The sequence below is a fragment of the Thunnus thynnus genome, chromosome 17, assembly GCF_963924715.1.
Source record: "Thunnus thynnus chromosome 17, fThuThy2.1, whole genome shotgun sequence".
NCBI lineage: Eukaryota > Metazoa > Chordata > Actinopteri > Scombriformes > Scombridae > Thunnus > Thunnus thynnus.
Genome location: NC_089533.1, coordinates 28080641 through 28184006, shown reverse-complemented (window position 1 = coordinate 28184006; position 103366 = coordinate 28080641). Strand labels below are relative to the sequence as shown.

Here is a 103366-nt window from a genome sequence, read left to right as displayed (position 1 = left end):
TCCTGCTGCCAAAGAATGATGGGATGGATGCCTGGGTTTCGGCTCCGAGCATTTTGCTCCACCTGGGCATCACTAGGGTGCAAAAAGAAATATTGATTGATAAAAGCCTCTTTCCCCAGCGACAGACGGTATACAGTACACATTTCAGTTGGTTTTATGACACAAAGCATGGAGTATCTGTACAAGTATCCAACTGTGACGCAGAAATGTCATGATGATGGGGAGAAACATCAAGCACATACATATTATGCATGCATATACATAGAGATAGACACCATCAAGATAGACACCAGCCTGTTGGTGCAGGATCAGATCACAAACCTGAAGTTATGAGCCGCGGGGTTCAGTGCTTTCTTCTGGATGTCCTTGTACACTGGAGACTTGAGGTAACGGAAGAAAGTGTCCTGCACAAATGAGAGCACACAAGACTGCTGGTGACCTCAGCTTCACTAAGCGCCTTTAAGAATTAGTCTCATGCCCCCCTCAGACACTTTTAAGATTGTGTTTTGTGCCTGTGTCAGTTATTGTATATCTTACAGATGAGCCACACCTCTACAGTGCTGCTGTTGGTTGAAAACTACAGTATTTTGTTGGTGCAGAGGTTTACATGTCTGTCTAAACCCTTCCCAGACCTTCCTGCAACAGATATATGCAGTAACTTCAATGGATACTATAGGAAATACTACATTTAAACTACAAGATATTTTAGAAAACGGTCATATTATAGTATATATATTCAGACGGTGACAAATTAAAGGAGAAACTGGTACAGGCCTGAATGCTTGACCCCTACAGTGAGGGGATCTGGTGGCTCTGTTTTGCTGTGGGGAGCATTTTGCTGGCAGTAAACAAGCTAATGAGAGCAGAGAACCCACAGAAACACAGCATGAAAAGGTGCTGTGATTAATCATCATAATAAATACTGGAATAATAACACTGCTTTGCTTGGGATTGACGTTATCATACAAGGATTTGAGCAAGAGGTTTCAGCAGATCCTAATTCATTACTGACATATTGATGCTGATCACCAACCCTAACAGATGAATTGTAGTCTTTGTATATTTGCATTGCTGAGTGTCTACCAACATTCAAGTGATGTAAATTTCATCATCTACTCATGTGCTTACCCCTCTGTATGTAACTACAAGTATATAAGCACTGTATATCAGGGACTATACAACACACAGACACACCTTTTTCATCAGCAAGAAGACGTGTGTCTGTGCAGCTTCCAGCACGTAGCGGTGAGGATGCTCCAGGCCTTTCACTGTCAGACCCATCGTCCTGCCATCAATGTTGATCCAGCGTGGCGCGCCAGGAGCCAGGAAGGTCCTGAACACAAAGAGCATGCCAAAGTCAAAGTCAAAGGACAGTTGAGATGTACTCTGCTTTGAAATATAACTATCTTGAAACAACATAGATCCTGTCTTCAGACTTTTTTTCTTTGTTTGATTTTTTTTTGTGGGAATCAGACAAACACATGACATTTGCTTTCATAGAAAGGTTAAATTTCCCATGAAAACAGGTTGATCACCAGTGTTCCTTAAAGGATAGTTTAATAGTTTTTCAAGTCAGGTGTCCATATGAACAGTGAAAGAGGTTTTCCTCGCTGTAATCATTCCTCCTGTTCATACTGGCTATTAAAAGATCCCCTTCAAATGTGCTTCAATGTAAGTGATGGAGGCCAAAATCCACAGTGTGTCCACACAGTCATTTAGTGCAAAATGAAGCTTCATATTAGGTTCAGAAAAACTTTTAAATACATTTTTGCACAGAAAGAGGACTGTGGATTTTGTCCCCCATCACTTCCATTGTAAGTGCATTATGAAGGGATCTTCTAATGGTCAGTATGAACAGGAGGAATGATTACAGCAAGAAAAACATGTTTCAATGTTCATTTGGGCTCCTGACTGTTGTTTTAGACTGAATGAGCACAATCAACAAAGTGTATGTAGATTATTTAGACAGATATACAGTATATTACTGTATGCATATAGTTCAATTGGAGGTCTATTATACACACACAGAGTCCAACAGTCCAATTTGTCTTACTTGAAGATGGTCTCAGCTTTTGTTGACATGGAAGATGCAGAGCCCAACTTGAGTTCCTCAGCTGCTTCCCAAAAAGCCAAGTTTTCCCCTGGAATACACACACACACACACACACACACACACACACACACACACACACACACACAGGAGAGATAGCGAGACATACACACATATACACACATACATTAATTGTAGTCTTTTCATACCCTGGCTGTGTCCCCAGAATTAGTTGTTATATCAGTTTGCAGAACAATGTGTCCTGCCAATGTTGTTGTAGTGAGAGCATGAAACCATCTCATCCATCCAAGGAAGCATTTAGAACACCCCAGCTACTACCTTGGACCCCCTGAAGAGCTGCTCATATCTAATTGGCAGAAGGCATGTCCAACACATTGCCCCAAGTAATGCTAAAAGGTAAACCACAAGGATGAGTGGAAATAGACTGTAAAATATATGATCAAAGATCTTTTATTACTGCCAGGAGCAACACGTTCTGCTTCAGTGACTCATGAGGCTCATGCAAAGATTCAAACAGGTAAAGAGCTTAAATATGTAAGTGCAACAGTTCATGTACTGATTAATGCCTCAGTACAAACATCAGAAACATTCAACAAAATATCCTGCAGCAACGCACAAAAGAAATAAATAAATGAGAAGAGGAAAAAACATAGAAAATAACTAAAATTTTAAAAATCTATCCAAAACAAGAGGTGAGGGTCCCAGAGAAAGATGCTTGTGCTGACACACACCACCCTTCAGCCACATCAGGAATGCTCAGTCAGGTTCAAAACAAGAGATACATGATCCAAACTAAAACTACGTTTAAGGAAATCTGGCAACGTACCGCTGAACTCCTTCTTGAGGAAAATCTTGAAGTCGTCCCGGCCTCGCAGGTCGCTCAGCAGCTCGAACAGGCTGAAGGACCAGCGCTCCACTCGCATTTTAGTAGGGACGTCAACTCTGACACAAGCACAGACTGTGTCACTCACTGCTGATACATGACTGTGGCTTTTAAATAGTATTTACACTGACCTTATACAGACAGCTTGGAATACAGCTATATGAAACATTTACTATACAGACCCATCTGTATGGAGTTATGTTTGTGTCATTTGTGTCTCAAATTAAGACTACAATTCCCATAAACCCCCTCCATCCTCTTTCCCTTTCCCTGCAGGGGATAAACTTGTTGGAATGAATTTTCCCATCTCTCCACCTGAGGCTTGACAGTTTCTCAGTGCTGGTTTTGTTTGATTACAGTAATGACACCAATATCTCAGTGTTGATTTGAGGTTGATACCTTTAAGTGCCTTTATGATGAAGATGCTTATGACACACAGTGGTAATTTGCCAGCCCTCACCTTCTCATATTGAGATTCCAGTATTCGTCATTGTCTGTTTGCCAGGGGTTGCTGGGTAGACAGGGAGCCAGGAATGGGTCGTGGTTTTTGTAGGTTGTGGTATACTTGACCAGTCTGCAGAGATAGAACTATCATGAGCCCAAGAACTATTTGGACCACATGTTTCCACAGAAGAGTCTATGTCAGTGATCCAAACTGGTCCAGACAGTATTTTGTTTGACACTAATCAAACAATCCTGTTAATGAGATGATTTTCTTACAGTTAGGATATACAGTACATATAACATCTCATTGTTGTGAGGTAGTTTGCATGTAATCACAAGACGGTAAGAAAGGTAAGAAAAACTTCAAAATGAATTTTAAGCTCTGGTAAGATTCTCATATAGATAAGATACCAGAAGAACTTACGCTCCAAGGGACACACTAGACTTGACCTTTGACCTCATGATGGCTTGTTGATAGAAAATGTTCTAGAATAAAAGAGGGACACAATTACAAAAGTTTCAGAAATTGTAGAATATTAAACTGACCGCATGAGAAAAAGTCCTTCAAACTATTTTGAAAGAAGACAGTTTACAGCTTTAGAACATCAGCAGTGAGCTGGGAGGACATTTAGGGATTCAGTGGATGCTTTATTAAAATCAGATAGACCAGCATGTGTGTTATTCAAACGTCACAACTATGACTTACCATGCGTCTGTACTGGTCGAAGGAGATTTTCTAAAAGGCAAGAAGAAAAATGTCTGTTTTCATGGGAACAATGTTAGGTGCACTCACTGTAAGCACATCTAGAACTACAAGAGAAACTACACTACACATCTAAAGAAAGCAACTACTGTTGAAAGACAAACAGAAGGTGGACAATAACAAACAACCAGTGGTGGAAAGTAACCAAGTACATTTACTCAAGTACTGTACTTAAGTACAACTCTGAGGTACTTGTACTTTATTTGAGTGAGGGAAATATTGTACTTTCTACTCCACTACATTTATTTGACAGCTTTAGTTACTTTTCAGATGAAGATCTGACTCAATGGATAATATAACAAGCTTTTAAAATACAACACATTGTTAAAGATGAAACCGGTTGTTAACAACTTTTTTGGCTTTTGACAACATAGTGCTTTTTCCCTCTAAACTTCTTACATGTTGTCATTTCAATAAATGATCAAATGATCCAATATTTCACCAGAAATCAAAGATTAGAAGAAAAGTCCAAAACTGAAAACAGATTTGTGTATCAGAACTTTGTTTTTTCTTCTTTCCTCTCCCATTAATCATCTCACCACCCCTCAGATTTATCTGCTGACCCTTTGGAGGGGCCCGACCCCTAGGTTGGGAACCACTGGACTAAACTAGCTAACTGTATATAAAGTAGTTGAAAGTAGCTCCACCTCCAGCTGCTACAACAGTAACATGCTGCTCTAACACTGATGCTTCACTATTAATAATCTAATGATGTCATATATGATAATATATCAGTCAGAGGGACCAAACCACTACTTTTACTGCAATACTTTAACTACATCAAGCTCATAATACTTATGTACTTTTACTTAAAGGTACACTATGCAGGGTTTGACAGTTGGTGTTTGTAAACATGCAGCATTCAAAGTTGGCCTCTCCTCCCTGACTCAATGAGCAAGCGAGAGAGAGAGAGAGAGCAGCAGCGAACTAGACCTGTGTGCTGTTTGCTGAAGAGAGTGTACAAACACGCTAATATAATGATCATGAGCACAGCCGTCGTTTCTTGCAGCAACATTGAAATGAAACATTGAAATGCTGTCGAAAATTCTTGACTACCTTCTGCAGAATCAAGTAAGGCAGTAAAGCTTCTTGATAACAGCTGTGTTGGAGCAGGAAAAGATCTAAACCGCTCTTTTGTTTATACATGTATTATTTGTTTTTTTCATATTCAATTGGTAATCAAAAATGAAAAACAATTAGTTATTTCATCATTCATTAGTAACAGCAGAAGCATCAGTAACTCGGTCTCTTACACACTGAACGCCAATTAAACCTCTCACACACTAATTTACTCTTTCTCGCTCTTGTATCACCGTTTCCTCTCGCAATTTCATTCGTATTTTGTCTGGTTTGGCACCTCACAATCCATGACACAGAGACAGAGAGCAGAGCGGAGCAGAGGAGAGAGACGGAGACAATGATGTAACCTAGTCGCTGACCTCACACCCTGCATGCTGTTATTCGCTACACGTTATTCGCTATGAGTTGTTTTTTTAGGAAAATCCTGCATAGTATACCTTTACCTTCCACCACTGCAAACAACATAGAACTCACTAAACAGTCCCTCCAGGCTAGAGGATACTTGTTCTAACTGCTTGAAAATAATGCAGCTGATTTTAGGACTTTCTGGAGGGACTGAACACAATTTCAGAGGAGTGTAGTTTACACACAGAAGTGTAACAACACTACAGAATACTATATATTATCCCTTTACACTCCCATCTTCATCAGAGCAAGAAGATCTGTTTGAAAAGAAAAGAAATAGACAAGACAAAAATACAATTAATTAAATACGCCCTCCTTAGATGGTGTTCTAATGTTTGTAGTGTCTGATTATCTTCATCCTGTACATTGTAAAGAAAAACCAAAACATTTGTCTTTCAATATCGCCGCAAAATGATGCAAGAGTAGCAGAGCAGCAGTGGAGCACTTAGCTCATACAATTCAAGACACCGTGACTGTGTTAGAGCCCCACTAATACTCCCAAATTACAGTTTTGAAACTCAACATAATTCTCTGCATCTTTTTATGTTAAAAACAATATAATTGACTCATAAATATATCTTTGCATCCTGGATATTTCTCACAGAAATATAATCTGAATCTTTTGCTTCCATGATCTGTTCTTTTACACACTCACATACAAATGTCTCCAAAGCAAAAAGGAAAAGATGTTGTCAAGAGTCTGCAAAGCTGCCATCAAAGCAAAAGGTGGCTACTTTGAGGAATCTCAAATATGAAACGCATCACTTTTTTGTTTACTACATTATTCAATATGTGTTATTTTATAGTTTTGATGTCTTCCATATTGTTCTACAATGTAGAAAATGGTAAAAATAAAGAAAAACCCTTGAATCTATATTGCTTAAGAAGGTTTTTTTTGACTGAACTTGCTCTACATGTGAACTAACACACAATGGAAAAAACATAAAAGAATAATTGAAATATGAAATTTAGGAGGTAAGATGTAGGACAGAAGGAATTGATGTTTGAGGTCACATGGTAAAGCCTTTTATAATAACAAAACTAAATAATACCCAGGACAGAGAACAGATAAAATGAGGATGCATTAAATAATGGTGGCCTCATGGGAATCCCCACCATTCACTGGGAGAATAATATGTGTCATGTAGACATCCAGACAACACGAGAATGTGCTCCGGCATATACTGTATCAATTAAAAGTAACTAGATTTGTAAAATTGTTCTCTTCAAGTTCATACGCAAGTAACACAAGATTCAACTTAAGCTTTCCTGGATATGATAAGTACCTTAAATCTTAATTACTGCTCCTGAGAAAGAGCAAGCAGCACGTTTACCAAACCTCTTCCAACAACAAGCTCCACTGTTTCACATTTAACTAGAGCTGCAATGTTTAGTAGATTAATTGATTAGTTGCTAACTATTACCTAAATGAATAACCAACTATTTTGATAATCAGTTAATAACTTTGAGTCTTTACTCTGATTCCAGCTTCTCAAATGTGAATATTTTTCTAGTTTCTGTGGGGAGGGGAGGGAGGGCAGGGAAGGCGAGGAGAGGAGAGAGGCAGAGGTGTTAGCCTCTAAGTGGATATGTTTATAGAGATCAGCCCTGCAGAACTACTCTCCCTGTTAAGCTCCTGTAAGTTTCTTAAAAGACCAGCTGACCTCAATCTCTCTGCCACGTGTGTGTGTGTGTGTGTGTGTGTGTGTGTGTGTGTGTGTGTGTGTGTGTACAGACCTGTTACCTCATCTGTGTTGGGATCAATAAGACGCTCTGGACCGCAGTCCATAGCGCTGTGAGTACGACGCTGGACACACAGGAGAGGTTTATGATGAATATATAGTAAGTATAATATAATATAAGTATAAGTATAATCATGACACACAGAGTCACACACATACTGACCGGTGGCCTGTTCACTATCCAGTAAGCCCTCTCCTGGCAGTCAAACACCACACGATCTGGCTTCTTCCTCTCCTTACCAGCCCTGACACACACAAAGAAAACACACACACAAAAATAATAGGGAAGCCGGGTGTTATAGTGGAACTCATTTTACAAAACCTAACCTTTCAAAATGCCTATATAAATTATTTAATGATTTAAATATTAATGTTGCCAGTTTTAGACCTTATTTTGCCAAAGCTCTGTACAGTACTTGTGCTTTTGTTAAATGAAAGTATTGTTTTGGTATTGGTACCAATTGTACAATCACTAGGATGGAAAATTTGAAAGAAAACACAGTCCTGCTCAGGTTTGATTTGGTCTGGGGTTTGGGTATAGTGGTCTAAAGCTGGAGGAATAGTTGTTTGTTAAGGGTTTTACCGAGTAGATACAAAGAAGAGACCGCAAAAACTGTTGGTCTGCTCTGCCTGCTTGTGTTTCAGATGTCGGGATTGATTGTTGATAGTGAAGACAACATGAAGGACAGGTTCAGTTTTCTTCTGTTCAGTAACACACATCCAGTAAAAGCATCATCGAGGCAAACATAGTAGTATTTGCACTCTAGTTTAGAACAAGTCTTTAACACAGAATCTTCAAACTGAACAAAACACTATAATCAATAACCATTATCAATAACTGAATCAGTAACATTTTTAGCAGTAGCATTAATATAATAACTCTGTTGCAAATACTGTAGCTATTAATCATACAAATGGTGCTTGTACACATCTAGATGTGAACATACTACTGGTGAACTGGAGACAGTCAGAATCAGCATCAAACATTGAAGCGGTATGAAAGGTGACATGTTCACTTAGCTTAATAAGAAGAGAACCTAAACTGAACAAATCAATTGGAATCAGTGTTTTGTAATTTCCACCTCTAGTCTCCTATTCAGCAATGAGACAAAGCAAAATAAACGTTTCCTGGATGTAACTCCACTTTTGTGTGTAGCTTTCTGTCACTCTATACCAGAAAGTGAATGAAGTCATCTGTCTAGTGTTGTTATGGTGAAGTCTAACACTGAACTGTAAATCAAAACCTAAACCTTCCCAGGTATCCATGGTGAGCCTGCTGTTAAACCCTCTGGCTCAAGTAAAAAATCCAGTTTAAGATGCATATCATGTCATTGCAACATCCCCTGCTCTATTCCAGTTTGTTGAATGTCACCCCTCCTCTCTCTTTTCCTATATCAGCTGTCTATCTTCACTGACTAGAAAAAGGTCAAGTTCAACACCACGCTGGAAGGGTTTCACCTACTTGTACTGCTCGGTGGCCTGCATCACGATAAAGTCCCACTTGTGGTTCAGCCATTCATGGAGGTGGTTGTAATGTGCCTGTTTAAAAGACAAATACAGTGACATCATGGAGCACTCCTCATCTATTCATGGAGCACACAACAGACATTAAGAGGGAAATGGGATAGGAACAACTGGATTCCAAAGGAAACACAGAACCTTTAAGTTTCATGTTCAGTCATCATGACATGTAGTGGTAAAGGCCATTGTATGAAATATTTGTAGCTAAAGTGGCTCCACTTATTGCAACACACATTAAAGGGGCACTCCACCACTTTTACACATCGAGATTTCTGCAGAAGCTTTTGTCCAGTGTGAAAAAATGACTGTAATGATGTCATTGTGATGTAATCGTGGTTATCTCAGCTTGGAGATTACACATTTTACAGAAAGTCCGGGTTACAAACTGGAGATGTGAAGTTTGAATGACACAGGGTTTTAGCAGGCAGGCTCATCAGAGACTCTATTGAGTTGCATTATGGGAAGTGTAGGAGCAGTGTTTTTGGTGCTTGTACAAAATTTAAATAAATAAATAAAAATAAAAATGTGTGCAGTTCCACATTTTATGAAACTTTAACAAAAATAAATTAATGAATTATAATCATAACAATTATTAAAGTCATATATTTTGATAAGTAAGGAAACTTAAAATATAAATATTTTCATGTACATTATTGATTGTCAATTTGTACTGATTTCATAGAGCTCAAAAAAGTTACTGTGTTCCAAGTAGGTTTTAAGTTTCAGTGGTTTTCTTACTGTGCTAAATTACCTCCACATATCCATATCTCCACTTTTTATTCTCTTTATATAAATCTGCCTCCATATTATTCCACTATCTATATAAATTTGACATTTATTGCCACTCTTTCCATCAGACTTGGGATAAAACATAAATAACAAACTGCTCTGCACCAGTATAAAAGCTTCTTTCCATGGTTTTATTATAGCAGCCAGTAATGTTCCCCACATTTCTTCCAACTTCACTACTGATGTTTTGGAACAATTAAAAGGTAAACAGCAGGCAGAATATTGGGGATATAGGGAGCATTATTGGCTGCTATAACAAATTCAATTAGTTAATTTTTTCAGATGATTGTTCTTGGGGATCCTGCTGTCTTCTTTGATCCCACAAGCATATTTAGAACCTGTTTTTGGCCAAATGCTCGCTGCTACATTGTGTATAATGTGTCTGCATCCACACTCAACATGTTTCAGCAAAAACAAAACTTTTTTTCTATACTTCTATATGTACCTGTTCATAGGGTTCCAGCATGCCTTTCTTGCGGATGTTCCTCTTTGCCAGATAAATGGCTACAACCAGAGAAAAACAAAATCATTAGTAATCACATAATCACACAATCATTTTTTTCACACACACTACAAAAATATTTGAAAGCCTTGATGTGGAAACTACTAGCTTAGCTCTGTCAAAATCAAAAAATACACCTTCCTTCAAGTCAAACTCAAACTGTCTGATTTACATGTTTTATCTTGTTATCTAAAAGGCTAATCACAAGTTCATCCAAGAATCAGGAATTATTTGTTTAAAGTTATGATCAAGTGAAAACCTACATGACTTTTGAGATGCTGCATGCAATCACTGAAATAGTTCTACATTATGTATTTGCATGTAACAGCATGTAAATGAGTTTTAAATGATTTTTAAAACATTTGATGGCACTTGGCTGCTTCCAGCCATTGTGCTATGCTAGGCTGAACACATCCTGGATGTGTGTATTTCTGTACTGGATGCAAATATGATAGCAACATTCTGCTTTTGCTCAGTGACAGTTGAGCAGTAGCTGCTGATACTTCCTGTCCAGATTAATCAAGATGGCAACAATGGCAGTTGGGGGGGTCAGTGACTGAAGCCCAGCCATCCCATTGATCACCACACACAACAATTCCTGCATGTTTGATTAGTTTATGGTGAGACAGAAGGTTTTTGCATGTCTGTGCATGTCAACATAGAGTATTTTTGTTGAACTACTTTCTTTGAAAAATTTGTCACTATTACTATATATTCTTCTCACAAAACTATATGATATATGACATACAGTACTGTACCCACCATAGTCAGCGTCCTCTGCAAACCATTTCTGTGTAGGCCAGAAGTATGGGGTCTAAAGAGGTTGAGATTGGGGAGACAGTATTAGTGATGTTCTTTCAATGTCTACACATGAACAACAGTGGCAGTAACACAGTCAAGAGGTATTGTTTTGATGAGTCTACAACAAGGATTTGTCCACTTTGCTCACACTCAATGAAAACAGATGAACACTTGATTGAATGTGCCATACACAACAATTAGCTCAGTGGAGCTAATTGTTGAGATTAGTTTAATTTGTTGTGCAGGATCTTCTTATGGATCAGATATGATGCATATCAGATCAAACCTTTCCACTAGCAAATGTTTGTTTTCACACCTTTTCATACATCTGTATGAGGTTCAATAAATCACATATAAACATCAGTTGAGTTTTGCATGACAGGGGCTTATTATTATTTTGTCATAAGCTGATTATTCAGAATTATATTATTTATATATAATACAATGAATTACATAATTTGATGAAAAGTTGTATTTTGATGTTTTATAAATGAGCTTCTAGACCAATGAGGCAAAATTCAAGCAAAATTTCCTGCAATCAGGGCGCTTTAACACAATCTGTCTATCTCTGTAGAGGGGGAATCCTCTCTAAATTCTGTTTCCCTGTGATGTTAAAGTGTGACATTGATTCCACCAAGGCGGCAAAGAAGAAATGAGGATTTTGTTTTACCTGGAAGCGATAGAGGCTGGCGTCATTGCACATGACCAGCTTCTTGTGGTTCTGCAGGGGGTAGATGTAGCCATAGGCCACTAACATGGTGCCAAAGGCCTGACCCTCTGTAACACAGAAGCAGAGCAGGAGGAAATGAATGGATGAGGCCGTAAAGAACATATGGATATGTCTTTTTTTCTTCAATAACTGACATGTATGGAATTGTCAGCAGTCTTTAGATTTTTATAGTTCACTACCTTCTGCAGTGATATTCATCTTGTTGACAATCCATGCGATGATGTCCTTACCTGTGTGGAAACACAAGTTAATGAAATAGATACTAGGCTTAAAAAAAATTATGATGATGATTTTTTACTGATATGAGTTTTAATGAATCCACTGAAACAAAAATGGTTCCCAATCTAGTTCCTTATTCAACCCCCCCAGACTTAAAGGATAGGTACACAGGGTCCATATGAACAGTGAAAGTGGTTTTCCTAAGCTCCTGCACATACTGGCTATTAAAATATCCCCTTTAAATGTGCTTTCACTGTAAGTGATGGAGGCCAAAATCCACAGGGTGTCCACACAGTTATTTTGTGCAAAAATGCATTTAAAAGTTGACCTGAGTGTTGTTTCTGAGTGTGTTTCCCTGTTGAGCTGTGGTGGAAGTATAGTAACAAAAAGAGAGACTTTGGCACTAAAAAGACTGTAATGTTGAAAGATATCTACTTGATTTGACTCATTTGGACGCTGAAGCTTCATATTAGCTTTGGATGAACTTTTAAATACATTTTTGCACAGAAGGAGGACTGTGGATTTTGTGCACTTACAATGTAAGTGCATTATGAAGGGATCTTCTAATGGTCAGTATGAACAGGAGGAATGATTACAGCAAGACAAACATGTTTCATTATTCATTTGGGCTCCTGACTGTTGTTTTTAAGACTTCAAAAATTGTGAACCTGTCCTTTAAAGGTGTATTCTTTTGATTTAGTATTGCACTACTGCTGCATAAAGTTAGAAGACTTACAAGAGACAGATTAAATAAGGATGATCAAAATCGATGCAGCGAGGCCCAGATATCCTGACTTTTAGTGATTTCTATGGGTCAAGCTCCAAAAATGTTGACTCCTACACTTTCTATAATGCAGCTCTGTAGCATCATCCACTGGATCCTCCCTGCCTGGTAAATGTCCTTTAACACCCACAGTAACACAGACTGGCGGTTATAAACTGGTAGTCTCCAAGCTGAGATAACCAAATGACATCATCAGAGTTATTTTCTCAGATCTGAAACACCTCCTCCAGAGCCACAGAAGATATTATGTAAGTGTTTTCAGACTTCATGTGTAAAATCGGTTTGAGTGTCCCTTTGGAGTTCCAGAATCCAGTATAAAGTGTGCTGCACCTGAATAAATCTCTCTCTCTTGTTTTAAATGATATTATGTTCTGATATTCTTAATCGGTGTTCTATTGTTGTTTCTTATCCTTTTCCACATGGAAATGTTAAAAAAATAAATCATGTCTTTGTGTTAAATGAACTCACCTCACTTCAATTTTTGTCACTTTTATTTAGTTTGTTTGGTTGTATTATTACATTGGACACAAGCTTTGCATTTACTGTATAATTTTCAATTTGTCCCTTACATTATTTCCTGTTGAATATTATTATTTGTTTTATCTCATACTGTTTTTTTTTCATCTTTTAGTAAAACTTGCCAGTGTCAAAAACTTTTGTGTATTTTGTTATTAACAAAATTGCTTTAGCCCAGCCATGGATTACCTCTGACATAGGTCCTCACTTGTTCTATCTCAGCTTTCATTTAAAAGTGAACTCTGTAACATCAAATCCCCAGGGATTATAGAGGGATCAATAACAGCAAAGCAGCAGCCAGCAGACGTGACAATATAAATGAATAACTAAAGGTAACAGTCATACTCTGTAATTCAGACAGCTTGACTTCTGTTGTACCTTATCATTTTGTAAATGGTTACTCACAGCAGCAGGTGCTTATAATCAGGCCACCTTAGTTGACATGGTGGGTTGGGCTCATGTGGCCATGCTGACCTTTCCCTCACTGGTCTTAGACCGGATTAAAAAGCCACTTTGGCTCCTAAAGCACCGGCCAGATCTCATCCAATTGGGGGCTGCCTTATTTAGCTGTGTTAGCAGCTTAGACAGCCAAGACAGCCTGTCACTGTCTACACTCTGTGCTTTTAATAATGCAATGACAAAATGTGGCACTGCTCGAGTGAATTTATTCCTGAGTTTTTGTGCTTGAACAGTAAATGCACCTTTGGTGCATTGGTCTAGGAACTGACAGTAACATTTAACCAGACCTAATATTAAGCATCAGTAAACAGGGCCATAAAAAGGGATATTTATTCTCCTTGTTCTATTTAAAAGTACTGCAGTGAGGTAGCATTTTGAATCAGCCTGGGCATGAAAACAAATAAGTGCCATAATCAATATATGTGGAAATAAAAGTATAGGTAAAATACTTATCAAAATCTGAAATATAAGAAGAGAGAACATTATCTTAGATGTAAAGTTGATAAAAACACGATTGATGTATCCTTTGTTTGCAACTTTCCAAACTGAAAGCAGCATACATTTCAGGGGCAAGCTGAAAACATGACACATATTATCACCTTATAAAGTTGCATTTGGAGTTGTGTCTGTTTCCTCCTGGTAAATGTAATTCCAATATTCACTTTCCTTTTAGCTCTGGTTTGGTCTCAACCAACCAACCCCTGAGAAAAATATTCTTTTTGGCTGCTAAATGCTCTACTATGTTTACCAGCTAGCCGCTAACTGTGTCTTTCTGCTGTTTATTGTTGAGAAGATAGTGTACAGTGGGTTTATTAGAGTTTTTCTCTGAAAATAGCTGCTTGCTACTGCAGGAAACAATGCTGGTAAGAGTGGAGTTTCTGGGCCAGAAAACCAAAGCAATGAGCGAAAAAAGGCAAAACAAGGTTCTGTAGAGCTGAGGAGAACTGCATAGTTGATGATCATTCTCAAACATCACCTTTCACATTACACATAGCCTTTGTTAACATAGAAGTGTTGATCAGTGCAGCTTTACAGATTTTGCTAAAACACCCAATGCTCAAAATATTCTCTCCTTCTCAGTATTTTAGAATTATACACAGTTGGGCTTGGTGGAAATTTGGGGATTTGGAGCTTACCTTTTAAATTAGGAACAAATTAATAGACTTCAAAGAACCAGTGCATAGGATTTAGTGGCATCTAGCCGTGAGGTTGCAGATTGCAACCAAGTGAATACTCTTCCTCAAACCCTTCCCTTTCAAGCATGTAGGAGAACCCATGGTGAAGCTCGCAAAAAAGGAAAAAGCCTACTTTAGAGCCACTGTTTTGTTTGTCCATTCTGGGCTACTGTAGAAACATGGCAGTACAAAATGGCGGCCTTCATGGGGGAGGACCCGCTCCCTATGTAGATATAAAAGGCTCATTCTAAGGTCATGAAAACACAACAATTTTTATTTTCAGGTGATTACACCCTAATTAAAATATACTTATGAATATTATATTCCATTTCTGCCAAGTCTGTTCTGCTTGATGCCACTAAATTCTACACACTGCACCTTTAAGACCAGTTTAAAAACTAAAATCATAAATAAAGTTAGCAAAATGTGTTACTAGAGCTGATAGCATGCAGATTGCATCACCCTTTTCTGGATTCTTCTGAGAAACCTGTAATTACCTGGGACAAATATGTTATACATGTACTTTAAACAATTAATTAATTTTAGGCCTTGAAGGCATAGTTCTGAGAAATGTGCTTATTTGCTTTCTTGCCAAGAGTTAGATGAGAAGATTGGTGCACTCTTATGTTTGATATGAACTGAACTTTAGACATACTGGTAGGTGGATTTTGTTACCATTAGACAGAGCCAGGTTAGCTGTTTCCCCCTGTTTCCAGTCTTCATGCTAAGCTAAGCTAACTGGCTGCTAGCTGTAGCTTTATATCTAAAAAACAGATATGAGAGTCAATCTTCTTATCTAACTCTCCACCAGAAGGTGAATAAATGTATTTTCCAATACGTCAAACTTGCTTTTAGAACTTTCCCAGGCTTTGTGAGTGTGTGTGTGTGTGTGTGTGTGTGTGTGTGTGTGTGTGTGTGTGTGTGTGTGTGTCTCACCAGCGATGACATGTGGGATAGTAGTGACATTGAGTTTCTGCTCTGAGCCTTTAATCCCACTTTTTGGGTCTTGCATCTCCACTACAATGGCCTCCAGCTGGAATAAAGGGAGCAATCAAGATTCACATGAACAAAAGAATACTGAGGATATTCAGACACACTGTAATAACCACTTCAGGTATACATATTCTATTCAGGAGAAGAGAGGCACCAGCCACAGAATATACACTGATGATCAGCAATAAACAGGGAGGTTTTGGGGAATTCAATCAGAGAGTGTATGTTTCAAAATATATTTTTAGACATTTTGAAGATTTTTATACTGAGGTAATATGTTATACCAAGGGAATATGTGCAGGTAGGATGAGCTAGTGGAGTCTCAGTTAATCTTGTTGCATCTATGAGAAAGATTGTAAAATATTTCAGTATGTAGCCTATGTTTAATGTGTGATTAAAATGTCATGATGTCCATTGAAAATCCAAAGTCTTATCCTTTTGGCATGTCTAAGTAATTATCAAATTATGAATCTATTGGGAGCATCAAGCCCTGGCAACAATTAGCTATTAGCCTCGATTTTTCTTCAACATACTGTATCAATTAGGCAAAAATGGTTAAATGGAAAACAAAACTTCAACAGAGACTGCTGGTCTGAGACAGGAAGTGAACCCCGGTGTTGAAAGCAAATATTTACCATCTACCATCCACCACCTCCACACCTTGACTTTATACTGTAGTAACACCATGCTGCTTCCTGTATTGGCCCTAAACATTGCCAGTCAATATAAATTGCTAATGCAGAATAGTTTCATATGAATGAAGTGGTTACACCCATCAGGAGAGTGTTTTCTCTGAAACTAGATGGGGTGAAGACAGCTTTCATATAGTAATTCACACTGTAAAACATGATTTGTCTGTCTGTTAGAGTAAATGTAGTTCTAGCATCTGATTAGGGTTATATGTACTCAAAGGTACTGGAATATTTCCATTTTATGCTACTTTATACATCTACTCTCCTACATTTCAAAAAGAAATATTGCACTTTTTACTCCTCTACATTTATCTGCCAGCTGTAGTTACTTTGCAGATTAAAATTTTACACACAAAACTTCAAAATCATCAGTTTCATTGGTTTACAGCAATGCAGGGGTAACAATTGTATAAAAAGTGTATTTACTTTTGATAATGAAATATATTTAGCAAGACAGTGAACCTCAAGTTGGTCCCAACGCTCCAAAGCTTAGTGAGCACAGCTAGGCATGACAGGCCTGTCAAGCTTTGGATTTCTCCACATGTTGAAACAGTGTGTATGGGGTTCTATTAATAGGATGTTATATCATTTTCATCACCTTTCCATCAGAAAGAGAAATGCAAAAGTGGAAGGAATGGATTAAACAGTGTGTTTAACTGATCGAACGTAAGCTGCAAATGTTAGCATGACTGGCTAACTATCTAGAATAACCTAGCCTTACTTCCACAGTAAAGGGGCTTGGCTAAATATATTATTATGTGGGGTTACAAGTTACATTAGGAAAATAACTGTTCAGGACTGGAGTATCCACTGTGTGGGAGTTTGTGTCACTGTGTGAGAGTTTAGAGTTACGTTAGCCACTTTGTTCTGCTATTTATTTGGTTTGTAGAGGTTTACATTCCACCAGCCAAACTTGTGTTGGACAGAGATATGTTTGCCAGTTATTCCTCATCCTCAAATTCTTTGCTCTTTCTCTTGTATTTAAATACTAACACTGACACATAAATCTAACTACTGTTGTGTAACTGTATTTTTCTGTAGTACGCTTTCAAACCATCTAAGGGTTATGTTAGAATGAATAACAATTTAACATTATTATAATTATTATTTTATAATACTGTTGACTTTTGGTGTGGGACATGAAACTTTAGTCTCAGTCTTTGTTTCAGAACAAATTAGCTGTAATTGTTATTGATTCTGTCCTGTCCTTTTCCTCAAAGTGTCAGTAGGTTTAAAGTTAACATCTTCATCTGAGAAAGATACCAGGTTAGGTCACGTTATGCTGCTAAACTGTACAGTAAATTAAGACTGCAATGACACCTGACAGCAGAGCAGCAAAGCTAATTGGCTTTAAGGTGGAATTAGAGATGATCTTTAACAAGCCTTTGCTTTTCTGCTGCTAAACAAATACACATGTACTTTATGAGATCTTTCATATAACTGGAAAAATTATTTAAAAAAAAATAGATTTCTAGTAATACTCAGTAGGGGAAACTTGAAATGGAAATCTTTATTTATTTATTTATTTTATTGCTCCCATGCTCCATACTTTTGAATGCAGAAAAAAAACAAAAGCCAGTCTAACGCAGAAATGATAAGTCACTTGAGAAATTAACATATATGTAATGTTTGAAATGTGTCCACATTTCTGATTGAATTCAGAATTGTTGCAAATAGTACATTACAAATAATTCCTGCAGTTTATAGGTTGTGATTAGGGTACAGAGTTAAAGCACTAAATAATGGCTATTCCTGGCAAATAATAATAATGATGATGATCACTCACCTTTTTCACGCAATGTATACGGGGCCGGAAGTGCTGTCCCCGGTTTGGACGAGCTGTTCTAATTGTCATATTTGCAGACAAATAAAAAGCAAATCAGATGTAAAAAATAAAAATAAAAATAAAAAATAGAAATCCTGGTGTGAAATATTTCAATAATAATTTGTACAGTTGCTGACAGAGGAGTGTATGCAAGCAGTAGATGTGAACACACTCCGCCTGTGAGGGGACTGTAAGACAGGATGGGAAGGATGGATTTATCCACCAATCTGCTGTGAGAAGCCTCTCCTCTCATCCCCCAGCAATTACAGGGAGAAGCCTGTCTGGGCGGTTTCAAAATCAACTTCTGTGAAGAGAGAGTCATGATCAACCCAGTGTCAGACCTGGACTGTTTGGTAGCTGTGTATGGAGGCTTAAGTGTGCCACAATCACTGAAGATGTAACAATAATAATAATCATTATAATAATTATAATAATAACTTTATTTCTTGTGGTGATGAAAAAACAACAACAATAACAATAATAATAACTTTATTTGTATAGCACCTTTCATACAAGAAATGCAGCTCAAAGTGCTTTACAATAAAAGAAATAACGTGCATCAAGTGCTTCACATGAAAAGACATAAAAAGAACATAAATGCATGTAAAAATGATGTAACATAAGATGGAAAATAAAACCCACTTGATAAATAATAACTAATAAATATAAGATAATAAAGTGAAAATACAATACATAGAATGCGTACTTCAGTGTTGGTAATTGGAGACTTACTAAGCTAAAACTCAGAGAGTATTTCACCATGTGTACACAATCTTTAACAATCTGTTACTATGTATAAATATATTATTTTTTTCATTTAAATGGTACAATGTACAAAGATGGTTAGGTTAGAGATGTTGATTTACCATTAATTGTGCCATTTAAAGGAATAGTTTAACATTTTAGTAAAAAGCGTTTACTGGCTTTCTTGCTAAGAGTTAGGTGAGAATATCACCATGTATATTAAGCTATACAGCCAGTACCTTAGTTAGCTTAGTTTAGCATAAAGACTCCACTTGTCCTTCTCCTGCTGTTGCTGCTGTTTGTTGTTGCTAGTCATGTATCTATTGCTATTGTTGTTGTTGTTGTTGTTGTTCTGCTTCTCTGTGTGCGCCCCCCCCCCCCCTTTTCTTTCTCAACCCAACCGGTCAAAGCAGTTGGGCGCCCACCTAGAGCCGGGTTCTGCTTGAGGTTGACTTTTTCCTTACTGCTGTTGCCAAGTGCTTGCTCATGGGGGAATTGTTGGGTCTCTGTAAATTATCATCATTCAAGAGTATGGTCTAGATCTTCTCTATGTGAAAAGTGCCCTGAGATGACTTTTGTTGTGATTTGGCGCTATATAAATAAAAATTGAATTGAATTGAATTGAATTACCAGAACCTCTTAAGCTCGCTAACTAACATGTTTAATGTACAAAAAGTGTCACTCAGTATAACAAAAGGTTTTTTGGACTTCCTGTAATCTACAAGGAGTCTACAAGGCCATAAAACCACAACCTGTCATTTTTACCCTTCAGCTTATTTTTTGGCAGATTAAATAAACAAAATATAACATGTATAACTCCCAAACCCACAAATTAAAGCAAACATTGCAAAACCTTGAAAGGATATGACGTTCCACCAAACTGGAAGAATCTCGCTTAGCCTGGCAAGATAGTCTTAAAACATATAGGAAGGCCCTCTGTAATGCCAGAGCTGCCTATTAGTCATCATTAATAGAGGAGAATAATAACAGCCCTAGGTTCCTTTTCAGCACTTTGGGCAGGCTGACAAAGAGTTGTAGCTCTATTGAGCCATGTATTACTACAGCTCTAAGTAGTAATGACTTCACTTCTTTAATGAAACAATTCTAACTATTAGAGACAAAATTCATCACCTCCTGCACTTAATAGGCACTGATTTATTCCCAAACACAGGAACCTTAGAAACAGCTGTAAAAACCTGATATATATTTAGATTGTTTTTCTCCAATTGACCTTCCTGAACTAACTTCAATGATTTCTTCATCTAAACCATCAACCTGTCTCTTAGATCCCATCCCAACTAGGCTGCTTAAGGAAGTATTACCCTTAGTTAGCACTTCTTTATTAGATATGATCAATCTGTCTTTAGTAACAGGCTATGTACCACAGTCCTCTAAAGTAGCTGTAATTAAACCTCTTCTTAAAAAGCCTACTCTTGATTCAGGCATTTTAGCCAACTATAGACCTATATCTAACCTTCCCTTTCTCTCTAAGATTCTTGAGAAAGCAGTTGCCAGTCAGTTATGTGACTTTCTACATAAAAATAGTTTATTTAAGGATCCTCAGTCAGGATTTAGAGTGCATCATAGCACAGAGACAGCACTGGTGAAAGTTACAAATGACCTCCTGATTGCATCAGACAAAGGACTTCTCTCTGTACTTGTCTTGTTAGATCTTAGTGAAGCATTTGACACCATTGACCATCACATCCTATTACAGACACTGGAACATTTAATTGGCATTAAAGGAACTGCATTAAGCTGGTTTAAATCCTATTTATCAGATCGATTTCAGTTTGTACACGTTAACGATGAATCCTCCATGCACACAGAAGTTAGACATGGAATTCCACAAGGTTCTGTGCTCGGACCAATACTATTCACCTTATATATGCTTCCTTTGGGTAGTATTATTCGAGAACACTTCATAAATTTTCATTGTTATGCAGATGATACTCAATTATATTTATCAATGAAGCCAGATGAAATCAATCAGTCGACTAAACTCCAAGCATGCCTTATGGACATAAAGAACTGGATGACCTGCAACTTTCTGCTACTAAACTCAGACAAAACTGAAGTTATTGTGCTTGGCCCTAAACACCTTAGAAACACATTATCTAATGATATAGCTACTCTGGATGGCATTACCCTGGCCTCGAGCTCCACCATAAGGAATCTGGGAGTTATCTTTGATCAGGACATGTCCTTTAACTCCCACATAAAACAAATTTCAAGGACTGCCTTTTTTTCACTTACATAATATCGCAAAAATCAGGCACATCCTGTCCCAAAAAAAAAGCAGAAAAACTAGTCCACGCATTTGTTACTTCTATGCTGGATTACTGCAATTCCTTATTATCAGGTTGCCCTAACAAGTCTCTAAAGACTCTCCAGCTGGTCCAGAATGCTGCTGCACACATACTGACAAAAACTAGAAAAAGAGATAACATTTCTCCCATTTTAACTTCACTGCATTGGCTTCCTGTAAAATCCAGAATAGAATTTAAAATCCAGCTCACCTACAAAGCCATTAATGGTCAGGCTACATCATATCTTAAAGAGCCCATAATACTGTAATACCCCACCAGAACACTACACTCCCAGAATGCAGGCTTACTTGTGGTTCCTAGAGTCTCCAAAAGTAGAATGGGAGGCAGAGCCTTCAGCTATTAGGCTCCTCTCCTGTGGAACCATCCTCCAGATTCGATCTGGGGGGTTCCAGATTCGGTCTGGGGGGCAGACATCCTCTCTATGTTTAAGAGTAGGTTTAAAACTTTCCTTTTTGATAAAGCTTATAGTTAGGGCTGGCCAGGCTTGCCTTGGACCAGCCCTTAGTTATGCTGCTATAGGCCTAGACTGCTGGGGGACTTCCCATGATGCACTGAGCTCCTCTCTTCTTCTCCTCCTCTCCATCTGTAGGCATTCATGTACCATTAATGTTACTAACTTGGCCTCTTCCCTGGAGTTTTTGTGCTTTCTCATCTCACAGGAAAATCTGGAGTCTGGATTGTGGATGTCGAGGGACATGGCTGTGGGGATGGGGAAGGGATGGTGGCGTGGTCCTGTGGGTGTCCTGCCTTGACACCTCCTCCTGCTATTATTGCTATTATTATTACTACTTATATCTCTATTATTATTATCATTGTTATTGTTATTATCATTATTATGCTTCTCTGTGTCTCTCCCTCCCCTCTCCCCCTCCCTACTTCTTTCTGTCTCAACCCAACTGGTCAAGGCAGATGGCCGCCCACCTAGAGCTCTTTTCTGCTTCAGGTTTCTTCTCGTTAAAGGGGAGTTTTTCATTGCCGCTGTTGCCAAGTGCTGCTCATGGGCGAATTGTTGGGTCTCTGTAAATTAAGAGTACGGTCTTGACCTGCTCTATGTAATAAGTACCCTGAGATAACTTTTGTTATGATTTGGTGCTATATAAATAAAATCGAATTGAATTGAACATTTTGATTGGTGAGATTCAGAGTTTCTAGTTTCCAGTATTCTATGCTGTAAGTAAACCTATCCAGCTGTTGGCTGGCTCCCAGCTACCATACTGAAAGTGGAATTAATCTTCTCATCTAACTGTCAGCAAGAAAGCAAATAAGCGTATTTACCAAAATGTTTAACTTTTCCTTAAATTTTGAAATATTTGAGGCAAAAATGTTATAAAAAATATGATTATAAGATAGGCTATAGTGGTAAAATCCGGTTTACTAAATAATAATTACGATCAAAAACTTCTGCCTTTCTAACTCATAATTAATTAGGCTACATAGTAATTCATAACAGTTTAATTATGGTTTATGGCATGATTTTGAGATACCTATTTATAATTCTAATTTGCTTGGTTAATCTGGCCATTAAGACACGATGAGATACAAAATAAAAAGTTATTTTTACCACTAGTACCTTCACATCACTTCACACAGTAGATTGTAGTCCAGACTGCATGTTTAAAATCTGTCAGACAAACTCATACAGTAAGTAGTGAGACAGATGATGCTACTGGAATCTGTGCGACCCGCCCAAACATTGAAGCACGGGCGCGCTCACATTATTTATCGTGAACGTGCCTCGCCCGCCACTGTACCTCACGCTTGCGCTGCGTTCAGGTACAGTACAAACTGTCATCTAATTTTGGAGTTCATAAGCAAGGCCTTGTAATAATACATGTGACAATCAGAAAGAGGCTCTGCTTGTTAAATTGATACACTTTACTATTATCTGCGTTTTTAGTAGAAGTCAAGTGGAATCCTGAGATAAAAAGTATTTCTCTAGATTCTGAAAGCCAATCAGAAGAGAGGGGTATTGAGTAGAGTACACAGTCTGTTCTTGGTTGAGCTCTAGTCATTCCTTGCGTTTATTTCTGAAGACTGTTGTTTTGTTATTCTGTGTAAGCATAAGAACATCACCCAACTTTGAGAGAACTTGTCTTCCCGCAAGCCAATGACTCAGTCCAGTTTGGAGATGTGCATCCACCTGTACCTGCAAAGACACTCAATTCTTGAGTGATTGGGCTTCTGGATATCACTTTGTACACGAAATAAGAACATGAAAATATTAGAATGATTAAACCAATAAAAAATATATATTGTTAGGTGAGTGAAGCCTACTACAGTTTTTCTAAGTTACTTAGATGAAGCTGTCTAAAATATGTCTGAAATAGAACTTCAACTTTACAACCACGATTCAACGAATGTTGACTTCGTGTAAGTAAGCACATTGAGAGCCACTAAACCGGAGTCAAATTCCTTGTATGCGTAAACATACTCGGCCAATAAAGCTTATTCTGATTTTGATTGTGAAAGTGTCATTGGGGGATTCCTACGACACGTGAATGCGGCTCGGTAGCAGGCTGAGCACAGCCCTTCTCACTGTCTGTATCGATGAAGTTGTTTCAAAGATGGCGGATTTCCTGCCGTCCCGCTCCGTTTTATCTGTATGTTTCCCTAACTGTCTCCTCACTAGCGGCGAGGCAGAACAGATGCGGAAATCTAAAGAGATAGATAAGTGTATTAATCGGGATAAGACGTATGTAAAAAGGCTAGTAAAGATCCTGTTGCTTGGAGCAGGCGAGAGCGGCAAGTCCACTTTCCTCAAGCAGATGCGCATTATCCATGGGCAGGACTTCGATCAGAAGGCCAAAGAAGAATTCAGAGCTACGATTTATAGTAATGTTATAAAAGGTGAGGCTACACTCAGTACACTGTGTCTTTCACATGTTGACGCTTGCCTGTTTGAAACCTTTTTGCTGGTCTCTTTCTGTCTGGTGCTAAAAGTATGGAGAGGGAAGTTGGTAGCCATGCTAGCTGCAGCTGAACCGACTGGAGGCACTTTCTGTGTTCAACAAAGCTGGTCTGCTTAGCTGGTGAGGCGACCAAGAAACGCCCATGTTGTTTGTGTTTGTCTTCACGGTGGGACTGAAGGGAACGGACGAGCGGTGTGCTCATTGTCTGTGTTTATTCAGAGCTTGGCAGATATTATTCATGTTATCCTTTCTTTATGTGAACGTACACAGCGGTTTGACATTGTCCCAGTGTTTCCTTATGGCCGCTGTTAGCACCGAAACCTGCTGCTCTGTTATGTATGGAGACAACGGGACACCAAAATCCTTTGAAAAATGTGGCTGTTTACTGTAAACTTGTCTCTCATCAAATGAGAACACGGGCAAGTCCTCTCCTACTGAACCACAGCATGACTGAACACTGCGGAGCTTTTCTGAAAGATGACACATCGATACATGAAATAGCACGCTGGTTTATCCATCTGGTACGAACATTACGAGCCGTGTACAATCTCACAACTCATCTTTTTTATATAAAATATGTAACTGTGTTTGGAGGTTGCTAGCTATAATGGTACTACATTTTGAATTCAGTTTGGTTTCTCCAAACAGTAAAAGTCTACATATCCGGGCAGTGTGTCTGAAAAGTGTGACATTGTGTGACTACAGGTGGACAGGTTTTCAGCTGTCAGACTTAAAACGACAGAATCACTTCACTCACAACTTCCCAGTCTACCTCCACATTTAGAGGGTCTGCTGTGTCATTTGCTGATGGACTTCATTAATCAGCCAGTTAAGTTGCTCACATGTGGCATTATGGGATAGTTGACTTTTAGTATTAAAGGTTGTGGAAACCACAAACACTTGAGCTGTTTCCTCAAAGTGAGTCAGAGTAACCAAAGAATATCCAAGTAAACTCACTTAGTGAATCAGATCGTTATAAGCAGGGTGTCTCGGATCAGTTTGTTCTGCCTGGAAAACTTGCTGATTTTGTATTTGATTCTGCAGCCTGTTAAACACTGTTTTTGCTCAGTTTTTTTTCCAGATATTGAGCTGTATCACAGAAACAGCCGTTCACTAAATCCATGTTGTGTGTTTTATTTTTCTTTTAGAAGTTGACTTATGAGCATACGAGTGAATGTCCATCACTGTCTCCCACTGCCTGTATGACAGGGCTGAGCCACTCTTGGCATTGTTTATCTTTTTTCTGTGTTCAGGAAGTGTTCACCTACCCTCACCCTCTTAGTGCAGTAACTGATAAACATGTTTAAAATGTCTATAATGTAGACTGTTAGCGCACCTTCCTGTGGCTATCTGACACAGTTCTCTTCACTGGAATGGTTTCACTGTGAAAATCAATTACAGGAAATATTGAGTTTGCAATAACAACATGCTAACATTGCTCCTGTGCTCTTGTTTGTGTTTTAACTCAGTTAAAAAGAAGCACTCAGATGACCTTAGATTCAAAATAGTCTATTGCACATTATTTTTCACCATTAGTTTTCAACTTAATGTTAAATCCACGTTAATAAGGATTCATATAAAAATAGATGTCAGTTGACATGACATTTATGTCTCTTCATCATGTTTACTTTTGAACTTCCAGCAGGTTAAAACTGTTTTGTCTCCTCCTGACCATCTCTGTGATGTATGTCAATACACCCTAACCCTTCCATCAGCATGATTATAGAATACGGTATTTATGTAGCCTGATTTATTTCTAGATATGCACTTTGAGTCAGCTGGAAGTTTTGATGGAGGAACTTATTGAATCATCACAAAGTGTCTGTTGCTCATGTGGAAACAGCATCATCAATCATATGAATATCTCCCGTCACTGTGCATTGACTACATACTGAGCCACCACAACAAAAGGGGACATAAACACTAAAATAGTAGTCATTGATTACACAGGATGAGCGCACAGCTGTCGTAGTATTTGCTCCTTTCGGTTGTGATCACCAGGGCTTGCTGAAAACTTTGATGATTTGAATATCGGAAGAGAAGCCCCAGAATTGAGCCTCTTTTTGTCAGTCGCTGCTTTTATAAAAATGGGAGGGAAAAAAGAAAGATAAAATAGGAACCACAAGCACATAAATGGAGTGAACAAAATAAAATACAAAGGTCGGGATACTTCGGCTTTGGATGGATGTTAATTTTATACCTGATCTTCCGAGATTTAGCAATAGAGCACACTGCTGGAACTTTTGGTATTGACTCACTGCACAATTGAGCGTGTCTTTCTCAGCCTTCCCATCTAAGTCTTTGCGCAGATTGACATCAGCTCTGTGTGAAAAAACTCAGACCCCTCACTCATTTCAGTAGGTGAGTTCAGCAGTAGTTTGATTTCTTAAACATCATGTACACGGCAGATTTCTGTATTCGGGGTTGAGGATTATAGAAATCTGATATCCCCCAGCTAGACTTCTTCTGAAGAAAGCCAGTTTCTCTGCCACATGTAACCAGGCTTCTGTTTGTCTTTCTACCAGTGCATAATATATTAATACATTACATTCCCCCAAAAGAGTCAGATAAAGTCCTACCACAGTTAAGATAAGTCAATCTTGGTTCTAACATAATATTAGGGGTACAGGGTGAAATCTGCTTACTGACCTGCTGACTGTGCATGTGGATTTACAGTAACCAGGTAACTAAGGTGCTTTCCTGACTTCCTGCATAACTTAATTTCTGAGTAACCTGGTGTCTTGTGTGCATGTAAACTTACTGAATGAGGGCAACGTTTCGGTTCAGTGAAGGTGCCAACGCGGAGGCTTTTGCAGAAAAGATGAACCTGGTTTCAACTTCTGCCACAACAAGATGTCATCCAGCAACACGCTGCGTCATGCAATTAAACACATGCAGGTAAACATTCCCGGTAGATGAGTCAAAGTGAACAACTTCTTTTTCTGTCAAGCTTGTGATCATGAAGTTGGAGGATAAAACAGTTGCTGCAGAGTTATAAAATCCTTCACAGTGTTTTGGTGTCTTCAAACTCAGGCACATATTACTTAAACTTGCCTCTCTGCATCATAGTTCACCCAGACCCCTTCTAGTGTTTTAATACAGGCTGCTTTCAGTCTAAATGGCCAGTAACTGTTTGATGGCAGCTCTGTTATTTAAATGATCTCTATGGATCTCCCTTCTGCAATCAGCAGGAATGGCCTGTTTCTCAGGCTACGCTCTAATCTTCCTGATTTATAGTGTCGATACCTTTGTGACAGCATCGTAAGTGCTTCCTAAAAAGTAGTTATTGACTCTTAATTGGGTTAGATTTATCCAGGCTTGCAGTCAGAGCCAGTTTTTGAAAACGCTGATGGAAACACCAGCGCAGTGTTAGCGTGAGCTCAGAGGTGATTGGCTCTGAATGTTCCAGGTCTTTGTGCGGTGTGAAGCCACTAACAACGAACCAATGTCTTACCACAGACAGGAGCCTCTATTTGCACTTCCATGATGTCACTGTGATTGTGGGGGTGGGGGGAGAGAGGTCGGTGGGGTGGGGGGGGTTACATGTAAACTCCCCTTTGAATTGGTGCAAACAGGGAAGTGTGAACTATGAGGCTGGAAAGGCTTGCTCAGTTTCAGTCAGGGGGAAATGACTGATGACTGATGCTTGATGTGGATACAGCGAACAGGAAACTGTTAGTGTCATTAAAGGATAGAAGTTGGGGTCGGGGGAGTTTCGTTAACATGCAAGGGTAGTGTGTAGGAGGTTAGTGTGTATTTTGTGTCTCATTCGCAGAGTTAAAAAGGGACATGCTGTCATAAGATGAAACATTGATTTGTTATGCTGTGGTGAGACCATCCAGTGTGATAAGAGCTTTAGAGAAACTTGTCACTGAGTAGGAAACGGGGTCAAATGAGATGAAATCCTGGCTATGACTGAAGCTTTGAAAGAGAACAAAGTGTCTGACTTAAGTTATCAATTAATCAATTAGTTTATTTTATTTGTCCCCATTGGTTGTGCACCAGTGTAGCACAAGATACAGAGGAAGAGACGTGAGACATCATTTGTGTTAAAACTCGCACTCCTTTCAGTCATAACTCTGAACATATCTGAACATAGACATGATACACATATTTTTGTATTCAATGTGATTTACACTTTCCAAGGGCATCTATCATCATCTCTGATACATTCATCATTCATTCATCTGCATACATTCATAAATCTGCTGAAATTGAAGTGATTTTAAAAAAAACCAAAATGCTGTGATGATAGGACAATCCAAAAATATAGTCGGTTGCCTAATATATCATGTTTTACATTCAAATACTAAAAGCTACTTAGCTATGTTAAAATACAAAATATATAATCACAGAGAGAGTTGAGCAGTTGGACAAATGGCTTCTTATCTGCCAAGACACAAGGGAGCTGGACCCTTTCCCAGCATGCACTGGGTTAGAAGTCACCAGAGTTTCCATTTCACCTGACGTGCATCTGTTCTTTGCAGTTGATGTGTGTGTGTGTGTGTGTGTGTGTGTGTGTGTGTGTGTGTGTGAAATCAGTGTTTCAGGTCTTTAATGAGGCAGAAGTTTGTCAGAGAAGGAGACAAAACTTGATGTATTGACATTTAAACACTGCAGTAGTAACTGTTTGAAGAGGATGTGAACAGAGCTGCATACATGATCAGACTTCCTATTGTGCCTGACTATTGGAACCCAACACTTGTTTTAAGTGGTTGTTAGTGTGCAGTCAGGGAAAATGTCATGACTGACCAGCTGCATTGGTATTATTTACACAATTGAGGAAGTTAGACGCCTTTGGCATTGTTAAAAGGACATGCAGATTTTAGTATGGTGGGTGCTCCTCAGAGACCCTGGGGACTCACTGAGTGTTAGTATAACACTGTGTTATGTTATGCTGCAGTGCAGTGTGCTACCAGCCTGATCCTGCAATATTGCCTGTACATACATACATTTACTGTTTAAGATAGCTAGGACCTGCTCTTCAATAACTTGACATTTTAACAGTCCTGCACACCCACACCGGCTTGCTACTTAGACCTCTCATCAGGTTGAAGTTGGGTAAAGCTGTGCTGGAAATGATTTGAAGCCACCAAACATGTACTGCACCAATAAGAATGATAAGTAGTTCCACCCAAACAAATGCAACCAAACTAACAACAGTGTGAGAAATGTCAGTCTACCACAGTCAGACATAATAAATGAAAACAGACTGTGGTTGGTGAACCATGACTGTGTAAACTATAACTGAACTATAAAACTATCCAGATAAAGTCATAGTGTGTTAGTCTGCACTTATGATTATCAGCTTATCTGTAAAGAAAAAAATAGTAGAATAAGTAGAATAAAAAAAAATAGTAGAATAAGTAGAATAAAAAATAGGAGAATAAAAAATATAGTTGAATAAGTAGAATAAAAAATAGGAGAATAAAAAATATAGTTGAATAAGTAGACTAAAAAATAGAACAAGTAGAATAAAAATAGAATAAGTAGAAAAAAATAGAAGAATAAGTAGAATTAAAAATAGTAGAATAAAAGATATAGTAGAATAAGTAGAATAAAAAAATAGAATAAGTAGAATAAAAAAATAGTAAAATAAGTAGACTAAAAAAATAGTAGAATAATTAGAATAAAAAATAAAAGAATAAGTAGAATAAAAAAAATAGTTGAATAAGTAGAATAAAAAATATAGAATAAGTAGAATAAAAAAAATAGTAGAATGGGGGGAAAAACCCTCCAGTGTAAGTTCACAGAACACAAAAGGTGATGTCTTTAAATGACTTGTTTAGTCCGACCAACAATCCAAAATCCAAAGGTATTTAATGAATAAAAACATGAAAGAGAAGAGCTGTAAATACTGCCAGTGTTTGTCCTTTCTGCCTGATAGATGACTTAAATGACTTTCAGCACCACTCTTCTTCAGGTTAGATGAAACAGGATCATTGCAGGCAGACTTGGACCTGATATGTTGATATTCATATTTGTCCCATATATCAGCACAGCTGCACTGTGTTGTGCTGTGAATCTGTCTCTGTATTTGTTTTCTGTTCTGCACGCATGCTGATGCACGCAGACATGTATGCCAAACACATCATTTTGTGGTTCCAGAAGTACGACTTCAATGTAACGTGACTGATATTATTAGTTGAAGTCTAGTTGAAGTTAACTGAAATGAAAAGGCGAGTGTCAGAGCCATGCTAAAGCCTGTTTAGTTTTTTTCCACAGATGTCTTGTGGACTGTGTGTTTGTGTGTAGGTAGGTGCAAGCTGCCTTCCTCTTTGTGTGGCTTCAGATGATTGCAAGTCCAGACCTATTGCTTTGTGTGGAGCTGACAGAAATGTGTATCGCTGAGTGCGGTTTGAGATTTCTTCTTTGGACAGAATCCTCACTGAGTAGATTCATACTTGTGTTTGTCTCATCCAGAGAAAAAAAAAAAACACAAAGAAATGAACACTATGTTAGAGAAAGTGCAGATGCCACTACTAGTACACTTGTAGGTTCCATTTCTGTCACATGTTGCAGACGGTGGTGGGCTACGGAAACACCCTGGAAAAGAGTGAATCGGTCTCTCAGGTCCATTCTCTGTAGTGTTGCTGTGAGGAGCTGTAGGGATCAGAGGGGAGTCACATGCAACAAGCGTCCCCAGCCGGACTCATATGAAAACCGAGCAACTACTACCATGACTTAAGGCTGAAGCCAGTGCACAAGTACCTTAAAGTACCACAAACGGCTGCTAGATGCTCCAACTGACTCCCATTCAAAAAAGCTTCTCTCTAGAAATACTCCTGTTTTTTCAACGAGTCGTTATGGCCCTCTAATAAATGTGCTGGTGGTCATATAGTAGCTTTGATGTCTGGCTATGTGGGCATTGACAGCTGCTGTACAACTGATGGACATGCAGGTCAAAATATGTCACAAAAGAGAAAGTGTACTTAGATCAGACATCATAATATATGGAACACCTCAGTGTTAAATAAAGACAATGTGATTCAGTCTTACATCTACATCCATAGTTCAGTTACCAGTTTCATGTTGTAATTAGTCTGCTTTTGGGAAACCTTGTTATCTAACTTAAACTAGAGTAAAGCTGAAATTATAGTTGCTGAGTCCGTGAGGGTCCACGTGACGTAAATTTGTTCATCTGAGGGTGTGCATGTAGGCTCTGTGCGGACATCTGCGTACCTGTAGACAGAGATCTACTGCACATGTGTGGAAGGCATCCTCTAGGTGGACACCAGAAGGGTCTTATAAAGAGAACAACTACCCATCCGTGGTGTCCACAGCCGTCCACTCGGGAGTATAAATGAAGCTTAAGAAGTAAGTGGAGTAGCTTGGTCACATGCACCTTGACTTGCACGTAGCAGTGGTCCCTCGAATGTCTCCAGAGGCCATGCTGCTGACGGGATATACTCATTTTCCTTTTTCAGAGGAAGTTTCTTGTTTCTTAAGAATGTCTGTGTGATTTAATTGCAACACATTCTTCATGTATTTCCACCTGCATTAACCTGCCTTTTCCTGATCCAGATAAGATCACCAGATACAGATCACATGTACATTTGAATCATCAAGTGCTGGTCTTTTTTTTTTCAACAGTGGCATTCCCTTCTTTCTTTCAGTTTAGACTTGAAGCTGATACTCTTGTGAGTGTATACAGTTCAACTTCTTGCATGTCAGTAGTAAAGTATTAGTTTGGTCTGCTGTCCTGTTATCTGTCCCCAGCTGACAGACTAAAAAGTTTGACCGTGTTGTTTCCAGTGCGGAGCAGAGATGAGAAAGTGCATGAAAGCTGCATCTCTTAGCACAGGAACTGAGGACATGTGCAAAGACACAACGCATTCATCCTTGAGCTATGAGCTCATACACACACACACACACACACACACACCGACACACCGACACACGCCCTGCAGACAGCTGGATTAACCTGAGTGTTGGGGACAGCCAAGGAACATAGCACATTGTCAGAGCAGGCTTGTTTGAAGGGGGTGAAGCAGAGTTCACAGAGCAGTAATGTAAACTCAGCGCCTCAGCTGGCTGCTCATCTCTGCTCACTGGACCGCCACAAGCTTGTGCTCAACCAAAATCCTGAAATTTGCACAGCTTTCTCCAAGGATTATACTTTTAGAAATCACTGATGATAATATACAGGTGTTTTATCCTATAATATCATATTCACCCCAGGAAATAAGCTAGGTGGTAAGCACTTCCAACTTCTCTTTTTCTCAGCACATCATCAGCACTTGATTGTGACTTTTAGGCTGTTTATCACTGAGGATTTACTTTTCTGCTGCTCTGATTAATGACTGTGAAGCCGTTGTACCATGTGATCAGTCAACCACATGCTGAGCTGAACCACACAGATCAGGACGACGCATCTGAAATAATAACCTTACTGACGTCATCTTGACTTGATCTCGGAAACTTTTATCATAGTAAAAGCCCGGGGGTGTGATGTTTTAAAGATATGGATGATTATTAGACAGGAAGGGTCTAATGAAAAACACTAATCAAGGTGCATTGTGGTGGGGGACAAAATCCACAGTCCTCCTGTGCAAAAATGTATTTAAATGTTCATCTATGAAGCTCATATCCACTTGATATGACTAACTCAGACTGCTGAAGCCTCATATAAGCTTCACATCAACTTTTAAATGCATTTGTGAACTAAACGACTGTGTGAACACACTGTGGATTTTGGTCTCCATCACTTACACTGAAGCACATTTGAAGGATCTTTTAATATCCAGTATGAACAGGAGGAATGATGACAGCGAGGAAAACCTCTTTCACTGTTCATATGGACACCTGACTGATGTTTTAAGACAGACTTTGTGAACTTTTGTGAACCTATCGTTTAACAATAATGATGTGAAAACACTGGTGTGGATGCCGTCTAACGCATGCAGTCTAATTGCTGTGTTTATGAGAAATACAGAGGTCATGGGCCAGGAAGGATTGAGAAAGCCTGCAGTAATCCTTTAATAAGCTGCTAACCTTTGGTTGTGTTGGAAGCAGGTATAGTGTTTGGCCTCTGTGCATGGTTCAACATCCCTGGGGTTCAAACTGATCTCTGTTTGCATGTCCAGTGATTTTTCTCTCATGTAAATCCACCAAGAAAAATCTTGTGATAGGAAATGTAGTCTGTAATGGAATCTGTGAGGAAATGGATCATCTTGACAAGAATAAACCTCTGACGTGTCTGTTTTTTCCTGCTCCAGGTATTCGAGTGTTGGTGGATGCTCGAGAAAAACTACACATCCCATGGGGCAACCCGTCCAACCAGATGCACGGAGACACCATGATGGCGTTTGACACCCGAGCTATGATGGCCCACGGTCACGGCATGGTGGAGGCCAAGGTTTTTCAGCACTACCTGCCTTCCATCCGAGCCCTGTGGGCCGACCAGGGCCTCCAGAACGCCTACGACCGCCGCAGAGAGTTCCAGCTGGTGAGTGTGTCATGTGAGAGCGATATCCAGTGTCCACACTCCCACTCTGTAGATCTACAGCCCTACAACAAATGTCCTCGTTGTATTTCTGGTGACCTCTGAGGCAAGTTCTACTGCTTGAGGGCAGAGAAGGGTCCGTAGCACTGTGCAGAGCATCAGTGATGTCTAGTGAAGAGGATGAATTTCACATAGAATAGCTCTTGTGTATGGATTTAGCCAGAATGACTCATGTATGAAGTTACCCATCAACCCTTGCTTCAGTTTTTGCCCTCTGTTGCACAGTTTGATATCCCTCATATCAACTTTTACCTCTATTTGCATGGGACACATCAGCAAACTGGTGAGTAGGTAGAGGAGTCTCTGAGTGTACAGGTAAGCATTGACAGTAACAGATAAAGACTCTTCCTCACAGTTGATGGAGCAGAGCTGCAGCTGCTGAGCGAACACAGACGGACACAGACGAGCTAATGAAGGGCTGCTTCTCTCTCTCTCTCTCTCTCTCTCTCTGTCTCTCTGCTCTCTGTCTCTCTGCCTTCCAACGCCCTTCCTTCCTCCATCCCTCCCTCACTGCTCTCTACCACTTTAGATTAGGAGGCAGGACAGAACGTCTTAACCAGAGCTTCTTCCCCGAAGCTGTACAGTTGATAAATACACAAAAGTTGGTCTAATTGTATTGTACGGTATGTGGAGCTGTGTACTGTATTTTGCACCTATGTCCTTTGTTTGTATGCGGTGTATAGTTACAACCATTCCATCTGTACTGAGATTCATCCCACCAGCCTAGCAATGTGGTAATAAAAGGAACTTGAAACTTGAAAATGTGGTCTAACAGCGTCTTGCTCACAGGAAAATGAACTGGAACCGTCCTGCAGGGAGATCGCTCTGCCAAAAGTCTGTTCAGAGCAGCTGAAATCCAGAGAGCAGTTAGCTCACTGTGCATTAGTCTGTTTAATGTTAGTGCAAACAACTTCCTCAACAGATGAATCCTTGGTTATTTTAGGGATGATCATTCAGTGATACTGTTTATTAATTTTCTCAAGCTGCCACATCTATACAGAGACATTTGATGTCACCGAAGTCGCACATCATTTAGCATCTGCTATAGTGTGCTCACATTCAGGTTGTGCTCTATCATACGGTTCAGGACACATATTGAATGTGATAAAAATGTGTCGTATCGTGATATGAATGATATCCTGATGTAAAATCCCAACAGCTGTGCTGTGATTTTGGGGTCTGATAAGCCTTCAAACTCCTGGATGTGTCTCTCAATCTGGACTAGCTTGATCATACATCATGTCTCATCAGTAGCTGAAACAACGTGCCCCCTCCAGCACAGCCCCCCTGCCTTGTTTTAACACAAGTCTGATTTCAGTCTGAAGGTATGGACAAGTATGGAATTTGATTTTAGTCATTTCCAGGTCTGGATAAGTATGGAAAAAAGAAAAGAGTATGGAAAAGCATTTGTGTTTCCAGACTTTCCAGAAGTTGAAGTTTGATATTTATCAGCTGGATGTTTATATTCATGTCAGCAGGTCTGCAGTCAGAGTGATAACCATTAGTTGATTAATCAACTGGTCAATCCACAGAAAATTAATCAGCAACTATTGTGATGATGAATGAATTTATATCAGGTTTTCTTTAAAAGAACACATATAAAAACAAAAGCACTACATATGTGCCAACCAGACACAAAACACAAATAAAGTAAACAACAACAAGGGGAGGATCCATCTCTTAACTAAACAACTATATGTATGTGTGTGTATATGTTTCTTTAAAATATGTGTTTTATACACACACACACACACACACACACACACACGTGCATATCCATATACGTACACATTCAAGCCATAATAATTGTGCAGTGTTATAGTTGACACATGGGTAAGCTGTTTTAAACACATGTCATCAAAGACATCAATTTGACTTCATGTTGAAATGTAATTCTCTCTGTTGTGTATATATTAGACTAAACTAGGTTGATCTCCTCGTCTTTCTTAAGCCAATTTCTGCTCAAAGCCTGTCTGCACACCACTAACAAGCTATTCTACATCACCAACGTACCTTAATTAAACATTTTAATCGATTTTCATCTTTAAAAACCACCTCCAGAACAACCTGGATGCTTCTCCAAAATGGAGCCACAAAGGAACAATTCCAGAGAATGTGGAAGTGATTTGCCACAGCAGATTAATCCTTTTGTTTCATTTCTGAAGAAAAAAGGTCCACATTCTCTAATATGAATATTTTCTGCTTTATTCAGTCTTCTGTGATAGTGAAGTAAACACTTGAGGACTTTATCTTGGGCTTTGGGAAGCAATGATGAAGATTTTTCACCATTTTCTGACATTTTATAGACCAAACGACTAATCAGTGATGAAAATAATGGTTAGGTAGATCCTTCTATACAATAATACCTGATCAGAGAATGATGTCATAGATGAGCCACCAGGTAGAATACAGCTGTGCAATCCACTGCACAAACACAGAAGGAGACGCTATCAAATGACTAACCAAACTAATGAAACAATAAAAAATCAAAACCACCACAGAAACATTTAAATGTCAGTTTCATTAGTTGATAACTAATAAATCAATGACAGAAGTTGTGTGGTTTCAGTCTCTCAGTGTGGATGTTTTCTGGTTTTTCCTCTATGAGCCTACTGTAGACTGAAGGATAAAGTGATCAATCCAGAAAACATTGAGTAAATGAATCTATAGTGAAAAGAATGGTTCCAGGTCTTCAGCCTGTGTTGAGTGGAACATAACAACATGTATCCGTTGTGAGTCTGTTTTGCTCTTCAGTGGTGGATCACATGTTGATGTAACCCACTTCCATATTGATTCGAGCATGTGAAACATGACAATAATGTTCAACTCAAAATGTTCTCTCTCTCTTTCTCTCTCTCAGGGGGAGTCAGTCAAGTATTTCCTGGATAATTTGGAAAAGCTCGGACTGTCGGTAAGTCCCGCCCACACCGCCGATGCTCCACCAATCACAGACCCCGGCAGGCAGGATGGCTGATTGAAGCAGATGGGTGTGATAGCACACAGTTTATCGAAAAGAGAAGTGAAACTGTAGTCTTCCTGTCCTCAGCCCTGTCTCCACACTGCTTTGTTGTTCCAGCGTACACTCACTATTCCTCTCATGTAGCAGGCTGCCAGCACCGCCCTGACACCACTGACACGCACGCTCAGACAAATACATAAGTAGTGCACAAGATACTGACAGCTACGTTTTGGAAAAACAACATGTCTTAAAGTCAGAGCCTAAAGTCCTGGATGTATAAAGCCTGCTGAAATCATCCAACAGAAGAAGAGAATGTGACAAACTGCTAAAAGTTTCACTGAGCCGTTCAGAAACACATGAGGTTGCGGTCATGTGACAAATGACTGAAAGTCAACGACAATTTATGACATTAAGCAACAGTTTCCTTGTTAACTGTGTATCATCCCAACACTTGGGTCGTTATTGACCAGTCAGTGCCTCTTTGAAGTCCTACTGAGTCACATTTAGTCATCCCTTTTTACTTTCAAGAATAATGTCATGTTAATGTCAAGTAAAACGGGTGTGAAAGCTCTCACTCAAAGTCTGTTTGGCAGTCTTCTTCCTGCTTTCCAGACTCATGCGGTTCCCTCTATGGTATGAAAGCAAAGCAGAGCAACCACAGGATTTTGTCATAGTAGATGTGTGATTAAAGCATGACCTCAGAAGCGTAACTACTGTTAGGTACATCTGCTGATGGTGAACCGACACGGAAGTGAATTTCATAAGCCATCTGTATATATTAATGCAAGACCATTTGTATCTGCATCAGCATGTGGGTGTGGGGGTTTTCACTGATACACCAGAAAGAGTAAATGAGTGTTTTGGCATTTAAGTGAGAGAAACGTAAGAGCCTCACAGTAACACTGTCCTGATTCTACCTGTTGATGACATCATGAGTCAGTCACAGGGAGGATGACAGGGTTAGCTGTCAGTCCATGTGATGGGTCTTTTCTAATAAGTCAGTTTCACAATATCAGAACAGAAGTAAAAGGCAACAGTGTCTCATTTCTTTCCTCAGCCCGGATAAATGAAAGGAACCAAACCCCAGGTGTGAAGTGAGCTCACATATACACTCTTATAAATATTATGTACTGCACTCAGTTGTAGTTGTACGGCTGGAGGTTTCTAGAGTAAACACACAAGCAGCTGAACTTCTCCTGGTGTTTTAGCCAGACTTTCAAACCACGAACAGATTCAGTCTTAAACTTCCTTCCTCAATTGAAGTGAGCTTTTCCAACCTCTCACACCCAGAGAACACCGCTCATCACTGTGATATTCTGCACTGTCTCTGTGTGGATTTCCTCCTTGTCATGTTACTGTAGCTGCTGCTCTTTTCCTGCTCAGTGCAAGCACACACACACACACACACACACACAGAAACGGGTGCACTGGGAGCACTGGGGGAGTGCGTTTGAAAAGAAAGGATCTTTGGGAAAATATCCGTTATTTGGGAGTGTGTTTGTGTGTGGGCACTCACACGCCAGCATGCTCTTTGTCAGCAATGAGTCATCACCTATGGAATGTCATGAATTCCTGTCTTGTGTAGCCAGAGGGCACACACACACACACACGCACACGCAAACACACACACATGCTTGTCAGTCAAAAGTCAATGTGGAATAACGTTACATCGTTTTTGGTCACCAAATATGTATATGTATGTATAATATATATCATATGTTTCACTTGACTTGACCAAGCCCTGTCAACACTAAGGATAACTACCCAGCCGCGTGCGCGCACACACACACACACACACACACACACACACACACACACACACACACACACACACACACACACACACACACACACACACACACACTCCCCTGAAGCCCCACATTTGTTTATGCACTCTGGTATTTCAGGAATGTAGTGTGTTAAACAGGGATGTCCCCAAAGCAGCAGCATGAGATGTGTGATTTTATCTGGAAAAAAGCAGCTCTGCATTTCTTTCTCTTATTTTTACAACTCGTCAGCATTTCAGGCTTCAAAAATGTATCAAAATGTATCAACAGGACTTAAACAGTGTCTCATTGATTCTGCACATTTTGCCAGAGATCTTAGATTACTATAAAAAGCGCACCAATCTGTAGAAAGCTGTATCTATGAATGTGATTATCTGCTTCCAGGACTACCTCCCCAGCCAACAGGACATCCTCCTGGCCAGAAAGCCTACTAAGGGCATCCACGAGTACGACTTTGAGATCAAGAACGTGCCCTTCAAGATGGTGGACGTGGGCGGTCAGCGCTCCGAGAGGCGGCGCTGGTTCGAATGCTTCGACTCAGTCACTTCCATCCTCTTCCTCGTCTCCTCCTCTGAATACGACCAGGTGAGTCAGGTCTAATGATAACCTCACTGTCCCTCAACAAACCAGCATGACTGTCTCCCAGCTAATTTAACAATATCATGTTATTGCCACTGCTTATAAATATTTCACATTTGTTCAAATAATCCCAGAAACTAAGGAACAAAGGAGCCATTTTCCAGTGCAGGAACTTAACAAGTCATATGGGGTTTCCATTAGCTCAAATGTATGTCATCAAAGGCTACAGTGAGATGTGATTTCTATGTGCTGTTTGTTTGTAGGCCAGTGAAGGAAATGGTTTTGAGACAGTCAACAATAGAAGAAGTGGTGCTTATCAGGGTTTTCCCTGGATTTTTTTTTGAGACAAAGGTGGCAAAGTTTGGAGAACGTGAGTGGTGCGGTGTACACTGTTAGTGAGTTTAGAGTGTTGTGTGATCAAGTGAAAAAAATCATGATTTGACAGTCTAAAGTGTCCATAGAGATTTAGATTTTATCCCAAGATGGAACAAAAAGATGAAAAATAAAGGTTGTGATAAATGCCAGTGTTTATTTTGTAGGTGTGGGACTTTCTGCTTCTCTCTTGATTCAATACTTGGATGCTGATTCCATTCAGAATAGATTCTTGATTCAAAACTGATTCTTGACTGAATGAATAGAAAAGGGGAACTATTTTCAGTCTCTTGCTCCAGTATACTGTGGGCCAAACCATTCACTGCTGTCCTTATTCCACTGAAATACAACATGAAACAGAACTGTCTGATAGGATAACTGGTCCGCAGCCGCTTTATTTTACAAAGTTAACTGCATTTATGAATGATTGAATTCATTTGAAAGCATTGTGCAGTCTTCTGCCTGTATGACAATAACAGACTGAGGGGGAGGCAGTCTGCTCCACTGTGTTATTACCGTCATGTATCCAGCAGTAGAGAGCAGCCTCTCTGCTGCAAGACATCACTATCAAAGACACTGAGTGGGTGCAGGGGTTTTGAGGTGAAACAGACTGAGCACCGACTTCTATTCTTCACCTCAGAGTTGGTTGAAGTTAATTAATGCTGCCGGTCCGGTTTGTTACTGCTCCACTCTGCTGGCATTAGTCTCTGAGTGACGGCATAGAAAATTCACAATATACTCCTCCTCTCTACACAGAAACTCATCTGCTTGAGCAGCCTCTCACAGTACCTGGAACTTATATTTAATGTCTTCTGAGTAATTCCCAGGAACCCAAAGCAGGTGGAGAACAGTGGAAAGAAAAGCAGAACCCATAACATTAACTACAAGTTACACTATGTTACAGCCCTTTGATACTGTTGGAACTGAGAGGATATCTGAAAGTCTCTTTTTGCACATTCTCAACCTCTCAACAGTTTTGTGTGAGACACACACTACGGCCCAGGTTCTAAATTTAGACTCTTTCCTCTGGTTGAAATTCAGGTGAAGTTCCTGTTCTTCAGCTTCATTTATACTTCTGCATTACGGGGTTACACCGTTCCCATGGCAGCTACGGCTGTAGGGACTACAGAGGCCGCAGAGATCACATGCAGACCGCCAGAACTGATTGGCTGCTTGTGTTTTCTGATGCTGGTGGAGACATTTGATAGTGAAGTGAAACAGTTCCTGTGGGGAATATAATCCATCAATCAGTTTTTATTTGTATAGCGCCAAATCACAACAACAGTCGTCCCAGGGCAATTTTCACATAGAGCAGGTCTAGACAGTACTCTTTAATTTACAGAGAGCCAACAATTCCCCCATGAGCAGCACTTGGCGACAGCAGTCAGGAAAAACTCCCTTTTAACGGGAAGAAACCTCAAGCAGAACCCGGCTCTTGGTGGGCGGCCATCTGCCTTGACCGGTTGGGTTAGGAGAGAGAAAGAAAGAGGGGGGAGGGAGGGGCAGAATAATAACAATCATAACAATAACAATAACAGCAGCAACAGCCGGGGAAGGACACCAACAGGACTGTGAAGGACCGCGTCCTATCTTTAATTAAAGTAAAGATAGAACCTGATCAATACATCAGTCTAGTATTGTGGTGCTATAAACGGGTGAAGAACAAACATAAACCTGCATCATAAAGGTTCTGGAAACATTTGTGTTTTAAAAGGGCTACGAGACAGTTTTGACACAGCTACATGCTAAGCTAGGTGAAACAATCCTACGCTGTCACAGTCACCTTTGACCCCTGCAAACACATGTATGCATTCTGACATCTCCAGGTGCTGATGGAGGACCGGCAGACCAACCGGCTGAGCGAGTCACTCAACATCTTCGAGACCATTGTCAACAACCGGGTGTTCAGCAACGTCTCCATCATCCTGTTCCTGAACAAGACGGACCTGCTAGAGGAGAAGGTGAAGCAAGTATCCATCAAAGACTACTTCCCCGAGTTCTCGGGCGACCCCATGAGCCTGGCGGACGTCCAGCGCTTCCTGGTGGAATGCTTTCGCAAGAAGCGCCGCGAGCAGCAGCAGAAGCCGCTGTACCACCACTTCACCACGGCCATCAACACCGAGAACATCCGGCTGGTGTTCCGTGACGTCAAGGACACCATCCTGCATGACAACCTCAAGCAGCTTATGCTGCAGTGAGTGGACAGACCAGGAGGAGGAGGAGGAGGAGGAGGAGGAGGAGGAGGAGGAGGATGAGGAGGAGCAGGAGGATGGGTGGGTGGAGGCAGACAGAAACTGGGTGTCAAGGTGCCTTTTTCCTTACCCCACCCACCAGCCTGTAAGGGGAGCAGGTGATGTCCCTCCACCCATCCACCCTCCCTCCCTGACTTTGACCCACTCCTCACTTTTGAAATTTGACTTTGTATTAAAGCCACCACTACTACCGCCATTCCCCCCCCTCCCCCCCCCACGCTTGCTCTCTGCCTTATCGAGCTTGTTCACTGTGACTTACAACAGCCACCTTCGGCTCAGAGCTCCAACCTCCCTGTGACCCTTCAAACCACTGTAAATGACCTCTAACCCCCCCACCCCACCCTGTCTACACTCTCCAGTGGACCTCCCTGAGATCTTATATGGTATTTCCTCCCTATGTGTCGCTCTAATTCACACACTGTCCTTCTTTTCTATGCTGCTCTGACCACTGTTGCTAGGGAGGGAGAGGGGGAGGGGCTTGTTTTTAGTTTGGTGTTACTGAGTTACAATTCCCTGACTGTTGCCAGGTTTTGCCTTCCTCTTCAGAGCTGCTTTTGTTTTCGTCTTTGGTTTTTACATCTGCTCTCCACCGGCGCTCGGTGATGACATCGCTGGGGTGGGGATTTCCTCTGAGAGAAGTTGAACAGGAAAAGAACAGGGCTAACACACACACACACGCACACGCTCTCTCTCTCTCTCTCTCTCTCTCTCTCTCTCTCTCTCTCTCACACACACACACACACACACACACACACGCTCTCTCTCTCTCACACACACACACACACACATACACACACACACAGATAGGAATTCCTGTTCTGAAGTCCACTCAATTCTAATTTTCTAATCATTTTGTTTCTTTTTCTAATATATGAATTTATGTACTATGCATTTTTCTTTAACTTATATTTTATAGGGGTTTACACTTTGTGAATTTGTGACTGCTGATGGACTCTGTTACAGTTAATTAAAGGGTAGGGGGGGGTGGGATGGGGCTGGTGAGAGCACAGACACAAACACATAGACCACTTGTAAAAGTAAAACAGCATGCTGCAAGGGCTGAGAGTGACACGTCGTATTTAGCTGTTTCTCAGGGCACATTGTGAACCACTTCAGTTCTATGTGATTGGAAGACAAGCGGAACTCTCATTTCTCTGCCCTCCTTCCACGAATCACATGACAGATTTCACGGTGTCTTTTTCTCTGTATGTGTCAGCAGAGACGTTGCTGCTTCTGAAGCAGACCTCCAGTTATCTTCAACCAGTAGACTGTGTTTGTACTGAACAAAATGAGCTCATGACACAATTTCCAGCTGTTAGAAACATGTGATATGTATCTGGATATGTCATTTGGATTCTTTTACTCCTGGTATTAATAAGCATCGTCATTATATGGATTCTGAATCTCAATATGTAAAGCAGATTTATAAGCAGGTATATCATGACAGTTAAAAGCTACTTTGTGTCTTTTTTTTTGTTTTGTTTTGGGGTTTTTTTTTTGGTCAGAGGGGGAAGCTACATTTATATAGACTTGCTAACTGTGCTAAACAGTATAAACAGAGCCAGGAGAGAAACCAGTGCTAGCTCAGTAATGTGACGCTGTGCTTGCACCCTCACAATGCTGCTGTATGGGCTCTACTTATTTTCCTTCTGCAGAAGAAGAGCTCACCTGTAGCTTTTTTTTTTTGACAGGAAGCTTGAGATCGCAGGAAAAGGTGGAGTCAGGTGACTTTTCAACTTGATCTATGACCAAAATGTAGAGATGTCATGTCCAGCTGGCTGAGAGTGAGAGCCAGATGTGGTAGGGTATATACAACGCATCATCATCATTATCATGTGTTTGTCCTGATCCAGATACAAATCACATGTTAATCCCAGGTGGAAGTGGGGTCTATAATTTGATTCAAATTGAACATATTTTTTATCTTGCTTACAGTCTGTTGGGCTCGTAAACAAATCATTTAAGTCCAGAATCGCCTAACGTTCTCTCTCTCCAATGGGAAAGTATTAAGAAAGTGATGAAGAGTAGCCACTAACACGTGTACTTTGGTGGCTAACCACAGCGTACTGAGAGTAAACTGATAATGTATATATGTACAGTGTTCACATGGATCACAGCTGTATTGCAGAGCTGCACAATGAGGTTAACAAGACATTAACCTCTTCAACTCAACCCTTCATAGATGCAATTATTTAAAGTAAGCGGAGATGCAGAAGTTTTCAAAGATACCAGACGTGTCAGAAACAAGGTGCAGCCTGAAAAACATCCGTGTCCTCTAATGTAAGCATCATGTACTCGCTTGCAACTGCAAATCAAGTCCATACAAGTCAAATAGCCTTCGTAAAAATATTTGACAATGACGACAGAAGACGTGGTCCAGGTTGAAAATTGCCAAATTTCTACTCCCACACACACACACACACACACAAGCCCGTAGCTTTCATCTCTCCACCAGAGAACAAGGAGGCAGGAAACGCTTTTTTTTTTTTTTTTTTCTCCTTCCTGTCATTGAGCGTCGGGTCTACTCTTTCTTTACTTTCATCATTTTGAATTTTCTGAAAGGTACCTGTTAAAGCTGTCTGTCTCTCCCTTCCATGCATCCTAAGTTAAAAAGAAAAGGGATAAAGCCAGCCTGTATGTTACTAATGAAGCGGCTGCTCTCACTGTGTACAGCTTCTGTACAGTTCACATCGTCCTCGTAACTCCTCTTCTCTAAAGTCTAATGTATCATTACGTATCTCTCACACCCACTTCACTCTACTTCCTAACAGCCGATGTATCTCTCCACACACATTTTGTATGTATGACCGTGAGTGTTATTTCTATTTCATTTCAATATTATTTGGATGGTATTAAATTCAAACTAAAGCAGGCGTCTGATGGCCTGTTTTTAAGGTGTTTTTAGGAGACGGTCCCGTTACTCAGCTTCCTCCAGATGTGTTGAACATGTGTCTGGTTCATGCTAACACTTTAGGATAATTATCAGGATGATAGAAATGTATAACACACGTTTGAAAAGTCATGATTTTATTGAGCTTACATCTCAACTTTAAACCTGATTCCAGAAAAGCTTCTATTGTTGTTCAAATCTCAACAGAAAGCTTTTAGGATTGTTAGTGTGAGTCTCCATAGATGTCTTCTGTTCTATTTGTTGCTCTTGATATTGTAGTTGTTGTAAATGTTAATGGCAGCTAATCACTGAAAAGACTGAATTACACCCCGTTAGAGATTGAACACGCCCCAGTTACTCTGCAACCAGTGACACTCCCACTCCCAGGTCAACAACATCCCTCGTCTACACCCACTGTATTTCAACCATGTTTCTCAGTCGTCTGTATCAGCTGTCTACAGCACACACTAGAAACGATCCAACGAGCCATACACATGTAACCATGGTGCTATGAATTATGGATGGCTGTCATATACAATATCTGACAACCACAATAAGTAACTGTACATTTACTGACTCTAGTGTTATGTTACTCTTCAAGTGTTTGACAGGCTGAACCAGACTGGTTGATGTATACTTTTCATGCAAGCTCCATGTTTTTAGATTTGTTAGTCAAGTCATTTTTTTTATTTTTATTTGTAAAGGTCAATATCACAAATGTACCTCAGGGGGATTATGATCTGTACAGCAATACAACATCCTCTGTCCTCAGACTTGCAATTTAAATAAGGAAAAACTCCCTAAAAAAACCCTCAACAGGGAAAAATGGCAGAGCAGCAGAGGAGGGAGCCCTCTCCCAGGACCGACAGACAGGAAATACTGTAGATGTGTGTACAGAACAGACCTAGAAAGCCAGATTAGAAAAACAGGATGGCAAAATTATAGATAAACTGGCAGATTGTGAAGAATTTGATCATGTGAGTGTGTTTTTCCGGAAATGAAAATCATCGATCAGACTGTTAAAGCTATAGTTGTCATTATCACACTGACATTGTGTTGTAATGCAGCTACACATTAATTTGAAAAGTCTGCAGTTACCTCACTTAAAGAAAAGTAACATTATTGTAAAGTAATCTGTCTCACTATGATGGATTATGAACTCAGGCAAGAGTCTGCCAATAGATTTGAATAATGAGTGGAAGCCAAAAGCAGGCAGCAGTTATACAGGATCTGTAGTATATGGGTTAAAACAGTTTAACTACAGCTAATCATGTGAAATATATCAAGTATTGAACAGTTAGTGAAGGCTGACAGGCTGGCATATATCTGTGACCTTCAGCTCAACACGTGTCACATGATTAATGGGCTCTTCTTTAGCTCATGTTTTTCTGGTTTATTTGTGTTTAAATCACATTCCACACACAGTTTGTTCCTCTTTTCTCTTCACATTTGAAGGATGAATCTCTCTGAGACTAGACGTACTGCAGTGGTGAGAGGACAGAGAGGAGAAATATACACAGTGATGCAGATTCTCATCAGCAGTTTAGATTTGAGTTAATGATGAGACAAATCAGATCTGCTGCGTTCCTAACAGCTGTAGCATTGTCGTACTTTACTTCCTGTCTCTGGACTCAGCGTGTGTGCGTGTTAGCATGGAGCAGAGCGCGTGTGTTTGTTCATTCATTCGTTCGTTCCCATCTCGAAAAGAGGAAGCTGACCAACGGCACCGTCTACCAGAAAGCTTGGTGAATTCCTCAAACTGCAGCGGCAGAGCCGTCAGCATGATTCTGCCTCCGTCAGTCTGTCTACATCTGGATGAAGCAGCCTCTGTGTGTGTGTGTGTGTGTGTGTGTGTGTGTGTGTGTGTGTGTGTGTGTGTGTGTGTGTGTGTGTGTCAGTCACACAAACCCACTGTGTCCTGTCTGCTGCTGCTGCTTGAACAGCCTAAAGCCCAGCAGAGGCCTCTTTGTCACGATTCAGACCGTTGTGTCATGTAATCACTTCAGGCCCCAGAAGAAAGCCTGTTGTTGCACGCCCGCACGCACGCACACACACACACACACACACACACACACACACACACACACACACACACACACACACACACACACACACAATCATGAAGTCATACAGAACAGGCCTGTACTCTGAGACAGCCTTTTGTCAATGCTGAACAAACTTGTTTTTGAGAATTTTAGCACAGACGGTATATTGTCAGACAGGAGCATGAGCAGATGGGTGAGTGATGATGTCCCACACGCTGTCACACTGTCACAGCTCTTTGACTATGTGGAGACTATGTGATGTCAGATTTCTAAGCCCCACAGACTTTCAGAGTTGTAGTCTGCAGCAAAAAAAGAAACCACATCCTTCCAAATGTGCTGTCTCAACTGTCTTCTTATGTGCGGTGAGGGAAAAAAAAAAAGTCTGAATTGCGAGATCAAAAAGATCCAAATCTTAAGATTTTGGTCAATACTTGAAAATAAAAAGAAAAGTGAGCTTAGAGCATTGAAGTTGATTGGTTATCTTCTTGAACAGTTATGTGTAACAACAATCTCATAAATAGGTTTACTTCAACCACATCTTCACTGTCTTCTTCAGTGAATGGAGCTGGATCAGGATGCCATCTGTGACCAAAGCTCCACACTGATGAAGAACGTCGGAATCCCACAAAAGCTTAAGTGTTCATTTGAGTGTAGATTTTTTTTGTTTTTTGTTACATTTTTTGAGATTAAATTCAGATCTCTAAGGAAAAGGTCAGAACTCTCAGCTCTCTCAACGCTCTTGCAAAGACGGAGCAGTTGTTGCTTTACTGTAAATGACGCTGATCTCTGTAGTCTCCACACCTCGCCTTCTACAAACGGTTGGACGTATTTATAGTGTTGCACCTGCTCGTTGACATGTAAAGAACGTGGAAAGAAAGCATGAGAGAGAAGCCAGAATGTCTGTCAGCTGCAGCCCAGAAAGCGGGTTATCAGACGCTGTTAGACGATCTGGTAAGAACTTTGAAGCATACTGAGGCCTTAAGTCTTCAGCTGACCCCAAAAACCAGTTTTTCAGTCTTAATCTGACAGCAGAGGCCCACAAGACAGAGGTGACAGAAAGAGTTAAGTGTTTCTCGGTTGTTTGTCGGACTGTGACGAGGCTCCGAGCAGACAGCAGTGGCGCTTGCTGCTTTTGTATCCGTGTCACTGCAGTCACACGTTCACCACCTGCCTTCCAGCACTCACCATAGATTCGTCACCAGATCCGAGAGGAGAAGGGTGTTGCCGTCTCACTCTGGGATGTGGTGGTGATGAGGATTTCTGGTGTTAAGCCAAGAGGCCTTGTTTGATTTCTGCTACCAAAGCTCCTCAGAGAGCTGTGTTTTAACCTGAGATGAACCACATTCTCACTTTTGCCTTCTTAACATCTCTGTGATACTGTTTTTGTACTCTGCATTGGTGCAGACCCGTGTGTTCTGTGAATATGATATCAATGTCACAACAGTATGAATTCAACATTTAGATTCTGTTTGTCTGCTTGAAAACTTGAGAGGAAAGCAGTTTTTTGTTTTTGTATTTCTTTGGTTTAAAAGAATTGTGAGAGAAAACCAGTGTCACCTTACATAGTCCAAGCTATGCAACAACACTGCTCCACAGCCATGACTTAGTATTATGTCATGTTAAAAAATAATGATGATCTGACTGACTGATGATTCTCTTAATGCCAGTGTCTTATAGAAATTTGTCTGTAATCATGTCAGGAAAAACAAATCAGCAAATGATCTGCCAAATATACTGATGTTTTAGTGCCTCCTTTTCCAAGTTCTGCCTCTACTGTCCAATCATGTTATCTAAGGTTTTATAATGTTTTGAAAATGTTGACACAAAAGCAGTTTGATGTCCACATATCCAGTAATTCAGATCCATTTTTCTGCCCAGTTTTGGTATTTTTCACATAGACAAGCTTTCAGTGTACAGTCTAACTTATGCTGTCTTACCCTTCTACTCTCCTAAATAAAGCCAACTGTTTTCTAAAAAGCCACGTGTGTCAGTGTCTTTATTGTTCTCGCTCACTGCTGCAAGTATTGTATGTGTATGAAAACTTGATATATCTTATTCCTCTGTGCCATAGAGCTCCATTGTTGTCCAAAAACTAATAAAAACACATTATTGAGCCACACTGTTGCACTGGTTGATATCCTCCTTCATCACACACACACACTGTACACACCGTCCTGCTGCCACAAATACTCATTTGAGCACCAAAACTGTTTTAATCCACTGCTGAAAATAGATCGAGTAACGTTAGCTAAAAACAGCAGTTTTACCCCAAAGTCCATTTAGGAGCTGCTCTGGAGCATTTCCATTTTTGTCTGAGCACTTTAAGGACTTCTTGTCCTTACTGAACTTTCAATTTCAGCTTTTCAGCCAAAACTGAAGGGAAGTCATTAAAGTGCTCTGAAAAAAAATGGAGAATGCTTTGGACAGGAACATAATAACGTTAGGCAGCAGCCCCAGAATAATGTTACTCCTGCAGCAGGAATAGTGAACATTTTACATGATGCAACTGTCCTATCTGCTCGCTGTTTATGTCATAATGCTGTTTTTGGCATCCAAACACTATTAGTCTACCATTGAAAGCTGTAATCATTCCTCCTGTTCATACTGGCTATTAAAAGATCTCCTTCAAATGTGCTTTCAGTGTAAGTGATGGAGGCCAAAATCCACTCAGTCATTTAGTGCAAAAATGTATTTAAAAGTAGATGTGAAGCTTATATGAGGCTTCAGCGGTCTGAGTTTGTCATATCATTATGTTTTGAGAGTATGACCCATCACTTTGTATCACATTGTAAGTGCATCATGAAGGGATCTTCTAATGATTAATATGAACAGGAGGAATGATTACAGCAAGATGATTTGGCCTCCTGACTGTTGTTTTAAGACAGACTTGAACAAACGTGAGCCCGTCCTTTAACATGCTCTGTGCAGAAACTGTTCACTCTGGAGTGTGCTGTATTGCTCTCGATGATAGGATGGTGTACTGATCCATATAATACACAGCTGTCTGTATATGAGCACCAGTAATACTTCTCCTTAGACATCTTTACTGCAGACATGCAGTGATCTAGTGCTTCTCTTTGGGCAGCAGCATGTACAGCAACATGTAATTTCTGCCTTTCTTTCTTTGCAAAACTTCTCGAGCTCTGTTATTCCATCCTCACAAGTCATCCAGGGTCAGCTGCAGAGAGGCATCCTCACAGCATGATGCTGCCTCCACCATGCAACATGCTGGGTATGGTGTGTTTATGATGACAGTGTAACCTGGTGTTGAGCCCGATGGCCAAAAAGGTCTGTTTTGGTCTCATCAGACCACTGGAACTTCTTCCAGCTGACTTCAGAGTCTCACACGTGCCTTCTGGCGACTGTAGCTGAAATGTTGTGAGTTTTTTAAAGAGAGGTTTTCTCCTTTCCACTCTCACATAGCGTTCCAGCTGGTGAAGCACCAGGGCAGCTGTTGTTGTCCCCACAGTCTCACCCATCTGAGGCTCTAAAGCTTGCTAGTGCTCTTGGTATCCTCCCTCTCCAGTCTCCTTCTTGCACACTTGCTCAGTTGTTAAGGACATCCTGCTTGAGGTAGATCTACAGCTGTGCCACTCTTTCCATTTCTTAATGCTCGATTTAACTGGACTTCAAGTGATGTTCAGTGACTTGAAAATGTTCTTGTATCTGTCCTCTGACTTGTGCTTTTCAATCAGCTTGTGGTGGAGTTGTTTGGAGTGTTGCTTTGTCTTCATGCTCCAAGACCGGACCTTTCAGATACAGTATTTATCTATACTACAGCTGTATTTATACGACAATTAACAGAACTGACAGGAATTTAAATAATTATGTGACTAGGAGTGTGCAGAGATCCCAGTATTTGTATTTGTATCTGAATTTGTTGAGGCAGCAAAATTATTTGTATCTGTATTTGTATTTGAATAAAAGCGGAAAGAGTTTTAAAAATCCTGTTTTTGTTTTTATTACACTTTTAATTTTAGAAAATCATTATGATTACTGAGATAAAACTTTACTCATCGCCTCATTGCAGCCAGACCTATCTATTTGTACACCCATAACACAGAGACAGCACACCGTGTAACGTGTAGGGAGGAACTTCAAAGGCAATTATTGCTTTGCACTTTTCATTTATTGCCTATTTTTTACAACCTAACTTTGTGGAAAGGAGAAGGGGATCAACAGTTTATGGAGAGTCTTTAAGAGCACTTTGCTTGTGTCAGTAGCTCAGCTTTATCTCTGGGGAACACCCCCAACAAACAATTTTTAAAATATTTGTATGAAACAAAATCAAATGTGATTGGCTTCCATTGTATTGAGACTGCAGAAAATATTTCAGCAGCAGAAATGCAGCAAAGATCTCAATACAGCTGAGTAACAGTGTGGACTATTCCAATCATGTGTACTAATATTCAGTACACATGCTACTTGTGGCTCATAGGGAAAAAGGTTGTCTGATGTACAGCTGCTGTTCACTCAGTAGAGGGCGCTGTTAAACTACTGTAAATAACTGGATTGGATGGCCTTTTTTAAAAATATAAAACACACACACAGTCTAGACTACACTCGTTGCACTGTGTTCATCCTCTCTCTGTCTCTTTATGGCTTTATTGGAAAAAGAAATGACACCAGTCCCAAAAACCAATCTGAATTTGAAGGAAATTTTATTTAAAAAATACATAATGAAAGCAGTACGGCACTTGACAGGCAGGGACCTGCCTGGCACTCAATTAAATAAAAAAATGAAAAAGGTACATTAAAAAAAATGGTCATTATAAACAGTTTAAATAGAGGTGATTCAGTGATTAAGGAAAGGTTTGTGAGCTAAACTTCAAGTCACGTGTGGAGGGTGTGAAGATGATCTGAGGCTGCAGGAGGAGGGACTTCATGTGGAGTTTTTCTCCTGTCACATCTTTCCTTCACACCTTTGCATATATATTTATATATATATATATATATATATACTGTATATATGACCACCTCTAGTTCTACACAACATGTGCGCCATTGTATTTAGTTTTCCATAGCATTGTAAACCTTTACGTTGATCCATTGTATCGTCATTGCTTTTCAGGTTGTACGTGGTTACTTGTAACAAGGTCATTCTACAGTACATCAACAAGATCATAACATGATAATAGATACACAGTGAAGGCTTCTACCCAAAGCTGGACCAGATGAAGAATCATGGAATACAAGTTCAGAGAGAGCTAGAGCTCCTTAATGCATGTAAAGGATCTGTGAACACTGCTGCAATATTGCTATAATTATCATAGTGGTAGAAATTAATTACATGAATGTGCGTAAGACCAACAGACAGATAGACTGTATGTACAGATTGCATGACTAGATTTTAGTAGTATCATTCTCCATGCATCAAATGCAATTGTCTACGGGTCATAATGCAAGGGGAATAGGTTTTAAAGCCATTAGGTGTTTGGCTCTGCAGACTCGCTGCTGGATGTCCAGTCTGCAGATGTGTGGGTGTGGATTGGATCAGGATGTACGCATTGACATGAGCAGGAATCCTGCAACAAGCACTACACAGTCATGATATGACAGACACATCTGATAGATATCATGACTGCTGTGTGCCCGTGACGCTTCAGTCTCCATGACAACAGCGCTTCTTTCCTGAGATAGTGGTACTGCCATTCTAACTGACCACACATAGTAATACACAGAGGGTTGTGAAAGCTCTTGATAAGCGAGGTTGTGGTGAAAAATGTGTCGTAAGTGTGACACTGTGTGCTCAGCATGGATGTGTCTTTGGTCTCAGAGGAGAGACTGCTTCCATCCTGGAAGGAGTGAGCTTCAAGCTTGTCAGAAAGTGAGGGAGTGACACCTGAGATTGGACCCAGCAGCAGCTGTGGATTAGTGTTGGTAAAACAGCCTCTTGCAGTGCATCTGGACTTGTGTTTGCTTTGTTGATGTTCTTGGTTTTAGTTCTGAGGTGATGTCCAGCTGTGGTCGGGTTCATATTACAGAGGCATTGTCCCGATCCACAGCCTGTCTGACCGGACTGTCCTCTGGAGCCAAGTCCACCTCCAAGAAGTCCGGCTGCTCACCGTCCTGAGATATTTTCTGCTCCTCTGCGCTCTCGCCTTTCTCTTTCTCTCTGCTCTGTCTTTGGCACATGCCAGACTTGGCCGGGCCAACCAGAGCCAGGCAGATGGCGCTGAGCCCCATGCCCACTGCACAGGAGTAGAAGGCAGCACCATAGTTACCTGTGACATCCACCAACACACCTAGAAGGAAAGATGAGACAGCTTTTAGGATCTGCCAACAAGCTAGAGAGGTCGAGTGAAATGACAGAGAGAAGTAGTGATACAGTAAAAAAATAGGTCTAGTACCTCCGAGTGGTGGTCCAGCCAGACCAGCGAAGCTCTGGATGAAGACATACACTCCCACAGATGATGCCATCTTCTGGATGCCCACCACGTCCTCCTCAGCCAGCATGGGGATGTGTGTAGAGCCCACTGTGCCCATGAAGTAGCCGTAGAGGGCGCAGCAGACCACCAGGCCCCAGAACTCCCATACGATAGTGAAGGCCACCAGCACCAGGCACAGGAGAACCACACACCAAAGCAGCACCAGGGTCTTCCTGCAGCGGACTCTGTTCAACACCACCCCAATGGATAGGCGGCCGAAGATCTCGGCCACTGCCATCACAGAGAGCATGTAGGAGGCCATGCTGGACTCCACACCCCGGCTCTTGCTCAGCTCAATGATGTAAAGCTGCGGGGCAAAGAAGCCCAGCGTGGCAAACAGGCCGAAGAGGGAGTACCAGATGAAGACACTGTCTTTCAACACAGAGAAGTCCAAGAGTTTGGGGCTAGAGGGTTGGAGAGGACCCGCCTCTGCCTCTACCTCTGCCTCTACCTCTACCTCTGCCTCTGCCTCTGCCTCTTTCATGCTCCCCTCATCCTTCTCCTTGGGTGAGCAGGGAGGTGTGGACAGTGACAGCTCCTGGCCCTCTTTGTCCTGCACCTCCCACTCCACCGGAGCCTTGGTTTCAGCTCCTGCAGTCCTCAGGTCTACGTTTGAGGCGGAGAGGGAGGTGACCCCTGAGTCCTCTGAGCCCCCGGAGACTCCTGAACTGATGGAGGTTCTGGTTTGTTCGTTCTCCAGCTCGTAAACAGCCTGCAGAGAAAGAGGCTCTTTGTCCACTTCATCTTCCTCCTTCACAGGCACCGGCTTGATGATGATTGGACGAAGGAAAAGGCCACAGCCAATGACAGAAGCCTGAAAGATGCCGAGGACAACTAGACAGTAGCGCCAGCCTATGTGTCCCTTCAGTGTAGTCAAGGCTTTGGAGAGATGAGAGGACAGTGTAGATTATTATTAATATAATTATGATTAGCTTTTTCAAGAGTTTACTCAGTTGTCATGGAGATGCAGCTGTCACACTTAACTGTAAGTCCAGCCTATTTAGCATTTATAAGCCGCATATAAACAGTTAATAGATGGGTTATAACACACTATAATATTTTTGACAAATGCATTGATAAACATGCTTATAACTACATTACTACTGTTAATAAATGCTAAATAGGTACATATATACTATATATGCATATAGATACAGTATATATCTCCATCCACTGAGGAAGATGTGGTTGAAAGCCACAGAAAAAGCTGGTAAGAGGACATTGAGGTAAGATTTTTCTTTAATCAAACTACCTTTTCCAAGGTCTAGAAGAACTTTCACACTCATCATTATTAATATTTTCAAAAATAATCCCATCATAATAGGTAATGATGAAGGTGCCTCTGTGATTGAACACTCACCAGGAGCAAAGGCGAATATGGCGAAGGATTCTCCAGAGGAGGCGACAGAGGTGACGAGGGCCCGTCGCCTGGAGAAGTACTGGGCGAGGATGGTGACGGTGGGGAGGAAGGTGAGGCAGTAACCCAGGCCTGTAAACAAGAGGAGAAAAGAGAAAGGGGACGTGACAGCCAGTGGCCCGCATGGTAGGAACATGCTGCATGTCTAGGGGGTTGGGTCAAAGATCAAGGTGTCAGGTCACTCCTTACTCAGAGGCGGCAGGTTACTTGAGAGGATTCAGCTGTGCTACAGCAGCTGCTAGAAGACAAAAGGCATGTAAAGACACAAAGAAAGAGACGGGGAGAGAAGAAAAGGGTGGTCGTGTTAGCATTGTTTCAGAAGCAGACCTGGCAGTCAGGGTGGGAGAGCTAGCAGTGCTTTCTGTCCAAGAAAAAAACAACTTAATGTGCTCTGATACAAAACTCATTTCCCCCAATTTGTTCATCACCTGGAATGTAATTTTGAATTTATTACTTTCCTCAGCCACTTCCTGTTCCTTCAATCCGGATCTGAAAGGGAATTTAGTGTTTTTTGGGGGGGGGGGATATTTTGCTGCTCCAGTTTTTTCCTGCTCTGTCCTTCCTAGAGAGTTAAAATAGTGGAGCAGACCTCATTGCATGGTGTTTACAGGCTGTTCATTGGACAGTGCTGGAAGAAACACACAGATGTAGATTTCGTTGTTGACACTGCTAGAAGTCCCTTCAGCTCATACAACACAATACAGGCTGTGAAACAGATGCTAGATGAGATAGACAGATGGACAGATGGACGGACGGACAGACAGACGGACGGACAGTCGGATGGATAGACAGATGGATGGACAGACAGACAGACAGATAAAAAGACAGCCAGACAGATAAAGAGATAGACAGATAGATAGGCAGACAGATAAATAGATAGATAGATAGATAGATAGATAGATAGACAGATAAAGAGATAGACAGATAGATAGGCAGACAGATAAATAGATAGATAGATAGATAGATAGATAGATAGATAGATAGATAGATAAATAGATAGATAGATAGATAGATAGATAGATAGATAGATAGATAGATAGATAGATAGATAGATAGATAGATGTGTGTTTCATATGAAGTACCTGAGATAATGCCCATGGTGATGTACATCTCGTTGATGGAGTTGGTGAAGGCAGAGGTGATGGTTCCCAGGCTGATGAGGAAGCCCCCCACCATCACCACAGGACGATAGCCAAAGCTGTTGCTCAGCAAGGTGGACAGGGGAGCTGTGGGGTGAAAGACAACACGGTGATAATACTGATGAGGTGAGTTGTTACTGTGCAGACTGACTGCAGACCTTAATATCTGCCTGTAGTGATGACTGCACATGTGTACTCAAGCTACACAGTTTGTTCATCTGTTTACTCGTCTCTAGGAGTCTATCTTAAAACAGTCAGGTGCCTAAATGAACACTGAAACATGTTTTTCTTGCTGTAATCATTCCACCTGTTCATGCTGACCATTAGAAGATCCCTTCATAATGACCTTACAATGTGATACAAAGTGATGGGTCATACTCCCTAAACATAATGTGGCATAAATGTGTCAGATATCCACTTGATATGACTAACTCAGACTGCTGAAGCCTCATATAAGCTTCACATCAACTTTTAAATGCATTTTTGCACAAAATGACACACAAGATATTCCGGTTTCTGCCCTTATTCCGAAAAAGACAATATTCCTACGAAGCTGTTTACATGGCTGATAAAAATGAATATTCCACTAATATTCCTGTTTACATGCAGCCATGCATACTCTGTTTATCACGTAGCAGAGGAACGGCTTGAGCCACTTGTGTTTCTTTGTGTCAAAATAAGATTTCTTCAAAGTTTTCCACTGGTGGCGGATGTTTGACCATGTGAACACAGTCTCCCTCTTTCATTCGTTCAACCACCTTCTTGAAAAGGTCGGCATTGCAATATTTGCACATATCCAAAGACGTGATAATATCTAAGTCTTTAAAGCAGGTGTGTTTCTCCTTCTAACCAGAAATGTGGGCTTTTCTTTTGGACATGCATCTCTACTCCAGCCTTGCAAACTGTTGGCTACTGTAGCTGGTTTGTTTACAACACACAGAGCTGATCGTAACCAGGCAAGATGCCATGTGTCACAAACTGCAGTAAAAACCCCAATGGAAACATATATTCTGAATGCATTGTATACATGTCCAAAGAATGCTCCTAAAAAATAATATCGGCATATTCCACGTCTTAATCAGAAAATGCTACATTTGAAGTAAAGGCCTAATTTGGAATATCCAAATTATATATTCCAATTTGAATCATTTTTTAAGGAAAATATCAAAACAAGACATTTGAGGACGTCACCTTGGACTCACCCAGCAGATGAATCCATAATGAAAATAATCATTAGTTGCATCCCTAAATTAGACTTCAAGTTCTTACATACATTGGTATCATTTATCATTAGAGTTGCATTTACACTGTAAGTAGTCTGTGTCTGCTGGTATTAAATGTCCTACACAGACTTGTTCTTGGATACGAACAGGTAGATGTTCAAAGAGTAAAAGAAAGGAAAAGCACATCAGTAAAGCCTAAATGACTGACCAGTGAAGGTGAAGATGAAGACGCAGATGGAGATGACCCATGACACTCGGCTGTTGCTCTCCCCAAACTCTTCCATCAAATCCTGGAGAAACACACCCAGACTCTTGAGAGTCCCATAGGTGCAGATCTCCACCACGAAGAAGGCCACGGCCACAGCCCAGCCCCAGCCACCCTCAGGCACCTCTGGGTAGACATTTGGACCCAAGCAACCTGAGAATTCGGTCACCCTCATGGCTAGAGCAGGCCACCTGGAGGGGGGAACAACATGTCAACATGGGAGTGATGGTGGAGCATTTTGACGTCATATTTAAAGCTGCAGTTCTTGAACTTTTTTGCGGACTTACACAAACTGAACCAAACACTAGAACCAAAACAAAGGCTTAAAAGACCTGATAGCTGAGTTGGTGGTAATTCTCTTTGACTTTTTGTCACATTGGGCTCTTTGTAAAAAAAAAAAGATATTGGGTTAATGGAGCTTTGGAGGAGTTTTTGTCTTCTATTGTTCTATTTTTATAAAATGTAGACTTCTTCAAAGAGAGACATATTGGATATATATACCCTGAACACCACATCTGCTAAAAGAGTTTGACATTTACCCTTTTTGTAATGTCCCAAGTCCTCTTTGTTTCCCACTTTTTCTATTTCATCGATGACTGATTATCACTTTTTTATTAGATTTATTAGATTTGTTTACATTGTTGAATAATAATGGAGTCCTTTGTTTGTTAAAGCCTTTTCATCATTGTACCATGTGTCCAAATCTGATGAATGTATTGATGTATCTCATCTACCCATTGATGATGATGATTGATGGTACACACACCTGTGTTGAACCAGTTGGACTTTGGACTTTCATGGTCACATTCTAGGTATATCTCATGAAGACATGATGACGAGATGTTATAGCTGTACATGTTTCTGGGAGCATTAATTCAGTGCGTAGGAGTCTTTTTTCTTCATGGAACTTGGACATGGAATTGTGATCAAGATGTTGAAACTTGGCCCTGAAATTTTGCCAAACTTGTTCCACAAATGTCTCATACTACCATGGAAACAACAGAGAGATTTACTTATTTATTGGAGCAGCAAGAAGAGCGTTCATCAGGAATGGCTGAACACACTGGTTCATGGTGCTGCTGCAATAAATCAAATGAGTGCCTTAAATGTTAATGCTTTTGTTCTCTGTCAAATTCCACTTCATTTTGGTTTTGACCACAACATTATTTCCTCCTCATATAATAATGTGCTCTTGACTATGACATACAGTATGGCTGACTGAGCAGTGAAAACAGGAAACATGTCTTATTTTATGACTCTGTGTTCATGTAAATGAAGGTGTGCTGACTGTGGTGTCAGCACACAGAAGTTAGAACTGTTGCAGTGGATTGTTCTCCATAATTTGAATGATTGCTGTTCCAACTGTCACCAGCCTACCAAAACCTTCCTGATTTTTACTAGTTTATATCAGGTTATGACAATAATATCATGATTTCTCCAGATCTTCTGAAAGCCATGACTCATCCTGGTATTCCACTCAGATGTAATGATTATATGAGGCTGTGAGGTGGTAAATCAACAAAGGTCGTAGTAGTAGTACTAAGGTAACACCGCAGAATGTTAGGCAGGGCTAATATTTCATCACTGAGATGACCAGACATTTACTGTATCTCTTAGAAATGTGTTTTTTTTTTTTCATTTTTTGCAGGAATTAAACATCATTTAAGACCATTAAGTGACATTAAAAGTCTAGTGAAACTCAGGATGATAGTATCAAAACCATCAAAATGTCACATTAGACTAGATGAACAGTTTAACGGACAACCAGCTCAGCATTTATCAATTCTAGACAGCCTTTCCTTCAAAACAAGATAAGCTTCAGCTCAACGTCTGATCATTGAGGAAACTAGACTCAAAGTCACTAGACTATCCTTCCATACACACACACACACACACACACACACACACACACACACACACACACACACACACACACACACACACACACACAGATCTGTGTGTATTCAAACACATCGCCTCAAATTCTTCTCTAATTTAGGGTAACACTTCTTCACCCAAGGCTATCTGAAGCTCCTCTGTTATTTGGTATTTATGTCATGTCACACAAACAACAGGTAAACACCTCCTGCTACAAAATACAGTTCAATTCAGATTTCAGAAGATTCATATAACTACTAGACAGATAGATCTCTGTTCACGTCATGCTGTGTTAGGAGGAAGCAAAAAATGGGTTAACACGTCCCACACAAACATTCTGAATCATTTTCATTTAAGCCATGATGCTCAGCAGGCTGCAGGAGATGTTAGAGCAGAGGCAAATCATGCAAAATGTCTCAGAATGCAGCACTGCTAGTGGATACTAGACACTGGCTCACAAATCTCTGATGCCTTTAAAAACACTGACAATTTCTGTCTAGAAATTACATTCAAGCTTATTATTTTTCAGGACACATTACACAGCTAATTTAAAGGAAATGTTAGTTTTTTTCAACCTATTTTCCCATCATTTTCTATCTGAGTAACTAATGGGGACAACCATGTTTGAAATTGGTCCGGTATTGAGCGAGAGCGCTGCAGCTGCGAAACGAGCTGCAGTATAATCCGACAGGGCAACAGTGCCCCGTCAAATACCAAAGCTTCTCATTCTAATTCTCTATCTCTTTCTAATGTGGTGATTTTAAAAATAATGTCTCAGTAAAGAGAAATTAAAGATTCATTTAATTTATCTTGTAAAATGGACAAATCCCCTTTCAAAAATCCCCAAATTTGGGTAATTAACGCAGTAGTTTTTACTATCAAAATCATAGAGTGTCACTATTTTTAAAGATGCACTCCACTGATTTTAATTCACACAAATATCAATTTACTCAACATGAAGGTCACTACTTATCCTGTGAGAATATATACAGTATGTACAGGATGTATGTCCTCTATGGCTCTGGAGGAAAAATAACACTATAACATAATATTAACACAATTAATAAGTTGAATTATGTTGTGCAAATGTTTTTGGAGTTTGACCCTTATTACGGCCTAAAAGTCAGTATACCTCGTCCTCCGCTGCTTTAATTCAAACGATTTCTTGTGCCCCTATTTTATGAAAGTCCACTACTAAATCTCTGGAGTATCTCTTAATGAGGCACAAATGGCCACTCTGGACTTCTCTATTAGAGCTGAAACCATTAGTCGATTGATTGATCGTCATAAAATTAACCGGAAACTATTTTCATAATTGTTCCGTTGTTTTGGTGACTTTTCGAGCAAAAATGCTTTTTACAAGAGTAATTTCATTTCCTCATCCCTCCTCAGCTCCACCCACACTAACAAGCTATTTGTTCCAATAACATCCCAGACTATGACATTCTTCTGCAGCCAATGGCTCAGAGTTGGTTGTATGAATATAAATATAACTGACTGAGCAGCCAACACCTATACAGAAAACTATGAAGATATTGTGTTTATTCCTACAAGATATGCAGGCAACAATCACCCTGCCCTCCATCTCACAGGTGTTGTTTTGCCAGAAGAGACTGATGATGCAACACCTGCACACCAGAGCCATAGTTTGAGTGCAATCATGGAGGTGAATAATTCATGTTTACTGACAGGTTGAGTTAAGCAGTGAAAGAAAGTTTACACAGGAGAGGCAAAAAGTCCACTTCTGTTTACACACGCACTGCACTGTGCAAGGAAAGAAACAGCTGCACCGCTGGAACAATTCCACTAATACCATCCTATACTACAAAACAGCTCTTAGAATAGACCAAGATGTACATATTTATATATTTAAATAGAATATGTAGATTTGACATGCTAATTAAAATGCCTTTATCATTTTTACCTACAACAGTCTTTATTTAATGAAGTCATTTGAGCTTTTATTTCTTGATCTTTTAACAGTTCAGCGACTTTTTGGCATTAGCTAACTGATACAGCTGAGATTTACAAACCAAATAATTCACACCGTTACCTGCCAGAATAAATACAAGGATTTTCCAAACCTGAATAAACGCGCAGAAGCACTTCTATCTTTACGTGTGCTTGCCATATCTGTGACTAACAGTGAACACTGGTTTTTAATAGCATTTATACGCTACTCTTGTTGTTTAAATGCACTTTTTGAGTATAATGTTTGCTTTTGCTTGCTGTGGTCTTTCATGTGTGTCATGTGTTGAGTTATCCGCAGTGCAGAGGAGGGTGATGTCAATGTGCCGCATCCCATACAGGACGGAAAGCATAACTCAACAGTTAGCGGTTATTTTACTGAGAAATAAACAGTAAAATTACAGCTTTAGTTTTTTAGACGATGTCTCTGCCTGTACTGCCTGACATAGCAACTCGTGCATAACTGTGTCTAAAACATCACATCAACATAAATGTAGTTCTCGCTCCCTATTGTCAGAGAACAGAAAACCACAGACCGCCTTCCTGTATCACAGAGCTGAAGCTAACAGCATCTCCGGCTGCTGTGGCCAAGTTGACTTCTTACTTACCAGCAGCGAGTTGACTGGAGGGGCAGGAAAGAGCAGCCTTCTGGTTTAACACAGCCGGCTTTTACCTCCGCGTCATTTCGTTGTGTTAAGCAGCTTTAACGTAAGCAGTAATTACACCTATTTACCAAGCACGAGAGCAAAAATTTGCTTGGAATAGCCTGCCTTTTTTAAATAATAATTCTAATATCTATCCAAGTCACTTGCTGCTCCAGCTAATTAATACATATATGCTAATAATAAAGCTGATATAGCTTTGGTCTTTTTTCGTTCTATAACAGTCGGTCGCATCTTTTGTCAGTTATTTCCTGTCTGTTTTGGCAGCTCTTTACCGGCTCGAGCCGGTATTCAAACGCGGGCGCGCAAGCTTCATGAACGCGCAGGACAGAACTGTCCTCGTGAGAGACGAGCCTCGTGCCACAGCTACCTCTGTGCTATTGCGTGCGGCGTTTCTATACCGATGGAGAAAGCAGAAACACCAGGATTATAGCGATTTTAACTGCATTTTGGTGAACAGGCTGTAGACTGCGGTTGTACCTTATAAGCTAAGTATTTAAAAAACACATTGCCGTGTATATGTGGCCCATTTTGGTTTATATTTTCCAAAAAAAAAAAAAAAAATGTCAACCATAAATAAAATTGAGTAATCGTGACGTAAGGTGTAATAGCATAGCCTACATGTGGTCACAAGTGTGTGTGTGTGTCTGTGTGTGACTTTGAGAACACAAAGTAACCATGACGTTTAAATGTGTTAGGACTGAAAAGAGTCAAAAGGGCTTAAAAACAAACAAACACAAAAAACTTAAAGACACCTGTGATGAAAGAAGTTCCTTCTTTTCCTTGAGGTAATTTTTACCCTGATTCTCACTCTAATTCTGGGTCAGGTTGAGTCAAACTGGTTGGGTTAACTTTTGTCAAACTGAACCAGATGTTTTGGACTCAGTGGCTTCCCAGTCATCAACTGTTCCACCATTAATTAAAAGGAAACTTAGACACAATATAAACCAACTGCACACCATCACAGACACAATAAAGCAGAGATTGCCTTCCCCCCTAACAGCTGCTGAGTGCAGCGCGACTAACTGTTACAACTTTTTGAGAAGGGTTTCATGCTCTTTATATTTTCCACTGATGAAAACCATCGTAAATCATATTTTATTTTCATCAGGGGTGATCATTCCCATCAACACAAAAGAGAGCATTGAAGTTGACATGTCTCCACTTAAATCAGATGTTATCAACTCATGACTCCCATCTGCCTGTTTGACAAGTTTTTGGAGAACAATGAAGTAAATTAAGTTATTTCTAAGTTATATAAAATGTTGCATAAGATGTTGCAACTGCTCAGCCACACTACAGTACTGTACTAACACTGTCAGAACAGTGTAATAAAGGAAAATATCATGAGAGGATTTATATGACTCTCAATTTGAACTTTTTCTGTTCTTACATAAATGAAATTTGTCCCAAAAGATACTTCACCAGTGCAAGAACTGCCTGAGCATGAGACAATATTTATGTCTATATATAATTTCATTTAAATATTATTTTAACTGCATTCACTTTCTTGAGGTGTTGACAGATGCTGTCATTAATTCTACCAGTACTTAGTTGAGTATAATTGATAAATGACTCACCTGTATCTCAGCTGGAACTGATCCTTTGACTTGTGTTGTAGTGCCCAGAAGTGCTCTGACCTGGAATAGTTTTCAGGGAGATGCAGGGGTGTGTCTAATGGGTGGTCAGGCAAAGTCAAGTCCTGAAATCTGATTGGACACCCCATATGCCACTACAAAATCAAGCATTATAATTGGCTAATGACCACGTTAGAGTTGGGGGATGTAGGGAGGTGGCTGACCTGCACCTCCATCAGTCAAGGTGACATGGATTCTAGAAAAATACTTGAAATTCCAAATGTGTATAAACTGTATTCAGTGATAAATCTGAGCATCTTGTTATCTAAAATTAACATATAATAATTTATCACAATTTCAGTTAAATTAATATATTGATAAAAAAGTGTCATTTGTCATGATGAGGTGTTAAAGACAGGGCTGATGGGACATGAGACAGGACTTAAGCTTGCATATTACTAACTCGGTGGCTGTTTTATGTGTGGTGGTCATTATAGAAACATATTAAGACTTTCTTTTGTCATATGCAGTCTTGATAAGAGCAGAATGTCAATATACATCGGTTGTTACTTCACAGGTTTTTTTTCCAAGTGAGCTTGAAGCTGAACTATGAAGAAAGTACTTTTTTTTTTTTTAAAAAAAAAAAGACAAAACATGCTCCTTTTCCTTAACTGAAGGCAAAACCATTGATCCCTTGATGAGACTGAATCATAAAGTTTGTACAAGTCTGTTCCTTATTGTATTCAGGCTCATTGGGAGGCTCAGTATCAGCCTGACTGCCACATCTTTGCCACTCTGATCAAGATGGTATGGACACATCACTGGCTGATAATATAATGATGCAACACAAGTCCAAAGTCCAACATGACCAGGGTGTGTAATGAATGCAATTCCAGTGGAAATCAGTCAATGTGTCAGTGAGTACTGACTGACTGCCACAGGACAGGAACATTCAAGAGATGATTCCATCTCTGTCCAGTCAGTGTCTCCTGGACATAACTTTATTACTTACTAAGCTTAGATCCTCATGACTCATCCTGGGAAGATATTAAATTTGTGTGGGATTTGTTTCCTCCCACATAGTATCTTTTTTGTCAGCTTTGTTTTTAAGATTTCAGTAAAATCCCAAAATAAACTGACTCTATAACCAAATTCATAGTGAGTTCTGTGAGTGACGAGCAAAAAAAAAAAAAAGAAAATTCTTGTGCACAATAGAAACTATCTGGTTTCTTACACTCACCCATCGCACCGGAGACCTGCGTTCCATTCTTCTATCCTTTACGTTTAACTGTCAGAGATTTTCTATTGTTCGTCTTCTGCTTGTTCTCTTTCCCCTGAGATCTTTTGCCTTTGTCTTCCTTCAGCAGTAAGTATGAGGTTACAGCTGGTTACAAAGCCATTTCTAACTCCTAAGTTGTGTAATATTAAGCAACAAGGCCATAAAGGAAAAGCATACTGAGAAGACTTGCTACAGAACAATAACCTGTAGTTGTAATATTTGCTGCACACTGTGGTCTTTTCAGGGTTAATTATGCTAGTGGACATCAGGATGTTTGATTATGTAACAGTTCACACGAGAAAGCAAAAAGCAGAAATGAGAACATGTAAATCATAAAAGTGCAGGTGGACTTTAGAGTGCTTGACGTATGAAAGGATAAGAGGCCTGACTCTTACAGCTATATACTGCAGATAAGTCAGCCCTTAAAGTAGGTCTACAATGGCACCTCATATGAGTATGTCCGCATTTGCAAAGTGATATGTGTTTTGTTTTTTTAAGATTATTGCTAGGCAACCTTATGGTGCCTACCAATAATCATGTGTCCATATGAACAGTGAAAGAGGTTTTCCTCGCTGTCATCATTCCTCCTGTTCATACTGGCTATTAAAAGATCCCCTTCAAATGTGCTTCAATGTAAGTGATGGAGGCCAAAATCCACAGTGTGTCCACACAGTCATTTAGTGCACAAATACATTTAAAAGTTCATGTGAAGCTTATATGAGGCTTCAGCAGTCTGAGTTAGTCATATCAAGTGGATATCTGACACATTTACATCTTTTTAGCATCAAATTCCCTCTTTGTGTTTCCCTGTTGAGCTGCGGTGGAAGTATAGTAACAAAAAGAGGGACTTTGGCACTAAAAAGACTGTAATGTTGAAAGATATCTACTTGAAGCTTCATATTAGCTTCAGATAAACTTTTAAATACATTTTTGCACAGAAGGAGGTCTGTGGATTTTGTCCTCCATCACTTACACTGTGAGTGCATTATGAAGGGATCTTCTAATGATCAGTATGAACAGGAGGAATGATTACAGCAAGAAACACATGTTTCAATGTTTCATTTGGGCTCCTGACTGTTGTTTTAAGACAGACTTGAAATATTGTGAACCCGCCCTTTAATGAGAGCCTCATACCAATTCGTAGAAGCTTATGAAGCTCCAGAACCTGCAGGAGGAACCAAAAACAACATGTTTTTATTGTCTTTGTTAAGTCTATACTTTTATCATGAGCAATGTTCTTCGCTAGGTGTCATTTGATGTAAAATCAGTGATTTTATTTATGTATATTGTTTGCCACATGCTTACAACAGCAGGTCTAATACAGAAATGATGACAGAATGACGTCCACAATAGATGATGTGCATATTCATGAAACTGAAATTTGAGGTTTAACATGAGGTTCAGAGTAACGTCTGCCTCAAAGCAGCAGCTAAATCTATCAAAGTTCACTTTGTTAAACTGCTGTCCACCCAGGAACATGGATAATAAAGACAAGACTGTTAACGGCACAAGAGTGCTTTCTGTCCCACTAAGAGTAGACCTTCAAAAGTGACACATCTGTATTTTACCTTCTGTCAGTCATGTAAGTCATGTAACTTTTACCTGAGTAGAATGCACAGACAGGTAGGCCCATTCTTGGAACAAAAGTAATAAAAGCAAAAAATAAAAGCTCAGTGTTCTGTGCTGTTGTAATTAACCACAGCCATGAATGGCCAGAACTGACTAGATCACTGCGTGCTGACAGCTAAACACACTTATGCAACATTTTTAACACCTATGATCAACTCTGAGTAGCTGTACATGTTGTTACAGTTTTGACCTGTGTTTGACTTGATTGATCTTGCTTGTATAACCATAAATACCCAGAGGTATGCACGTTATCAATATCTTATCTATAAGCCCCTGTATCACATGCAAAATGAAATACATCAAATCAAATGAAACAATACAAAAGATTCTTTGCTTTGCATAGGCTCATTCTTACTCCACTCTACTTATTTATTTCTTTGTTTCTTTCAGTTGTTTGGTCTTGTGCAATTAGCAAAATACTTTGCTCTTTTACAAACGATGATAGGCACAAACATACAGTACATACACACCTCCTGAACTCTATCCAGAAGGCATAAACATTTAATACATGTCAATGCAGTAAAATACAATGCAGAATAAAATTGAAAACAATTATATTCTTTATCATGGACGTAACTAAGATATTATTAATAAGAAAAATAAAAATGTTGCTACAATAATGCAACTTAATAAAATATTTGTCAAGTAATAGAGCTATGAAAATTGTGGTTATATTTCTGCTCCAGCATGCACCTCATATATTCATAACACACTCCTTAAAGATAAACCCTCTGATTTTTTTGAAGTAGCCAACAGCAACAAAAATTTTCAAAATATCTTCCCAGTTATTGTTTTGAAACTCAATCATAAGCTGGGAGGAGGTTTGGGACTACTGTTGGTGCTCTGACAAAATCAGAAGTGTACCTTTAAAACAACCATTGTGTAACATGAGGACCAGACTGTGGTTCACTCTGAAACTACTACATGAAATCTACTTCTTGATCAGTGTCTTGTTTCCCATGTCAACGTTAATGTCAATCAATGTTATTTTCTCTCTAAATGAAAAAATAACTTGGCACCCTGAAAGACTTGTTCTTTTTTTTTTTTTTTTTTTTTTTGCTGCTCATCTCTCTCGCTGGTGCCTGTCTGTCTGTTTGTCCTTCTACCCACTCACGAGCGCCTCCCCTGGCCATCTCCAGTCCCGTCGCGGCACCAGTTAATCTACCAAAACACATGAACACACCCGTTAGTTTTTTCTACAGAGCACGTCCCAGTTTCTGGTGCATAGTTAAAGGCGAATTCCGGTACAACCCCTACAATGCATCAAAACCTTACAAGACATTTTTGTAAGGATTTTTGCATTTTTGTACATTTACTTCATGCTATATATGAGTTATGCTATTATAGGAAATAATGAGTATTTATGTTTTGTTATTACTGCTGCTGTTGCTCTGGAAGTAGATCCCTATGCTGTTAGTTATGTATAATAGGTCAGTAGGACCCAGAGTATAGGCGGTTAAAGGATTTACGTAAAATTTAAAGATCCCCTCCAGAAGGTTTTGAACACATTAAAATATTCTGCTTTGAGTGATAATTTGACTGGTTTTCCTCTGCAAAAATTCAATACATTAGTTAATGTCCCCCTTCACTCAAGAATGTGTTTTTCTTCTTGTTCCTTCATTTGGATGTTGGAGCTGTGCAGAATGATGTATGTGCAGAGTTTGACACCAGAAAGCTGTTTCACTTTCAGCTGCTGAAGTGTCTCTGTGCTCATTGAAAATTAGATTTTTATGGGTGGGCCTATGAGCATGATTTGTGACATCATATTTAGTTTGGAAGCCAATCCTGGTCCAATATTCAATCAATCAATCAATTTTTATTTATATAGCCCCAAATCACAACAAAAATCATCTCAGAGCACTTTTCACATAGAGCAGGTCTAGACCATACTCTTTAATTTACAGAGACCCAACATTCTTAAAATGAAATCTACTTCTCCCTCACTGAAAAATCCAGAATATATGCAATTATTATTCATTTCAAAAGTTAAACTACTGGACAGAAGATGTCTCCTACTTCACTGAAAAGTCAATTTTCAGTGTATGTGGACTGGTTTACTCATTCCTTCTGATGTGGACAGGTTTCAAGTTGCACGATTGGCTAGACCAAACTAGTTGTGATGTCACAAATCATGATTGTAGGTGCACGTGTTAAACGTGTGAGCACAGAGAAACTTCCCCCCTTCAGCAGATGAATGTGACAACAAACCCTGCACAGACATCATTATACACAGTGAAGCTCAAACACCACAGTGACGTAACACGACACAAACACATTTTTGAGTGGAGGGGGACTTTAAGTACATTTGGAGCTTTATGAGGCATACACTACTTTCCCCAGTACACTTTTTTTTTTTTGCCTGATTCTGCATCTAATGAAACTCTTCAATGGAGGTGTAAAGTTAGCAGCACAGCCACAATAGGAAAATACCGGAATTTTCCTTTAATGAAAGGCACATAATCTGGCATAGTCCACAGTACTCACTCTGTTCATGTAGTAACGTAGTTACACAGTGTGGAACCATAGAACCTGAGTGGGGTGTTTATGTCTACTGAAGAGGAAATCTACTACAACAAAAGGTCCTGCAGAGGGCATGGAAGTGTTATATCTCTGTAATTTCTACCTCTTCCTATTAGTGAAAGTTCACTTACATGAAGAAACAGACAATGCTGTAAAATGGAGTTGGATACAAGAGAAGAATTTTCCAATTACTACTGTCCTGTTGCTAGGGTTAGGGTTAGGGATTGCTAACATTTTTTGGGATAGAATATTTTGGCCACCATACAGTATTTATATCAATGACAGCAGCCTAAATATTCAAACCACTCCTCAGTGTAACCCAATACAATTCAGCTGCACCACAAACTACAACCTAAAATGATCATAAAGTTGAATCAACACCTCTAAAGCAGTTTCAACAAATACTGATCATTCTAACCTTCATGAAGGGAGGATTTATTGCAGAGCTGGTCAGGGGCGCTGGCTGGGCTGTTAATCATCAGGGGTTGAGCCCAGATTCTTCTCCATCAAAAAACTTTTTCAAACATACTTCTAGATAGACCGTTTCCATGCATTTTTTTTCTTTCATGTAAGGGCTTCACATTGCTTAAAAATGTGAAAATTGGAGAAGGAAAGAAGGGTTTGCTTTTGATTTTCCATATAATCTGTTCTTCAACATTTCAGCCACTCAAATGTATCAAAACAAAATGAGCACCATATCAGATACCTACTGCCATTATTACTAGGCCTACATGTTGGAAAACCCTCAAAACCCATAATACAATGGCAATTTCACGTATGACAATTGAAAACGGCTAATTACTCAAAGTGACTAAACTTTCATAATTTGGTTGCAAAGTCGTTTCTGATGGACCTACTTGATATGAACCGCAATATATGATTACACAATATACTGTATATTACACCTGACAATGTCCTTCAGTGATGTGTGAGTGACACTAAATTATTTAGATTAAATGTTTATTTCCTAGTTTAATCTGACATCTCTCGTGAGTGAGACAACTTTTTAAACTGACGAACATTATCAGCTCAGCTAGTAGCCTAAAGTTTTGTTTTATGGAAGCTGTGGTAACTTAGCTGTCAATGTATGGCACGATCAGAAAAAAGATTGCATTTATAAAACTTGTGACTGTTTGTAGGACTACCAGACCGATAAAATATAAAACTTTTTGGCTATCTAACACAAGACTATGCTAGTTTGGTGTCGCTAGCCAATGGGGGCACAACTAAGCTATCATTGCTAATGGTTTAGCTGGCTATAGTGCAATAGTGCAAAAGTACATAACTTATACTCTGCTCATATCATGTTCACATAACTTGGACTGATACAGACATTAACACATCTTGTTTTCCTGGCTCAGCATGAGAGAATGTTTGTGCCACTGCTTCCACTTCAACTCCTTTAGCAGTAAAAAAAATCTTTGTATATCCATTTTTTCCTCACACTGACTGACTGCGTGAGCTAGTGTTTGGCATAATAGCCCCATCAGCTGAAGAGCTGGCCTGTCAGCCAGTAAATCCTATATGATTGTACTTGCCTCCATTCACTGAAGATACAAAATTATAACTGCTGTATTCTTTAGTGACAAACCTCTCAAAATGGAGAATTATTTAGGGCTAAACAAAAAAGTCTTTGGGGCTATAGTCCCGAATGCCCAGGCCAGGAGAGGCCCCTGGAGCTGGTGTTATAATGCATTAGTTTTAGCTGAGGGGACCTACTGAGTCAACAATTCATTGCTAAAGTGAATTATATAAAGACAACTTTGTCCTTTGTCCTGAACTGCTCTTATTTGTAGAGCGTCTTGCTGGTATTTGACAGCCAAACCCAAAAAATGTTGACACTGGGAGAGGTGTGGGGCCATCTTTTCTGAGCCGTGCCAGTTAGCTTGCAATCTTAGTCTTAGTCATGCACTGTCACAATTTACGCCTACTAGGAGAACTAGCTATAGGTGACAGTTAGCACTTCTGGATGCTCACAGGAGGAAACTCGTTCTCATCGTCCAGACAAACAGGTCCAGCAGCAAATTCGTGTTCTGGGATGACTTCGCCTTTCACTGCCCCGCCATCTTCAGAGTAGCCTGGTTAGAAATAGGGAAAGGAAACAGAGAAATCATTAGATCATCGTAACTTTACTTTACACAAGCATTTGAAGAAGCAACATGACAAGCCTGGAGGTGAATGTATAACTGTATGTTAAAAGGTTACAAAGTAGCCGCGATAGCTACAACACAGGCTACAATGTTACTAACATGCACCTCTTTAAAAATGTAACACATCTGGGCCACAGCGGTCACAGCAATACCATGTGGAGACCACAAGAAAGGTAAAAAAATTGGTAATTTCTCCTACTCCTATGCTGGTGGAGATTTTTGATTGTGAAGCCATTAAACAAGTTACAATTGTTTGGTTTTAGTTTATTAACTTACAGTACCAGTCAAAAGTTTGGACACACCTACTCATTCATGGGTTTTTCTTCAATTTTACTATTTTCTACATTATAGAACAATAATGAAGACATCAAAACTATGAACTAACACACATGGAATCATGTAGTAAACAAAAAAGTGTTAAACAAATATGTTTCATATTTATATTCCTCAAAGTAGCCACTGTTTGCCTTGATGATAGCTTTGCACACTTGTAGGTAATATCTTAACCAGCTTTATGAGGTCGTCACCTGGAATGGTTCATATGTAAATATGGTGTTCTCAGTTAACATTGCAGTCGCCCTCAGATCAAGCTAAATTGCAGTCATAAAAAGGTGGACATAAGAGCCGATACTAACTGGCCCATGGCTCTTTAACACCTCTGATCAGATAGGGAAACTATTTCAACAGTGCAGTTGCAAGGAAACCCACATCCTGAATAAGCTGGCCTGAAAGTGATGTCAAACCCTTCCTGTCACACATAAACTCATAGATGGAGAAATGTGTGTGGCTACAAACCAGTAAGCGTTGCAGTGACAGGACCAGTGGCTGGTAAGGCAGCGGTTGCAGCATAGGATGGATATGCCTGTGCTGGCCCTGTGACCTCTGACCCTTCTGACTCTGTACCTTCATCCTGGTCATCATCAACACCAAAGAGCCTAAGACAGGAGGAAGAGAACAAAGGAAGCAAGAACATGTGTCATTCAAAGATTGGTGAAACGCTGTAAACATTTGTAATGAAGCAAAGTCTCACAACATTCCTTAATCCTCTAACATATCACAGTTTGATGGAGAGACAGTGGCTACAGCTTTTGGATTTAGAATTCGAAACAGCAAATAATGTCTACCAGGTATTAACATGCAATCTGTATCTGGACCAGTTATCTAGATAATGACCAGGTTTTAATAAACGTTTGCTCATTTCTGCCCGTATTGTGGCAGATTTGTCATTAAACATGGCACATACCAGACTGCTGTATGACCTCTGCTTATTTTTATTTTGAAGAATTGCAATGCATTCTGCATACATTAACACGTTTCCCAGTGAAATGTGACAAAGTACATTTACTCAGGTACTGTAGTTTTGAGATACTTGTACTTTACTTGAGTATTTCCATTTTATGCCTCTTTATACTTCTACTACACTACAATTCAGAAGCAAATAATACAAAATTCAGCTGCTTGTGTGTTGACCAGGACCAGAAGGAGAGCACACATTACACAAATGTGATGAAATAAAGCACAAACAATGGCTGTATGGCTCCTCTCAGCCTGAATGTATAAATTGATATCAAACCTTCTCTATGAGTTTTTGACTAATTAATAGTTAAATCCATATCCTTATATTCACACTGTATTTACTTAAAGGACATTACAAACGAGTACTCGGCTTTTAAATATTATTCCTTTTTTTTTCCAATTCAATTTTATTTATACAGCGCCAAATCACAAATGAAGTTATCTCAAGGCACTTTTCACATAGAGCAGGTCTAGAGCATACTCTTTAATTTACAGAGACCAAACAATTCGCCCATGATCAGCACTTGGTGACAGCGACAATGAAAAACTCCCCTTTAACAGGAAGAAAAGGGCTCTAGGTGGGCGGCCATCTGCCTTGACTGGTTGGGTTGAGAGAGAAAGAAGGAGGGAGGGGGAGAGAGAGATACAGAGAAGCATTATAACAATAATAATAACAATAATAATAATAGATATGACTAGTAATAATAATAAGAATAGTAGCCCGAGAAGGTGTCAAGGCAGGACACCCACAGGACCACACCACCATCCCTGCACCATCCCCGTGGCCATGGCCCACAATTGGGATTCTGGATTTTCCTGCGATTATATTAATTATTCTTTTGCAGGTGTGTAATTTACTTAAAATTTCCTTGAAGGAGTTTTGTAATTTTGTGGTGATTATAGAAAAAATGCACTGAATAGAAAACTCTCAAAATCATTCAGCAAATGATTGGAATCAGATTAATTAATCAGATGTATATTAATGGAACACTATCTCTATTTTCCAATTAGTACCACATTGCATAGTTCTTTCCAGGAAATGAGGTTTATGGTTTATGTATGCAGTCTGATTGTGATGCATTAGTGTATTATCTTGAAAACTATCCAGATGTTTTTCTACCATGTCAATTTTTACTCTTAGATTCTCTATTTTGTATTTGCCGTTTCCTATGTAGACATACGGATGTCACAGCCTAATGCCTAACATCCATCCAACCCTTGTGAAATCAGCTGCAGCCTCACCTGTGTTTGTGCGCCAACATGCATTCGCCTCCGTCCTGTGGATCCACATTGTAGATGAACAGCTGGCCATCATCCGTGGCCACCAGCAGCCGCGGAAGCTTCTGGATCCTGAAACATCCAATTGAGTTTCCATTTCAGTTGTTTTGGAACAATCATAGCCATTCACTTTAGTCCCGTCCAACAGTGAGAAACAAGGAAGTGAATTATTTTTATTCCTAAAAATAGTTTGAAATCAAATCCCTTCCTGTGCCAGTCATCATTGGATTCCATAAACAAAGCCTCAGGGTGGTGAGATTAAAAACTCAAATTTTTCTCCCAAAGGTGGCGCTAAAAGCAATGGTGTCATTAAACTCAAAAGGGCTCATCCCCTGGGTAGCATAAATTTGGTCAGTAAATGTCCTTTGCCCTCTGCCCTTTGGATTATGAGATATCACGCCTTATCACGCCTTAAACTTGTAGTGTGGAACTTTTACATATGAATGAACATTACATTCAAGCCCTTGCAAAATGAGTTCACACAATGCTGATTAAGCCCATCACTAACAGAAATCTTTCTGTATTTCACAGTGTACAGAGTTTTTAATCTGGTGTCAGGTTTGATATTCCTGTGCTGGCCGGATGAATGCATGAATGCAGACTTCTGCCAGCTGGGGTGGCTAACTTCCAGTTAGCCTTCTGCTAACTTGAATGGGGATAAAATAATTTAATGGTGCGACTCTTCTAGACTTTCCAAATGTTATCGGACTGAATGGATCAAATTGTGACAGTGAAACTAGTCATTTCGTGGGGGTTGTGTGACACTCAAAACAATTTATCCACCGTTTTACAGCTGCAACAGTAACGATGGAGTACATTACGACAGAGCCTATGATGTAAACACTTGTTGACAGTATTTTTGTAATTACTCTCACTGAAAAGGGGAGACAAAAGTCCTGCACTCCAGCTTTAATCCTCAAATAGTCATGTGAGGAGGTCAGGGCTGGCCAAAATCTCTCTCTCAAGGTCTAAAAACACAACATGTTCTGACAAGAATACATTTAAAAGTACACACAAAAAAAACAACAGCATGCAAATGTGCAGGCCCTGATTCCACAGAGAGGCTCACATAGCTAGGGTGCAGACGTTCCTCTGGCCAGATGTGAGGAGGTGAACGGTGGCGAAGGCCCGGTCCTGGCTCATCATTCCGGATACCTGAGCAGGGAGGTAGCTGCTGGCTGCTGAGAACATCTTCCCCACGTAGGCTGACCAGGTGGCAGCCTCGTCTTCTCCACTGCATACAGAGTACAAAGCCTTTGTTAGAAAAGCTTCCACTGTGTGTTAGGACAAATGGACAAATGAACTAATGACTGTTTTAATGTAAAGTCTTCTGCATCTGTAGAATCACACACTAGTTCCTGATCAGTAAAACTGTCTCCTCCAGCAGCCAATAATATCTCTTCTTCAGAGGTTGGTTTAGCTGTTTGACCTGCTGCTCTACAGTTAGTAAGAAGCATCTTGCATCCAGTAACGTTCTGTCTCTGTCAGTAATGCTATCTGATTTTAGTGCTTCTTGGAAGAAACAGATTTTAAGACCAAATTCCACAGGTTCATTTTGGACAACTGGAAATGCATTGGGAACCCCCAGAGACAGCTGGAGGAGGTAACTAGGGAGGAGAGTGTGTGTGTGTGTGTGTGTGTGTGTGTGTGTGTGTGTGTGTGTGTGTGTGTGTGTGCATGAGTGTATGTGTGTGTATGGCCCAGGCATTCCTCACATTGTGGGGACGTAAATCTGTTTACATAGTCATGTTGTGGCTCCCCCAACGTAAATCATTAATTTTAGGGTGAAGACTTGGTTTAAAGTTAAGGTTAGTTTAGGGTTATCTTAAAGTTAGGGTAAGGGTTAGGGTTAGGCATGTGGTGGTTATGGTAAAGGTTAGGAGAAGTCTCCAGGAAATGAATGTAAGTCAGTGTAATGTCCTCTGAAGCGATGGAAATACATCTGTGTGTGTGTGTGTGTGTGTGTGTGTGTGTGTGTGTGTGTGTGTGTGTGTGTGTGTGTGTGTGTGTGTGTGGTGTACCTTGGTCCCAGTTGCTCCAGTTTAAAGATATGCACCGTCTCTGTGTTGCTGGAAGCACAGAGGAACTGGCCATCAGGACTGAAGGACAAAGAGCTTATATTGACGTACCTGCAGACAGAACAACAGATGTAAACATACACACATACACATAAACACTTGAGGAATGATGAATAATTCAAAGTGGATAATTAACTTTCAGCATCAGCTGCAGGCTATTAGCTGAAAGCTCATCAGTCTACTCAGCTATTTGAGTATAATAGCCAGTACAGATCACGTCACTTTTAATACTTATAGATCAGTCATCATCATGTAATGAAGCCTCGGGGTGTAAGTGCATGCATGCCAATGTGCCTGCAAGATATTTATGCTCCATGTTAAATCATGATTTAGGTGATTTGGTCTGGTTCATGTCTTTAGCTGTGTACACACATTGACTTTGCTGTTTTTATGAGTGCAGATCTTATATGATGTGTGTGAACTCTGACCTCTTCATTCCCCGGCGGAACTCAAACAGACGCAGGCCCTCAGGAATGGAAAACACTCGGATGACGGTGCCCTGTGAGACAGACAGACAGTGAGGTGCTTTCTTTACTTTGCTGTAAACAAGAGCTACACATTCTCCAGCAGATGCTCTCTGTAAGGCCGTATTCAGACCAAATCAGGCGGTGAGGCGAAACCACCAGTCCTCCCATTTATTTGAATGGGAGTAGTGTGTTTCTTCCCTAGCAACCACCAAATGATTCAATTTAAAAGAGGAACTACAATCTTCACTGCCCCTTCATTTATAATCTACAGCGGTAATGCTGCCACCATGACAAATGCCTGGTGAGTTTCTTGTTATAATGCAAAATAAATTCTGGGTATAACAAGATCCATTTAATATAAGAAACTGTATTTTCCTTATTTTACATCATTATTGACATATATTTTTGTCAATATCACAAGAAACACTCTACAGTAAAGCTTACTAACATGTGGTTTGTTTAATCTGCACAAAAACTGCAGAGTTTTGTGTCGGACTAATCGTTGGGTGGGAGCAGGAACATCCTGGAGTCTCCACTAATTGCCTGACAACTGCTTAGAGCCAAGAAATAGTCAAAGCTTGTTGTCTTTTTCTTGCACACATTCCAGACCCTAACCCTAACCCCTTACCCACTCAGGGACTCATTCTTACCCGCTCGGAGGCGCTGGCAAGTTTGGTGGCCGAGGCGTTGAATGTGAGAGCTGCCAGAGGACTGTCATGAGCCGGGATCATTGTCACTGTGCTCTGAAATGACAAAAGACAAAAATAGCAAAATTAAAAAGTTTAGTCCTTTGGATGTTTTAGGAAATTACTGAACCTTTTTGAAAATGAACCTATGTCTTCAGTAGGAACCAATGAGCTTAGGGCACATTCGCATGTATGTGTTCTTATCATAGCAGTGGCATAGCACAATATCAAAAACTGAGTCATGACAAAGTGAAGAAAAAGATGTTTTCATCCTGCACTTTCTGTGCTGCATGAAGCAACACAGAGCAGAGGGAGGTGTTCTTTGTCTGGCTGAGTTCACATGAACAGCCAGCGTGTGGGTGAGATCAACTGACATGTTTCCAGGTAAGAAGAAACCTGAGGTGATCTGAGCATGAGAAAAGTTAAAAACATTACGTGGTTTCACCTAGCAATGCAGGAACAATGAGAGCAACACACACTGGAACAAACTGAGAAACTTTAAACATGTGTTTACAAGGAGATAAGAACAACTGAAACAAAGTGCTCTCACTCCTGAGTGAGGCAGACTTTCCCAGCACTGCATTGTTATGAAAGATGGTTTCCTGGTATCACACAGTGGTGGAAAAAGTACTAAGATCATTTACTTAAGTAAAAGTACCAATACAGCACTGTAAAAATACTCCATTACAAGTAAAGTCTTACATGAAAAATCCTACTACAGTAAAAGTACATAAGTATTATGAGCTTGATGTAGTTAAAGTATTGCAGTAAACGTACATAAGTATTATGAGCTTGATGTAGTTAAAGTATTGCAGTAAAAGTACATAAGTATTATGAGCTTGATGTAGTTAAAGTATTGCAGTAAAAGTAGTGGTTTTTCCCCTCTGACTGATATATTATTATATATGACATCATTAAATTATTAATAGTGAAGCATCAGTGTTAGAGCAGCATGTTACTGTTGTAGCTGCTGGAGGTGGAGCTACTTTCAACTACTTTATATACAGTTAGCTAGTTTAGTCCAGTGGTTCCCAACCTAGGGGTCGGGCCCCTCCAAAGGGCCAGCAGATAAATCTGAGGGGTCGTGAGATGATTAATGGGAGAGGAAAGAAGAAAAAACAAAGTTCTGATACACAAATCTGTTTTCAGTTTTGGACTTTTCTTCTAATCTTTGATTTCTGGTGAAATATTGGATCATTTGAACATTTATTGAAATGAAAGCATGTGAGAAGTTTAGAGGGAAAAATCACTATTTGGTGGAGCTGTTAACAACTCATAGACATGTGAAATGTGACCCCGACTACACACTGCTTTTTATAAGATGTCAAAAGCCAAAAAGGTTGGAAACCACTGGTTTCATCTTTAACAATGTGTTGTATTTTAAAAGCTTGTTATATTATCCATTGTGTCAAATCTTCATCTGAAAAGTAACTAAAGCTGTCAAATAAATGTAGTGGAGTAGAAAGTACAATATTTCCCTCTGAAATGTAGTGGAGTGGAAGCATAAAGGAGCATCACATGGAAATACTCAAGTAAAGTACAAGTACCTCAAAATTGTACTTAAGTACAGTACTTGAGTAAATGTACTTAGTTACTTTACACCAGTGGTATCATGTGTCCTAGCCGACGGTATCACAACAATTCACAGTCCATTTTCTATCAGACTGAGTATAGTATATGGATCCAAAGAAGTCCCATCTTAGCCAAGTCACATCATAAACTCAGAGATGCCCTCCCTGATGTGTGGTCAACAGTGTCCTGAAATCCCAGGCGTTCCTCCCAGCTCACTGTTACATGTGTGGTATATTTAGCATATCCTGAGACGTCAGCATCAGTTCTTGGACATCATACAAAATGGCACCATTCCCAAGATCACAGGAAAAATATCTTGAAGTCTAAGGTGTCGTACAAACAGACACCAGAGAAGGCGCCATCAGAGTGAACAGACTCAGACAAACAAGTATCAGAACACACTGTCAGAGAAGATGACCTGTGATAACAGTGTTTCAAAGAAAGCAGTCCCCCGAGACAACTCATGTTCTGTCAATAAGATCAGTTGCGGGTGTGTGATGTCTAATTTGCAGTGTTGAAAATGTTAACCCATTGTGCTTAGTATTTAAAGGATGAGTCTAGTTTATTACAACTTGGATCTTATTTTTATGTTATGTGTTTTTGTCCACATATTAAATAACGAGATCTCAATAACAGCTAAATTTTTGTTTTAATAAAGTAAGGTGGTTACTGATTATCATACATATATTTTTGTCCAAATTAAAAACTATATGTAACTACATCGATGGCCGAAGAGCAAAACCTCCTATCTGAAAAATACACTTTTTTGAGAAAACTAAAAAAAACTTGTTTTCTTGCAATAACGCTATTTGTTATGGATACCCAATACATAATACACTGTTTTGGACTATATTACTACATTATGTGTTAACAATACCGTAATAACCATACAAAAATACTGTAAACAATACCACATAATACAGTAATATAGTCCAAAAACAGTGTATTATGTATTGGGTATCCTCAACAAATAGCATTCTGCAAGAAAACAACAAGTCTTTTTTAAACAAGTTTTTTCAAAAAGGTGCATTTTTCAGATAGGAGGTTGTGCTCTTCAGCCATTGATATGTAAAACTACATGTAAACTTAACTACATGGAACTATATCTAAAGTTTAACTATATATGGCAACTAGTGGTGGAATGCAATTAAGTACATTTACTTAAGTACTGTACTTAAGTACAGTTTTGAGGTACCTGTACTTTACTTGAGTATTTCCATTTTGTGCTACTTTGTACTTCCATTCCACTACATTTCAGAGGGAAATATTGTATTTTTTACTCCACTACATTTATTTCATAGCTATACTGTTCACGGTTACTAGTAACATTTCAGATCAAGATTTATATCCGTACAATATGTTATCAGTTTATTATATATGCATTGATTGATTGATTGCATAGATTAGACTATTCAACAGTATCAGGTGATTTGCTCTACCTTGGCAATGTTAAAATGCTGCTTACAAGAACACATCAATTAATCAGTTTTAATATTAAAATAATATATACACATGTATGATAAATATAACACTCTCACTTGGGCTATTTTGCATAATGAGTACTTTTAGTTTTAATACTTTACATAAATTCTGCGGACAATACTTATGTACTTTTATTTAAGTAAGATTTTGAATGCATTGTGGTATTGCTAGTTTTACTTAGGTAAAGATCTGAGTATTTCTTCCATCTGTGATGGCAGTTATATGTAAAACTATATGTAACTATATGTTAAACTAAAATATGTGTTAAATTACATTTTATAAAAAGTATATGTAAAATGAAACTAAATGTTAAATTACAGTATACGTAAAACTAAAATATATGGAATTATATGTAAAACTATGTGTAAATTATATGTATAGTACCAGTCAAAAGTTTAGACACACTTTCTCATTCACGTGAATAGGAAGGTGTGTCCGATCGTTTGACTGGTACTATAAAATCAAATTATATGTAAACTAAATTTAAACCTGCATGTAAAACCAACTAAACTAAAAGTGTGAAATGGAACAACTTAAGGCTTCCAGTGTCCCTATTTTCAGAGTATATTTCATGCTCATGTTCATATTTTTACACAACATTCAAATTATGACCTTAATATATCTCATCCCCAGCCAGGCTGTTGTTGAGGGCTTACCATGTTTCAATCCTAAGGGAGTGCATGTTTTTAATCAGTGCATACATACAGGGGAATCAACCAAATAGTGACACTGCTGCTCACAGTTCATAAAAGCTTTTTAACATAATAATCCAGAACTGAATTAAGCTGCATATTCATGTCTGATGAGATTTTGACCTTTATTCATTATCTACCTCTTCTACTCACCACTTCAGTTTCACATTGTTCTGTCTGTCTGCTCTGCTGCAATACGTTAGACTAAAAAGACTGTTATAACCCAGCCTACAGACACTGAATGAAATACAATGAAAAGAATGTAACTGCAATAAAATTAGATGACTCCATTTAAAATCATGAATAATAACAGAAAATAGCATTATATTTGACATATTCTGTGATGACATGTTGCTCACCAAATTGTTGGCATCATACACTATGATCTCCCCGATGGTGGCACTGCCAGGGTATGCCAGGTAGGAGTTGGAATGATTGATAGAAAGAGCACAGAGACCTGCAAGAGAAGAGGTGGTTAAAGGACAAATTACAGTTGCAAATTAAAGCTGCAACAGCAGACAGTTGCCTATATTCACATCCAGCAGACAGAACAACATTAGCATTTATTTGTTTACCCAAATGAAGTTCAATAGTTACTCTCCTTTTAGCTCCTGTTTGGTCTCCACCAATTCCTGAGAAAAATATCTGGCTCTTTAACTGCTAAATGCTTCACTATGTTCACCAGCTAGTTACTAACTCTGAAGTTGCCTTGGATTGCTAATGTTAGCCAATGGTAAGGCTACATTCAGGAATCAGCTGGTTTAGTTCAGAGTTGGAGGCTGTGGGAACAATGCAGTCAGACACAAAACTGCAGTTTTTGTGCAGATTAAACAAACAAAATATGACATGTTAATTACTGAGCTTTACAGGTGCTGGTAGGTGGTATTCTTTTCCTTTGGACAGAGCCAGTCTAACTGTTTCCCCTGTCTCCAGTCTTTATGCTAAGCTACGCTAACCAGCTGCTGGCTGCAGCCTTATACTGGACTGACATGAGAGTAGTATCAGTCTTCTAACTCTACCTCTGCCTAATTCTCAGTAAGAAAGTGAATAAGCACATTCCCCAACGTGATAGTGACTTGTTTTAAAGGACAGATTCACAGTTTGAACTGTCAAGTTTCCAAATGAACATTGAAACATGTTTTTCTTGCTGTAATAGTTCCTCCTGTTCATTTTGACCATTAGAATATCCCTTCATAATGCACTAACAGTGTAAGTGATGGGGTCCAAAATCCACAGCCCTTCTGTGCAAAAATGTATTTAAAAGTTTATCTGGAGCTTCAACGTCCAAATGAGTCAAATCAAGTAGATATCTTTCAACGTTACAGTCTTTTTAGTGCCAAAGTTCCTCTTTTTGTTACTATACTTCCACCACAGCTCAACAGGGAAACACTGTCTGAGGAAACACAAAGAGGGAATTTGATGCTAAAAAGACTGTAAATGTGTCAGATATCCACTTGATATGACTAACTCAGACTGCTGAAGCCTCATATAAGCTTCACATCAACTTTTAAATGCAATTTGCACTAAATGACTGTGTGGACACACTGTGGATTTTGGCCTCCATCACTTACATTGAAGCACATTTGAAGAGGATATTTTAATAGCCAGTATGAACAGGAGGAATGATTACAGAGACGAAAACCTCTTTCATTGTTCATATGGACACCTGACTGTTGTTTTAAGACACTCTTAAATGTTGTGAACCTATCTTTTAAGCTACCTGTGGAAGTTCAGTAAATACCATGCTTGTTAAACCAGAACATTTCATTTTGTTTTAAGATGTTGTGTCTAATGTAATTACTTTTTAAATGAGTAATACGTAATATGTAAGTGATTATATTTTTCTGGTTATTTGCCCAACACTGGGCATCACTACAACGAAGTCTTGACGGGTAAAGAAACATGAGCATTCAGTTCATCCAGATTATCTAAACCACTTTATTTGGAGGTCAAACTGAATGAGGGCACACCAGAAATGTTGCTGATAATCCTTCACGGTGCAGGTAAAATATGTGTGCAGGAAGTGGGTCTGTAAAATGTGACAGATGTTTAGAGGAAACAGTTTGGGTAATAATGTTGCTGTTCATGTGCATCTCCCTTCCAAATAAATTTGACTTTGGTTTGTTTACAACCTGTCTGATCATGTTTGTTGCCCCGTCAGACTACAACAATAAGACTAAAGTTGTAGTAAACTGTAATCGTCCTTTAAAAAGTTTCACTTGACAAACCCTGCTGTCAGTGTGTGTTTGTGTGTGTGAGGCACATACTTGCAGCAGTTCCTGTGTCTTGGTACTACATCTTACCTGAGGGGTTGGACGGAGTGTTGAGCAGAGTCTTGAGTAGCTTCATGTCTTTGATGTTGTGGATATAAATGGACTCTTCAAGGCACACCACAAGCCTCTGCAAGACACAGCAGCCTTCAGGTCATTTCACTCCAATGTAACACAGTAAATGCAGACTCTATAGGCCCACATCAGTGAAACCCCACTCACTGGGTCACAACAAATGTTTTACAGTCAATCCCACAAAGGAGCTGCAGTTTCTCTCTTTAAAAGTGACAAACAACACATACAGTGAAATGAAACACTATTGTTCACTTCAGAACATTCAGAGATCATATTTCTGTCAACAATCTAGCTGTTGTGTCATGACAGTGAGTTTGGAGATCTTCTGTTGTAACAAAGCACATGAACTCCTCACCTTGACCATCTAGTAACAATACTGAGAAAGCAGGGTGTCTTATAACCTAAAAAATCTGGATTTTCTCACCAAAATGATTAAATACTTCTATTACTAGGTAGTTACTGACATTCAAAATACACTGATTTTGCTATAGTACTCAATAGTTAGGTTTTGTGCACTTACTGCTACCAATAAAACAAAAAAATCTACAGCATTTAAAGCTATTAAATATTGTCACAAATTTGCATAAGAATAACAAAGAATAAAGAATAACACGATCAGACTTAGGGGCTGGAACGGGTTTGTCCAAGCTGCAACGTAAATAAATGTGATGAACGTTCTTGTAGCTCTTTCTTTAATACTTACATTACCAGTTAAAACTTTCTCATTGATGTGTTCAAACTTTTGACTGATACTGTATATGGATTTGGGTGTTTCATCAATGTGTTTATTTCTTTTCCATTCTGAAACTCACCTCCTGAAAGGAAGTTAGATCAACCAATCAGCTTGTTTGAAACACAGGACCGCACAACACCTGGTTGAGATTTAGGAGGTGTGGTCACCAGAGCGGCAATGATTAGTCGATTAATCGATTAGTCGCCAAGTATTAAATCAATCGCCAAATAATTTTATAATTGATCAATCATTTTGAGTCATTTTTTAAGAAAAAAAGTCAGAGACGCTTCTTAAATGTGAATATTTTCTGGTTTCTTTAGTACTCTATGACAGTAAACTGAATGTGGCTGTGGCTCAGGATGTAGAGTGGGTCGTCCACTAATTGGAAGATCAGCAGTTTGATTCCCAGCTCTTCCAGTCTGCATGTCAAAGTGTCCTTGGGAAAGTTACTGAACCCTAAATTGCTCCGGATGGCTGTGCCATCTGTGTGTGAATGATTATATCCTACTGATGTGCGGGTCTGCATCTTGCATGGCAGCACCTGCCATCTGCGTATGAATGTGTGTGTGAATGGGTGAATGTGATTTGTAGTCTAAAAGCGCTTTGAGTGGTCGGAAGACTAGAAAGGTGCTACATAAGTGCAGTCTATTTACCATATCTTTGGGTTGGGGACTGTTGGTTGGGACAAAACAAGGCATCTGAAGACTTCATCTTGGGCTTTGGGAAACAGTGATTTACTTTTTTCACCATTTTCTGATCAAACAACTAATCGATTAATTGAGAAAATAATTGGCAGATTAATCGATGAAAATAATGTTCAGTTGCAGCTCCAGGGGTTACCCATCACACCCTTGGTCAAATGGCAGATCAGTGCTACATCACTATAACTCCTGATGCTTGCTTAAATGAAGAAATATATGTTAACATGTCAGCATGGCAACACACTCACAATGACAGTGTTAATATTTAGCAGGTAATGTTTACCATGTTCATAATCTTAGCTTAGCGTGTAAGCATTTGTTAATTAGCATCAACCACAAAGTACAGTTGAGGTTGATGGGTATGTCATTAGTTTAGCATAAATCAAAGATGGCTCTAGAGGACAAGTTAGAGATTATCAAAGTCATTAGGATTCATCATTAGAATGAATGTCAACTCCAAATTTATGGTAATCAATCTATATTTACTGAGATATTTCAGTCTGGACCAATGTGATGGACCAACTGCTTAACATTACCATCTCTAGAGCCATGTCCCTATCATGTCTAAAAAGCCTGACAGTGGATGAATGTGATCTTTGGTTCAGTGCAGTGTTTCCAATAATTAAGGTTCAATTCAAAAAAATCAACCCCACAAAATGAAGTTGATCGAGATCATGGCTGAGATGCAGGTTGAATTCCTCTTAGACTGGTGCAGTATTGAATTGCAGCACATGAAGCTTATGAATATGCCAGGCTGAAACAGCAAGGCACAGTCAGGAGAGGTTGCATACTGTTTATAGTCCTGGGAAGCTTTTGTTTGGTGACTGAGTAAAGCAATGTGTGTTGAATACTGGAACAATATTTGGAACATGGTGTCCTTTGTTGTGCTGAACCCTGAATGGAAACATCTGCTTGTGATGTCATTGGGCACACTTATTTAAAATGTTCCCAGTCGGGTGGTGATGTATCAAAATGAATCACGCAAAACATTTCCTTAGTTGGAAATGGCGGGATGAGGCTATGTAGTGGTTTGCATGCAAGCTTACTCAATTCTGTAAGTAAGAAGAGACAGCATGTCATTTATCTCAGCATGTCTCTAAAAGGTCAAGACATACAGACTGATGGACATCAGCTGTCCAAGAGACAAGGAATGCAACATATACAGATGATGCTCTGAAATATCTTTGTCAAATACCCCTAATAAACCACAAGGTATCTTGGCTTGAGTTTGGAGACCACTATTTTTTAAAGGTTAACAAGCTGATTGGTTGATTCAATTTCTTGTCGGGAGGCAGATTTTGAAAAAAACCATGCATTCACTTTTACACAAATATAAAATAAACAGCTCAGACTCAGACTCATTCTACAAGAAGGGTTATTTACAGTATTGGACAAGGCTTATCTATGAATGGGGAAACCCAAAGAGGTTTAATTCCACACTGAAAAAAAATTCAAAGATATAATAAAAACTAAATAAAAAAATAGCTCTTAGCTACCTACATAAGTGTTAGAAATAGAATTTACTATTTAAATCACTTATTAAGAAATAATGAAATGTGGGCAGTGATTCAAAGGTCTGGAACCAGGCTAACTTATCATGTTTTAACAAGAAAAAATATCGATTTAACAAGTTCAATAAATAGTTTGACATTGTGGGAAATTAAGCTTATTTGCTTCCTGGTGGAGAGACTGATGAGAAGACGTCTGTATGGTAAATATGAAGCTGCTACGAACAGCTGGTTAGCTTAGCTTAGCATAAAGACTGACAGCAACATGGGCTGTTTATAAGTATGTGTCTATGTGATGAACTTGTATGGCTACACCGTAATGTTCCAGGGTCCAGGAACACTCACCTGTCTGTTGAGCTTGACAGACAGGATGTTGCTGGGGTAGCTGTAGTTGCAGATCTCGGTCCCCTTCTTAAAGTGGTAGATGTTCATGCGCTGCGGCATGGCAGTGCTCACCACGACGACCAGACTGCTGGAGAACAGACGCTCCACAATGTAGACATCTGGAGTCTCTGCTGTGGGAGAACAGACAGACAGGCAGCGATGAGGACAGAGATTAAACTACCACAAACCTTCCCTCAAGAGAAATAAAACAGTTTAACCTTTTGACCATGACTTTCTCCATCATTTCAGGTCAGAAACCACTAGAAACATAGGTTTCTAAATATGAAAATGCCTGCAGAGATTTGCTAAGTCAAGGGTTGAGTATACTTCAAACCAAGTTCATACAGGATGTCTCTGAACACTTCTAACAGCAAAAGTATAAAGCATACTGTATATATATTTCCAATCCCAATCAATCTGTCCCAATCAAGTAAAACCAAATGGAATCACTGTCACTATTGTTTAGGCCATTATCTACGTGCTGTATGATCCTGTTTATAATTTTGGATTCAGGCCACCAATACTTCATTATAGTTTTAACTGAATCACGAAAAACTGTTTCTCCTGGAATTATATTCTTAGAAAGGTAGAGATGCTTCTGAAATAGCCTTTAGATGTTCTCAAGCAGTTCATGTTTCCCCTGACTTACCTGTCAGTTAGGTATATAACTGCTGTTCACTATTAAAACACTTAGAATAGAAAAGAATTCCTTTATTGTCAGTACAACAAAATTGAGTAATACGTGTGTGTGTAAATATATACACTATATAAATGGGTACAATGGGTACACTTGGTTGCTTATGTATCTACCTCTTACTGGATGATTTTGTGTTCCTAATTTTAAAAAAAGCAGTTCAGGTTACATATTTTATATGGCCATAAACTGATCAACCTGGTTCTGCAGACTACAAACCTAACACACCCGTTCTGAGGAAAGTCTCTTGTTCTTTGCCATGGAAGACTGCTGCCAGAAGCACTGTGTAATTACAGCAAGCTTGGCCTTGTCTGAACATCCAGCCACTAAAACCCCAAAATACCCAGGGAGTGCTGTGATGTGGAGAGGCTGAATTCTTAGTGGTCCCCTTGCTGAAATGTAATCACTGCTTATATTTACTTGCACAGAGAATTCCCTTCCTCACCCAGTAATTCATGTAGTCTGGTTGTGGGTCAGCACACATACAGCATAATTATGCTGGAGCTCATATTCTGATGAGGTCATACTCTGGTTCAGATGTCTGGTTTCCTCCCACATTAAACTGGTGACTGAAGCTGTGTGTTGCAAATGTCAAGCAGATTTGAAAAGGCTGGCAAAAAAGTGCAGCTGACAATATGTGTAGACAGTGTAACAAAATGATAAGATTATTAAAAGACCTCGAGAATCTTACATCTACATATCCCGTCTGGTATTTTTGTCTGTCACCCTTTTTATTTTTTATTTTCTTGGTCTTTTTAAATTCTAAATGTGTGTAAAAATAGATGGATGGATGTTCCTGCAAAAAAGAGGCTTCCTCTCAGTGAAATTTCACAGAATAAATAAAGGTAAAAAATATGCCAGTTTCATTTCTGGTTTACACAGATGCAAGGTTTCCACATTTACATTCAAGCTTACATAGAATATATAAAAAGGTCTAAATATAATTATGATGATGCTGTCCTTATTCTTGTTTTATTTCCAACAGTGTAGATATGGATATTATAGAATTATCCTATTTCTCCACTCCTTCCTCTTCTCTGCCAGAAAGCAAAGAATAAAAAAAACACCAAGTGGAATTTATTACAATAATAATAATAATAATTATAATTATTTGGGAAGCAGCAACAAAATTCAATAAATACCATAATGTGCCAAGACATACAAAAGAGTTTGTTTTGTAGTTTTGATAAAGTCATTTTCACAGCTGAAGTTCAGTTTATTTGGTCTGGATCAAAGAAAAACAGAAATCTATTGTTGCCTTTCCATTCTGGTCTATTTCATGTGTTCATGACACCATGAGGTGTGACATGAAGCCATACGGACTGCCAGAGAATATTCATTGGACAGTTTTGGTGATGTCATCCTACATCATCAGCGCTGCAGGACGAAAAAGAGGCTTGACATTATGGTGAGTAGTTACTGTTTGGCTGTTTCATTTCAATCACTGTTTAATGAGGAGCAAACACCCCTCCATCTAAACTCCTTTACACATGCTGACACAAATACATGTTATCTTGGTTACCAAATGATAATGCATAATTCTATGGCTTGCTCATATATAGGATGAGAGTATTATTTAGTATTATTATGGAGATAATTTAGTTAATTTGTATTACAAGTTAGCTACTGTTACACAGTAACAACGCAGTTAACAGTTTAAAGATTAATTTACAGCAAGAGAAAGACTTAAGACAAAAATAACTTTCATGATAACAGATTAACCTTAATAAGAGCTCAACCAGAGTTTGAACAATAGACAGATTATGAGTAAATGTAACCAGTGTTTTGTGGTCTGTCGCAAAACTCTGTGTTCCTTTCTAGGGAAACGTGAGGAGACATGACATGGTCTGACATGTGAGGTCATCCTCAACAGACGGGTCAATCTGGGACAGATGAGCTAATACAACAGATCAGTTTGCACGAATGCTGAAGGTTTCCTTCCTGTTTGTCATGTAAACCATAACGAATGAATGAAAGTCAATTATCCACCAGAGACACATGATGATTCTGGCCTTCATGCTGTTGTCATTTAACGGCTGAGCTGACAAATGGGACCGATTTCAAGAAAACCTTGGTGAATTCTCAGTGGAAGAGTGCCAGCTCTGAATGGACTGTGTTATATGATTAGCCAGTTTGCCAGAGAAATCAAACTGGAATTTAACTCTAAACTAATTGTGGATGGATGTTTAGCCCAGTTCAGAGTTCAAGTTCCATACTGACCACTCTCATGGATGCAGTCCAGTTTTTCCACCATGGTCAGAGAAAACAGCTTGTAGCCGGTCTTTGTTCCCAAAGCCAGTGACCTGCAACACATACACACACATCAGTACAACTAGATCTTCACATTAGCTCACTAGCTCACTGTCTTGCCTTGTCCTTCTTTCAGGGAGCCCCCTGGTGGTAAAAGGTGCTTATGGAATAGTTATGACTCACTACAAGCACAAGTAACACTGCTGGCTTAAATGTTTATGATAAAATGGATTTTTAATTAGTGTTTGATATGAAGTGAAATTAAATCATTATACAATCTTGCTTCTAGTCACTCCCTCAACATCTGTGTCGCCAGTTTCCCCTGTCTGCAAAACGTCTGTACGCATGGGTTAGAGTTTCCGTACAGGTGCATACATTCTCCCATCAAGTTAGTTTTTATAAATCCCAACTTTTTCATGGGAAGTGATCTATGTATCTGTCCAGCGCTGTTGAGTGTACACAACGCTTATAAATGAGACCCCTGGTCTGTAATCAAACAGCCTTCATGACAAGAAAAATGGTGGTTTGACAAAAAATCTCAACTCAACTTACTAGGTTTTTCTTGAGCTTTTAATTCCATCTAAGCGGATGCAGTTGTTCAGTTGTCATGGAGATACAGTGGCTCAGTTGTTATCCCCTGACGCACTGTAAGTATGGAATTTCAGTAATAACAGGTGACTGAAGCTACGGATACGGTTGGTGAGTGGACCTTGAGTTAATTTTTTTGAAAACATAGACCCCTGAATAAGTGGACGCAAGTGTTTTAACAGGACTGAGAGTGGAAAGTCAGCACTGTTAGTAAAACAACAGAAAAGAACTTAAATCCAGAAAAGGATCTCAAATTGGAATTGTCAAGATGAGACGTGTTAATATCCAGCTATCACCTCGCAAGATGTTCCTCTGATGTCTTGTCAAACAAGCGGTATCCGCCAACTCAGCTAACACTGCAGTCAAAACAGACTGTCAAACCTGTTCAAGACATCCGTTCATTTTTACACCAGCCGTTTTCTTAATGGCCACCTGTACCTTCATTCCCCACCATGACATCTGTACATTCCTGTCCTGTCTCATCCTGTTAGTTCTGCAGGTTTCTTCCTGCAGAACTAACAGGGAAAATACAGCATATTTTCACTGACCCTGCAGAACAAATGGATTGTGTGGCAAGTCGTGTAGCTTTTTCTATGATCTCCTATTTATTATATAAATTAAAGAGTTAATTGAAATTTTAAACCTTTTTTTCAGAAGGAGAGAGTAATTATATGCTGGAGCCAAAGCGTAGAAGTCATGAGTCTGCATTCTCCTGCTGTCTGAGAACTGTTACTATTTTACTGCCACATGTGCGGGTGGAGCTGCTGATGAATATGTTAGGTGTGGGCAAGTTAGCACATACAAACGGAAAGGCTTAATTTGCATCCACACAGCCGTTTCTTTCACAATGTCCCTTTCTTATCTATAGATTTCTCAGCACTTTAACAAAATGAGCAACGTGTCAGCACACAGGCAGGCCTGTGTGTGTGAAATCCTGTTTGATATGCAATGAGTGGAGCTGACTTAAACGACAGGTTCACAATTTTTCAAGTGTGTCTTAAAACAACAGTCAGGTGTCCATATGAACAGTGAAAGAGGTTTTCCTCACTGTAATCATTCCTCCTGTTCATACTGGCTGTTAAAAGATCCCCTTCAAATGAGCTTCAATGTAAGTGATGGAGGCCAAAATCCACAGTGTGTCCACACAGTCATTTAGTGCAAAAGTGCATTTAAAAGTTGATGTAGTTAGTCATATCAAGTGGATATCTGCCACATTTAGTCTTTTTAGCAGCAAATTCTCTTTGTGTTTCCTCAGACAGTGTTTCCTGTGGTGGAAGTATAGTAACAAAAAGACGTAACGTTGAAAGATATCTACTTGAAGCTTCATATTAGCTTCAGATAAACTTTTAAATACATTTTTGCACAGAAGGAGGACTGTGGATTTTGTCCCCATTCACTTCCATTGTAAGTGCATTATGAAGGGATCTTCTAATGGTCAGTATGAACAGGAGGAATGATTACAGCAAGAAAAACATGTTTGAATGTTCATTTGGGCTCCTGACTGTTGTTTTAACAGAATTTGTCTGATGATTTACTTTGGCTTAGTTGAAAGTAAAAAGAAACTGCAGTGGAGTTGCTATTACAGACATCAACAGAGGACACTGTGGTTACACTGTTAAAGGGCTAATCCAGTAATTTAGTATTGTATTTCTATAAAGTTGGGACACTTGTGTGAGACAGATTCTGTCCAGCAGAGGCCTGAATATCCTGACGTTGAGACTCCAGTATGGGTCAAGCTCTAGAAACATTGAGACTCAATAGCATCTCTTTGTTAGACCCTTTCTACCTGCTAAGTACTCACATATTTCAAGTTACAAGGCTTTTGCAATGCAGGTATTCAATTAAAAGTATGTAGTCTCGATGCCCAAACCAAGATATACTGATGACATCACTATGACATCATCAGAGTTTTTTTCTCAGACTTGACAGCTCCTCCAGAGCCACAGAAGACATTATAGGGCATTGTGCTTTTTTTTTTTTTAAGTGTTTACAACTGTTTTCACAGGCTTGGTGATAAATGTGAAAGTAAAATGTGTGGTGTAAATAATAAGGTGTTGCTGGGAATCTGTCTACTTGACTGGTTTACCCACTTTTTTCATAAATCACTCTATTTTCAAACATTATAATGCAAAGGTTTAGAAAAGAACTTATATGTATTTCTCTAACTCCAGGGAGAAATCCAGCAGGATAAGTCTTTACTGACTCATTGACTCATCCGCTCGGTCTCTGTCTGCTTGCTTACGTGGAGTCTTGGTTGAAAGAGGCGCAGCCAAACCGGATCCCCTGTCCGTCCGGTCCGCCAGGCCCGCCAGCACCCTCTCCGGTCTCCATCCCGATTCCCAGCGACCTCCTTCCCTCCCTCCGCCCTGGATTGGAGGCCTGGGATCGGCTGCACCTCTTCGCTCGATGTCGGCGGAAGACGGCTCCAATTTGGAAGAAATGTGTCCGCAGCTGATGTGTGAATAAGTACTCGGGGCAGAGCCGGAGGTTATCTCCGCTGTAGATGAATTTAAATCCCGTTTCAGTGTGGTTATTTCAGGAGGTCGGTTATTCAGACCCTGGAGCAAAAGACGGGGGAAAAAGAAGCAAAACAAGAACAGCTGACAGCGCTACGTCACACCTCCTCCTCTCAGGATTGGTTGGTAGTGGAAATATGTTGTTGCTGGCTTCTATTTTGATTGGTCAGGCGTATAATAGTGTGTTTTTATTGGCTGTAAGGGCGGAGTGGGGTTTTGTTTGTGTACGTCCATTCACGTGATGTAACCTCCCCACAACATTGTCTTCTGCGGCGAAAAAAAAAATCTACTTTATTAGATATCGTCAAAATACAGTAACCGTCGTAAAATTCGTACACATAGCCAATAGAGTGCTATAACTTCTATCTAAATAAATGTTCATTTACAGATTTGAATCGCTGGTTAGTCTTTTGCACCAACGCGCTTTACGAGCAGTTTTCTGCAGCATTTATATGCCGAATATATCAGATGATCATATTGATCCCAGAAAATATCTTTTTTCATGTTCTCCGTGTGATCGTATTGGCTTACGCACACAGCCAATTTCAATATATGGCTTTTCTAAATGAAGTTTGGTACGTGTTTCTCTATTAGGGATTAAATGTACTTTAACATTTGCACAATAAAGCTACTACTGCGACCATTTCACCCAATTCACTCCACATGTTTCAATATCCTGAGTTGAAGAAGTCAATCCACATATTGACAGAACACCTTTTCAATTGTCTGTCCTTCCCCCCGCTGTTATACCAACCGAGGAGGGCAGTAGTGAGCAATGTGACCCCAAGTAGTATTTCCACAACCAACAGAATATATTAATTAAAAACTAGTGATTATAACATTAAAATGATACTCCAGCATACATCAATACATTATAGTTTACATTTACATTAAACCAACACCTGCCAAACCACACTCCTTCTGTTTTGTTATGGTTTCGTTTTGCACCAGACACCTCTTCATATAGCTGTTCATTCACTATGTGAAGTTCATTTTGGTTCTTAATTATAACAGTAATGTCATCAGCATAAGCTAAAACTACTCGAACTCCCCATTACCAGTTCTGGTTCCACTCAACCTGTTGTCATCCTTAATTCTCTACAATAATGGATTTATAGCTAAAACATAGAGGGCAGCTGATAAAGAGCAACCTTCTTTGACACCTCTGTTAATTTCATAATTTTCTGTTAAAACTCTGTTAACATTGACCTGAACTGTAGATTGAGCATACATCAACTTAACTACATTAATGAAATCTTGATTAAAACCATGTGCTTTTAACACCTCCCACAGATATTCTCAAGATATAAAATCGAAGGCTTTCTTTTGGTCCAGACCTATAATGAAAAATTGTTCCACAGAAGTATTACTGATTATATCTTTCAGTGAGACTAAATTATCCCCCATCAGCCTTCCCTCGATAGCACATGTTTGTTCTTTTTTAATTTATTGTGCTAGGGCATCATGTATTCAATTTATAGCTATTTTTGCAGATATTTTGTGTCTCCTTTCTTATAAATTAGTGATATGACTCCATGATAAAAGGAGCTGTATAGTTTGCCTCTCTCTTGATTCCAGCATTAAACACTGAGGTTAGCAGGTCTGTGATCTTTATACATGTTTGGTAAAATTCACTAGGAAGTCTATTTGGAACAGGTGCTTTACCTTTATTTCATTCTGAGTGTGCTTACATGTGCATTAGTATCCTGGTTTTGAGTCTTATATTGTTTTTGATTATATTCAGCATATGGAACATGAAAAACCTGGTTATTCATATCCCTGTATGCATGATCATTACAGTATCCAGGTTTCTGATGGTCTGCCTGCAGGTGTGTCTTGATTTCTCACCATCTCAGCCACTATGAGATGGTTCAGAAACTTGGATGAGGTGTTTACATGTGGCAGTATTCTCGTTTCTATCGGAATACTCCAGGAAGTACATCAAGGTTTATCAAAACCAGGAAAAGGTCTTATCCAGGTACATAACCAGGATACATGCATTCATGTAACATCAATGCATGTCACTAACTTGGCTTCTTCCCCGGAGTCTTTTTTTTGTGTTTTCTCATCTCACATGAAACCCTGGGTTGCAGGCCGAGCCTTTGTGATCCTTCACAGTCCTGTTGGCATCCTTCCCTGGCTATTGCTACTGCTGTTGCTGCTGTTATTGTTATTGATATGATTGTTGTTATTCTGCCCCCTCTCTTTCTTTCTCTCTCTCAACCCAACCGGTCAAAGCAGATGGCCGCCCACCAAGAGCCGGGTTCTGCTTGAGGTTTCTACCTGTTAAAGGGGAGTTTTTCCTTACTGCTTTCGCCAAGTGCTGCTCATGGGGGAATTGTTGGCTCTCTGTAAATTAAAGAGTACTGTCTAGACCTGCTCTATGTGAAAAGCATATAAATAAAACTTGATCGATTGATTGATTGATTGATACTCAAAAATCCTGATCATAACCAGGATATTAGTGTGCATGTAAACACACTTATTGATAACCAATAACAAAGGCAACATAGTAATGATGATGGTTGAAATGACACAATTTCAGATGTCAAAATTTGACCACATGCTGTCACACAGGCCGAAACAAACATGGCCCATGGCATCAAAAGATGCAAGTCCCCCCCCCCCCCCCCCCCCCCCCCCCCCCCCCCACACACACACACACAGTGTGTTATTCTTTAACACCATGGGGTTTTTTCTGGAAGGTTTCCTGTTAATTAAAGTGTAACTTCACCACCAGGTTGGATTATAAATTACTTTTCAGTGATTGCACAATGTTCTTCATTTTTTTCTCATATCAGCGCTGCTCCACAAATAAAATATTTAGATGTTATGTCTATTTAGTCCTTATAATTTTGGCCTATTTGAAAATGAACAAACATTTTATGCACCAATGCAAGCCCAAGTTGCAGGACAGTACAACATTCAGACTTATTAACTTATGTATTCTCTACTCACTGATCATGCATATGCACTAGTATAACAATAATTTTCACAGTATGATTTGTTCATGATCCTAAATTCTTAGACTGACAAACTGGGGCATCAGGTTGACTAGTTTTACAATAGTACAGCCTAAAGTGCGAGCCTGACTCCCTCCCCTGTAAGTGCTACTTGACCTGAGCTGGTAGTCTCCAGATGGCATCTCTTCTGATTTTTATCTATGGTGTTACAACTGTATGTGTTGCCTGTACTGTTTGTGCTTTTTCCTCTCCCGTCTCTTGCTCCGTCTAGGTCTTCTACACCTGATCAGTCCTCAGTGAGGTGCACCCGGCACCTGACTGGAAAATATTTAAATATGGTTAACAAACACAAAAGAGTCCTATTTAACAACCGCTTTTAGGCTAATTACATTTTAACGAGTTATTTGGATTTCCACATGCCTTTCAACTGGTGACAGAGACTATTTATTTGTTACTGGACCTTCAATAACAATATTAACCACGTTTATTGACTCTACTCTAATTCATCCGAAGCTAACATGTACATCAAATGAACTAAAATTGCCACAATGTTGCTGTGTAGCTAATGAAATGGGGTGTATGCACTGCGCCTTTACAAAACGTTATTGAATCTGTATTGAAGGAATTCATTTAAAAGTATTTTATTTTCTATAATTAAATTTAAAAAAACAATACTGTAAATTGCCGATTAAACCAGTTTATTGTTAGTGCTGACGTAGGGCGCTGGTTGCTATGGAGCGTCTATATTCGAGACACTCGTTCCAAGGTCAACATTTCACTTTCAGACACTGAAGGAGAAACTTCACTCGACGATTTCTGAAAAACTGTACAAGTGACCAGCGAAATACAGACCCACACTGACCTCAACTCACCTCTCTTACTGTTTCATCATGGAAAATGTGAGAATTTAGGGAGTTTAAAATCATTCCAAGACTTTTTTCAAGCCGTTTTATTTGACTCCTCTGCTGTATTTAAGCCTTGAGGCGTCGAATAACGTCGACAGCAGCAACTAACTTTCATACAGTGGCGAGTTTGTTGAGTAAAACATAAAAACAAATATTAAATTCCCGATGTGCAAATTGTTAAAGATACCAAAGTTTCTACTTTCAACCTGATACTTTATCAAGATATAGCCCCCATTCATTACTTCATTAAACAATTCATAAGTGATCAATATTTTTTGTATTAATGTCAACTTTACTGTGATTTGCAGCAAAAACAGAAAAGCTATTATGCATATGTGCATGCAGAGTAGAAAATAGCTTGTTTATTTAAAGGACGAATTCACAAATGTTCAAATTTGTCTTAAAACAACAGTCAGGAGCCCAAATGAACACTGAAACAAGTTTTTCTTGCTGTAATCATTCCTCCTGTTCATACTGACCATTAGAAGATCCCTTCATAATTACAATACAATACAAGTGATGGGGGACAAAATCCATAGTCCTCTTTTTGTGCAAAAATGTATTTAAAAGTTTATCTGAAGCTAATATGAAGCTTCAGCGTCCAAATGAGTCAAATCAAGTAGATATCTTTCAACGTTACAGTCTTTTTGTTACTATACTTCCACCACAGCTCAACAGGGAAACACTGTCTGAGGAAACACAATTTGATATAGGGAAGGGAATTTAATGCTAAAAAGACTGTAAATGTGTCAGATATCTACTTGATATGACTAACTCAGACTGCTGAAGCCTCACATAAGCTTCACATTAACTTTTAAATGACTGTGTGGACACACTGTGGATTTTGGCCTCCATCACTTACGTTGAAGCACATTTGAAGGGGATCTTTTAATAGCCAGTATGAACAGGAGGAATGATTGACACATGACAGTGAGGAAAACCTCTTCTAGTAAAAAATTGTAAAACTTCTATCCTTTAAGGGAAGCTTCAGTGTTTTCAGCAGGTTCAAGAGATGAACTAATTTATTCAATGCTCAGCTCAGTTGAGTTGTGTTGAGTTATGTAGAGTCCCATCCTAAACTGTACATTAATGGTTACAGATGTGTGATGTGCCAACTCACTTCCATGATCACATCTACTGGAGGAGAGAGCCCAGCAGGAGCCAGAGGAGCACCGACACCAACAAGGTAAAACACTTGGCTTTTACTGTCTGGGATGCAGACAGTGAAAATTTGTATCCTGTTAGATTTGTTAGGAGTTTGTGCTTATTTGAAATATTATTTTGAATGTTGTCTTTAGTTTTTTGTGCAATACTTTATAATTTTCAGTGACTATACGTGTAATTGTCCATAACATCAGTGAATATATGCAGGCTACATATTATAAAATGTTAATGTAGGATTGAGGGAAAATCAACACTCACAGTCACACAGGGTGTCATGTTGATAACGCTGGGACAAGCATGAAACCATGCACTACGTCAGAGCTTACCAATAAATGTAGACACTGAAACTGTCTTTTTAATGACATCTAGTGGTGGAAAAAGTACTCAGAAGGGATTGATCTCACCTTTTCTTACCTTTGTTATGATACGTTAAACTTATTATTTGAATTCTATCAAGTAAAGTTTTACTGTGGAAGAAGAAATGGTGGGAGACAGAATGTCTCTGTGTCCTATCCTGGGACAATACAGATCCTGAGTCTTCCACAAGACTGAAGTCTGTGTGGAAGTGTGAGACAGACAGGCATCTCACCTCGCAGCCCTGAACCTCGTTCAGTAGTGAGATAAATTGAAGGTAAGATTTTCATCATTGGTGATCAGGTCAAAACATTACAGGACCATCCCTGATGTGGCCCTGCAGTCCAAGCATTACCCGGGAGAAGATGTCTGTCAGCACAGGAGATTACACTTCCTCCTCTCCACTGTTGCCATAGCAGCTAGTCACATCACAGAGCCAAATTGTTAAGATGTGTTCCTAGTAAAAGAAGTGGAATTCCTCGTATTGTCCTCTCTCCTCCCGGGAGCAGCAGTTGTTTGTACTACGAGCAGCTGACCCACTGATTGTTTGTCCTCCTGCAGGTCTTCATACACCGCCTGGACGATGATCCGCCAACTATGCATTTGGTTCCGCCTCGGTCCGTGCTTTAAGTCATCAGTAAGTTTGATGTGTCGCTGCTGCTTCAGAGACCAGTGGGAGTGGTTGTATGATATCCCCAAATGTCATGGAGTGGAAGTGTGTGCTGGACTGGTAAAAGTCAGTGGGGGCTTGTAGATTGTGCTCTAGCAGGTCCACCAGGAAATAGTTTAGTTGAGGTAGTAAGATCCTCACACATCTGGCCTCACGATCAGTTTAGTTCATTTAACGTTTATTTGTATAGGGACAAGTATATAGCGTGAACTAATGCCATATACCACAGCATTTATAGCCTAAGCTAATTTGCAATGCCTATCCCTAGATGGGCCTTTAAAATACATAAAACTCAACAGTAAAATATATATGGAACTGCACAAGACTCGACAATACAAATACATATGTTAAAGCACAAAACTCAAAAAGAAAGTACATACAGGGCAGCACAAAACACAAACAACTCACAAACCATACCATAAAAGTTTCATAAAACAACAAGCACCAGATCACTCATGACTACATGACTGAACCCTCTTTAAAAACTGTTACAATTCAAGTTTACAATTAAGTACTAAATGCCTTTAACAACAAACACATTCATGGAATATGTGGCGTTTGCTGTGTGAAACAGCAGCTCTGCTATCTTTCCTCAATAGTTCATGTTTTAGCTCATGAAATTGTTTCTTCATGTTTATGATGTTAGCAGAGGAAGTCTTTGATTCAGGTCTATAAAACACGGAGGGAAACCTTGAAGCTCTTGAATGTCCTCCAGGTGACACTAATCTGTTAATTAGGTTATTATGGGATTTGCTGTAGTGGCTACTACTGTTGCTAGGAAACAAATTACAAATCTGTTAAACCTGACTGAAGTGTCGCTCTGATGCCAGAGTTTTTATTTCTTCTATACTCAGTTATTCTGAGTCAGACCAGACTGAAGTCATGACGCTGATGCTTCATCAAATTTAATATGACATATAAGCTGCTTGACAAAAGTTTATCCCTCTCAACCTTAAATCAAAGGACAGACAAAGGACAAGAAATTGTATCTCATCCTCAAGTGTCTCTGTGGTCGTTAACTCACATTTTATTTTTGGGGATTTTCTATTTTCATCCTGTGGATCAAAAACATTTCTTAGCTGGATATAAAACATTGTTTGGTGATATTTAGTTTGAAAAGATCAAGATTCAAGATTCATTTATTATCATTTTACAAAACAAGATTGTATAAAGAAATGTAGTGCCTGTCATCACTGCCAGCTAATGTCAGCACCCTAATGATAAAATAACGCACTAAAGTATACTAAATGTTAGTATGCTACGGCACACTAAAGTGTACTTGCGTCTCTGCCATGATATATAGACTTCTGATATTCCTTATTAATTATTAACAGTCTAGTAATCATACAGTTTTAGTCACCTCTGTCTATCTGTGTAACTAACAGGCTGGTGTGAACAGGAAGAGACGGAGGGAGCAGGAGAGCACCTCCAGAGCCCTGGAGGAGCCTCCGGAGAGAAGACTCCGTGAGAATGCTGCTGTCCTGTCGGAGAGGAGCTCCAGCCCCCAGCCCTCCACCTCTGCCCCACAGGCCAGCCTGGAGGGCGTCCAGCTGGAGGTGAGCAGTCCAAACATGCCCCCGGTGGTCCAAACCGTTCTATCCTGATCCATGATCCATCCGGTTCAACAGCAATACTGCATCAGTCTAAAGGGTGTAGCTGAACTAGTCTTACATGGTTCCTCCTCTCCTCCTCTCTGTGTCTTTTAAAGGTTCAGGGAAGGACGGCAGGAGGAAGGCAGCGGGAGATCCGGCCCAGAATCCTCCAGGAGCCTGTAGATGACATTCAGCATGATGATGTCACAGCCCCGCCCCTCTGGCCTGGCCCTTACAGACCCCAGCCCAGTGGACTCCCACCCTCTGCTTTTAATGCAGTGGCAGAGATGGTCATGGCATGGATGACCCACTCTCCATACGACCCAGAGATGTAAAACACACACACACACGCACATTGCACACATAGTGCAAACCTTTTATTCCCTCTTTCCCCCTCTTTCCTAAAAAAAAAAAAAAAAAAGTAACCTCAGATAAGTTTTAACATTTTTAGTATGTAGATAAGTTTTAACTCTTTCATATATGTTTAGTATGTAGAGAAGTTTTAACTCTTTCATATATGTTTAGTATATAGATAAGTTTGAACTCTTTCATATATGTTTAGTATATAGATAAGTTTGAACTCTTTCATATATGTTTAGTATGTAGAGAAGTTTTAATTCTTTCATATATGTTTAGTATATAGATAAGTTTGAACTCTTTCATATATGTTTAGTATGTAGAGAAGAAGTTACTCTTTCAGATTTCTTAATGATTTGATTTGTTTTTAGTATACATATAGATGTTTTTAACTGTTTCATGTATTTTGAGCATGTAGGTAAGTATTAAGTCTTTTAAGTCTTCGATAGCTTCTACACATTCTTTGAAAAACAAAAGAAGTAATGGTAAGTCAGACGTGCTCCAACTCTTTCCTTCCAACTTACTTCTTTCACTTTGATGCTTCTTTTTCTAAGTTTTGTCCATATTTTTTTCTGTCTTGTGGTGAAAAGAAGGATAGATCTTTAAGATGATCTATAGACAATGTTCCATTCAAGTCTTTTGTTGCTGTTGTGCACAGGTCAGTATTTAATGACTTTAGAAGTAAAAACCATGATCTAATGTTGCTGAATACCATCAAAGTTATTTATTTGAACAGTTTGTTAATCTGGTGTCTTGTTATATCATGACATCAGTATATGAAGAAGAGAAAACATTTATTTGGATGGAACACCATCAGGGTTAGGGAGGGTTAGACCCTCCTAAAGATCTTTACTTCTGTTATTGTCCAACGTAGTAATATTAGCAGTAATTAGTGTGACAGATATTTCAGCTGTAGCACTTAAAGTGTGTTATAACTATTATAGTTTTATTGTTTAAATTTCATTTGAAATTATCTCTGGACAGGAAAAAATATCTTAAGGTTAGGATGGGATCAATTAAGTTGATCTTATCTTATAATGACTTTGTACAGAAAGGAAAGGGTTTCAAGAGGGTCTGAATGTTTCATTCAAATCCTTTTACCTGTTGTACATATGTCAGTATTTAATGAGGAAGACAAACTTTCATCATTAATATTTCTCATTGGAATCAATTTAACTATGTCTACATATAAGTTTTGAAGTATAGGTTTTGGATGGAACATTGCATTAGGTTTAGGGAGGGTTAGACCTATTGAGATAATTTAACCCAGAATTAAAGTTGAAAGAGGAAATGGAAATTTACACATCAAGTTTCTTTACAGGTATTGGAGAGTACTACTGCATATGTTTAAAAAAGTTGTATAAAGCCTTTTGTGGCTCCAGAGGGAGCTGTGCAAAGTCTGACGAATCCCCTCAAGTCAATTTAAGTTGATACAGCTTAAAAATAGAAACTATTATTTCACTGATGATTTAAAAAAATTTAAAAAATGATTTCAAAAAGTCATGAAAAGTATGAGAGTGGTAGCAGTTGTATGAGTAGTATTAGAGACATTTGTAGTAGTAAGAGACTGTAAACAGTATTAGTAGCTGTGATGTTATGTTGTCTTGTTGGCATCTCAGAATCAGGAGTGATAACATTACTAACAACTAATAGATGGACTAGTGCAGTAGTAGCACTTAAAGTGTTTGTAATAACTAAGTTTTGTCCATATTGTTTCCTCTCTTGTGGTGAACTCGTCATCATGACTTTGTAAAAGAAGGAAAGATCTTTAAGAGGGTCTATAGACAATGTTCCATTCAAATCTTTTTTGCTGTTGTACACAGGCCGCTATTTTTTGGGAAAGAAGTGAAAAATGTCCATTCATACTAATTCTAAATAATAACTACTTTTTTGTTTATGTTTCATATATTGAATGATGAGCAATTTAAAATGTTGCCAGAAAGTAGGCCAGTGTTTGATAGCTTATTTAACAAGTGTCTTGTTAGGTCATGACATTGCAATATGAACAACAGGAAACATATATTTGAATGGAACATTGTCAGAGGGTTAGGGTTAGGGAGGGTTAGACCCTCTTAAAGATCTCTCCTTCTGCAACAAAGAGTTCAACACAGGTGAACTGGTTATAACACAACAAGTTCAAATGGAATGATCAATTAATGAGCAGCAGTAGTTGTATTATTTGTTATTTGTAGCAGCTCTAATAATAAGGTAGTAGCATCAGCTACAGCAGTACTGAAACAGTTATTATCGACATGTCATCAGTATCGGCCGTAAAAAGCTCTAAAATGATACATTGGCATCGGCCATTTCTGCTGATTATGAGAGACCGATTTGTTACCTTCTCCTCCGCCGCCTGACTGTGCTTCCCTCCACGGACTGTTTCACCCTGACTGTCCCGGTGCTTCCTCTGCAGGCTCCACTTTACTCAAGCTGCCCGTCAGACCCACTGCTTCTTCCCACTTTAACTTGAATAACAAACCGGGGCTCAGTGCTCTGGTTGGATCCACGTGCAGAACCGGGGCTAACGTTACCACATGTGGTCACACAGGCTGAAACAAACATGGCCCATGACATCAAAAGATGCAAGTCTCACTTCATGATATCACACCCACACACCCACACACACACACACACACACACACCCACACACACACACACACACACACACACACACACACACACACACACACACACACACACACACACACACACACACACACACACACACACACACACACACACACACACACACACACACACACACACAGTGTGCTATTCTTTAACACCATGTCTGGAAAGTTTCCTGTTAATTGAAGTGTAACTTCACCACCAGGTCTGAGCCTAACTGCAGCCACTGCATCATTTTGAAAAATACTAAAAAGTGGGCTAGCAGCTGGGTGTGTGAGACAGGAGGGCAGGATATGAAGTAGATATAAAGGGAAGGGTCATTCTAAGCTAACAAAAACACAATTCACAGTTTTAGGTGATTATACACTAATTAAAACATACTTATGAATATTAAATTCCTTTTCTGCCAGTATATCCCCTTAAATCTTACACACTGGTCCTTTAATTCATATTCATATTGGTGATTGGTGGTAATTGGATTATAAATTACTTTTCAGTGATTGCACAATGTTCTTCATTTTTTTCTCATATCAGCGCTGCTCCACAAATAAAATATTTAGAT

General features: G+C 39.5%; 4 protein-coding genes across 8 annotated transcripts in view; 1 reads left to right on the top strand and 3 right to left on the bottom strand.

The window, feature by feature from the left end:
• rgs9a (regulator of G protein signaling 9a) overlaps positions 1-18688 on the bottom strand; it is a 19543-nt gene extending 855 nt beyond the window's left edge. The window contains exons 1-17 of the mRNA XM_067615444.1: positions 18356-18688; positions 15821-15917; positions 11911-11961; positions 11672-11778; positions 10963-11014; positions 10144-10202; positions 8851-8927; positions 7552-7633; positions 7391-7453; positions 4105-4134; positions 3823-3884; positions 3415-3528; positions 2898-3013; positions 2054-2141; positions 1195-1333; positions 322-404; positions 7-72 (exon numbers count right to left, since the gene is read on the bottom strand). Of these exons, the coding sequence (XP_067471545.1) occupies positions 7-72; positions 322-404; positions 1195-1333; positions 2054-2141; positions 2898-3013; positions 3415-3528; positions 3823-3884; positions 4105-4134; positions 7391-7453; positions 7552-7633; positions 8851-8927; positions 10144-10202; positions 10963-11014; positions 11672-11778; positions 11911-11961; positions 15821-15917; positions 18356-18424 (1355 nt within the window). The 5' untranslated portion in view covers positions 18425-18688. The remainder of the gene's footprint in view (positions 1-6; positions 73-321; positions 405-1194; positions 1334-2053; positions 2142-2897; positions 3014-3414; positions 3529-3822; positions 3885-4104; positions 4135-7390; positions 7454-7551; positions 7634-8850; positions 8928-10143; positions 10203-10962; positions 11015-11671; positions 11779-11910; positions 11962-15820; positions 15918-18355) is intronic.
• Positions 18689-23991: 5303 nt separating this feature from the next.
• Positions 23992-48743, top strand: gna13b (guanine nucleotide binding protein (G protein), alpha 13b). 2 transcript variants are annotated; one of them, XR_010924317.1, is made up of 6 exons: positions 23992-24315; positions 33596-33825; positions 36743-36793; positions 39013-39213; positions 41406-46586; positions 46620-48743. XR_010924317.1 is itself a non-coding variant. In XM_067571411.1 (5 exons), the coding sequence occupies exons 1-5, from the start codon at positions 24033-24035 to the stop codon at positions 41775-41777; spliced, it is 1137 nt and encodes a 378-aa protein (XP_067427512.1). In that variant the 5' UTR covers positions 23992-24032; the 3' UTR covers positions 41778-48743. The 2 variants fall into 2 exon arrangements, 1 of the variants encoding a protein (XP_067427512.1); XM_067571411.1 differs by having other exon boundaries at positions 41406-48743.
• Positions 48744-51410: 2667 nt separating this feature from the next.
• slc16a6b (solute carrier family 16 member 6b) lies at positions 51411-63521 on the bottom strand. 2 transcript variants are annotated; one of them, XM_067615526.1, is made up of 6 exons: positions 63327-63521; positions 57182-57429; positions 55694-55837; positions 54555-54683; positions 53117-54073; positions 51411-53011 (listed from the first exon to the last, which is right to left on the bottom strand). In XM_067615526.1, the coding sequence occupies exons 1-6, from the start codon at positions 63470-63472 to the stop codon at positions 52740-52742; spliced, it is 1896 nt and encodes a 631-aa protein (XP_067471627.1). In that variant the 5' UTR covers positions 63473-63521; the 3' UTR covers positions 51411-52739. The 2 variants fall into 2 exon arrangements, with proteins under 2 accessions (XP_067471627.1, XP_067471628.1); XM_067615527.1 differs by lacking the exon at positions 63327-63521 and adding an exon at positions 61693-62555.
• Positions 63522-66575: 3054 nt separating this feature from the next.
• On the bottom strand, positions 66576-93606 carry wipi1 (WD repeat domain, phosphoinositide interacting 1). Of its 3 annotated transcripts, none has more exons than XM_067615530.1 (13): positions 91898-92554; positions 89038-89120; positions 86085-86251; positions 82756-82852; positions 80812-80909; positions 76671-76763; positions 75982-76052; positions 75497-75604; positions 74545-74709; positions 73440-73547; positions 71697-71836; positions 70729-70829; positions 66576-67392 (listed from the first exon to the last, which is right to left on the bottom strand). In XM_067615530.1, exons 1-13 carry the CDS (start codon positions 91984-91986, stop codon positions 67342-67344), a joined length of 1371 nt encoding a protein of 456 aa, XP_067471631.1. In that variant the 5' UTR covers positions 91987-92554; the 3' UTR covers positions 66576-67341. The 3 variants fall into 3 exon arrangements, with proteins under 3 accessions (XP_067471631.1, XP_067471629.1, XP_067471632.1); XM_067615528.1 differs by having other exon boundaries at positions 86085-86254; positions 91898-92545; XM_067615531.1 differs by lacking the exons at positions 66576-67392; positions 70729-70829; positions 71697-71836 and adding an exon at positions 71861-72796 and having other exon boundaries at positions 86085-86254; positions 91898-93606.
• Between the last annotated feature and the right edge of the window lie 9760 nt (positions 93607-103366).

What these genes read in the sequence shown, in the direction of transcription:
- wipi1 (XM_067615528.1), bottom strand. Translation starts at nt 91,986, where the DNA reads ATGGAGACCGGAGAGGGTGCTGGCGGGCCTGGCGGACCGGACGGACAG. An exon ending in GGACTGCATCCATGAGAGTG is followed by an intron (nt 86,255 to 89,037) that starts GTCAGTATGGAA and finishes GTTCTCCCACAG; the next exon opens with CAGAGACTCCAGATGTCTAC. An exon ending in TGTATGATGCCAACAATTTG is followed by an intron (nt 76,764 to 80,811) that starts GTGAGCAACATG and finishes TTGTCATTTCAG; the next exon opens with AGCACAGTGACAATGATCCC.
- gna13b (XM_067571411.1), top strand. Translation starts at nt 24,033, where the DNA reads ATGGCGGATTTCCTGCCGTCCCGCTCCGTTTTATCTGTATGTTTCCCT. An exon ending in GCCGCAGAGAGTTCCAGCTG is followed by an intron (nt 33,826 to 36,742) that starts GTGAGTGTGTCA and finishes TCTCTCTCTCAG; the next exon opens with GGGGAGTCAGTCAAGTATTT. An exon ending in CCTCCTCTGAATACGACCAG is followed by an intron (nt 39,214 to 41,405) that starts GTGAGTCAGGTC and finishes TGACATCTCCAG; the next exon opens with GTGCTGATGGAGGACCGGCA.
- slc16a6b (XM_067615526.1), bottom strand. Translation starts at nt 63,472, where the DNA reads ATGGGGTGTCCAATCAGATTTCAGGACTTGACTTTGCCTGACCACCCA. An exon ending in CACCATGGGCATTATCTCAG is followed by an intron (nt 54,684 to 55,693) that starts GTACTTCATATG and finishes TCTTGTTTACAG; the next exon opens with GCCTGGGTTACTGCCTCACC. An exon ending in CATATTCGCCTTTGCTCCTG is followed by an intron (nt 54,074 to 54,554) that starts GTGAGTGTTCAA and finishes ATCTCTCCAAAG; the next exon opens with CCTTGACTACACTGAAGGGA.